This window comes from Hirsutella rhossiliensis, assembly GCF_020360975.1.
Source record: "Hirsutella rhossiliensis strain HR02 chromosome Unknown scaffold00011, whole genome shotgun sequence".
NCBI classification, from domain to species: domain Eukaryota; kingdom Fungi; phylum Ascomycota; class Sordariomycetes; order Hypocreales; family Ophiocordycipitaceae; genus Hirsutella; species Hirsutella rhossiliensis.
The window spans coordinates 210,607-345,804 of NW_025408677.1; the positions used below are offsets into that span (position 1 = coordinate 210,607).

The following is a 135,198-nucleotide window of genomic DNA, read 5'->3' on the forward strand; positions in this document are numbered from 1 at the left end:
ATACGGACGTGCATGCTATGCTACCGGAAGCGCGCAAGAGAAGAGCTGAGGGAGATATCATGGGACCGGTGGCGGTCAAGTCCCATCTGCAAGGGCGGGAGCTCGCCGTTTGCGTGCCGCGGCTGCTTTCGCGAGGGTGAATCTGTCCCGGTCTGCGCGGAGTGTTTTCGACAATTGGCGCGCGGCGGGCTGTCGCCGGCGGCGCGTCTTCATAGCTGCCTCGGTTGCGAGCACATGTTCCCGGATGAGCTCAAGGGCCTGACGCCGGTGGAGGAGAAGCTGATCGCGCTGAACTCGTGCTATGGGTTCGTCACAAGGTACAACGTCTCAGGCGGCCCGAAGCAGACGTTGAGATATCCCAAGCACGTCAAGGGCCACATCACGGTGTTCCCGAACAACGTGCAGGAATTGGTGACGAAGGTGCTGCCGCACCCACTCTTCCGGGTAATGGACGAGATCCACGTCTCGTGGCAGGGTGCGGTAAGGCCGACACCGAGTGACTTGTCGGGTCTGCTGTCGGTGAGGCGGCGTGTCGTCGAGAGGGCCCTCATCTGGTTGAAGAGGAACAACCCACACTACGCCGAGATCGAGATCGACGTGGCGGAGATGGAGAGTTGGGGAGACCCGGCCCACGGGGTGCCGCCGTTGGTGTACGGGCGCCTGGAGCGGAACGAGCCGTCGGCGTGGGAGAAGACGAGGACGGCGCACGTCGTGCCGCCCACGGAGCGGGCCATGGACGACGAGGGGGGCGGTAGAGATCGAAGAAGTCCTCGCTCTGCTGAACCAAGGGGAAAGCAGGACGAGTCGCGAGGCCGGCGAGCCAGGGTCAAACGAGGCGCACGAGGCGCACGGCCAGAGCGACGGCGAGACCGGTGATGATGCGAAGACGATCAACGAGGTGACCTCGTCGGGAATGTTTGCGCTGGACGGACCGCCCGACGTAGCCGACGTCGACAAATTGCGCTTCGCATGCGATGCCGTCCGCGACGGCGCAGCCGACGGCGGCACGGACCCGAGAACGGGGGTCGAATCCTCGGCAAGGGGGCAGCCGGGGCATGCCGATGGTTCTGAACCGTACATTCATATTCGCCGTGGGGATGAATTCGCCGACTCGTTCGAGGCCTGCTTCTTTGCAAAGACCTTCCCCACGCTGTTACCATTTGGCGTCGGAGGGCCGCGATCGGTCGATGAAGCGACCCTACATCTGGGCAGAGGCGGCGCCAACACGCGCGAGCCGGAGGTGGGGACGCAGGACCTCGTGTCGTCCCGGAACATGAGCCTTCGGACGTGGGCCGACACGGTGCTGCGACGCCACGGCGGCCGGTTCGCGACGCACCACATCTTCGCGTTCCTCGCCTTCAACATGGGCGTGCGGTCGAGAAACCGTCGAGTCAGCATGCTGAGCGTGACGAGGAAGAACTTCGGCAACGTGGAGCGCATCGTACGGTCGCTGACCGCAGACGGATTAGCGGCAGCCAGGGCCGAGCTGGAGAGCACAGGCAAGACGACCGACGACGCCGTGAAGGAGCTCCTCAGGAGCCTTTCGCTGTATGGTTATCGCCAGCCCATGTCCCGAGAGCTCCGTCTCAGCATGCGGCACAAGATCCTGGCGCTCATCGTCCGCTACGGCGTGCCCGCGATCTGGTTCACGATCAACCCAAATGACATTACGAACCCAGTGAAGCTCCGGCTGGCAGCGTACCGCACGCGCGACCCCGAGGCGGCCGAGGCGTTCCTGCGAAGCCTCGATATGTCGTTCAAACGGGTCCGGCTATCCGTCTCCGACCCGATGAGCTCGGCCATGTTCTTCCATCGCGAGATGGCGCTGTTCTTCGAGCATTACGTAAATGCAGGGGGGGAGTCGGTGTTCGGGCGCATCAGCCAGTATTACGGTGCCGTGGAGACCAACGAACGAGGCTCCCTTCACGTCCACGGGCTGCTCTGGCTACACGGGAACGCGCACCTGGGCTCGATGCTCGCCGACGCCCACGGCGAGGAACAGGCGGCGTACCGCGAGCGGATCGTCCGCTATGTCGATAGCGTCTTCTGCGAGGTAAGGGGCGGGGCGTCGCGGTCATGGGCCAAGAGGATGCAGGCTGACACACGGAAAGCAGGACCTGGACCAGGAGGGGTTTTGCGCCGTCCACGCGGAGCGTTCGGTGACGTCCGATGTCTCGTCCCTGCTGGACAGTGCCGAGCGGTTCTCGGCCGCATTCGAAGAGGAAGCCAACTTCTGCGCCGGCGCGACGCAGATCCACACCCATAGTCCGACATGCGTCAAGTACTCCCTGGGCGACAAGGGACGAAAGGGCGACCTCTGTCGCTTCAAGGCGCCATGGAAGCTGGTGGAGAAGACGGCCTTCTCGCCGGACGGCGTGCTGCGGATCCGTAGGACGCATCCCATGGTGAATCGATGGAATAAGGCCATCGCCGTGGGGCTCCGCCACAACCACGACATCTCCTTCATAGCGACGCAGCGGAAGACCACGGCGCTCGTCTACTACGTCACGAACTACGCGACCAAGGTAGAGGACCCGACGTGGAAGCGCGTCGCCGCCGCCGCGGATCTACTGCCCGTCGTCTCGGCCGGGGAGGACGCCGGAAGTGGCGTCGTGGGCGGTGATGATGGAACCAAGAACAAGACACGGCAGTTTCTGATGAGAGTGGCGAACCGTGTCTTCACGGAGCGGGCTCTGTCCCAAGTCGAGGTCGTCGCCCATCTGCTAGGGTACCCAAGCGAGTTCACGAGCAGCAGCGCCTGGGCGTACCTAAACGTGTCGGTGCTCTACTGGCACGTCTCGAGATGGTGGCGACACCTTCGACAGGAGAGCGGCACCGCGGTCGCTGACGTGTCCGTAGATGAGTCGGTCGTCGTGGAAGAAGCGGGCGAACGGATCAGCTTCGCCGAGGCGTACCATCATCGCGGAAACGTCCTACGAGGCTTATGCCTATACGACTACGTTTCGCTCGTCAGGCTCCAACGCGTCGGCAAGGACGGGTGTTCCGGTGCCTGGGGAGAGGTGGCGTTCGAGAGCGGCTGGGTGGCGGGTAAAGACTGGGTGCAGGTATTGAGGCGGCCGGGGAAGCATGCCGTCGTCTGCCTTGACGGGTACCTAAGCAAGGATTTTGAAGAGGACGACGAGGGATCATGCCATCGCAGGTAAGCACGGTAAACGGGCGGTTGAAAGGGGGATCGCAACGCGTCGCAACTAAACCGTTCTGTTCGTTATAGGGCAGCCGTGCAGCATCTTGCACTGTTCACCCCGTGGGAGGCCTTTCTTAGCGAGGAGCGAGGCGACATCAACGACATATGGAGGCGCGCGCGGGAGCAGCTTCCGCCGAGAACCTCGTGCCTCGTCGACAACGTTCAATTGCTCAGGCGTTCCGCCGAGGACGCCAAGCGAGACGCCAAGCAATGGGCAGCCTCGTCCGGCGACGGGGAGGGGGAGGGGCAGGGCCAGGGCCAAGCGGATCACGAGGCGGCATCGGCGTACCAGTCGGACGACGTCGGAATGGCGACGCGACTGATTGACGTCGTGCGAAGCGCGGCCGGGGCGAACCAGATCACGGCGGGATCGCAGGAGCTTTCGGGAATTATGCAGCAGCTCTGCCGCTTCCAACAATCCGCACTAGCCTCGACGGCCGAGCTCCAGGCCACCATGGTGACCGAACGGGGTGGGAGGTACATCAACATGCCCGGCCAGGTGTTCTCCGGGGCCGCCGTGCCGCCGCAGGATCAGGTCAGGGCCATCAAGTCGCAGCAGACTTGCGCCTCCAGGGAGAGGGTGAAGATGATCCAGGGCATACAAAGCATGGCCCCGGCCCACGGCACCGATCGCGGCGCAGCGGCGCGGAGCGTGCTGACCGGCTTCGGGGAGGAAGACGTGCAGATGACGGGAGCGGCAGCCGAGGAGACGGCAGGTAACGCGCAGGCCGGCATGGAAATCCGCCTCGGCCCGTCGACCTCCTTCGTCGAGGCTGGGAAAGGCTTAAGAACACGGTTGACGCTGAACAAGAAACAGGCGATCGCCTTCTCGATAATATGCCGCCACCTGGACTCGATGCGGGAAAGAGACGGAGGCGACGTCAGCCAGCTCTGCCAGTTCGTCGGCGGCGAGGGCGGCACCGGCAAGTCGCGCGTCATCGAAGCACTCGTGGGCCTCTTCGCCGCCAAGGGTATCTCGAGTCGCCTGCTGGTCACGGCGACGTCGGGGACCGCCGCCGCGCGGGTCAACGGCATCACCATCCACTCCGCCTGCGGCTTCACCAAGGACCAAGGGCCGGGCGAGAACACGGCGAGGAACGTCGACGGCGTGCGGCTGCCGAAGCAGGCGGAGCGGTTCGTCAACGGCCAGTCCCGGATGGACTGGCGGGACAAGGACGTGCTCGTCATCGACGAGGTGAGCATGCTCGGCGCGCGGACGCTGCACGCTGTCAACGAGCGGCTCTGCCAGCTCCGGGGATCGCGGCGGGACTTCGGCGGCATCCCCATCGTCCTCTTCTGCGGGGACTTCCACCAGTTCCGCCCGGTCCAGGAGCGGTCGATCCTGCTGCCGAGCGCCGCCGTCTCGTGGGACGAGGACAGCTCGTTCAGGGCCGAGCAGCGCCACCAGCACGACAGGGCGCACGCGCTGTGGAGGCGGTTCACGACCGTCGTCATGCTGGACGAGCAGATGCGCGCCGCCGGCGACCCGGAGCTGCAGGGGCTCCTGCGGCGGATCCGACGGGGCGTGCAGGACCACGCGGACCTGGATCTCCTCAACTCGAGGTGCCACCGGGAAGGCAGGCGGATCCCGTGGGAAACGGGCATCACGGTGGTGACGCCGCTCAACAGGAACCGGTGGAACCTCAACATGGAGGCGAGCCTGGCGTTCCAGATCCAGCAGCGGTCGACGGTGCGCATCTTCCTCTCCGAACACAAGTGGAAGGACGGCCTGCCGACCGAGGAAGAGGCCATCACGATGCTGAACCAGGGCGACGACAGCGCGATCCCGGTGCCGGCCGTCTTCATGTTCGTGCCGGGGATGCCGGTCGTCGTGAACCACAACACTCACCAGGGGCTGAAGCTGGTGAACGGCGCCGGCTACACGGCGGCGGAGGTCATCATCGACAAGGCGTACCCGGGGCATCGGATCTCGGCCGACATGACGATCCACTTCGGCCGCCGGCGGCGATCATACTGGGGTCGGAGACGACCAAGGACTTCCACTTCGTCGGGATGCCGGCCGGCACCATCCTGCTGACGCCCATGAGCGTCAGGGTCCAGCGTCAGCGGAAGCGACCGTGGCAGCAGAACGACGTCAGCCGCAAGGGCCTGCCGTGCGCCGCCGCCTTCGCGTGCACCGATTACAAAGTGCAGGGGGGGACGCTGGAGCGCGTGGCGCTCGAGCTGCGGGGGACGAGGACGACCAACGTCGGCGGACGCGCCGTCCCGTCGCAGTGCGACCCGTACAGCCTGTACGTGCAGCTATCGCGGTGCCCGACGCTGGACGGCATCATGCTCGTGTCGAAGGTGCGGAGAGGGACCTGGTGGAAACCGGGTCCCGGGGAGATGACCGCCGCACAGGCGAGACTGGAGGAACTAAGCGACAGAAGCGTTCGGGAGGCGCTGTGCTGGCTCGGCGACGACTTGGACGCCGCGAGGCAAGAGAGGAAGGCTTGGTAGGCACGACGTCGTCGGACGCCGCGGGAACGGCTGACCGCGGGAACGGCTGACGTGAGCAAGGAGGCCAAAACGAAAGAGGCTATTTTCAGCCCAATCGGGTTGAGAACGAGGCGGCTAAGTCAAAAGAGGCAGATTTTACGGAACGCCGGCGGGCGAGAGCCAACGAAAAGCTGACCAATCAGGCACGCGGATTTTGGGGGGAAGGTCCGCGGGTGGGGCATACAGGTAAGGCAACCCTTCATGGGTTGCGCAAAGAGCCTTGAGGAACGAAGGCCGAAGATTGGAGAGACAAACAAGACAAAGACAGGGTGAGAGAAAGAACGCAAGCAGGCGGTAGCGCTAGGAACTAAAACATGCAAAAAAGGTACCCGTGCCACGCCCCACTTTATTGGCCCTCGAAAACTCGCACCAGCTAAATGGTGGTCCCCCAGAACCCCGGACCAGCAGTGGCCGATAGTCGTCTGCCTTGATAACACTGCGGCTATAAGAGCCATACGAGGCAGCCCATCGATCTCGTCGCAAGCGGCTGCGGAGAAGTTCGCTGAGGCCGCGGCTCGACACGGAGATGTCAGCACGCGTTGGTGCCCCGGCCATACGGGGATCGCCGGCAACGAGCGGGCCGACCAGCTAGCAAAGGAGGGCTGCCGGGCCGAGGGTCCGGACAGATCGCCGACCTACGCGAACATCAAGAGACAGGCCAAGGCTGCGGCCAGGCGCGACTTCCAGGACTGGTGGGCCGCGGGGCCCTGAGCAGCTACAAGAGCCTAGAGCTCAAGGCCTCGCTCGGTGCCCCGGAGCTGCACACCAAACGACAGCACCTCCATCACCTGCTCGCTGCGAGGAGCGGGCACGGGGACTTCGCCGACTACCACGAGAGGTTTAACCACGAAGAGGCCCGGATCGAATGCTCTTGCGGGAGGAGAAAATCACCGACACACCCCTTCTACTGCCGGAAGGTAGGTACTCGACACCGCCTAAGGCTAGCCCCCACGGCGGGCAAGGCTATCAACCAGGCACTAGGAAGGGGATTTGACCGGTTCCTCGGGCTAGTAACGGAGGCAGAATTCTTTGATCGGATCTGCCACCGCCACTAGCTCGAGGCAACCCTCCAACCTAATATGTACAACTCTCTCTTTTCTATGTTTTCTGCCCGTAGGCTCCTGTGGCCTACGGCCCAGCTGACTGCGTGGGCTTTCTCAGTCACCCGGCTCTGACCGAAGACTGACTAATATTACGGCTTCGCCGCCGTGCCCGGAACCCGCTGACGGGGGAAGGGACCTGAGAATCCGAGCGGCCACAGAGTCCAAGAATTGCTAGATAGGGGAGTAGAAGTAAGGAACGCGCGACGGGTCTCCGACGAGCATCCCCATCTTGTACTATACCTAGCCTAGCACGTCTTTTGCCCTTATAGGGATGTCCCAGACGGTAATCAATACTACTACTACTACTACTCGTCCCACAGCCCCACGTAAAGTGGGTCCTCACCACCTGTCTGTGTCAACCACCTGGCTGTGTCACTTCACCGCTTCAAGCCTCTATCTCGACCTCAACAAAGGCACATTATGACGAATAAAGAGTTTACGCTTGAAAGGCGCGTAGCCGAGGCTATTAAAGCCATTGAGGCAAATCCCAATATGTCCCTTCGCGCTGCGGCTAAGGAATTTGGGATTCCACGCGAACGACTCCGCTTGCGATTTAACGGCATCCAACCTCGCAGCGGCCATAAAGCAACGCATACGAGGCTATCGCCAGCTCAAGAGGACTCAATCGATCTATATATCGATCGTCTTGAGCGTATAGGTCTTGCGGTGCGGAGGGACTTATTACGCGATGCAGCAAATCGGGTTCTAAGCTCCACGGTCGGCCCTGATGGTACCCGCAACGAACCCTTCGACTCCCAATGCTTTGTTGGCAAAAACTGGATATCCCGTTTTATTAAACGCAAGGGATATCATATTACGAAGCAAAAGGTACTTGATAACCAACGCAAGCTTGCCGAATCAGTCCCGCACGTTACCGAGTACTTCAAGAAGCTCCACGAGACGATTGCCTCGTACGGGATTAACCCGGCTGATATCTGGAATATGGACGAGACGGGCTTCCGTATTGGTATTGGCAGGGACCAAGTTGTCGTCACGAAATCAAGGCGATCGCAATACTTTGGTATTGAGGAAAATAGGGAGTCGGCAACAGCCGTTGAAGCGATTTCTGCCGATGGTCGATACGTCCCTGCGTTTTTGATCCTATCCGGCAAGGTCCACCTCGAACAGTGGTACGGCATCAAGGAGCTAGATGGCGATACCCTTATTGGTGTTACAGAAACGGGATTTACGAACGATCAGCTCAATCTAGCGTGGATTCAACATTTCGATAAGCATGCAAAGAGCAAAGGTGCTTGGAGGCTATTGCTCCTTGACGGCCACAGCTCCCACCATACCCTTGACCTTATCGAGTACGCTGAAGCCCATAATATTGTGCTCTTTGCATTGCCTCCGCATCTTACGCATCTCCTTCAACCGCTTGACGTCGTGGTATTTCAGCCGTATAAACATTACCACAGTCGGGCAGTCGATTTTGCTATTCGCAGTGGTGCGAGTAAAATCACCAAGCTGGAGTTCCTCGCTATGATCCAATCAATCCGCGTCAAAGCCTTTAAGGAGTCTACAATCCTCTCGGCATTCAAAAAAAACAGGAATTCACCCATTCAATCCAAAGCCAATCCTCGAGAGACTCAAAGAGAGGGTACGGGACCAGACGCCGCCGACAGAGCTACCTATAGAGCCGTATTCGTCCCCTTTTGGTACCCCCCATACCGTACGGAAGTTTGAATCAGTTGGCCAACGTCTCCTTGAGTTTGACCCAATTGATGATATTGAGAAGGAGGTCTTCGTACATAACCTTCAACGCTACGTTAAAGGTGCAATCTCCCAAGGCCACGAGTTAAAGCAAACGATGGTCGATTTGTACAATACCAAGCTTGCCGAGCAGCAACGCCAAGGCCGGAAGAAATATAAGAACCGCCACCTTCAAAGCGGTGGAGTACTGACTGTAGACGAAGGGAGGGCTATTGCGAAGTCAAAGGAAGATATTCGCATTGCAAAAGCAGAAAAGTTAGTACTGGCGAAGCAAAAGAGGGAGCAAAGGGCGATTGAGCTCGAGGAGCGACGGGCAGCCCGGGCGGCTAAGAAAGCCGAAAAGGAAGCCCAACGATCAGCTTTATAAGCTACAAAAGCCAAAAATAGGTAGACTATTGCGGCCAGTATTCAATTATCGTATGCATCAATTTTTAACTTTTTTTGCCGTTTTATTATTAAATTAAGTTGGCGTTGAAGCCGTCAAGTGACACAGCCAGGTGGTTGACACAGACAGGTGGTGAGGACCCACTTTACGTGGGGCTGTGGGACGAGTACCAGCTAAATGGTGCGAGTTTTTCGAGGGCCAATAAAGTGGGGCGTGGCACGGGTAGGTAAAGAAAACGGCCATTCGGGCACCATCCCGCCGCGGGGAAGAGGCAGAAAAAGCAAGAAGGCAAGTAAAGCGGTGATGACGATTGCGGGGTAAGCGAGAGGAAGGGAGCATAAGAGGGGCGCCAAGGCACGAATAGGAGAACAAGAGCAGAAGCGTCTACCCTAGCTACCGATCGAGCAGTTAGAAAACAACTACAGCATGGCCACTTGCAACGTTTCCGTGGAGTTCTGGTGCGAATTCGGGCCACGGAGCTGAAGTACAAGCATAGCATCCCGAAGACGCTCGTGACGCAGGTAGGCCAGGCGAGGCCGAACCACGCAGCCAGTGCACTGTTCCTACAGTGGATAAGGCCGATCCTACGGGAGCACGAGGCAGCGTGTAGGAAGGCAGCAGGGTGCGCTGCGAGCTGCGGCGGACTCGCAAAGGAGATTCTACAGAGCCCGATATCGTACCTACACGCAGAGAGGCCGTTTGTGCTCGTGGTCGTGTCGTCGTTCTGCGGCAAAGAAGGATGCGAAATTAGGACGAGGCAGGAAATGCAGGACACGATGGCAGAGGCGGGGCAGGCGGGCGGAAACAAGGGCGCGACGCAAATGCAAGGCAGGATGCGCAGAGCACAGAGGAAGGTCTGCCGGGTTTGTGGAGAGATGGCGGGGCGAGGAGGTGCAGCCGATGCCTGACGGTGGCGTACTGCAGCAGGCAACACCAAAAGGAGGACTGGAAGGTGCACAAGAAGGGATGCAAGCCAAAGGCAAGCTAGGAGCTAGGGAGAGGAGGAAGGAAAGTAAAGGGACAAGGCATAACGCGCAGGACATAAACAAGGTCACGGAGAACAAATAGAGGCAGGCACTATCGTAAGAAATAGGTCGCAAGCTAAAGTTGTTGTTTCAAAAAGAGATAAACGTTGTAATGTGTAGAGTAATGGTAATTTTGCAGCGATAAGTTTCGTTAGGAATAGCATCTCGAGAGGAGAACGGTTTATTTTAGTAAAGGCAAGAGGCGTAAGAGAGCGATAGGTTTATAGTAGGCAGCTCATTTCTGCATGCGATAGCGGATAGGTCGAGCGGGCGGGTCGGAGGTGCTCGCGACAATAGAGTCAAGAGGGGAACCCGGCTTGGCTGCCGGAGCGGAACGGGCGGGACGCCGCTCGGTCGAGACGAAGAAGCGGCCGGCGGGGGAGAGGAGGAGGGGGCGGCGGAGCTGACGGTGTCCGAAGACGAGGAAGGCGGCGAATTCTGCTGCTGCAGCAAGCGCGCCCTCTTCATGGGCGTATCGGCAAGGGCCGGGTGGGAGCGCTTAGGCGGTGGTGTGACGGGGTCGAGGGCGGTCGGGGCCGAGGCCAAGGAAGGGGGAGCCGACGCAGCCGAGGCCGGCGCAGCAACGGAGTACAAGGCGGCGCGGACGGAATCAAAGGTAGAGGAGGCGGATAGGGTCTGACGTTTAAGGGGCGTAGCAAGGGGGGAAGCCGAGGCGGAGGCGGCCGCCGAGGGCCTGTCGACAAAGTTCCAGCTGTCCGGGACGACGATAAAGACGTAATCGCGCTCTGAGCCCGGGGGGCAGAGCATAAGACGGTGGTCGAGAAGGCCGACGACCTTTCCAGTGCAGGTAAAGGGACGCCGGGCAGGAAGGAAGAGTTAGGCCTTTCAGCAATTTTCTTGCATAGCACGGCCCAAGGGTTAGCATAGATGGGAAAGATAACAAAGACCTGGAAGGGGTGGTAGCCCTTAAAGGAATCCGGTCCGGCAGGCCAGGGGTGATGTAGGTAGTGAGCCGGACGAAGCCGCAGCAGCGGAGCTGGTCGGGCCCGAGACCTGGCAGGAAGTCTCCACGCAGGAGGTCAAGGCCAGGCCCGGCGATGACGCCATGGAAGGAGACAACAGGAGGCGTAGACGGGAACTGGCCGCCAGAGGCCAAGGAGCGTGGGAGGACGCTAGGGAGAGAAGTCAGCGAGGCGGCCGGTGAAGGGGCAAAAAAAAAAAAAAGGGGGGGGCGCACGGCTGGTAGCCTTGGTCGCGGACGATAAGGGCGGGCACTGTGTAGAGGACGGTATCGTCTGGGCCGGCCTCAAGACCGTCGCGGCGCTCCACCTCCCAGGCGAGGGCGTAGGGGTGAACGCGGCCGCTCATAAGGAACCATTGCTCGGACCAGTCCGTGTCGACGATTGGCTGGCCGTAGATAGAGGTTTAGGCTAAAGAAGAGAGAGGGCCCAGGTCGTCGCCCTCGGCCCGGGGTGCGTAGTCGGCCTCGAGCAGCCACGAGGCACCGGCAGGAGGACGCGGGCGATAGCCTCAGCGTTGAGGCCCCTAATGCGGTGCTCGTCGTGGTGGGCGAACCTCGCGGGGCAGTCGGGCTGGGCGAAGAACATCATGGACATATCGCTGCCCGCGCCCTTGCTAGAGCCAAGGGGCTTGCGGAGGTGCGGGGCAGAGCTGTCCGCCGACGGAGACGAAGACATGGCTCGGCCGTGTAGTAAAAGAGCAACGTTGCTGGGGCAAAGCTAAAAGCGGCGAGAAAGATAGGCAGGAGTGCTCCTACCTATATACCGTCTTACGAGTTTAGTGTAAAGAGAAGGGCCAGTGGCGATGGTGTGTAAGAGAAGTCAAAGGATTCTAAACAAAGACGCAACATGGCGTTAGTGGTAGGTTATATAAGGAGCCTTTGTAAAAGAGGGTTATAAGATGCGTATAGAGGAGAGTGCAATAAGAGAAGGGAGAACTTTAAAAGGCGGTCTAGTAAGATGTTGAGAGTTTTAAGACAAGCAGGACGCGCGAAGCTATATTCGAGGAGAAGCAGGCAGCCCTATTCGCAACACGTGTAAGACATGGTTTTAAACTTCAGCGGGCAAGTGTCTAGGGGCATACGGAAGCTTTGACTGATAAGAGCTGGATGACAAGAAGGAAAAGCGTAGCATGCAAAGCATAGGCAAGAAGAAGCCGTCGCGGCGACGTACATATAAGGATCGGCCGAGGCCGTCTAGCCTATCGCATATGGCAGCAGGCAATGGCGGGCGGGCTTAATAGAAAGGCGGCGCCGGTATAATGCAAAGCAGCAGCACGCATATAGACATAGTAGAGAGCTACGAGTAAGATATATAGACTTTTGTAGAGGATCCTATATGCGCAAGAGGGGTGCCAGTCAGCAAGATAAGTGCAGGGCGAATAATCGAGGCAAGGATTTATACGCTGTTATTACACTTACGAGGATTTACGCCAGGGGCCTAGTGGCACCATAAGTAGGCAGGGCCAAAGAGGGCAGGTGCAAAAGAGGAAGACAAGACGTCCGTGGGGGCTTTGGTAGACCGGTGTCGCAATGAAGCCAGCCAACGGAAGGGACCAGTCCGGAGCGGGGGACGGGGCAAGCCCGGCGCCAGAAGCCTGCGCAGCGCCGTACACAGGACCAGAGTTCCAGCCGACCACAGCAGCGCCGGCACTTGCTAGCGGCGCCCCTCGGAGAGAGCAAGAAGAGGCGTCAAGGGAGGCGCCTCCGAGGCGAGGGCGGGGAAGACCGCCAGGACTAGGAGATGGAGGATCAGCGCAGGCCGAGTCATGCCGCGGGATATCCAGCCTCGGCCGACACCAAGCGCGGCGGCAACTTGGCTGCCGCCGACACCGAGGGCGGCAGGGCACTGGCTGCCGCAAGGCGTGCCCAGCGCCGTCTCGGCCTCAGGGAAAGCCAGCGCGCACCAAGAGAAATCCGGCCTCTGCCGACAGTAGAGGCCGCCGGTCCTCGCCGCCGCCGACGAGAAGTTCGGACGTTCCGCGGGACATTCGGCCACAGCCGACATGGAGGGCCGCCGGCCCTTCGCCGCCGACGAGAAGTTCGGACGCGCCGCGGATATCCAGGCTCTGTCGACACCGACGGCGGCAGGGCGCCGGCTGCCGCAAGGCGGGCCTAGCGCCGTCTCGGCCTCAGGAAAAGCCAGCGCGCACCGAGGGAAATCCGGCCTCTGCCGACGGTGGAGGCCGCCGGGCCTCGCCGCCGCCGACGAGAAGTTCGGACGTTCCGCGGGATATTCGGCCACAACCGACTTGAGGGCCGCCGGCCCTTCGCCGCCGTCAAGCGGGACTAGCTCGGCCGTAGTCTCGATCGGAAGCCAGCACTCGCCGCGAGCCATCCAGTCCCGGCCGGCCAGCAGGGCCGAGATCCCCGCCACAACTCCGGCCGCAGCCGGGCTGCTTGTTGGCGGCAGAGATAGCGCCTCGGCAGGTACGGTCGTAGAGCGAGGTAAAGGCGTGTAGCGGTGATAGCTAACCGGACGCAGGTAGATCGGCGATAAGACGGCAGGCGAGGAAGAGCAGAAGAGGAAACGCCATCTTAGTAGTGGGCAGGCCGAGCGGAAACGCGCCCGGGTCGGTGAAAGGTGCCGAGACCAAGGGAGCTGCAGGCCGAGGACCTAGCCAGCGCGCTGCGGCACCTCGACGAGGAGTTCGAGGCGGGCGAGAGGCTGGCCAACGAGCAGACGTGGTGTGCGCCGGTGCCGCGCGAGAGGCAGGTGAGGACGGTGCGGAAGTTCTACCGGGCGTTCCACGACGCTGGCACGCTGCCGATCGCGACCTGCACGCTATGCTACCGGAAGCGGGCCAAGGGGAGCTGAGGAGATGGCGTGGGAGGGTGGGAGGGGTGGTCGCGGGCGGTGTTGCGGGGGCGGGCGGTCCCCGTTCGGGTGCCAAGCCTGCTTCCCGGAGGGCAGGCCGGCGGCGGTCTGCGCAGAGTGCGCGCGATGGGCCGGGCGTGAGGGGGCGTCGCCGGCCATGCACCTCCATGGGCGGCTCGGCTGCGAGCACGCGTACCCCGACGAGCTAAAGGACCTCACGCCGCTCGAGGAGAAGCTCATCTCGCTCAACTCGTGCTACGGCTTCGTGACGAAGTATAGCATCCCCGGCGGCCAGAGGCAGAGCGTGAGGTACCCGAGGCACGTCAAGGGCCATATCACGGTGTTCCCGAACGACGTGCAGGGCCTGGCTGCCAAGGTGCTCCCGCACCCGCTGGTCCGGGTCATGGACGAGATCCACGTCTCGTGGCAGGGCGCTGAGAGGCCCGGGCCGCGGGACCTATCAGGCCTGCTGTCGGTAAGGCGGTCGGCGGTCGAGAGGCGCTGGCCTGGCTCAAGGAGAACAACCCGCTCTACGGCGAGGTCGAGATCGACGCGGCGGAGATAGCCAGCTGGGGGCGCCGCCGCACGGTGCCGCCGGTGGTGTGCGAGCGGCTGGAGCGAAACGAGCCGTCGGCGCGGGAGAGGACGCAGACGGCGCAGGTGGTGCCGCCGTCGGAGCGGGCCATGGACGACGGAGGCGCGGCCGAGATCGAGGAAATCCTCGCGATGCTAAGGCAGGGCCAGGACCCCGCCGAGGGGAGCCGCGACGTCGGGCTCACGTGCGAGGACGACGACAGGGACGGCGCTAGGCCCGAAGAGGACGGGGACGTAATCAATGAGGTAACGTCTTCCGGCATGTTCCCGTTAGATGGGGCGCCAGATGTGGCCGACGCCGAGAAGATTCGCTTCGCCCGCGACGCGGTCGGGCCCGAGGAGCGCGCGCCAGCCGAGGACGTGGGTAGGGACGGCGGCCAGAGGGCGGCGGGCGACGGCGGCGACGGCGAGCCGTACATACAGGTGCGACGCGGCGAGGATTTCGCCGACTCGGCGGACGCCTCCTTCTTTGCAAAGGCCTTTCCGACCCTGTTCCCCTTTGGCTTAGGCGGGCCGAGGCTCGCCGACGAGGACGCCGCGGAGAGAGCGCGGGCCCAGCGTCGGGAACCAGGGCGCCCAGGCGGAGCGGGTTGCAGAGGGCCTTATGTCGACGCGGAACATGAAGCTCCAGGCATGGGCCGACGTCGTGCTGCGGCGTCACGGCGGCCGGTTCGCGACGCACCTATCTTCGCCTTCCTTGTCTTTAACATGGGCGTGCGGTCTAAGAACCGCCAGGCCAGCATGCTAGGCGTAGCGAGGAAGAACTTCGCAAGGGTCGAGGGCCTACTAAAGTCGTTAACGGCGCAGAGGCTCGAGGCGGCCAGGCCGAGCTCGAGGCCACAGGTAAGACTAGCGACGACGGGGTAAAGAGCCCTCCGGTCCCTCTCCGTGTTCGGCTACCGGCAGCCAATGTCGAGGAGAGCCGCCTTAGTATGCGGAAGAAGATACTATCCCTCATCGTTAGGTACGGGTGCCGGCTATCTGGTTCACGCTGAACCCGAACGACATTACGAACCTAGTAAAGTTACGGCTAGCGGCGCACCGCGGCCGCGACCCCGACGAGGCCGAGGCCTTCCTAAGTGACCTAGGGACCGCGTATAAGCGGACGCGGCTGGCCATATCGGACCCGATGAGCTCGGCCGTCTTCTTCCACCGGGAGATGACGCTCTTCTTCGAGCACTACGTCAACGTCGGGGAGGAGTCGGTGTTCGGCCACGTCGGCGCATACTACGGGGCGGTAGAGACCAACGAGCGAGGCGCCCTCCACATCCACGGGCTCCTCTGGCTAAGGGGCAACGCGGGCATTGGCGACGCGCTCGCCGGCCCGGACGCGGAGGAGCAGGCGGCGTACCGGGAGCGCATCGTCCGCTACGTAGATAGCGTCTTCTCTGAGGTAAGGCGGCCGCCTTAACACAAACCCCGATGCCCCTATCTGGGTCAGGCTGAGGGCCTAAGCTGAACCGAGGCCGCAGGAGCTAGACGCAGAAGGTTACTGTGCCATGCAGGCAGAGCGGTCGGCCACGGCGGACATATCGTCGCGGCTCGACGACGTCGCGCGCTTCACGGACACCTTCGACGAGGAGGCCAACTTCTGCGCGGGCGCGACGCAGATCCATACGCATAGCGCGACCTGCGTAAAATACTCGCTCGGCGTGGGGCGCGGAAGGGGACCTCTGCCGGTTTAAGGCGCCGTGGAGGTTGGTGGAGAGGACGGCGCTGACGGCGGACGGGGTGCTCGAGATCCGGCGGACGCATAGCATGGTGAACCGGTGGAACAGGGCGATGGCAGTGGGGCTACGACACAACCACGACATCTCGTTCATCGCGACGCAGCGCAAGACCATGGCCCTAATCTACTATATTACTAACTATACGACGAAGGTAGAGGACCCGGTGTGGAAGCGTGTGGCCGCCGCGGCCGAGTTCCTTCCTGTGCTAGAGCCGACGGGAGAGGGCAACAGAAGTGGCGCCGACCGCGACGCCGGCCGGGAGGGCGGGGCCGAAGGGGTAGCGACGGCGGCGGACCCCGTAGGGGGGAATAAGACGAGAACGTTCCTGCTTAAGGCGGCGAATCGAGTCTTTACGGAGCGGCCGCTGTCGCAGGTCGAGGTGATCGCGCACCTCCTAGGGTACCCGGCGGAGTTTAGCAGCGGCTCAGCGTGGGCGTATATAAACGCAAACCAGCTCTACTGGGCCGTCTTCCGCCGGTGGCGGCACCTCCGACGGGCGAGCGGCGCCGAGGCGACGGGCGACGCGCCGGACGAGACGGTCGTCGTCGAGGAGGCTGGCCTGAGGATCCTCTCGTCGAGGCCTACCGGCACCGGGGCGAGCTCCTGCGGGCCTCTGCCTTTATGACTACGCATCGCTTGTAAGGTTAAAGCAAAACGGCAGCGGCGCCGACGGTATGGCGGGCTGGGGTGAGGTACCCTTCGCGGAGAGCTGGGCGTCGGGGAAGGGCTGGGTGCAGGCGCTTAGGCGGCCGGGTTGCGGGGCGACTGTATGCGTCGACGGATACCTCAGCAAGGAGTTCAGCGAGGAAGACGACGAGTCGTGCCACCGGAGGTGCGTACTATAAGACGGGGGGCGCCTAAGAGGAAGGCAGAGCAGCTAGGGGCATCGGCTAACAGCATCTAGGGCGGCGGTGCAGCACCTGGCCCTATTCGTGCCGTGGGAGTCCTTCCTCGGCGAGGAGGCAGGCGACATTAACAACATCTGGGCACGGGCGCGGAGTCGCTGGCGCCGAGGGTCGCGCGGCTCGCAGACAACGTGCAGCTCCTCCGGCGGTCGGCGGAGGACGCGAAGCGCGACGCCAAGCAGTGGGCCGCCACGGCCGAGGAGGGCGGTATGACGGCGCCGCAGGCCGACGACGAAGACAGGGGCGGCCGAAGGGGCGAGGAGGCATACCGCGCCGGCGGGGCGGGCGACGCGGCTCGGCTCATCGACGTCGTCCGGAACGCCGCCAGCGCGGGACAAGTCACGGCGCAGTCAACAGAGCTGCTAGCGATGACGCAGCAGCTCTGCCGGTTCCAGCAGTCGGCGCTCGGGTCGGCGGCCGAGCTCGCGGCGACGGTGGTGGCGGACGAGAGGGCAGGCAGGCGGGTGAACCTACCGGGCTCGGCGCTGTCGGGGGCGGCACTGCCGCGGCAAGAAGAGGTGCGGGCCATCAAGTCGCAGCAGAGGAGCGCGGCGCGGGGGGAGCGGGCGATCCAGGGCATCCAGGGCGGCGGGGCGGCGGCGGGCGTCGGGGCCGACCGCGGCGCGGCCCTTCGCGGGGTGATGGGGGGCTTCGGCGAGGACGACATCGACGTAACGGCGGCCGACGGCGACGCAGACGCAGGCACGGCGGCGGGGATGCGCGTGCGGCTCGGCCCGTCGAGCTCGTTCGTCGCCGCCGGCAGGAGCTGGCGGGCCAGCTCACGCTCAACGAGAAGCAGGCCATCGCCCTCCTAATCGTGTGCCGGCAACTCGACCGAATCCGGCAGGGCGACGACGCAGGCGGCGACGGTGGTGGCCAGCTCTGCCTATTCATCGGCGGCGAGGGCGGCACCGGCAAGTCGCGCGTCATCGAGGCGCTCGTCGAGCTGCTCGCCCGGAGGGACCTATCGAGCCGGCTGCTGGTTACGGCGACGTCGGGGACGGCGGCAGCGCGGATCAACGGCATCACGCTGCACTCGGCCTGCGGCCTTACGGTCGGCCAGGGCGGCCGGGCGGGAGGGCGACGAGGACATTGACGGCGTACGGCTGGCGGGCCAGGGCGAGCGCTTCGTCGACGGCCGGTCGCGGATGGACTGGCAGGAGAAGGAGGTGCTGGTGATCGACGAGGTCAGCATGCTCGGGGCGCGGACGCTGCACGCCGCCAACGAGCAGCTCTGCCGGCTGCGGGGGTCGGCGCGGGACTTCGGCGGCATCCCGGTAGTGATCCTCTGCGGCGACTTCCACCAGTTCCGGCCGGTGCAGGAACGGTCGATCCTGCTGCCGAGCGCGGCGGTGGCGTGGGACGAGGACGGGGCGTTCGCGGCCGAGCAGCGGCGGCAGCACGACAAGGCGCACGCGCTGTGGCGGCGCTTCACGACGGTCGTCATGCTGACGAGCAGATGCGGGCCGCCGGCGACCCGGAGCTGCGGCGGCTGCTCGGGCGGATCCGCCGGGGCGAGCAGGACCGGTCGGACCTAGAGCTGCTCAACTCGAGATGCTACCGGCCGGGCAGGCGGATCCCGTGGGAGACGGGCCTGACGGTGGTGACGCCGCTCAACCGGAACCGCTGGAACCTCAACCTAGAGGCGGCGCTCGCGTTCCGGGAGAGGCGGCGGACGGCGGCGCGCGTCTTCCTCTCCGAGCATAAGTGGAGGGACGGCGTGCCGACGGAAGAGGAGGCGGTGCTAATGCTAGGCCAGGGCGACGACAGCGCGACCCCGGTGCCGGCCGTCTTCCTCTTCGTGCCAGGCATGCCGGTCGTCGTGAACCAGAACACGCACCAGGGGCTGAAGCTTGTGAACGGGGCCGGGTACACGGCGGTGGACGTCATCCCCGACCGCGCCTTCCCGGCCACCGCGTCTCGGCGGAGCTCATCATGCACTTCGGCCGCCGGCGGGCATCGTGCTGGCCTCGGAGACGACCAAGGACTTCCACTTCGTCGGGATGCCTGCCGGGACGATCCTGCTAACGCCCATCAGCGTCAAGATCACAGCGCAGCGGAAGCGGCCATGGCAGCGCAACGACGTCAGCCGGAGGGGCCTGCCGTGCGCCGCGGCCTTCGCCTGCACCGACTATAAGGTGCAGGGCGGGACGCTAGAGCGCGTGGCGCTGGAGCTGCGGGGGGCGAGGATGACGACGGTCGAGGGGAGGGCGGTGCCGTCGTCGTGCGACCCGTATAGCCTATACGTGCAGCTGTCGCGGTGCCCGACGCTCGACGGCATCATGCTCGTATCAGAGGTGCGGGAGCGGGACCTAGTGGGGAACCGGGTGCCTGAGGAGATGACGGCAGCGCAGGCCCGGCTAGAGGAGCTTAGCAGGCAGACAACACAGGAGGCGGCCGACTGGCTCCGCAGGTAACGCAGGCGCCCTGCATTTTCCACACTTCTGACGTAAAGGAGTGTAGGTTAAGGGCCAGGAGGACGGGCGAAGGGGGTGGTCTGTGGAGGCGTGTGGTCTATGGCGGAGTTAGAAGCCGGGCCGGCTTGGGCACCTTCCTCTATGTGGTCTGCGGCGGCGTATGGTCTACGGAGGCGTTGGAAGCGAACTGCGCAGCTGGAACTAAAAGGGCAGCAAGGGGCAGGGCATTATTTATTTTTATTTATTAACGAATGAAAAGCGAGAACATCGACGAATGAAAAGCGAGAAAAGAACAACCGACGAATCAAAAGCGAGAACGCCAGCGAATCAGAGGGCGGCATTTGCGGGGGGGAAATCGATGGCGAATTTTTTTTCTCCCCGGGGAGGAACCCTAAGAACCTTTCGTCACTCGTTCCTCGTTCCTCAAGGCAAAGTCCTTTCGTTCCTCAAGGCAAATCAGCCAATCAGAGGCGGAGGATGTGGGGGTGAAGCAGTCTGGGGCCTTTTTTCCCCGCGCGCTAATGAAGTCCTTTCGTTCCTCAAGGCAAGTCCTTTCGTTCCTCAAGGCATCCTCAAGGCACAACAAGGCACAATCAAGCTCGAACTTGACAATTCTCAATCAAGTTTGACTTTTCGTCAAGTCAAGTTCTCAAGTCAAGTTAGGTAGTAGTCATCAATCAATCGAGTTCAAGGAGTGTCAAGTCGTCAAGTACTTGACGCCACATGGCAAAGAGAGGACTACCCTAGATCGGGAAGTAATCCGCCAATTACATCGCTTCGAGTCGTGGGATTCGCCCTCAAATATTGTGGGGCCGATCGTGGTTGCTTAGCGCGCATTAGCCGTAAGTGGGCCCGCGCGGGGGCCCCCAAACCGTCCCAACACAAGCGAAAATGAACCCCACTCTTATCACACCAAACAGCCATCAACAACGCGTCAATTCGACGCGTGATTCAGCCCGAAGGGCGTTTATTCAGTCAAAAAGAAGAGCATAAACCCTGTTCTGATTGGCTACTTGGCCTCCCCTGTCCTCAACTCGTGAACGAATTGGTCGGCTGATAACGCCACCAAATGAAGGCCCACCACAAACCCCTGAGCGTTGACTAGGTAACTAGCGAGCTCTCGGAGAGCTCGCCGACAGCTTTCAGTTGTTCTTTTCTTCAACGCAATCAATTTGTTGGTTTATACGCACGCTTCTACTTCCCTTTCCCGTCGAATCTGTCGAACCCATCGAGTTGCTAACGGTGTCTAGGTTCGCAAATCACATCCGCAGCCGGCCTACCCGGGCAGGTAGTGCAGTTTCCTCCCAGATCATTCAGATCTGAGCCGACTACCTCAAAGACACTCTCCCTATCGAGCTCCACCACGGTCTCGGACCTCTCAACCGTCAGACAGCTCTGCTAGCATCACCAAGCCCTCGCAAAGCCTCCCTGCCCGAGCGATATCTAGCAGTCAAAGTGGATAAGAGGTGGATATATATACGGTCAGATGGAGAACGATACACCCCCGGCAGTCCGCAACTGTCGTACTTGCAAGCAAGACCTGCCCGAAGTCGAGTTTCGAAGCGTCAAGGACCCTACAAAGTTTACAAGAGAGTGTGCCAACTGTAGGGCACGCCGAAGGGAGCGGTTAACCGAATCCCGAGCCGTCCTTGCCGCCATGCGGAATATCGCCTCGAGGCCATCGCCACGCAGAGCCACGAAGAGGACCGACGCAGTAGCTAACCTGACGCCTCCAAGGCGGACTGCACCAATACCTGCGTCTGCGAACGGCTTACGGCCTACGACGCCTGATTTACTCCGTTGCCTGGTGCCCGCGCCCTCGAGAATGCTTAGACCTCCGCTGAGGCCTTCTACCCCAAGCATTGTCGAGGACTTTCCCTATCCCCTACCCTGGCCTGCCAACAGTAGTTCTGGGCACGCCGATTCAAGACAGTGCTTCTACAGCTCCTGTTGTGCAAGGCACTCCTATACCACAGGAATCGCTTCCTACCACTCCTTCATTATTGCCACAGGGTCATCACCGCGGCCGGTATACTCGTCAAGGCACACAGCCTCAAGTGCGACTGTTTGATCAGAGTATTGATCCGCCTTTTACAGGTGACCTTAACTTGCCTGCCCTCAATGAGGAAGATCAGGCCCTTGTGCGGGAGTTCTATACCGCCCTGAATGACGACAAGATGCACAGTTGCACTCGCTGCCAGGAGCGTTGGTTTGATATGAAGCCAAACCGCTTAAAAATATGCAGCCGCTGCATCGGTCGAGACAGGAAGAAAGCCCCTAACGAGCCCTACTTCTTTAGCGCCGCGAATAACCTTGACTTCGGGGAAGTCCCCGGCAATCTACCTGATCTAACGATGGTCGAGGAGATGCTCATTGCTAGGGTTCACGTACACGTCAAGGTCCTACAAGTGCGCGGCGCTCAATACAAATATCGAGGCCACGTTGTCCACTTTCTTCGCAACGTTGGTAGGCTATTTGAAGAGCTCCCAGTGCTACCGCAGGAGCTAGATATCGTGCTCCTACGGCCTCCTAATATGGAAGGCGACCCTCACTTCCAGCAACAGTTTGCTCGCGATTTCCGGGTACGCCGTTCATGCCTATTGACCTGGCTGCATTACCTGCAGTGCCACCACCCGGGCTATCGCGATATTGTCGTGAGCCAGGATCGCCTGCACCGGCTTCCTCTTGATGGAAGTATAGTGGGTTCCATTGCAAGCCAAGTGGCTGACATACCTGACGGCGAGGTCCCCCAAGGCCCCGTTGAGGAGGCTATGGATGAGGATCCTAGCGATGCCGACGCATCAGCGATCCCGAATTTGCAGGTTACCGATACCGAATTGAACGCCTTGCAGTCTAGATTTCAACGGTACCCTGACCCTGAGCGTATGGCTGATCTGGAGTACATGCCGCGTAGCGCAGGCTCACCACCAGATGCCATTGCCTTCCATTCGCAGGACCCCCATCAACGAGTTCAACCGTTCCCAGCCGCTGTTAACGCTCGCGTTCCCCACCCTCTACCCTGACGGCAAGGCCGACTTCGTGGAGCCTCGCCTACGGAGCATCACGTACCAGGACTACCTTGGCCATGCGATGAGATGGCGTGATGGACGTTTTGCCCGCCATAAGACGTGGCCTTTCGTCGCCCTCAACACGCTGTTACGCGCGCAGGTCCGAAAGCGAAGTGACTACTTTGTCAGGCAACGCGACAGCCGCCGCCAACCCCTTACACGCGCTGACCTAGAGGAGGCGATGGCTGAGCCTGACGAGCCGGAGGCTCAGGCCCTGATCCAGTCGATCACGCGCCAAGCAGCGGTAATCAGGGAACCCGACCGTATTGGTATAAGCAAAGGAAGGAGTTGGAAGCATATGCCTATAATCTAGGCAGGCCCGGCCTCTTCGCTACTGTAAGTGCAGCTGATTACCACTGGGAATCCCTATACCGTCATATGCCTCGATTCGACGAGTGGCAAGCAGCTCCCGAGGCGGCGCGGATTGCTCTGTCCCGGCAACTGCTGCGAGACAACGCCCACATCGCCGCTTACCACTTCCATAAGCGCTATACATTGCTTAGGCTATTGTCCTGAAGCGGAAGTTCAACCTAACGGACTTTTGGGTCGGTACGAGTGGCAGGGCAGGGGTTCCAGTCACCACCATGGCCTATATTGGCTAAGTGGCCACCCAGACTTGGATCCTGACAATGATCGGTCCCGAGAGCGATTCGCCCGTATCTGGGGATATTACATATCTGCTATCAACCCGGAGCCTCGGCGCATACAGGCACCCGGAGAAGGAAACCTCTGATCATTAATCTGTTGCAACACCCTTACCGTTCAATTCCTATCGATGATAGTCAACCGCGTGCAACGCCACCACTGTAACAACTACTGTATGCACCTCAGCAAGCATACCAAGCAGATGGAGTGCCGCTTCGATTTCCTCACGGCCAGCGCCTACTAGCCTCCTTGACAAGGCTCCTCACTCTAAGCACTGGAGCTTTAGGGGCGCGCGGAACGATGGCCAGATTAACCACTATAACCGCTTGCTTACCGTTGCGTGGCTAGCCAATACAGATGTCTCGCCCTGCACGAGTCTACAGCAGGTGATCGACTACGCAGCAAAATACTGCTCCAAGTCAGAAAGAAGAGCGATTCTTTTGCCCAGATTGGGAAGGCCCTGATGCCCCGGGTTAAGGACCACAACCCCCTGATTTCCTTTACGTCAAAGCTACTAAATCAGCTAGTTTCTGAGCGGGATTACTCGAAGCAGGAGGTTTGCCACTTGCTCCTCGGCCTGCCGTTACAGGAGGGTTCACGTACCTGCCTATACGTTGACTGCCGTAATTCTGATAGGCATTCCCGCTACCTCCGCATTGACGGCGATGAGGTTGATGAGGCACCCAACGTCTACGAGAAGTACAGTCAACGCCCAGAAGCTCTAACGGACCTCACTTACGTCTCCTTCCTCAAATTCTGGAATTTCCGCTCTAGAGACCCTTCCAAGTGGAAGCAATGGCAGCCAGGCAACGTCCACGGCAGGCCCCGTGTGTTGGTTTACTTTCCTCGCTATCAGGCTGATCCAGAAGGCCAGCAGTGGCCAGACTACTGCCGTGTAAAGCTGACTTTAAATCACCCACATCGCCGGCTCGATGAGCTCCTCACTTTCGACGGCCAGCTTTTTAGTTCCCACGTTCAGGCCTTCTCCTATTGTTGGCAGCATCACAGTCACGATGATGACCATTACGGCCAGCCAAGTGAGGCTCGATTACAGCCTCAAGAGGATCAATACGAGGCTCTGCCTGTGGAGGAAGAATTTGATGACGAAGACTGGATTCGCCTGGCTGCCCTTTTACCTGACCACCCCCTTACCCAGGAAGACCTTGACATACTTGGCCACCGCGATATCGACGTCAATTACGACTGGTCCCGGCATGTGGGTACTTATCCGGAGCTTCGAGATGGCTACTGGAAAGACCTTATCGCTAGCCACCCCGTAGCCAACAATGTGGAGGTCCTTGGCCCTCACTGGCGTGATGAGCTGAACCCACAACAACGGCTCGTGTACGACACATTCATAGGTCACTTCCAGGCGCAAAATCCTACTCAAATCCTTCTTCACGTTGATGGTGGTGGTGGCACAGGCAAGTCATTCCTTATCAAGGTGCTTTCCTCCCATCTTCAGGCAGCCGCCCTACCGAATCCTAGCCCAATTTGCCGCGTGGCGCCAACAGGCGTTGCGAGTAACCAGATACAGGGTAGCACTATTCATTCGTTGCTACGCCTCCCTGTGGGTGGTCCTTTTACCGACCTTCCCCCAACCGACGCAGCCGCCCTTCAGTCCCGCCTACGGCACGTGAAATACCTCGTTATCGATGAAAAGAGCATGCTAGGGCTTGAGCAGCTCGCGCGGATCGATTCCCGTTTGCGACAGGCCTTTCCACAGCGCAAAGTCGAGTTCTTTGGTGGTGTGAGCGTCTTGCTTGTGGGCGATTTCTTCCAGTTGCCACCAGTCCGGCAAAAGCCCTGTATTCGACGAGAACCGGCCTGTCCTCGTTGGAAAGGAAAGGGCAGGTAGCCTACCGGTTGTTTGACCGCACTGTCTTCCTGATCACGGTACAGCGCCAGGTTGGCGATGATCAGGCCCAGTTCCGTCAGGCGTTGCAGGAACTGCGTGAAGTCAAGTTGTCTATAACGTCCTGGAACCTCCTTAGTAATCGGGTACAGGCTAGGCTAATGCAGGGTGAGGTTGACAGCTTCAGTACCGCTTTGCGGGTGTATTCTACAAAGGCCCGGGTCAACGAATACAACCACGAGCATATGGTGCACCTCAACGCCCCGGCAATACAGGTGGAGGCAAAGAATCAGGCAAGGGCGCGGGACAGGCACCAAGCGACAATGCTGGCAATCTATCTAACAAGTTCCCTGTTGCCAAGGGCGCCAGGGTAATGCTCACTACTAACCTATGGCAGCCAGCTGGCCTAGTTAACGGTGCTCAGGGTACTGTATACGATATCGCCTGGAACGCAGGCGCCGACCCATCGAAGACCCCAGCCGTTATCATGGTGGACTTTGACAGCTACGACGGACCGTCATATCTAACAACTAATGAGGGCAGGAAAATCTCACCCATCCTCCCAGTCAGGCGTGATTTCCTAGTGGGCAACGAGACCTGCGCTCGCACGCAGTTTCCCTGACGGTGGCTTTTGCTATCACTGTTCACAAATGCCAGAGCCTAACGAAGGATCAAATAGTTACTGACCTCGCTTCACGCGACTTCCAGGCCGGTATTAGCTATGTTGCTGTATCACGGGTTACGTCGCTGCAAGGCTTACTCCTTGAGGCGCCTTTCGATCGTCAGAGCCTCTATAACCACGCGCCGACGGAAGGTTATGCGCATTTCCTACGTATTGCATTCACGGCTAACTATGAGATAGGGATGAAGATGCGCCTCGCTGACCAAAAACGCCGTCAGGCTCAACAGCTTACCGATGCGCCGTATCCACCACTTTATCTTGACTAAACGTCGTCTTCCCCTAAGCTACAGTGTGTGTGTGTGTATTTTCCGTCCAGCGGCCGTAAGGCCGCTCAGGTCCCGGTGGGGCACAGGACGTGCTGAGCTAGGCTATCGAGAAAACCCTGCCACAGTAGGCCTCACCCAGCGCTTCTTGCAAGGCCTCGCAAGGGCGAGCTGTCGGGCTCAATCCCCGGAGACGGCTTTCCTACCCCCTCCACCGGTAGGTTGTCGCTAAGCCCGTCAATACAAGTGTCCGTGGCTATCCTCTGCAGCCAGCCTTCCCGAAGTCCATCCAGCATTTCATCGGCTCTAAGGCGCTCAGTGTCGGAGCCTGGTGCCCGTCAGCGGGTCGTCCAGGCGCGTGGCGATTGCCACAATGGTCAACCCTTGGTTTTGTCCGGTCAGAATTCTCTCGCTCTTCGCTAACGCTGCTGTCGCAGTCCATGCTTCGGTAACCAGGCGATGGAAATAGCGCAGGAGCGGCGGCAGGGAAAACCTCGAAGGAATCAGAGGCTGTCGTGCAGCTTGCCTTCAGGGAGAAAAACCTGCGCAACCAGCCACCGTTGTTTAGAAGGGCGGGCCTTCCAATACCCACAGCTCCTTGGTTCCGAAGGAAGCTGTGAGGTCCGTGTGGACGTGTTGTCGAGACCGGCTTTGCAGAGGAATATGAACTCTCCTAATGTCTTCCTCTGTGCTGTTAGGGCCACGATGGACCCGGGCAGCAAAAGCGCGGTCGGGTGGCCTGCAAATCCGGCCCCCTGCTAGCGAGCCGCTAACAGCTCTGACGGGGGAAGAATTTTTACAGGGGAGAGTTGTTCCCCTAAGCTACAGGGAAAGGGGCGGTGAGGTATAGGGTATATAGCTAGACTGGGCCTGCTAGGAAGCGTTTTAAATAGCTGGTTGGCCGCTGCAGGCGAAAGGGGGGTTTCTAGGGGCCCTCCTTGGGAAAGCCGAATTGCAGGTATACGATGTTCAGCCTTCGGGCTGGATATTCAGCCGTTAAGCCCATTGCCTTGGCAACTTAACAGCTGTTCGACGTATTTTAACGTTGCCACACGCGTTCCGGGGGGCCCAAGTCGGTCATTCAGCACTCCAAGCTCCAAAAATTTTGCGCGGGATTTCTGCACCGCGAGTGTCTGTACCAATTACCGGATTAGGCATAGTACATCAAGTACTTGACAAGTTGTCAATCAAGCTCATTGACTGGTCAAGTCAAGTTTCAATCGAGTTGGACATACCTTCAATCAATCAAGTTCGATGGTCGAAATTGAACTCGATTGATTGTTAGCCACACTGGGCTCGCAGGGTAAGAAACAGGGTAAGAAGAAGCCTTTCGTTCCTCAAGGCATTCCTCAAGGCACCTTTCGTCACTCGTTCCTCGTTCCTCAAGGCACTAACGTTCCTCAAGGCAAGGCATCGGGTTGAGCTACGGGTTGAGCTACGAGCCATCCTCGGTGCACTCCGCTTCCGTCACTGGCGAGGTGAGGGCTTCATGACGTTGGTTTTCGCCACTGACGCCGAATATGTGGCTGAAGGCGCCAGCACGTGGGCTCGCGGCTGGGTACGCAATGGATGGAGAACCAGCACGGGCGCCGAAGTGAAGAACAAGGACCTGTGGGAGATGCTTCTTGAGAGGTTGAGCGGTGGGATTCCTCGGGCTTAAAGATCCAATTCTGGAGGATTCCCCGAACCCTAAATCTGATGGCGGACCATGCGGCGAAGCAAGCTGCGGCAACAGAGGAAGGTCCGGATTGTCAAACGACATTCCGCCCCAGTCGAGGAGGTGTCTCGACCCACATGGGCACCGTTCTTGTGTATATAACTGGGACCTTCGTTCCCTTGACTTGGGCAGTGGTCAAGGCCAATAGACTCTCTATAACCGTCATATGCATGGCATCTCTCATTTCCTTTTGACACGGATGAATACTGTGAAATCATGGGTGTGCTCACATAATATCGACCTCGAACCGTATGGGTGGTTAGGTTACAAAGATCAAGCATCTCGGCCCTGTCATGCCATGACTGAGACGGTGGTCTACTGGTCTTGCGCGAAGAGCCTGGAGAATGAAGGCAAAACCTGCGCGACAGCCGTTCGATGGAGTCTCACATCACCAAAAGAGCTCGTCGACAATGGTGCGAAGACACTACTTGCTCGATGCTTCAAGAGGAGCCATGCTCGACTGCATGAATCGTTCGAACATCTTCGCCATGGAGGCATTGTCTTGTTTAGGACCTGCTGCGCCTCTTTCGCTCGACGAAGAGATCGATCCGTCACTGAGCCTCGGTAAGGGTCTAGCCTCATACATAGTTTTTGACAATGCTACGGTTTAGATTGAAAAACTGCAGAAGCTCGATCTTGGAAAGCCGAAGCAGTATCCCCCATACCTTGAAAGCGGTTGAACATGGTGTCCGTCTCGAGGTCCCGGTTGATCTTGTCTCGATCCCATGCATTCACGCGATCCCCTGCCAGCCCTCTTGGATCAGGATTACTGGCCTGCCTCTCGAACCACTGCCGCCGCTCCCTCTGCTCCTTGGTTGGGTTCTGGGCTCGGTATGCCGCTTTGAGATCCTCCCAGCCATTTACACCGCGTGAGTCTTCCGCTACGTAGTGTCCGGAGCCATCAAGGCAGATAAAGTTGGCGGTGGAATCGGCACGTCCCAGGACTGTAAAATAATGCTCCCAGTTGTCACCGAAGTCGTAGGTGTAGACAATCTGGCGATCTGGCTCAGGTCAGGAAAAGGGCGGTCAGGGAGACTTGGCTGATGAACACATACTTTGAAGCTGTGCATCGTCCAATAGCTGGAACAACTTGTACTTGTCGGCTTTCTTCTCTGGTGTGTTGGGGTGACGCCTCGTCGACTCGTGCATGCGATCGATGCCGGAAAACATGGTCTGTTCGACCGGGTCGACAACGCGGAAGAGATACTCCCTCGGCTCGGAAGCCGAAAGTTGATCGCCTGACGGACCTATGGCCATGCGTCTTCTCATGAATTCATTCACGTCGGCGGGCTCACGGTAATCTGGATCCAGGACTGCGAAGTCGAACGAATGGGTGGTCGCCCACCCAAACGCTGTTTGCAGCGCCAGGTGAAGCATGTAGAAGACGGCGTGCGCTGGGCATGACAAGGTGCGCGTTACCGGCGGGTTTGTAATGTGCTCCGGGCCCAGGTGAAACTTGATGATGTAGTTAGGTCGAAAACAGGCCTCCTTGTGAGATGGCCAGGCCGCCGACTGACAGTCGCGCGAGCAGTATGCCGCCGTTCGGCATCTAGAGCACCGCTGGAGGGAATCAGTGTCTAGGGAAGAGGGGGACGACTTTGTGCAGCCGGCGTTGCCGCACTTGTCCATAGATGCCAATTGTGCGAAGCCTTTGCCCCCTGCAGACGACAGAAAGTGGATGTTTGCAAGATCAAGGTGGCCAACAGCAAGGATTAGAAAAGTGTAGGCGAGGAATAGCGGGTCAAGCATCTGAAGTCACGTGACTCGTGAAATCGCCAAGAGTGAGGCGAAGGGCCTAACCCTCATCTTAGTCAGCCTGTTACCTGAAGAGTGTGTGAGGGGGTCGACTCCTGTATGTTGGGTCGGGCCACCCTAATCTCCCTGTGCCGCCGTCAGCCAATAAAAATGATTTCTTTAAGCCGCGTCAGGTACCCGTGCCACGCCCCACTTGCTGGTAGTAGTAGTAGTAGTATTGATTACCGTCTGGGACATCCCTATAAGGGCAAAAGACGTGCTAGGCTAGAGAAGACTAGATACATAGAATATCCCGAGTACCTGGACTAAGGGCCGGGTGTAGCACCTAACCACTCCATCTAGCAATTCTGAGGCTCGAAGGCCGGTCGGAAATTCGGGGCCCTTCCCTCGTCAGCGGTTCCAGGCACGGCAGTGAAAGAGTAATAGTAGTCAGTTTTTGGCCGAGGCCAGGTGACTGAGAGAGACCACGAAGTCATGGGCCGGCCGCAAGCCCCCTGAAGGGCCTACGGGGTAGAAAAAAAAGAAAGGAAGTAGAGAGTGTAGGTATGTTAGTCGGGGGTTTGCCCTGGAGGGCGATTGTCTTCTCCCGCAGGAGTATTCGATCCGGGCCACTTCGTGGTCATGACAGTTGGCGAAGTCCCGTGCCTACTCCTCGGAGGTCGAGCAGGTCATCAAACGGACGGCACCATGGAAGGCGGCGGGGGAAGACGGTTTGCCCCTGGGGCTACTAAAACGCCTGCGGTAAACCAGTCGCTATCTCTATCCTTGCATTGCTAGAGTAGTTAGGTTCAGTCTTTAAGAAGGAACGTGTTACTTTACGGTAGCGGGAAAGTTTCCACATCTCGCCTCGGTACCTACAAAGGTCGGGGCCCCCCCTTCCTAGATGGAGGTGGCAGAGCAATCTGCACACACCAAGAGTCCATGCACGCATCGGGATGGCTCCGGACAGTCAGGTTCGGACAGTCAGATTGCAGGGATTGTTGCGCTAAGCAAGGGTTAAAACGATCGCGTCTTGGCTGCAGCCCAAATAGGATAACTGTCAATTGCCCTTGCCAGGTGCGCGTCGCCGTAAGAATCGCGCCCTTCAATTCATCAAGCTCGATGGAGATCGCGGCGACGCGAAAGCAAACCCAAATGGAGATCCAGTACCGCGACACCCTCCTTGGCGACATCCGCTCCGCCTTCGACAAAGCTGTGGAAGCCCTGCCGCATGAGCATCTTCGCGCCCCCGTTACTGGTGACGAGGCGAACGACCCTGAGGGAGCCCTTCGCTGGTTCCAAGACTATGCCTTCACCCAGGGTTTCGCTCTCGTCACTACCAGCAAGGCACGCGACCGCCTCCGAGTGAGCTGCATCCATCATGGAAGAGGCACGCGAAACACGCGAAAGCTATCGGATACGGTCACAGAGGGAGGGGACCGAAAGAAGGAGCTCACCTACGTCAAGGCAAAGGACTGTCCCTACAGTCTTTATGTCTCCTACAAAACTATCCGGAGCGGAGGGGTAGAGGAGCGAAAGGGCTGGGTGGTCGGTTTCACCTACGCATGCCATACGCACCCGCCACTTCAAAATCCCTTCCATTACGCCTGCCATAGATCCCGTATCCCAGAGCGGGCCGCAGCAGTCGATCTGGCCCTCGCGCATCGGACTGCCATTCGTCGGCGACTGAATTAACCCGGATTCTCGACCAACACGGCTTAGGCAATTGTCTTTCCGCAAAGGAGTTCTACAACCTGAGTCGGTCTGAAGGAAGACGCAGCAGTCAAGAAGCGCTTGACCTCTTGCTTACTTGTTTGGAGTTCGAAGACTTCCGCGTTCGTTGCTTCTTCAAGTACCTTCTCGACGACCAAGGACGACGGACAGCGCGGGTACTCGAGCACCTGTTCTTCTGTTCTTCCGAGCAGATCCGCCTGGGTAGAAGATTCGTCAGCGGATTCCTCATGCAAACCGATGCGACGTTCAACACCAATTGCCTCCACCTGCCTTTATCTGTCATAGTGGGAATCACAAACACAGGCAAGAAATTCCTCTGGCTTTCGCCTTTATAACATCTGAATCAGCTGAAGCCTTCGAATTTGTGAATGCCCAATTGGCGGAACTGGTCTGGTACGATTGCCCACCACCTCAAGTCGTTCTCGGGGATCAAACCAAGGCAATTGATATGCGGGCCGAACCACTTTACTACGGGGCCGTCTTCCGGGGCCGTGTGGCTGACCCTCCAAATCGGGTAGTTGAACATTCCGTTGTCTGTCTTCAGCCACGCAATAATTTCTCGGGCAGGGATGCTATAACGCTCTTGTATTCTATCTGGAGTTTTATGGCATTGCGTTTTGCAAGAATAAACTAATAATATGATGACGGGCCTGCCGGAAGAGTTCAAGAGGTCCCTGGTAATCGCGCCCACCTGCAAATAGATCCGGGGTCAGATCCGGACGACACGCGGAGGGCCAGGCCCTATGGACAGGCTATTTTCACGGTCCAGAACACTCTGTATTTTCGCTACCCAAATTACATTCGCACATGGATACAATCGCCGCGGCTTTCCTTGCTACCAGAATTTGATAGGACTGAAGGCGCTGCAGTGACAGGCCGCGTACGGGAACTTTGCCGTCTCCGCTTCGGCTGAGCTTCCTGCCTCTCTTCATCAGAGATGGTCTCCATTCTGACCGTCGCCTCCGTACGCTAGGTTGCCTCCTGCGGCCAGCTTGTCGCACGCCTGTCTGCTTGCCCGGCCCAAGGATAGCTGACTTGCGGGCGGGCTTTCTGCCTGGCCCAGCCTTGCCCACTGCTGCTCGACTACGGCTGGACGGCCGAATTTTCATGCTCTCAGGGACAGGCTGTGTCGCATTCTTCGGTCGGCCTCGGAGACATGCTGCGATCTTAGGGTCGAGAATTCGGCGGTAGGGATTGTGCGAGGTTGGCTCCCTAAGGTGCCAACGAGGGTGAACGTCCCATTTCGTCAAGGGTATGCCCGCTTCTAATTTGTTGTAGATTGTATGGCAGCAAGGAATCCCTAGCTGCCACGAGACGGAACAATCCTCGTTGCAATCCCCGATCGGCTCTGGCCAAGGACGTGACCTGCTTGGTATCGATCTCAAAGCTTGCCGATGCTCTTTGGCAATGAGCTTGAGCCCCGGCTCAGACATCACTGTGCGAAGCTCTCCTAGATACTCCGAGCCGGGACCGGAGTATGTGCGGGAGGTCAAAACCTCATCCTGCGAGCAGTTATCGATGAAGTCTCGTTCTTGGTCGCCTAGCATGGCCTCGATTGCCTCCACAAGCGAGTACAAATGGCTCATCCCATTGAGCAGGTAACTCTTGACATTATTGTTGCTGGCCTCGGTGCCAGAGGTCACACGAACCCCGAAATTGCGGTACTTCTTGATGAAGCATTGTGCCCATTGCGCTCGTATGGGCAAGTATGTCTTGTAAAGGTACATAAGGATGGCCTGCTGGTCGTTAAACTCGCCACATAGACGCACCCAAGCCTTTTCATGCTCTTCTTTTGTCTCTGCAAATGCCACGAACTTCCACAGTTCGAGGACACCACGGTAGTTGTGGGGCACAGGCGCAGTAACGTTGCTCTGGTTCAGTGAGCTCTCTTGTCTCTCTAGGGCGAGCACAGCTTCCATATCCCCCGAAGACAGCCTTGCGTTCGGGTTACCATCTCCGTCGCTTTCTGGATCTTCATTTCTGCTCTTCCATTTCCGTTTGGCATTAAGGAGAACATTTGCGTTGATATGTTGAACACATATTGTTGCTGACTCTCGGGATACTGGCTTTCTAGTGCTGCCTTCATCTGTTGGTCGTAGTCGGTAACAACAACATTGGGTAGCGGGATCATATGCCTGTCATTTAGTTCTCTAACCGCCTCCGCGAGGAATTGGAACCCTTCGCGTCTCTCGTTATCGATCAAACCGAATGCGGCGTTGTAGACAGATTTCAGGCAAGTCTGCCCCGTGACCTGGAAGAGCGGTAGTTTGAAGCGGTTTGTATTGTATGTGTTGTCGAAGCTCAATGTCCCCGGAAAGCGCTTCCACATTCGGAGACAATATGGGAATGTCCATAGCAGACCAACAAGGCGATCAGGCTCCGTCGCCGACCACTTGACGATATATGGGATGCCCTCTCGTCAAACAACTTAATCAAGGCGGCTGTCGGACCTAATCCGCCTAGCTTTTCGCGACGCAAGAGTGCCCGAGCGTTATATATGTCCCGTCTTGTGTAGTGCGTTCCGCGATGCTTTTCTTGAACGATGCCACGGACATCGCGCGCCCTGATCCCGACTCGTCGGCTCGTCGCTTCAACTGTTGCCTTGACAGAGTCAGTAAGTCTTCGATGGACTGGATGTGCCGAGAGACTCATAGAACGGTCGTGGTTGTGTTGGCTGTGCTGAAGGTCGGCAAACGCCCGCAGAGTCCACATGTAGTCATTTCGTTCCAGGGCCTCCGCAATGACCTTCCACTTACATCCACACTTGCGCGATCGTCTTTGGCGGAGATCTGCGCCTCTTGGCATACGAGGCTCGCCGTACCGGTCGCACTGAAACACATATCTCGTCTTCCTGGCTTGGTTGCCGGAGCCATTGCGTCTGATAACACCAAATTCATTCTCCTTCGCGAATTCGTTGACATGGAATTGAAGAGCATCGACCGATACCGCGGCAGGGCCAGGGATTGGCGGGTTGGGGATAGGAATCGAGGCATCTCGACTGGTAGACGCTGTATCTGACAGGCCGTCCCAGTCCTCGTACTCGTAATCCTCTTGTTCCTGGCTTGGCGGCGGCGAGGTGACGTTGGTAAGACCGGCGGTGATGATGAGTCTAGGGCTCCTGGAGCAACTCGGAGCGCAGCAGGTGCCGGGCAATGCTGAGCCAATTCGCGAGCTAGTAAATTGTCGAACTTGGCTTGCTCTTGGGCAAAATCTAGGGCAGACCGAAAACGGACCGTGCTTCTCGTACGTTGCTCGGTATCCCCTGAAGTTGCTTGTTCCCGAAGGCGCTCTCTCTCAAGTCTGTCGGGGCCCGGAACCACAGGGGTGAATAACCGCTGCATGCCACCGCCGCGGAAGCAGTCGTCCAGAAAGATTCGCGACTGCCGCAATTCCCAATAGGGCTCATCGACTCCGCGATTACCATGCGGTTTAGGAAGGCTGCTGAAATAGCTCTCCGGCCATGTCGCAAATAGGTTGTATAGGGCGTTGTCGTCGCCATGGCCGTAGTGAAGCTCGGGGTCAAACAAAGGTGGGGTGAGGGTGCCGCGATTGTCATGTCGCTGCTACTATGGTCGCTGAAACGAGCTGCCTGCTAGAGAAGAGTCTTTACTGTACTGGCGACGGTAAATTTAATGGCCACGATACAAACGGCGATGCCGTTAGAATGCCGCCGTGTTTTAGCCATTCATATATTACAGATGGCTGGGAGAAGACACAGGAACGACAACCAGCCATCTGTTGGAAGGGGCAAGACGCATGGCAGTGACAATGGAATGCTCAACTACCCGATTTGGAGGGTCAGCCGCACGGCCCCCCGGAAGACGGCCCCCCGTAGTAAAGTGGTTCGGCCCGCATATCAATTGCCCAAACCAAAGGGCTCGCTGCCGCGATGGCGGCGTCCCAAGCGAGAGCTGATCCTCAGGGTGAAGATGGGCAAATATTGCAGCTCTGTGAATGGCATGCCGCAGAGAACTTCAAGAAGCGATTGTTAGACTCGGGCAAATATACGAAGAAACGAAGGGAAGAGCTCCTTCGGTTCGTTTGGGATTACATACAAGCTCCCGACGAGGCGCGACTTGAAGAACGGCGAGGCGAGCTGCTCGCAGAAATTCGGGAGCCGGAACGCCTTTATCCCAAGAATAATTGGCAACCGAAAGAGCGCCAATTTGTCCGAGCACACACACGACAGTACCCGAACCTCGGATGTAACAGCACACAGAGAAACGAAAGCTACCATGTCGTGGTCAAACAGTCTCTCAACAGGCAGCTTCCCCTGCAGGCATCTTGTCAAAAACTGGCCGAAAGCTTGAAGAAATTGACTCAAAAAATCACCGAAGACGAGGATCGGAGCAGGGCGGACGTCCCAAGGCTGTTGGACCGAGCTGCTTTTCGCCTTCTTATCGGGAAGGTTCCACACTATGTCCTGAGCAAACTAGCTCCGGAGTGGGAGGCAGCAAAGGCCCTAAGGTGGGGGCAAAACACCGAGATCGAGAAGGAGCGCGAGGCATTGGGCGCTCTGAACGAGCCCGGATGTCCTTCTGCGTGTGAGTTTCCACTCAGATATGGCCTGCCCTGTCGACACTGGCTGTACGAGGCTGTTGTTAGGTCCTGCGCTATCCCACTCAATCTTCTTCATCCACGCTGGTTGATCGACGGTCCTGACGTGGTACGCGGCTGGACCATGTCTTATGAAAAGCAGGCAGCTCCTGAAGAAGCAGAAAACCCAGGGACCGTTACCAAGATGGCGGTAGGAACATGGTTCTTCAATCGGGATTAGAGGTCGTTCAAGTACAGGGGAGCCTCGGCGGACAGCAGGCAGAGGAGTTCTCGAGACTCTTCCGCTTACAGAATGACCGTCTAATAGCAGGTTTCTGGGCGCAGGTACAGTCAAGAGCTCTCCTACCCCGGAATTGCCTGAAGCACTGCATCAGCCTGGCTTGAAGAGGTTCAAATCCCACGGTGGCACGAAAAGACGATTCATGACCGGCTGTGAGGCCGCAGAGCATGCTGCCGCTCGAGCGGACCGCGCCACTTCGGATTTGCCGAAGGGAGTTGGCCAGCTTCCTGACCATTCGACGACTCCGTCCTCTCCTTTGGCAACTTCGCCACAACCTCTTCAGGAAACGGGACGTCGAAAACGGAGTACGAAGGCTATAGAGAAGGCGGCAGCTGCTACTGGAAGTCTTCAGATAGAGTGGGAAGGGTGAGAAACCGGATATGCCTAAGCCGCAGTGCAAGAAGCGGAAGGCTTCCAAGGAGGACGAAACGCAGTTGGAACTGCAGCAGCGGCCTATCCAGGATTGTATACTAGTGGATTTCCCTTCAGACTGAAAAATGGCACTTCTTTCCCGTTCGGGCTGTAGCCAAGGCGCGATGGCTTTGGATCCTTGCTTAGCGCAACAATCCCTGCAATCTGACTGTCCGAACCTGACTGTCCGGAGCCATCCCGATGCACGCATCCATATAACTGTGACATCCTTACGGTCTGAGCTTGACCAGACCCGACACTTCAGGCGGATTAATCCATTGGTGGAGGCGCCAAGCCTTGCCAACGTTTAGTGCCAATTGCATCGATCTCCTCCCACGCCCTCGCATCCGTCGACACTCTTGCCTCAGGCTCAGGTATAGGACCGGTGCTGGTCAGTCGACCCAACCTGTTCGAGATACGCCTCCTTCTTTCTGTTGATGACTGGAGCCGCTGCCCTGCACTCCTCGAGCACGTCCTGCATGCTGCGCCGCTGCACGCGCTTGCCACACCGTCTTACAGGTGCTCTGCATGAAAAGGCGGTCCATGTCTTCGAGGGTAAGGCCTGCGAGTTGGTCAGCGTCGTTCACCGCGGCAACTCCTCGCTGTACGTGCCCTTGGTCTCGGGGATGAAGAAGAGCGCCCAGAAGCCCATGGCAACCATGAGTGCGCCGAAGAACATGTACGTCCCGTAACCCAGCGAGGTGATCATGTATGGCGTGGTGCGGGAGATGAGGAAGCTCCAGAACCACTGGTCGGCCGTCGTAATGGCTGTGCAGAGCATCCTGACGTCTGCAAGGGTTAGTCACTAGGCCCCCGATGGCAGTCTCAGGAGCATTAGAGCTTGCTTACCGATGGGAAAGATTTCAGAACAGTACACCCAGGTGATGCCCTGCCACGTTGCGCAGTAGATGAGGCCATAGAGATACACGCACACTGCTTCGTCAGCGCAGATCACACAGACGTGAGTATTTCGGGCGGCCTACCCATGGCTAGGTAACCCCATCCGTCCCTGTTGATGTCCCTTGACTGCTGCCGCGGCAGGGTCGGCCATCATGACGTATCCGCCAATGTACCACATGGGGACGGAGCCGATAAAGGCCCCCCAGATGAGGCCGTTTCTGCGGCCGACCTTTTCCACGAGCCACACTGAGAATACAAACATGCCAAGCGTCTTGGCGATGCCGTAGAAGCCTGTAGCGAAGAGCTTGGTGGTGGTCCCCGTGAGGCCAAGTGTCTCGAAGATGCGAGGTGAATCTGCCAAGTCAGCCTAGCGTACAGTAACAGCCAACACAGACGGTGATCGGGAGCGTACAGTAGGTGATAATGTTGACGCCGGTGAGGTTCTGGCATGCCATGAGCAACATGCCGATGGATATGCGGTTGCGCACCCCCTTTTGGAAGGGGCGCTTGAACATCTCGCGGAATGTCATGCGGTTCGCCGTGCGCTCCTCGACCTGCTGGCGGATCTCGGAGAGCTCGTCTCGGATGTATTGGTGGTCGGCGGGCAGGGCGCGGAGGTTGACGAGCACTTTCTGCCTCTTCCCAACGGTCGTGGCTCGCCAGCCATCGCGGCGATTCGGGGCATTTCAGCATGCCCAGGCAAAGGAGGGCACCGGGGACGAGCTGCATGCCAAGGGGAACGATCCACTGGGCGGCCTTGGACGAGGAGATGGTTCGGTCACAGGCGTAGTTGATCTTTGTCGAATCAGAATCACCACTGCTGCTCTGTGCTTTGCTTTCCTGCATCTTACCCAGAATCCCAGCATGCCACCTCCCTGAGACGCAATCTGTCGGCCTAGGTATCAGTATCCGAGTATGCCGGGTCTGGCACACGTCAGTCCTACCTCGAAGACGCCAATCAGCCTGCCACGGATTGATGGAGGCGCCGTCTCCGCAATATATACGGGCGCAATCAGCGACGATGCCCCGATGCCAAGACCGGCAACGGCACGTCCGACAATGAGCATGGCGAGCAGGCCGTGTGCCGCTGTCATGAGCACACCGCCGGCGATGAAGACGGTCGCGGCGACAAAGATGGCATTTCTTCGACCAATTTTCTCGGCGAGTGGGAAGGTCAGCAGCGAGCCGAAGAAGCACCCGGCTTGGAACGTGGACACGATGTTGCCTTGCAGAGTGTCGCGATACGTGCCCGACGCTGAGAGGAGACCAAAGTCGCGGCGGAACGAGTCTAGAGCCATCGTGCCCCCGATAACAGACGTGTCGTAGCCCACTAATGGTTTGTACGCGCGAAATGGTTAGCAACACTCTTCAGGCGCGCGAAGTCTTAGGCGAATTACTGGTGATGGCAGACATGGAGGCAACGATGGCCACCAAGTGGATGCGCCAGTTGCGCACACTCTTGGGGTCGTTGGTCCCGTCGGCGTGGAGGTCGAAGCCCATGCTCGCCTGATACCTTATGGGCTTGCGAGTCGAAGTGGGAGAGGTACTAATCTGAGACCTGCTACAGAAACAGAGTCTGTGGGCGAGAGTCAGTGGGCAAGTCTCGGTGGCGATGGATGACAGGTAGTGCAACCTCGTGGAGATGTAAAGTGGTGTATGCCTCTGAGTCGGTGTCGGGTCGGCAGAAGGAGGCGTTGACGACGTTCTTCTGGTCGTTGTGCAATCCGCTGGTGTGGGTAAGATGGACGGGCAAGCTCAAGACCCGGCGACCTTGGACGACAACCACGTCACGGCACACTCTGATAATCCTTCACGTCGACTCACTCTACGTTTGCGGTACATCCGAAGAACGACCTGAACCCACTTTGCTTCGTAAAGGCCACCCAATTCGTCGTCCGTCGCACCTCCCGCGTGGCTTCAACGCGGGGAAGTGGAGAAGCCCGGAGGGGGTTGGCGATCGTCTCCCGCGGTCGCGCCGACTTTCGACCCATTATCCTCCAGTTAGATCTTTTTTCTGTAGCAATGGCTGGGCTCACACTGCTGCTGGCTGCCCTACTGCTTCTGCCCATGGCGTTTGCCGTTGAAACTGGCGTGCGTCTGCTCAGCAACTATTTGGCTGCGCGCACCATCGGCGTACCGCTGCGCGTCGTTCCTATAAGCCCTCTAAACCCGTTTTGGGTCCTTTTCGACAGACGCGTCGTCTCCTTCTTGCGCCGTCTGCCATTTGGCGATAGCAGCTTCACCAGATATAATTGGTGAGGATGGGAGGTTGAAGACCGATATCGCTCTCACCATGAGATGGGCGATGTTTGGTTCCTCGTCACGCCGCTCAAGAATTGGGTCTACGTCAATGACCTGGACACGCTCATGTCCATCTTCAAGCGCTCAGCCGACTTTCCCGACCAGTCTTCGTCAACGGTATGTTGTCAGACAGCTTGCTGCTCATTCTGGTGCTTCGGACCTAGGGATACGAGCCCCGTGTCGTCTGTACCGCAGTCATTTGCATCCCGTCCACATCCCACCCCAGAAAGTCATGAGGCTACGCCTGCCACGTCCGAGGCCAGAGCAGACGAGACAGATGCTTCACAATGCGAATTTGACATTGATTGGGAGAACATCTGGCACGGCGGCAAACGACTTTGGGTGCCAAATGAGACCTCGTCACAAAGGGTCGTCGGCACAAAGATCAAAGAGTCGTGGATCTACAGATACGGCGCGAACTTGGAGCATAGCGGAGTACGTTACTGGCTTTGCAGAATCTGTCACGGGAAGAAGAACTATTCGACAGCGTTATACGCCTCCTCAGGGACGTCTCACGCCGCGAAGCACCTGCGTCGTCAGCACCAAATCACGGAATTCGGCGAGAGTCGTCCCGGATTGAAGACTCCGTTTACCTTGGCGGCTACGTCACCATCCTCTTCGTCCCTACCTTTATCTCGACAGGCCAGCCTAGCTACCAGCTCGCCTCCCATTTCGACGAGAGGACATGGAAAGCTCGCTTTGTGGACTGGGTCATAGTGGAAGATGTCACCTTTCGACAAGCATCCAGCGAGCGGCTTGGGTGGCTCGTATCGAATGGAGGAGAGCTTGCAAGTCGGCTACTTCCGGAGCATCACACCTTTGAACGGCGACAGCAAATTGTCTTTGATCTCGTCAAGAACGCGAAGAGCTCGGTTCACACCAGCTTTGATCTATGGACTGCCTCAAATGCGTTTAACTACGTCGGAATTGTCGGACATTTTGTTGGCAGTGAAGGCAAAAAACGCGATGCCCTTCTTGGACTTCCGCGCTTAGTCGGTCCACACTCCGGTGAGAATATCGCCGCCTATCTCAAGGAGGTAATCGATCGATACGAGTTGGGGTCCAAGCTTGGATACTTCATGCTTGATAACGCCAAGAGCAACGATACCTGCCTAGAGACGCTTGCTAGGTGGTTTCCAATGGATGTCAGCCGACGCCGCCTACGCTGTATAGGCCACGTTATCAACCTGGTTGTCCGAGCAGTTATTTTTGGCTCCAACGTCAGTAAATTCGAGGCTGAGCTTCGTGGAGCTACAGATGAGTTCAAGTTCGACATTTGGGCAAAGAAAGGAGCTATCGGCAGACTCCACAACATTGCCACCTACATTACAGATCAGGGGTCTTCGGCATTTGCAGACCGAGCTCGCTGGTGACGATCCTATTTTTACCCTGGAGATTGTTGTTGACGGCAAGACTCGCAGGAACTCTATATACATGATGATCAAACGCGGTACGTTTCTCGTCCGAGGTTGCTTCCGTATTCTGAGTACTGACAACTTGTCGGCTTACACCAGCACTCGAACTGCGCTGCGCCATCGAGCTCTATCAATCTCGCTGGCAAAAGCCTAAGAATGACCCTGATCACCGTGACCTAACTAACGACTTCCTCAATGCTGGGGACTGGGTTGAATTAGAGCGTTTCTACGAGTTCCTGAAGCCGTTTTATATCCTGACGAAGACTATAGAGGGCAACGCCAGTAAGCCGGGGGCGGAGGGCGGCCATGGAGCTGTGTGGGAGACACTTAAAACCATGGACTACCTGTTCATGAAATTCAAGCAGGCCGCGGAGGATACTCAGTTCCAGGAGGCCTCCCATTTTAAGTCGGGAATTGACTGTGGATGGGCGAAGCTTGAAGACTATTACGTCAAAACCGATAGGACACCTGTTTATCGGGCAGCTCTAGCACTGCACCCGTCGTATGGGTACGACTACTTCGAACGACACTGGAAGAAGGCGATGAACAAGCCGCAATGGTATAGCGACATGCAGTCGGCTGTTGGTAGCCTATTCGATGAATACCGGAGGCAGACTGAAGTTGAAACTCAGGCTCAAGCTGGGTTTTTGGAAGACGAATCCGAGGAAGTCGACGCTGACAATGACTACAGCTCGTTTGGAAAGAGATAGATTAGCTCGTTAAACACACAGCGGAAGAAGGTCAAGGCAGTGAGTGAGCTTGACTTATTCCAGACCAGGCCAATTTACGCCCAAGATCTTGACGTTGCAAACCCTCTTGAATGGTGGAGCCGGCATCAACTGGAATACCCAGTCTTGTATCGAATGGCGCTAGATCTGTTCTCAATTCCTGGCATGAGTGCTGAATGTGAGAGAGTGTTTAGCCAGACAAAGAAGATGATCACAGACGAGCGCATTCAGCTACCGGTATACGATGTTCACCCTTCGGGCTGGATATTCAGCTGTTAAGGCCCATGCATTGGCAACTTAACGGGTGTTCGAAGTATTTTATTCCCACACTCAGCAAGAGACTTGTCCATGTGTGTAGGCATCAACAGGCTACAGTAATACTGACGTAGTAGCGGCAGAGGTGTCCTGGACCGGCTGTAAAGGAGTGACTTGTTCGTATCTGTAGCTGCACGAAGCAGTAAAAGGATAGGCTTGAAAGCCGACAAAAATCATAACATGAAAGCCCCCGGATTTGACCCCAAGCATAAGCATCGAGACGTTGCCATGGCAAACTCAGGCCACGCACAAAGCTAGCCTTCGTAATATATCTCTAGTACCTAGAAGATGCGGCTGCACTTCTGGCCCTGGGCGGCATTGCTTTAGTGGTGGCGGTGGCCGTGTCCATGGTGCCCGTGACGATGTCCGTGATGGTGTCCGTGGTGTCCATGATGGTGACCGTGGTGTCCATGGTGGTGATGGTGGTGTCCGTGATGGTGTCCGTGATGTCCGTGATGTCCGTGATGTCCGTGGTGTCCGTGGTGTCCGTGGTGGCGGTGGTGGCGGTGGCGACCTCTTCCATCACGGGCAACGAGGTCTGCTTCGGCGTCGTCACGGGCAAAGAGGGCTTCTTCGGGCTCGTCACGGGCAAAGAGGGCTCCTTCGGGCTCGTCGCGGGTAAAGAGCTCTGCCCCGTGGCTCATGTCGAGGTCTCTGGCCTCGAGCTCGACATTCTCGAGGCTGGGCACCGGATTGGCGACGACTGAGCCCAGAGTGAAGAGGGCGGCGAGGAGGAAATGGTTGAGAATCATGATGGCGGGGCGAGTGTTACTTGAAGTGAAGCAAATGGGTCTCTCTGGATAGTTGACAGAAGAGTGTGCTGACCGATGCTGATGCCTGGATTCAAGATATTTTCGTAGGGCCATGAGCTGGGTTATATATAAAGTCCAGGCCGCTCGGGGCTAAGTCGAAGGCCACAAGGCCGCGGACAGCTCAGAATGCGAGATCGGAAACTGGGCGACAAGTATTCAGCCTCGAGGCCTGCTGGGGTCTCCATCCACTGACTTGGTGTGTAATCCCAGCACCCGCATGGCTCGTTCCAACGCCAAGTTTGCGGCCCAGGCCCTGCGTGGGCTTGTAAAGGAGACTCTAGATCAAAGACTTGCGGCTGACGGACCGACAAGTCGAGACGCCGCCGGCGAAAGGCCCTGGGCTATTGGCGAGTTTGACTTGTCGAGATGGCGGGAAAGCGATATTCAGCTGGGTCTAGAGCCTTTCTTGGCTGCATGAGAGGAGCCCAAATAAAGCTGCGCGCCCGGCCTAATCGCGCGATTTTTATTAGGTAGCTGCTCCCGAGCACCCATAGCATGAGTGACCATGTCAACGTCAACGACACGGTACAGCGGGTACAGCGGCACTACCATCCGACAAAACTGAACTGCAATCACCCTAATCAGTCGTCGGCGACTCCGGCGTTGGATTTGCTGAAATGTGTCTGCTATGAAGTGACCAGGCAGAAGCTTCTACAACCGGGAACCTCCTGGAAAGAACATGTATTGTTGTCGGAGTCTACATATACTATGGTACCAGTCGCCTCTAGCGGAGGTGGCTTCCACTTTTGGTGATTTGGTACGACATGTATTTACCTTTACCGATCTTCTCACGAATTGCCGGTCAATAATATAGTAGTATAACAAGCCTCAACAAGTATAAGATGTTTCGAACTTTATCAACCTTGGATTTATCGGAAGTCTCAGGCTCAAAGATGCATGGCGAGAATAGCCTGGCTTGGAAAGCCGCTACCCGTGCCACGCCCCACTTTACAGGAACTCGCAAGCTCGCACCACCACCGTGGGGCTTAAGGTGTTACGCATTAATGTATTGAAATGTCAGTAGCTTTTACGTCTAGGCCCTATAGGAGAAATCCTCCGGGTGAAATACATACATACATACATACACCTTTAAAGTGCGGCGTGGCACGGGTTCTAGGTACTACTTCGTACTGCTACTATCATAAGAATCGCTGGGGTCCATGCACGGCATGTAAAAGCATAAAACACTGCACTAGGTATAACTTGGTGTGCATTCGTTCCTTTTTTTTGTTCCCGGTACAATTCTCGTCTATTAATTGACCTCTTAGTGTTACGTTTCTCTTAATCCTCCCTGATGTGACGTCAATGACACGTGTGTGTGTGTGTGTTTGTATTTTTCGTCCAGCGACATTCAGGTCGCTCAGAACCAATTACTTGTCAAAATGTGTATGTCCATGTTAACGGGTAGTTACATGGTCAACAGAATATGTGCCCAAGAACGCAGTGCCTTGAGGAACGTTAGTGACGAAAAGGTTCTTCTGGTTCCTCCCCGGGGAGAAAGAAAAAAAAAACGCCGCCATCAATTTCCCCCCCCCTAAATGCCGCCCTCTGATTCGTCGGCTGCCGTCCTCTAATTCGTCGGCTTGCTCTCTTCAGATTGGTTTAAAAATACAACCTCACCGCTCTCGTCGCCGCCCCTTTTTGCCCTCTTTCCTTGAAGCCCGTCTTCTTTCCTGGCCCTTTCTTTCAAGCTCGCCCCGGAATACGCCCTTTTCCTCTTTGCCCCCCTCCTGGCCCTTGACCTGTGCTCCTTTTACGTCGGTAGCTACGGCAAGCCCGCTAGCCTAGAGCCGGCTGGCCTGTGAAGTCTAAATCTCCGCCTTTGCGGTCCGTCTATATTAGACACGCACCCGTCGATGTCCATTAACTACCTTGAGATTGTTGCTCGTATTTCTATCTATCTACGTTGCGCCTTCCCATACTTTTTGCTTTCTCCGCCCCCTGATTGTGTGCTAGGGTAGTCGTCCCAAGGGCAGGATCTCCTCCGCTGCGAGCGAGACGCCTACGCCGCCCGCGTTACCCGCGGAGCCAGTCGGCCGCCTCCTGCGTCGTCTGCCTGCTAAGCTCCTCTAGCCGGGCCTGCGCTGCCGTCATCTCCTCGGGCACCCGGTTCCCGACTAGATCCCGCTCCCGCACCTCCGATACGAGCATGATGCCGTCGAGCGTCGGGCACCGCGACAGCTGCACGTACAGGCTGTACGGGTCGCACGGCGACGGCACCGCCCTCCCCTCGACCGTCGTCATCCTCGCCCCGCAGCTCCAGCGCCACGCGCTCCAGCGTCCCGCCCTGCACCTTGTAGTCGGTGCAGGCGAAGGCCGCCGCGCACGGCAGGCCCCTCCGGCTGACGTCGTTGCGCTGCCACGGCCGCTTCCGCTGCGCCGTGATCTTGACGCTGATGGGCGTCAGCAGGATCGTCCCGGCCGGCATCCCGACGAAGTGGAAGTCCCTCGTCGTCTCCGAAGCCAGCACGATGCCCGCCGGCGGCCCGAAGTGCATCGTCAGCTCGGCCGAGACCCGGTGGCCGGGGAAGGCCCGGTCGGGGATGACGTCTACCGCCGTGTAGCCGGCCCCGTTCACTAGCTTCAGCCCCTGGTGCGTGTTCTGGTTCACGACGACCGGCATGCCCGGCACGAAAACGAAGACGGCCGGCACCGGCGTCGCGCTGTCGTCGCCCTGGCACAGCATTAACACCGCCTCCTCCTCCGTCGGCAGGCCCTCCCTCCACTTGTGCTCGGACAGGAATATGCGCGCCGCCGTCCGCCGCCGCGCCCGGAACGCGAGCGCCGCCTCTAGGTTGAGGTTCCAGCGGTTGCGGTTGAGAGGCGTGACCACCGTCAGGCCCGTCTCCCACGGGATCCGCCTGCCCGGCCGGTGGCACCTCGAGTTGAGCAGCTCTAGGTCCGACCGGTCCTGCTCCCCCCGGCGGATGCGCCCGAGCAGTCGCCGCAGCTCCGGGTCGCCGGCGGCCCGCATCTGCTCGTCCAGCATGACGACCGTCGTGAACCGCCGCCACAGCGCGTGCGCCTTGTCGTGCTGCCGCCGCTGCTCGGCCGCGAACGCCCCGTCCTCGTCCCACGCCACCGCCGCGCTCGGCAGCAGGATCGACCGCTCCTGCACCGGCCGGAACTGGTGGAAGTCGCCGCAGAAGATCACCACCGGGATGCCGCCGAAGTCTCGCGCCGACCCCCGCAGCCTGCACAGCTGCTCGTTGGCGGCGTGCAGCGTCCGCGCCCCGAGCATGCTGACCTCGTCGATCACCAGCACCTCCTTCTCCTGCCAGTCCATCCGCGACCGGCCGTCGACGAAGCGCTCGCCCTGGCCCGGCAGCCGTACGCCGTCTACGTCCTCGTCGCCCTCCCGCCCGGCCGCCCTGGCCGACCGTAAGGCCGCAGGCCGAGTGTAGTGTGATGCCGTTGATCCGTGCTGCCGCCGTGCCCGACGTCGCCGTCACCAGCAGCCGGCTCGATAGGTCCTCCGGGCGAGCAGCTCGACGAGCGCCTCGATGACGCGCGACTTGCCGGTGCCGCCCTCGCCGCCGATGAACAGGCAGAGCTGGCCGCCGCCATCGCCGCCTGCGTCGTCGCCCTGCCGGATTCGGTCGAGCTGCCGGCATACGATTAGGAGAGCGATGGCCTGCTTCTCGTTGAGCGTTAGCTGCCCGCCAGCTCCTGCCGGCGGCGACGAACGAGCTCGACGGGCCGAGCCGCACGCGCATCACCGCCGCCGTGCCAGCGTCTACGTCGCCGTCGGCCGCCGTTACGTCCATGTCGTCCTCGCCGAAGCCCCCCATCACCCCGCGAAGAGCCGCGCCGCGGTCGGCCCCGACGCCCGCCGCCGCCCCGCCGCCCTGGATGCCCTGGATGGCTCGCTCCCGCTCCCGCGCCGCGCTCCTCTGCTGCGACTTGATGGCCCGCACCTCTTCTTGCCGTGGCAGCGCCGCCCCCGAGAGCTCCGAGCCCGGTAGGTTCACCCGCCTGCCTGCCCTCTCCGCCACTACCGTCGCCGCGAGCTCGGCCTCCGACCCCAGCGCCGACTGCTGGAACCGGCAGAGCTGCTGCGTCATCGCTAGCAGCTCTGTTGACTGCGCCGTGACTTGTCCCGCGCCGGCGGCATTCCGGACGACGTCGATGAGCCGGGCCGCGTCGCCCGCCCCGCCGGCGCGGTACGCCTCCTCGCCCCCTCGGCCGCCCTCCCTTCGTCGCCGGCCTGCGGCGCCGTCATACCGCCCTCCTCGGCCGTGGCGGCCCACTGCTTGGCGTCGCGCTTCGCGTCCTCCGCCGACCGCCGGAGGAGCTGCACGTTGTCTGCGAGCCGCGCGACCTCGGCGCCAGCGACTCCCGCGCCCGCGCCCAGATGTCGTTGATGTCGCCTGCCTCCTCGCCGAGGAAGGACTCCCACGGCACGAATAGGGCCAGGTGCTGTACCGCCGCCCTAGGCGCTGTTAGCCGATGCCCCTAGCCGCGCTGCCTTCCCCTTGGGCGCTCCCCGTCTTATGGTGCGCACCTTCGGTGGCACGACTCGTCGTCTCCCTCGCTAAACTCCTTGCTGAGGTATCCGTCGAGGCATACGGTCGCCCCGCTACCCGGCCGCCTAAGCGCCTGCACCCAGCCCTTCCCCGACGCCCAGCTCTCCGCGAAGGGTACCTCGCCCCAGCCCGTCCCACCGTCGGCGCCGCGGCCGTTTCGCTTTAGCCTTACGAGCGATGCGTAGTCATAAAGGCAGAGGCCCCGTAGGAGCTCGCCCCTGTGCCGGTAGGCCTCGACGAGGGGGATCCTCGGCCCGGCCTCCTCGACGACGACCGTCTCGTCCGGCGCGTCGCCCGTCGCCTCCGCGCCGCTCGCCCGTCGGAGGTGCCGCCACCGGCGGAAGACGGCCCAGTAGAGCTGGTTCGCGTTCACGTACGCCCACGCCGAGCCGCTGCTAAATTCTGCCGGGTACCCTAGGAGGTGCGCGATCACCTCGACCTGCGACAGCGGCCGCTCCGTAAATACTCGGTTCGCCGCCTTGAGCAGGAACGTTCTCGTCTTGTTCCCCCCTATGGGGTCCGCCGCCGTCGCCACCCCTTCGGCCCCGCCCCCTCGGCCGGCGTCGCGGTCGGCGCCACTTCCGTTGCCCTCTCCCGTCGGCTCTAGCGCGGGAAGGAACTCGGCCGCGGCGGCCACACGCTTCCACACGGGGTCCTCTACCTTCGTCGCATAGTTGGTAATGTAGTAGATTAGGGCCATGGTCTTGCGCTGCGTCGCGATGAACGAGATGTCGTGGTTGTGCCGTAGTCCTACTGCCATCGCCCGGTTCCACCGGTTCACCATGCTATGCGTCCGCCGGATCTCGAGCACCCCGTCCGCCGTCAGCGCCGTCCTCCACCAGCCTCCACGGCGCCTTGAACCGGCAGAGGTCCCCCTTCCGCGCCCTCGCGCCGAGCGAGTATTTTACGCAGGTCGCGCTATGCGTGTGGATCTGCGTCGCGCCGGCGCAGAAGTTGGCCTCCTCGTCGAAGGTGTCCGTGAAGCGCGCGACGTCGTCGAGCCGCGACGATATGTCCGCCGTGGCCGACCGCTCCGCCTGCACGGCGCAGTAACCTTCTGCGTCTAGCTCCTATAGCCTCGGGTCAGCTCGGGGCCCTTCGGCCTGCTACGGATGGGGGCTTAGGGGGGGTTATCATCTTAAGGCGGCCGCCTTACCTCGGAGAAGACGCTATCTACGTAGCGGACGATGCGCTCCCGGTACGCCGCCTGCTTCTCCGTATCGGGGCCGGCGAGCGCCTCGCCAAGGCCCGCGTTGCCCCTTAGCCAGAGGAGCCCGTGGATGTGGAGAGCGCCTCGCTCGTTGGTCTCGACCGCCCGTAGTACGCGCCGACGTGCCCGAACACCGACTCCTCCCCGACGTTGACGTAGTGCTCGAAGAAGAGCGTCATCTCCCGGTGGAAGAAGACGGCCGAGCTCATCGGGTCCGATATGGCCAGCTGGGTCCGCTTATACGCGGTCCCTAGGTCTCGTAGGAAGGCCTCGGCCTCGTCCGGTCGCGGCCGCGGTGTGCCGCTAGCCGCAACTTTACCAGGTTTGTAATGTCGTTCGGGTTCAGCGTGAACCAGATGGCCGGCACCCGTGCCTTATGATGAGGATAGTATCTTCTTCCGCATACTAAGGCGGCTCTCCCTCGACATCGGCTGCCGGTAGCCGAACACGGAGAGGGACCGGATGAGCTCCTTTACCCCGTCGTCGCTAGTCTTGCCCGTGGCCTCGAGCTCGACCTCGCCGCCTCGAGCCTCTGCGCCGTTAACGACTTTAACAGGCCCTCGACCCTTGCGAAGTTCTTCCTCGTGACGCATAGCATGCTGGCCTGGCGGTTCCTAGACCGTACGCCCATGTTAAAGACGAGGAAGGCGAAGATAGGGTGCGTCGCGAACCGGCCGCCGTGGCGCCGCAGCACGACGTCGGCCCATGCTTGGAGCTTCATGTTCCGCGTCGACATAAGGCCCTCCGCGACCCGCTCCGCCTGCGTGCCCTGGTTCCCGACGCTAGGGCCCGCGCTCTCCCCAGTGGCGTCCTCGTCGGCGAGCCTCGGCCCGCCTAAGCCAAAGGGGAACAGGGTCGGAAAGGCCTTTGCGAAGAAGGAGGCGTCCGCCGAGTCGGCGAAATCCTCGCCGCGCCGCACCTGTATGTGCGGCTCGACGTCGCCGCCATCGCCCTCCGCCTCTCGGGCCGCAGTCCCTACCCACGTCCTCGGGCCGGCGCGCGCTCCCTCGGGCCCGACGGCACCGCGGGCGAAGCGAATCTTCTCAGCATCGGCCACCTCTGGCGCCCCGTCCAACGGGAACATGCCGGAAGACGTCACCTCGTTGATTACGTCCCCGTCCTCTTCGGGCCTAGCGCCGTCCCCGTCGTCGTCCTCGCACGTGAGCCCGACGTCACGGCTCACGCACACCACTGGCGGCACCCGTGCGGCGGCGCCCCAGCTGGCCATCTCCGCCGCGTCGATCTCGACCTCGCCGTAGAGCGGATTGTTCTCCTTGAGCCAGGCTAGCGCCCTCTCCACCGCCGACCGCCTTACCGACAGCAGGCCCGATAGGTCGCGCGGCCCGGGCCTCGGCACCCTGCCACGAGACGTGGATCTCGTCCATGACCCGGAGCAGCGGGTGCGGCAGCACCTTAGCGGCTAGGCCCTGCACGTCGTTTGGGAACACGGTAATGTGGCCCTTGACGTGCCTCGGGTACCTCACGCTCTGCCTCTGACCGCCCGGGATGCTGTACTTCGTCACGAAGCCGTAGCACGAGTTGAGTGAGATGAGCTTCTCCTCGAGCGGCGTGAGGTCCTTCAGCTCGTCGGGGTACGCGTGCTCGCAGCCGAGCCGCCCGTGGAGGTGCATGGCCGGCGACGCCCCCTCGCGCCCGGCCCATCGCGCGCACTCTACGCAGACCGGCACCGGCCTGCCCTCCGGGAAGCAGCTTCGGCATCCGAACCGGGACCGCCCGCCCCCCGCAACGCTGCTCCGCGACCACCCCTCCCACGCCATCTCCCTCAGCTCCCCCTTGGCTCGCTTCCGGTAGCATAGCGTGCAGGTCGCGATCGGCAGCGTGCCTGCGTCGTGGAACGCCCGGTAGAACCTCCGCACCGTCCTCACCTGCCTCTCGCGCGGCACCGGCGCGCACCACGTCTGCTCGTTGGCCAGCCTCTCGCCCGCCTCGAACTCCTCGTCGAGGTGCCGCAGCGCGCTGGCCAGGTCCTCGGCCTGCAGCTCCTTCGTCTCGGCATCTTTTCACCCACCCTGGCGCGTTTCCGCCCGGCCTGCCCACTACTAAGATGGCGTTTCCTCTTCTGCTCGTCTCTCGCCTGGCGTCTTATCGCCGCTCTACCTGCGTCCGGTTAGCTATCACCGTCACACGCCTTCACCTCGCTCTACGACCGTACCTGCCGGTGCGCTATCTCTGCCGCTAACAAGCGGCCCGGCTGCGGGGGGAGTTGTGGCGGGGGCCTCGCCCCTGCTAGCCGGCCGGGACTGGATGGCTCGCGGCACGTGCTGGCTTCCGGCCGAGACTACGGCCGGGCTAGTCCCGCTCGACGGCGGCGAAGGCCCGGCGGCCCTCCATGTCGGCTGGGGCCAGGTATCCTGCGGAGCCCCCTTGCTTCCGGCCGAGGCTGTAGCCAAACCTATCCCGTTCGACGGCAGTGAAGGACCGGCGGCCCTCCATGTCGGCTGGGGCCGAATGTCCCGTGGAGCGTCCGAACTTCTCGTCTGCGGCGGCGAGGGCCCGGCGGTCTCCGCCGTCGGCAGAGACCGGATTTCTCTCGGTGCGCGCTGGCCTTTCCTGAGGCCGAGACGGCGCTGGGCCCGCCCAGCGGCAGCCAGTGCCCGCCGCCCTCGGTGTAGGCGGCAGCCGTTGCCGCCGCACTCGGTGTCGGCTGAGGCTGGATATCCCGCGGCGCGACTCGGCCTGCGCTGATCCTCCATTTCCTAGTCCTGGCGGTCTTCCCGCCTCGCCTCGGAGGCGCCTCCCTTGACGCCTCTTCTTGCTCTCTCCGAGGCGCCGCGACCGAGTGCCGGCGCTGCTGTGATCGGCCGGATCTCTGGTCCTGTGTACGGCGCTGCTCGGGCTTCTGGCGCCGGGCTTGCCCTGTCACCCGCTCCGGACTGGACCCTCCCGTTAGCTGGCTTCATCGCGACACCGGTCTACCGAGGCCCCCGCGGACCTCTTGTCTTCCTCGCTTGCGCTGCCCTCTCCGGCCCCGCCTACTTGCGGTGCTACTGGGCTCCCGGCGTAAATCCTCGTAAGTGTAGTAACGGCGTATAAGTCCTTGCCTCGACCATTCATCCTGCACTTGTCTTGCTGACTGGCACCCCTCCTGTGCGTACAGGATCCTCTAGGAAAGTCTATATATCTTACTCGTAGCTCTCTAGTACGTCTACAGGCGTGCCGCTGCTCTTTACATTATACCGGCGCCGCCTTTCTATCGAGCCCGCCCGCTATTGCCCGCCGCTGAAGGCGGCGGGCTATACGGCCTCGGCCGGTCCTTACATGTAGGTCGCCAAGACAGCTTCTTCTTGCCTGTGCTTTGCATGGTACACTTTTTCCGTCTTGTCATCTAGGTCTTGTCGGTCAAAGCCTCAGTACGCCCCTAGACGCTCGCCTGCTGAATTTTGAACCCATGTCTTACACGTGTTGCGAATAAGTCTGCCTCCTTCTCCTCGAACATAGCTTCGCGCGTCCTGCTTGTCTTAAAACCCTCTACGTCTTACTAGACCGCCTTTCGAAGTTTCCTCTTCTCCTCTTGTCGCATTGTTCTATATACGCATCTTATAGACCTCCTTTATATAGGCTCCTTATCTTAGCCTACCGCTGACGCTACGTTGCTTCTTCGTTTAGGATCCTTTGACTTCTCTTATACACCACGGCCATTAGCCCTTCCCTACTACACTAAACTCTTAAGACGGCATATTGGTAGGGAGCACTCCTGCCCCTATGCCTCGCCGCTTATAGCTTCGCTCCGGCAACGTTGCTCTTCCACTACACGGCCTCGCCATGTCTTCGTCTCCGTCGGCGGACAGCTCTGCCCTGCACCTCCGCAAGCCCCTTGTCACTAGCAAGGGCGCGGGCGGCGACATGTCCATGATGTTCTTCGCCCAGCCTGACTGCCCCGCGAGGTTTGCCCACCAGGACGAGCACCGCATCAGAGGCCTTAACGCCGAAGCCATCGCCCGAGTCCTCCTGCCGGTGCCCTCGTGGCTGCTAGAGTCGGAGTATGCACCCCTCCGGGCCGAGGGCGACGATCTAGGGCCCTCCCTCTTCTTTAGTCTAAACCTCTCCATCTACGGCCAGCCGGTCGTCGATACAGACTGGTCCGAGCAGTGGTTCTTTATGAGCGGCCGCGTTCACCCCTACGCCCTCTCCTGGGAGGTGGAGCGCCGCGACGGGCTCGAGGCCGGCCCGGACGATACTATTCTCTACACCGTGCCCGCCCTTATTGTCCGCGACCAAGGTTACCAGCCGTGGGCCCTCCCTTTTCATTTTAATGCGCCTCCTCACCCACCGCCCCGCTGACTTTGCCCCCTAGCGTCCTGCCGCGCTCCTTGGCCTCTAGCGGCCAGTTCCCGTCTACGCCTCCCGTTGTCTCCTTCCATGGCGCAGTAGCCGGGCCTGGCCTCGACCTCCTACGTCCAGACTTCCTGCCCGGTCTCGGGCCCGACCAGCTCCGCTGCTGCGGCTTCGTCCGGCTCACGACCTACATCGCCCCTGGCCTGCCGGACAGGATTCCATTTAAGGCTACCACCCCTTCGAGGTCTTTGTTATCTTTCTACGTTAACCCTTGGGCCGTGCTATGCAAGAAAATCGCTGAAAAGCCTAACTCTTCCTTCCTGCCCGGCGTCCCTTTACCTGCACCGGAAAGGTCGTCGGCCTTCTCGACCACCGCGTTATGCTCTTCCTTAGGCGCCAGACCCCATCCGCCTCCTCTACCTTCGATTCCGTCCGCGCCGCCTTGTACTCCGTTGCCGCGCCGGCCTCGGCCACGTCGGCCCCCCCTTCCTCGGCCTCGGCCCCGACCGCCCCCGACCCCGTCACGCCGCCGCCTAAGCGCTCCCACCCGGCCCTTGCCGATACGCCCATGAAGAGGGCGCGCTTACAGCAGCAGCATTCGCCGCCTTCTTCGTCTTCGGACACCGTCGGCCCCGCCGCCCCCTCCTCCTGTCCCCCGCCAGCCGCTTCTTCGTCTCGACTGGACGGCATCCCGCCCGCTCCCGCTCCCGCTCCCCCGCCTTCCCTTCGACTCTATCGTCGCGAGCACCTCCGACCCGCCCGCTCGCCCTCTCCGCTATCGCATGCAGAAATAAGCTGCCTACTATAAACCAATCGCTCTCTTACGCCTCCTGCCTTTACTAAAATGGAACGGGATACTATTCCTAACGCAGCTTGTCGCTGCAAAATTACTATTACTCTACGCATTGCCACGTTTCTCCCTTTATTAAAGGACAGTTTTGGCTTGCGAACCCGTTTCTTACAACACTGCCTGCCTCTAGACGTTCTCCGTGACCTTGTTAATGTCCCATGCGTTGCGCCTCGCCCCTTCTCTTTCCCTTCCTTACCATTCCCTTCTCTTGCCAGCTTGCCGCCGCACCTCAGTTGCGTTTAGCGGCGACGGGGCCCTGTAGTTGCGCCTCGCAAAGGGGCGTCTTTGTTATCTTACATTCCGTTCCTTAGTTGTGCAAGTCATAGGGACGAGGGTCGCCGAAATCGGCGGTTGGTTCTACAAGGGCCGTTGCGGCGTGTGAGGCTGGCCTTAAGGCCGCCTCGACGGCGTTGCTTGCTTCCCCTCACTAGCTCCCTAGCTTGCCTTTGGCTTGCATCCCTTCTTGTGCACCTTCCAGTCCTCCTTTGGTGTTGCCTACTGCAGTATGCGACGGCCTGGCATCGGCTGCACCTCCTCGCCCCGCCATCTCTCCACAAACCCGGCAGACCTTCCTCTGTGCTCTGTGCACCCTCCCCTTGCTTTTGCTTTGCCCCCATCCTCCCGCCCCCCTCCCCCGCCTCTGCCATCGTGTCCTGCATTTCCTGCCTCGCCCTTATTTCGCATCCTTCTGACCGCAGAATGACGACACGACCACGAGCACAAACGGCCTCTGCATGTAGGTACGATATCGGGCTCTGTAGAATCTCCTTTGCGACTTCGCCGCAACTCTCGCAGCGCGCCCCTGCTGCCTTCCGACACGCCGCCTCGTGCTCCCGTAGGATCGGCCTTATCCACTGTAGGAACAGTGCGCTGGCTTCGTGGTTCGGCCTCGCCTGGCCTACCTGCGTCACGAGCGTCTTCGGGATGCTATGCTTGTACTTGAGCTCCGTGGCCCCGAATTCGCACCAGAACTCCACGGAAACGTTGCAAGTGGCCATGCTGTAGTTGTTTTCATAACTGCTCGATCGGTAGCTAGGTAGACGCTTCTGCTCTCCTATTCGTGCCTTGGTGCCTCTCTTATACTCCCTTCTCTCTTACCCCGCAACCGTTATCATCGCTGTATTTGCCTTCTTGCTTTTTCTCCCTCTTCCGCTGCGGGATGGTGCCCGAATGGCCAATTTATTTGCCTACCTTCTTGCATGCATTAGTTCCTGGCGCTACCGCCTGCTTGCGTTCTTTGCTCTCGCCCTCTGTCTTCGTCTTGTTTGTCTCAACCTCAGTCTTCGTTCCTCAAGGCTTTTTGCGCAACCCATGAGGGGTTGCCTTACCTGTAGGAATGATTATGCCTTGAGGAACGAAAGGCCTTGCCTTGAGGTGCCTTGAGGAACGAAAGGACTTCATTAGCGCGCGGGGAAAAAAGGCCCCAGACTGCTTCACCCCCACATCCTCCGCCTCTGATTGGCTGATTTATTTCCTCTTTCGGAATAAAAGATCCCGTGTGATTGGTCGCCGACCCTTCCGTCCCTCCCTCATCATTGGTCGCTGCCGCCTTCTCTTGCCCCTCTCATGCCTTGCCCTGTTTCCCCGTTTATACTCCTGTTTACCCCTTGCCAATGCCAATGCCAATGCCAACCTTTTTCCTTTCGTCCGCCGGTTTTCTTATTGTGTCTAAAACTTGCGTCTTTTGTCTTTGCCCTTTCGTTCATGCCTTTCTAGCGGGTTCTTCCTTCAAGTCTAAAAGTCGCCCTCGTTGATCGCTGCTGCCCAGTGCCCTTGTCTTCTTGCCCGCCGGCGCGCTCCTCCGTCTTCTCCCCCTCGTCACCTCACCCTGACAACTCTCCTTGACTCTTCAGCGTCGCCATCCGACCGACGCAAAGCTTCCTCGACAGTCCTCTCGCTTAGCACCTCCAGCCTGGCCTGCGCGGCGGTCATCTCTTCGGGGACTCGGTTGCCCACCAAGTCTCTCCCGCACCTTGGACACGAGCGTGATGCCGTCTAGCGTTCGACAGCGCGATAGCTGCACATATAAGCTGTACGGGTCGCATTGCGAGGGCACGGCCCTTCCATCGACTTTCGTCGTCCGTGTCCCCCGCAGCTCCAGGGCCACGCGCTCTAGCGTTCTGCCCTGCACCTTGTAGTCCGTGCAGGCGAAGGCTGCTGCGCACGGCAATCCCTTCCGGCTGACGTCGTTCTGCTGCCACGGCCGCTTTCGTTGGCAGTGTATCCTGACGCTCATCGGCGTTAACAAGATCGTGCCCGGCGGCATCCCGACGAAGTGGAGGTCCTTTGTCGTCGCCGATTCCAGTAATATCCCGCCGGCGGCCCGAAGTGGATCGTCATGTCGGACGAGATTCGATGCCCTGGGGACGCCTTGTCGACAATGACCTCCACCGCCGAGTAGCCGGCGCCGTTCACCAGCTTCAGCCCCTGATGGGTGTTGTGGTTCACGACGACCGGCATCCCGGCCACGAACATGAAGACGGCCGGCACGGGGATCGCGCTATCGTCGCCTTGATTGAGTACCATGATCGCTTCTTCCTCGGTCGGCAGGCCCTCCTTCCACTTGTGCTCGGAGATGAAGATGCGCATCGTCGACCGCTGCTGGACCCGGAACGCCAAGCTTGCCTCCATGTTTAGGTTCCACCGATTCCTGTTCAGCGGCGTCACCACGGTGATGCCAGTCTCCCAAGGGATCCGCCTGCCCTCGCGGTAGCACCTGAGTTGAGGAGGTCCAGATCCGTGCGGTCCTGCACACCCTGCCGGATCCGCTTCAGCAGCCCTGCAATTCCGGATCACCGGCGGCGCGCATTTGCTCGTTCAACATGACGACCGTCGTGAATCTTCCACAGCGCGTGCGCTTTGTCGTGCTGGTGCCGCTGCTCGGCCTTGAACGAGTTGTCTACGTCCCACGAGATGGCCGCGCTCGGCAGGACGATCGACCTCTCTTGGACCGGCCGGAACTGCTGAAAGTCTCCGCAGAAGAGGACGATGGGGATCCCCGAAATCTTTCTGCGATCCGCGAAGCCGACAGAGTCGCTCGTTTATGGCGTGCAGCGTCCGCGCTCCGAGCATGCTCACCTCGTCGATGACAAGCACGTCCTTCTCCTGCCAGTCCATCCGAGACTGGCCGTGGATGAACCGCTCCGCCCGTTTTGCCAGCCGCACCCCGTCAAGGTCCTTGGCTGTGTTCGCGCCGCCCGCCCTCGGTCTTTAGTGAACCCGCAGGCGGAGTGGATCGTGATGCCGTTGATCTGCGCCGCGGCAGTCCCTGACGTCGCCGTGATCAGCAGACGATTCGAAAGGCTCTTCCCACTGAACAGCTCGACGAGTGCCCCAATGATCCGCGACTTGCCGGTGCCCCTCGCCGCCGACGAACTGGCAGAGCTGGCCGGCATCGCCCTATTCGTTTGTCGCATCAAATCGAGCTGGCGGCATATTATTAGGAAAGCGATCGACTGCCTCTTGTTCAGCGTTAGCCGTGTTGACAACTCCTTGCCCGCCGCGAAGAAGGAGGTCGATGGGCCAAACTGGACGCGCATTCCCGCTTCTGCGTCGCTAGCCGTCTCGTCGGAGTCGGCTGTCGTCATTTCGACGTCGTCCTCCCGAAGCCGGTCATCACCTCCGCAACGCAGCTCGGCGATCGCTTTCCCGGACTGCGATTGTGGTTTGTACGCCTTGATCATTCTCTCCTTTCCTCGACGCACTTATCTGCTGCGACTTGATAGCCTTGACCTGATCCTGCGGCGGTAGTGCGGCCCCGGAAAATACCCGCCCTGGCATGCTTATGCACCTCAACCCTTGTTCGGGAATCGCGATGGCCTCGAGCTCGGCCGTTGAGCAGAGCGCCGATTGCTGGAATCGACAGAGCTGCCGCATCATTGCCATGAGCTCCGGCGACTTGGCCGTCACCTGATTCGTGCCCACTGCGCCTCGGACGACGTCGATCAGGCGCGTTGCGTCTCCGATGTTGTTGGACCGATATGTCGCTGCAAATTCTGCGCCCGCCTCGCCTGTCTCGCCCTCCTCGACGTGGGCGACCGTGGAATCGCCATCGCCGGATGAGGCCGCCCATTGCTTGGCGTCGCGCTTTGCGTCTTCGGCTGATCGTCGAAGCAGCTGCACGTTGTCGACGAGACATGATATTCTCGGGGCCAGCGCCTCGCGCCCGCTCCCAGATGCTATTGATCTCACCTGTTTCTTCGCACAGAAAGGACTCCCACGGCACAAATAGCGCAAGATGCTGCACGGCTGCCCTTTAAGGGAGGGGGAGGTTAGCCACTCTGATGATGCCTGCCGGCAGGGCGGTTGCTATACACACCTCCGGTGGCACGACTCCTCGTCGTCGTTGTGGCCGAAGTCCTTGCTCAGGTAGCCATCGAGGCAGACGGTAGCATGCTTGCCCGGCCGCCTGAGCACCTGGACCCAGCGTCTCCCTGGCGCCCATCCATCCTCGAAGGGCACCTCCCCCCAGGCCGCACAGCTCTCATCCTTACTGGTGCGTTTTAGTCTAACGAGCGATATGCAGTCGTATAAGCATAGCCCGCAGGAGCTCTCCCGGTGCTGGTACGCCTCAACGTGGAGATCCTCAGGCCTGCTTCTTCGACAACGACCGACTCATCCAGAGTATCATCTATGGCCGCCGCGCCACTTGCTCGTCGGAGATACGGCCACCGTCGAAAGACTTCCCAGTACAGCAGAGATGTGTTCAGGTACGCCCAGGCGCTGCTGTTGGTGAACTCGGCCGGATATCCAAGAAGATGAGCGACGACCTCGACCTGAGATAGCGGACGCTCCGTGAACACACGATTCGCCACCCTCATCAAGAACTGTCGCGTCCTGTTCCCTTGGCGGCGTCATCGCCAACAGCACCTCCACCGTCGTCCTGTCCTCCGTTGGCCGTGCCGTCACCCGTTGAGGCGGCCAGGAGATCGGCCGCGGCCGCCACACGCTTCCACACCGGGTCCTCCACCTTCGTCGCGTAGTTCGTGACATAATACATAAGGGCCATGGTCTTGCGCTGCGTCGCAATGAAGGAAATGTCGTGGTTGTGCCGGAGCCCAACAGCGATAGCCTTGTTCCATCGATTGACCATGCTGTGAGTCCTCCGGATCTGCAACACCCCGTCTGCCGTGATGGCGGTCTTGTCGACCAACCTCCATGGAGACTTAAACCGGCATGGATTCCTTTCCGCGCTCCTTTGCCCAAGGAATACTTGACACAGGTCGGGCTATGCGTGTGAACCTGTGTAGCGCCGGCACAGAAGTTGGCCTCCTCGTCAAATGCGGCCGAAAACTGCTCGGTGTTGTCCAGCAGGGAGGAAATATCGGACGTCACAGATCGCCCGCTTGCACGGCGCAGAACCCTTCCTGATCCAGATCCTATCTTGCACGTCAGCCTGGCCCCGTTTGTCCATCGGACGAGCAATTCAGGTTCTCAGTGACACGTCTTAGCTATTCTTACCTCGGAGAAGACACTATCGACGTATCGTATGATTCGCTCGCGATACGCCGCCTGATCCTCCCCGTGGATGTCGGCAAGCATCGAGCTGAGATGCGCGTTTCCGTGCAACCAGAGCAAGCCGTGAACATGAAGCGCCCTCGTTCGTTGGTCTCCACAGCGCCATAGTACTTGCCGATGCGCCCCCCGCCGCCGCTAACCTTTGCGCGGTCATCGAGCGGGCAACGCGCTCGACCTTGCCGAAGTCCTTCCTCGCCACACTCAGCATGCTGACGCGGCGGTTCCTCGACCGCACCCCCATGTTGAAGACGAGAAATGCAAATATGTGGTGCAACGCAAACCGGCCACCATGGCGCCGGAGCACGATGTCGGCCCAAATCCGGAGGTTCAAGCTTCGGGAGGATACGATGTCTCCGCTGCCGCCCCTGCCTCAGCAGCTCTACCGGTGCCTCGCAAGTTGGTAGGGCCTTCCCGCCTCGGCTATGGCCTCTTCGGCCAGCCTTGGTCCCCAACGCCAAATGGGAACAGGGTCGGGAACGTTCTGGCGAAGAAGGACGTCTCAAAGGAGTCGGCAAACTCATCCCCGCGAGACTCGAATGTATGGCTCACTGCCATCGTCGCCACGCCCTCGACCCCACCGAGGATCCGACCCACGTTCTCGGCCCGCGCGGCCGTCGTCGGCACCTGCGCCAACAGCGTCACAGGCAAACCGCAGCTTCTCGACATCCGCCACGTCTGGCGGTCCGTCCAGCCCAAACATGCCGGAAGACGTCACCTCGTTGATTGGTCGAACGTTCTGATCGGGGCTAGCACCAACTCCATCACGACCCGCGCCTTCTTCGTTGGGCCCGTGCCCTTCAGCCTCGCCTCCCGTTTCCTGCCTTTGGTTGAGCAGAGCGAAGAGTTCCTCGATCTCCACCGACCCTCGTCGTCCATGGCGCGCTCCGTGGGCGGCACAACGTGCGCCGTCCGCGTTTTCTCCCATGCGGACGGCTCGTTCCGCTCCATGCGATCATACACCAAGGCCGGCACCCCGTCTATCGGGTCTCCCAACTCTCCATCTCCGCCACGTCGATCTCGATCTCGGCGTAGTGGGGGTTGCTCCTCTTCAGCCAAACAAGAGCCCTCTCGACGACCCGCCGCCTCACCGACAAGAGACTCGACAGGTCGCTCGGTGCCGGCTTCTCCACGCCCTGCCACGAAACGTGGATCTCGTCCAGTGCTTGCAAAAGGGGGTGCGGGAGCACCTTGGTCGCCAGCTCCTGCACGTTGTTGGGAAACACTGTGATGTGGCCCTTGACGTGCCTCGGATACCTCACGGCCTGCCTCTGCCCGCCCGGAATGCTATATCTCGTGACAAACCCATAGCAGGAGTTGAGCGAGACGAGCTTCTCTTCGACCAGCGTGAGTCCCTTGAGCTCGTCAGGAACATGTGCTCACAGCCAAGGCGAGTGTGAAGATGGACCGCCGGCGACAGACTCCCGCGCGCCAGGCATCGGGCACACTCCACACACCGACACGGGCTCGCCTTCGGGAAAGCAGCTCCGGCATGAAAATGGTGAGCGGCCGCCCTCTGGCACGCAGCTTGACAGCCATTGATCCCATCTGATCTCCTCAGCTCTTTCTCGTACGCTTGCGGTAGCACATCATGCAGGTCCGTATCGGCAACGTGCTCGCATCGTGGAACGCCTGATAAAAATCCTGCACCGTCGACACCTTCCTGTCGTGCGGTATTGGCGTACACCACGTCTGATCGTTAGACAGCCTCTCCTTCATGGCGAAGTCTTCCTCCAAAAAACGCAGCACACTCGCCAGGTCTTCGGCCCGCAGCTCCCGACTCCTCTGCCTTCCGATTCCACTCCGAATCTGTTTTCTCGGGCGCTCGTCCGGACCAGGAAGACGTTTTCTCTTCTCCCGCCTCCGGGGCCGCCTCCGATCCATGATTTCTTCTCTCCGTGGCTGATTCGCTTCTTCGCAAGCCGTCGGATGCGGCAGCTTTGGCGACGACTGCCCGACTACGTGCGCATCCCCTGACACGCCATCCGGCCCTTTGCACTGGACAGGCACCGGGCCGTGCTGGCGAACGTTTTCCATGCCGAACCTTGACCTCAGTCCTTGCCCTTCCAGCACTCTCTCGTTCTTGCTGCCGATCAAACTGCACGGGCTCCCAGCCGCCACCCGCGATGAGCCGCCCACCTCCCTTTGTTGCAGCCTCCGCCCGCTCAGCGAAGCGTCCGCTGGCTCTGCCGCGGCGTCGCCCACCCCACAGGAGACGGCCCCGGATGCTGCGCCGTACCTGCTGCGTTGGAGACACCCTGCGGCCTGGTACTCCTTTACCCGCCAACTCCGTCCCCGACGGCGCTTGGGCAAACCAGACGCAATCGCTGCTGCTAATTGCCCGTTTTCTTGTTGTCGAATACCGGTTCCTAGGCTGGATGGATCGAAGCTTCGGTACCTCCTTCGAATGAACACTCGGGACATCGCCCGCCGCCGCCGTAACACGTTGCTCCTCATCTTCAGGATCTCCCTCCTGAGGCAGAAAGTGCCGATGAGGGAGCGGACGATCAGAGTCCGCTACCCCCATATCTCCACGTTCCCTAGGCAACAGGGGCCTCGGAAGCTGACCCGGTGACTGATGTTGCGCGGAACTTCCGCTGCTAACCATATTATGGAACTTCCGTGCTCTGTTTGACCGCAAACCGCCTCGCGGCGGTCTTCTCGGCAACGACCTCGCAATTGCTTCTGCGTGCTGTCTCCATGCGGTGTCTTCAACCACAGGTTTCCTAGGCTGAATCGGCCGGAACGTTGATGCCGCATTCGCCCGTGATTCGTATCTTCGTAACCGTCCCAGGCTCTCCCCGTGCTCTGCGGCCCTCTCAGAAGCTGCCACCACATCTACACCGGCTCCTGTCGCACCATCTCCGAGCCCCGAACCCGACCCGCTCACGTTCTCACCCTCTTCTCCATCCCCGACTGACAACGAACAGGCTTCAGGGTGAGCAACCGCCTCGCTTAACTTCACTGCAGGACTGTCCGCCATGCTGCTGCCTCCTCGACGTCGACTGCCGTAAATTGGCAACAGGCTATAAAGCTTTGGCTCCGGAGCACCTCCACTTGGACAGTCTCGCTTGTTGACGACGCTACTTCTCCCGAATGGGAAGCTCCTAACCATCACTTCCTCATGGCCGTGGCGTTTCTTCCTTATAGCTTCCTATAAAATGCTTCCTATGGTACCGAGGCGATGCAATACTACCCCTCTATATTCCCCCGTTACCATGCCTATCTATGTGCGTCCACCGTCCCGGCCTCGCCTGGTCTCCACGTGCGACCTGCTACCCCAGCTTTGCCAAAAGCGACCCTTCCATCGCCGTGCTCTCTTTTGCGCACTCCAGCGAATCCCTGGCCACTGCCGACCTCCGGCACATGGAGATGGCCGCGACAACCGCCTGCCGCACACTTCAAACCATACTCTTCAGCCCTTCCAACACCATCCTACCAACCTTGCGCATCAGTTCACCATCAATACCCGCCAATCCGCCTCGTCGAGCAACAGCCACAAGGCTGCCGGCGATAACATGTCCATGACGTCCTCATGCAGCCGGACTACCCTTCTAGATTTGCTCCCTCGCCAGCACCAATGTCGCATCAACGGCCTTAATGCTAAAGCGATAGCCAGGACCCCCCTGCCTGTCCTCTTGTAGTCGCTAGCCACCGGAGTCTCGACTTGCAAACCCTCTTGAAAGTTCTCGTGACCAACTCGCATCCTCCTCCTCAGGTCGACCCATATATCCGACTTCACCGTGTCCCAATAGTAGACTCGACACGGTCGGCACCCGCCTCGCTCAGCCGCACGCAATGCCCATCCAACTACCGACGACCGTCAAAAGGGAGTCCTGCAATACTACCATAACCTCTTTCTTTCCTTCACTCTCATTCGTTATTGCCCCCTTTGCTATCTACTCCATGCAACGATGACACCGAAGGGGACTACTGGACTTTCTTTCTCCGCAGTCTTACCCACACTAACCTTACCGTTCGCCGACCTCCAACTTCTCGCAACATAGCCATCACCCCTACTCAACTTCCAACCCCGGCTCCTACTTCACTCACGACCACAGAACCAGATGGTCGAGACTGCTCGAGAACCTCGCCAGCTCATTCCCGCATACCCCGCTTCTGATCTATCACCTAGGTAGCATTCACTGACTCTCAAGTCTCCCGACCCGAGCCACGAGCCCTCTTTCGAGCAGCAAGAAAACCTGCTTTATAGGATGCCTACCTCTACTCTGCCTAACCCTCCTTTACACTTCCACGGTGACCACATCTGCCATGTTCTCACGATGTCGGCCTCCCAGCTCGACGTCGATACCTCGTCCTCCCGCGGCAACCTCTTGACAGCCAGAAAATGCTGGCGCCGACATGTCCATGATGGCCTTTGTCCAGCCCGGCTGCCCGTCTAGGTTCGCCTACCAGAATGAGCATCGTGTCAAAGGGCTCAACGCAGAAACCCTAGCGAGGGTCTTCCTTCCAACGCCCTCATGGCTGTCGACTCCAGAGTATGCAGCAATCCGGTCAGATACTGACAATCCATCGACCTGCATCTTCTTGAGCCTTAATATTTCCATATACAACCAACAGATAATCCTCGGAATGGACCGAGCAGTGGTTCTTTATGGTCGGCCGTGTTCATCCTTTGCCCTGACGTGGAAATCGAGCGACGTGATAGCTTCGAGTCGGAGGATGACAACATTACAGAATACACCATCCCGGCTCTCATCGTCCGCGACCACAGCTACCAGCCGTAGGTGTATGCTCCAGACCTCCGTCACCACTACCATCTCTGACGATGGCCACAGAGTCATCCTCGCACCCTCGGCTCGGCGGATGCCTTCCCAGCGATACAACCCATTGTCTCCTTCACGGGACCTGTCATCGGTTCCGGCCGCGACCTTCTGCATGGAAACTCGGCTGCGGCCCTTGACGACACCCAGCTGAGCTGTTGCGGCTTTGTCCAGCTCTCGACCTTTATCTGTCCTGGGATTCCGGGCAAACACCCTTCAAGGGCTTTCATCCTTTCAACTTTTCGTCATCTTCCCATTCACGCCAATCCTTGACCTCCTATGCAAGAAGATGACCGAGAGGCGCGATAGCCAGTTCCAGCCGAACGCTCTCCTCACCTGCACGGGCAAATCGCCGGCTTACTCGATCACCAGATCATGACACATGCCCCGGCCTTCGAGCAAGACTATATCTTCATCGTCGTCCCCGATACATGGACTTTCCTTGACAGGGCCATGTCCAACCAGGCTTCTGCGACACAGCTACTGCCGACGACACCCAAGGGCTCAGTCGGCAACCCTCGGACTATAGCGATGCGTTGGCCAGGTTTACCTCTACCAAAAACGCAATGCCGCCCCAAGCGGCGCCTCCCACGCCGCCTGCATCTAGGTCAGTCGATCTTTATGATGACATCAAAGCGGTCATTGCCCGATCCCGACCAAACCCCAACCAAGAGACCGCGACTTTCTCCAGAAATTTCCACCATAGTCGCCGCCTGTGATAGTCGAGGCCCCGCCAAATCCGACACTTCCTCCCTTCTGTCCCACGAAGACCCCGGAGACTCAGAGACGGACACCGAGCCAGTCAATCACCCAGCCACATCCGCCTCTGGCCCTATCAGACCTCCGGCGTCAATCTCTTCCCGACCGCACCGCGCCCGACATCCGCCCAAGAATATTCTGTAAAGCAACGAACGAAACAACACAACATGACAAGGAACATGTTTCATCATCCTCAAACTCAAGTGCGAAAGGCCCTAATGGGATATTTCCTTCTCCTCTTGCTCTCCTTTTCACAAAGACAATCCAGTCAAAACTTCTCCAATATACTCCTTATTCTGTTTATATCCACCACTTATAGCACCTGTAAATCCTCAGAGACATGCATTACCCACTCACATCTCTCTTCAACCCTGCCGTCTCTCCAAGCCCTTTGCGCCTTTGCAAAGCAAAATCTCCTTGCAGCGGCCTAGGCTGCCTCTCTGACGCTCTGTCTCGATTTCACTCACGATAATGCTCTACGTCTCTCGCCGGATCTCCATCTCATATCTCTTATCTCACTCTTCTTCCTGTCTTCCTCTCACTTCCCTGTCTCCTATCTCCTGTCGCCAACTCTCTCTCTCGCCGACTTTCTCCTGTCGCCATCGCCAACTTTCGTTCCGAAAGGCCTCTTTGCGCGAGCCGCGGCTGGCGAGCCTTCCTCGTACCCTGCGAGCCCTCTCCCCCTCCCCACCAAAGTTTTTTCCCCCCGTCTTTCCCGCCTCCTGATTCGCTGGCGTTCCCGCTCTGGATTCGTCGGTGTTCCTGCTTTTAATTCGTCATAATTAAGTAAAAATTATAGAAAGGCATAGTACGTGCCTCTCTGCCAGTCGCCTCCCCTCCTCTTTTGCCCTCTCCCCTTGCTGCCCCTCTTCCCTTTCCCTTTCCCGTCCGTTTGGTTGTCTCTTGAAGGGCCCTCCTTATACTTATATGGATGCAAAACGCGGGCTGCCCACGTGGCCTGGTAGCCCTAACTATCGTTAAGCCGGTGGCGTCGCCGCAATAGCTGCTTGCTTTTGCCTACGGAACACGAGACCCGCCGAAAGCTCCCCAGTGGAGTCAGAGTCTCTGCCCCAACAAGACAGAGAAACAAGCTATGATAGCCAAAGGTCGACTGATTCAAGCGATCCAAGTCCTGAAGGAGTCACCCGGGACACGATCGTAGTTCAACCGCTGCCACCACGCCGGCGACCTTCCTCAGAAGGCAATAGCATGCAACCGGACAAGCAGCCGTCAGGTGACCAACCAATTCCTGAAGAACCACGCGGCAAAACGCGCACCCGCCGCAGTCAACAGGAGATTTACGGTGACCAGCCAACTCGCAAGAGTGACCGGACACCAAAGCCAAAACGGAAGCACGATGATTACGTCAACAGCGTTTTCACGACCCTGCTTCCAGCGGATCAACATCCAGAGGGAAACCTCGAAATATTTCATAGTGTCTTCCTTGCCGCAGTCTCTAAGACGGCACGAGATCATCGATTTCACCGCGATGACCTTGTACGACTCCTAAACGCTACCAGGATCTAGAAACCACCCGATGGGCCCAGACTTCAAAGAGGCCATAAGGAAGGAATTGCATGATCTCCTCCGACGAGGCACTTGGAGACTGGTCAAACGTGAAAAAGCACAGGGACCGCCTCTTCCACTGAAGTGGGTGTTCACCTATAAGTTTGATCAGGATGGCTATCTCCAAAGGTGCAAAGCTCGGATCTGCGTCCGTGGCGACCTGCAGGACGAGGACGACGGACGGGAGACATATGCAGCCACACTTGCAGCAAAAACCTTCAGAATCGTGATGGCAATCGCAGCCCGATTCGATCTTGACGTTAGACAATTCGACGTTAGTAACGCCTTCCTATACAGCGACATAAAGAAGGACCACCCCGTCTACGTCCGGCTCCCGCAAGGCTTCGTAGAACTTGGTTTCTTGAAATCTGGAGAAGGCTCAACCATGATCGCGGAACTTGACAAGGCTTTGTATGGTCTTCGAGAGTCTCCACTGCTTTGGTACAATGAGATCTCCCAGGCGCTCAAGGAGGCAGGGATTGACCGTACGGATGAAGAACCTTGCGTATTCACCAACGGCAAAATCCTGGCTCTTGTCTATGTCGACGACATCTTGATTCTCAACCCACGGCAAGAGAAGAAGGCTGTAAACGACCTTGTACAACATCTCCAATCCAAATACGATTTGCGCGAGGAAGAGTTCAAGTGGTATCTTGGCATCAGAGCTGTAAGGGATCGACCAAACAGGAAGGTCTACCTCTGCCAAGACGCGTACATCGAGAAAATTGCGCGAAAGTTCAAGCTCAGCGACTTGAAACTCCGAGTACCATCAATCCCCATCGCGACGATCCCGCTCGTCAAGTACAACGGGCAGGCTACCAAGGAAGAGATAAAGGCGTATCAGGAACGAGTTGGATCCTTGATGTACATCGCGGTCATGACCAGACCCGATATAGCACGAGCAGCAGCCCAGCTCGCGAGGTTCCTGACAAACCCATCGCCTGAACACCTTGAAGCCGCAAACCAATGCATCCGTTACCTCTATTCAACGAGATTCTTGGCGATCGTGTACGATGGAGCGTACGAGGGAGGTACTTGTGATCGCAAGCGACGCGTCATTTGGAGATGATGTCGAGACCCGTCGTTCATCGCAGAGATATGTGATGATGTTGTTCAACGGACCGGTCATATGGAAAGCTGGGCTCCAGGACACAGTCACGACTTCGACCACCGAAGCAGAAATTCTCAGCCTAGAGAGAACAACCAAGGAGAGCTACGCCCTGGACCGACTATTACGGGATATCTCTCTTGATCTCGGGCCTCTGAAGATTTACTGCGACAACCTTCAGTCGATCCGACTGGTGGTTGAGGAGAACCAGAGAATCACGACCAAGTTGCGGCACGTTGACATACAGAACATGTGGCTAAAACAGGAATTCAAGAAGGGTAGGTTCCTAGTGGAATACTTGAAGACTGATCAGATGCCAGCAGACGGATTGACAAAAGCGCTATCGAGAGCGAAATTCGAGCACTTCCGATCGATGCTAAATCTGACAGATATCAAGAGGGAAGCAAATTTGGAAGTGGGATGTCGATGACCTTCTAGGTCAGGCTGGTTGTGATAGCTTCTAGCAGCGTTGACTTGATCACTCAACGCTGGGGGGTGTGTCGCATATCAAGCCTGCCTAGGATGATTACTCATGAAGTGGCGATATTACTACGCAACGCCGCTGTTGCCTTCTAGGCAACAGCTAATGCGTAGGCAGGCAACAAGCCTTTCATTTGTGTATAAAGAGCTGCATAATTCCCTGCAGCTCGTTCACTCACTTCTTGTTCTTTAGATAATTCTCATCAATTGCCTGATGCCATGTCTGACCCGTGTGGAGCCAAATGTCTGACAAACAGTCATGAGTCTTGTCCTCCGCTGAGTAAAGTCGGACGAGGCTCAAACCTGACCTTGTCCCAGTCGTCTATGCACTTGCAGATGATCCGCTCAACTGAAACACCCGCCGCGTTCTGCAATCGGAAGATCGGACATGACTACCGCCCCCTCAATATTCATGTTTATCATCCCAACTCACCCGTTAACATGCAGACTAGCCATCCTAACTCAAATCCCGCCTTTATCTTGACCCACTGTCGGCCGTTCTAGATTCGCAAGTCATGAACGCCGACTCGCGGCCGTGGTGAGTCAACCAGAACTCGCACTGTACGGACGGATCCTCGCCCGCCACTCTGTCATCCCCGATCGACCGGCCCATGCTAAACATGACGCTCTGGCCCTGGAGCTGATCGAGCTCCTCCCACGAGTCCCACTTGGGCAACACATCATGTCGACTCGCACCAGCTTCCCCGATTACCTGAGCCGGCAAAAGTGCTCGACAGAGTAGTTAGCATTAAATGACTACTCGTGCCCGCCCCCACTTTAAAGTGGTAGTAAGTACTTGAAAAGCGGTGGATTGTTAAGCGGTCCCTATTACAGTACCAAGCCATCGGTTTACTTTAAACATACCACCGTTTTAAGTGACGCTAATATTTCATCTCCTCAACCTCGCTGAGGCCTGACTAAGTGCAATGCATCTAGGCAGGACTAACTTCGGCCGCATTAGATTGAATGACGCTAGATTTTTTTCTGGGAGTTCTAGCAGGACCAGTTTGGTCAGATTTTATACAGGAACTTTCCCCGTCATTGTACCGGCTTTCGACCTATGAATTCCACGTCGTCCCCCGCAACATATCGCCTAGATCTTCAATGAACTCTGCGGCCGCTTGCTCATTGATTCGGCCGCTTGCTATTCGTATCGTCACATTTCCCTCAATACATTTATGTTTCTCGGTATATTAAAGACTCAAAACCACGTATAACCGGAGTTCAGAGCCCGATCGACTCAACACCCGATTCTCGACAGTCGGGAATAAGCCCATGACTGTCCCTGAACGCCCAAGACAACATCAAAGCGTCATCCTACCATGAAGGGCCTCTGGCTGCCGACATTATGGGCTCTCCTTGTGCTGGTCCTGGGCTTTGGCCAAAGCCTGCCCTCGGCTGAGGTCATTCACAGCATGGGCAAACGTGGCGTGGCAGTAAGCAAACCGGCACCTGATCCCGAACAACCAACGACCGTCTGGCGTGGTGAAAAGTTTCGGACTCCTCAGGAGGTTGAAGCCGCTGGCGGCATGTTCTCTCGAGGCCTTGAAAAACAGCGAAGAGGTGAAACCCTTACGAAGGAAGAAATTGAGAGTGGCAGCAGCTTGTATGAGCATGCCAAGGGCAACAGAATAGCAAACTCGCAATATGTGTCGACGGCTTCAGATCCGGCCCTGGGGTTGCGGTTCGGTCGCGGTGGGGATCAAAACGGCGAGTCAAACGGATACCTCTATCGCATACACGCCGATACAAAAGCCATCGACGTGGATGCGTCCTTGGGCGGTACAGCCCTACAAAGGCCAAACAGAGCATGCATTCATAGGGGCATCCCATTCGACCAAATCGAAGGCTGGTACGAATTGAAGGGGATCAAAGACACAGACGTACTCGAAACGATTAAGCGAGGAGAGTCTCCGGGCGTGTAGAATTCATTAAGAGCCCCAAGTTTAACGAAGAAAAGTATCGCAATCAGAAAGGAAGCGGAGCACAGCCTCAGATCGCCGGGTTTCCTGAGACCTCTGACGCATGGAAGGAAAAGCCGTGGAACCAATACAAGGACCAGAAAGTGTTAGATAATCTGGGCAATTTCTATTGGAACAAGGTATGTGGAGGCACAAGCTGCAACAAAGACTTCCAGCCTCTCGTTTCTCAGCCGCTGCCCCAACCAGATGCAGGCAAAGATGGGTCGTCGGGTCCAAATGAGAATGGGGAACCGCTGTGCAAGCGCAGCAATGGATGCAGAAATGGTGCAGAACCGGCCAACAAGAACCAAGAGGCCAACAAGAACAACGGCGAAAAGACAACGGGACCCCCGGCCGACAACAAACCCCCAGCCAACAACAAACCGCAGCCGCAGCCCGATATAAACCAACAGGGGAATACCGGAAAGCCCGGTCCCGAGCCAGATTCCGAACCGGTCAAGAACCGTCCGCAAAAGCTCTGAAGACTTTTGGTTTTATTCCTGGCTTTACGTTCGGCCTTCTTACGGCAATTGTTACTTGTGAAGCACATGAAAAAATGGTAAGTTTCTAACCGTGACTAATGACAAATTTAACATCGGCGGTATGCTAATCGGCCTTGAGCGGAACCAGCAAGAGCAGGTGCATCCAGTGGCGCCGCCGCAGGACCTTACCCTTTGGGAGAGAATCAAAAAAATCCCTGAAACTCTACTCTCGATCGGGCCGACTTTCATAAAGCTATTTAGCGAGGAAAACTGGGTGGCTTTTAAAGTCTGGTGCCGACTTGCTAAAAGAGCTAGGGGAATTCCAGAGGCGGTGAAAAGCGCTATACACGACCTCACAAATGCGGAAAATCTCGAGGCTTTCGAGAAGTCTGCTCGAGACCTCGGAAAGGGTTAAGCGAAGTTCCGGGGCGGTGGTAAGCGGTGTACATGACGTCGCAAACCCGGAAAATATGACGCTTTGCGAGGTCTCTTGGCGACCTCGCAAAGCGGTAGGTGAAATTCCGGCTTCTTTGGAAGGGGGTTTTGACGACCTCAAAAAAGCCCCAACCGACATCGCAGCAGCATTTCAGAAGCTGCCTGGACAGCTGGCGAAAGCTGCTGCAGATTTCATGACTGAGTACAATAAGTTTGTAAGTTACCCATGACCGACGAGTCTGACTGCCAGTGACACTGCTGATAAACCTGTCAAATCTAGTTACCAGTAAGTTCTCACCATTACTAAACGAGTCTAATTGCCGACGGCATGCTGATACGGCTGGCAACTCTAGCCTGGTTCCAACCAGAGAAAATTGCCGACTCTATTTTCCTAAGTTTGCCGCCAGCCATTCCACTGACTCAGTTCGCGAAGCTTTCAGTAGCTGGGGAAGAGTTGGGTCCAGTGTTATACGGCGAATTCGCCAAAAGTTACGGCAAGTGTGGATCCACGCTCGGAAATATGAACAGTTCATCCATATGATTCGGCGGGCCCACAAGCATGGACCCGTTATAGCGCCCGGCCTCGACGTCGATTTGGCCCGAAAACCGACGGGCTTCCACGCACTAGATAACGTCGTGTCGCATCGAGCGGACCCTGTTTGGAAGGAGGATACTTGGTTCCTGTGTATGCAGATATCGGGGTCCTCCTGACAGCTATTTAAGCTGGGATAGGCCTGCGAGGCGGATCGGTCGTCGGCGTGTCTCCTGGTGACGAAGCTGAAATGGCCCATAGCTGAACAGCCGGGCGGCCCATGCCACGGGGGAGGCGGTGTGATCAATGGTCATGAATGGGGTTGTCTGATAAGGCGAGGGGGCACCAGGGTGAAGCAAGTAAGATGGACGAGAGGCAAGCGAGCAAGCAAGCAGGTCAAGGTATGCGTCAGTCGTCGCTTACTAGGAAACCAGGCTTTCTAATCATACGCCATACGCCATACGGACCTCTATGGTTTATGGCGTATGGTTTATTCCCGTATGGTCAACTAAATCATATATGACCATACGGAAAATGACGTCATAGGCCACTATGTTCGCGTGGGGTGCCGATGATGCTGTTGTGTGTGATGTCCTCGAACAGTTCAATCTCCTCTACTGGCAGCCCTGCCGTTATCCCGCTGCGAATCCAGCTCTTCAAGCACTCCCCCTTTTCAATTGTCGATGCTCCAAGAAGCATGCGATCCCATGAGATTGTACGCCGCGCCCCAGAGAAAGTGCGCTCAGGGTCAGCAGACATGGCAGGTATGGAGAGAATGTCTATTGCCATCTTTGATAATCGAGGAAAGCGCTCCTTCTGCTCAGCACGGAGCCACCAGGCGAGGGGAGAGCCATCGATTGGGATGGGCGGCTGAGAGGTGTAGGAGTCGTATTCGTCGGCGTCCTCTTCTGTGCCCACAACATCAAGCTCCTGTGCCAGCCGGTCATACTCATCGAGCTCCAATTCGGGAACGATAGAGGGGAGTAGTAAGAACGGCGGGTAGGTTCTTGTATTCGTCTTCCCATGCTTTCTTCACCCTGCGAAAATGTTCTTATGCCACGCCTTTGGCCAATTCTTTTGTACGTGGGCTTTGCCTCTGGATGGATGAAGAATAAGGGCTGCACCATATGCCGGGCTCTCATCGGACAGCTGATAGTACTTGTCGAAAACGTACCAGCTCGTTAGCACCGGGCCTAGCAGCTGTTGATTCGTCCTGTATTTGTTGAAGGCAATTGATATACGGGCCCAACCACTTTACTACACGGGCGCTCCTTACACGGGCGGCGGTTTTTAATTGGGCCAAAAATTCTGCCGCCTGGTCCTTGCACGTGGCAGGGTCTGTAGCCCCACCACCTGGCAGAAGGGGTGACATCCCAGCTGCCAGTTCTGTAGTGACAACTAACTCTCCCACAACCAACTTTCCGTCTGAGCAATCATTCGGTTAAGCACCAACCGGCATGACATTGCACGAAGACCCAACTGCTGCCAACAGCGGCGACGGCTGTAGTAGATCCCTTCCGGGCTTGCCTCCATGCAAGCGCCGTAGACTTGCATCACGGGCTCGGGCTCAGCCTCCTTTCAATCCTGAACCGTATTACGGCCTTAACGACGATGATGCGTTATACAATCTCTTCGCGACATGGCCAGAAAGCTACTTCACTAGCCTGCCAAGACCACACGGCTCTCGTGGCGTCGACGAGCCCTGGTGGAAACTACGTCAGTCACAAATATTCTTGGATGATAGCTTCCGAGGAGGTGGGGCTCGGCGGTTGTTCACCACAGGAATTCCTGATGCAGACAAACTCGAGAGACAGCGTCTACGCTGCCTCTTGAGGGTGGAGGAAGTCGATGCCCGCAAGCAGGTTGTGGCCCGCTTCCAGCCTGCCTTGACCTTGGCCTGGGAGCTGGCGGAGACAGATTCCTTATTGGCTCGCGAGTTGGCCAAGTGTCGAGAAGCGTCCGGCCCACGGCAAGCTATTTGGGAACGTGGAGACGATTGCCACGGCCGTATTGCGTCGCCCACTCCACTAGTATCATCGTTGAGCCAAGATGGACAGGAGTACGAAGAGTGGAACGGCTTCTCCGACGCCGAGTGTGGGGATTATAGCGACGTTGAACCTATTCCCAATCCACAAATCCCCGGTACTGCAGCTCCATCGATCGAGGCCCTTCACGCCGAGGTGAACGCATTCGCAAAACGAACGGGTTTGGCGTTGTCAGGCGAAATGGAACTGGGAGTCGAGCCAGAAAGACGCGATACGTATTGGAGTGCGATCGGTACGGTCAGCCACGCCCGTCTGAGGGGACTGGGCTTCGCCAGAGGCGGTCACGCAAGTCCGGCTGCAAGTGGAAGGTGATCGCGGAAGGCTTGGCAGAGAACAGCTATATGTGGACGCTACGAGCATTTCCCGACCCTGAGCACGGCCAACATAACCACGAACGGAGTATTAGCCTCTCCGCGCACCCAGTTCACCGAAGACTTACCAACCCTGTCAAGGCAACAATCGAAACAACAAGCCGGCTAGTTGGCATCCGGGCACGTGATGTAGGGGGACTTGTTCGGGACAGCCACCAGGAACCGTCTATATGAGAAGGGACATATATAACGCCAGGGCGCTTCTGCGCCGCGAGAATCTTGGCGGAATGAGCCCCACAGCCGCGTTAATCAAGCTTTTCGACGAGAGGGGCATCCCCTATATCGCCAAGTGGTCAGAGACCGAACCTGACCGCCTTGTTGGGTTGGTATGGACCTTTCCATACTGTATCCGTATGTGGAAACGCTTCCCGGAGGTGATAAGCTTCGACAACACTTACAACACAAATCGCTTCAAGCTCCCGCTCTTCCAGGCGACGGGTCAAACTTGCCTCAAGTCGGTCTACAACGCTGCCTTCGGCTTGATCGATAACGAAAGGCGTGAAGGCTTCCAATTCCTCGCTGAAGGGATTAGGCAGTTGTTTGAGAGGCATGGAATTCAACTACCCAACGTTGTGATCACGGACTTCGACCAACAGATGAAGGCGGCACTGGAAGATCAGTTTCAGACGCTCAACAACAGCTTTGTATCTTCCATATCAACTCGAACGTACTACTTAACGCCAAGCGCAAGTGGAAGCACGCCAAGGAAGACAGCGACGGTGGCTCTAATAAGGGATTTCCCGGTGATCTGCCGGATCGGGTGATTCGCCGGGTTTTTTCTCCCTTGCATTCCAGTAAAGAACTGAGAATAACTCCACGAATACTATTTGAATTGTTCTAAAATCTCATAAGAGCAATTAATAATGCTCAAAGATTCCACTCAATATTTTTTGAAGTCATCCAGTCATCGAGGTCGTCTTCTGTTACTCTCCGATCGCGCAAGTCCCCGAAATGCACCCACTACCTTCCGATCACTATCAACAGCTAAAGAGGGCCTTTGAGGACAGGATATGTGGTTCAAGTTATCATTGCCTTGTTATTTGCGTTATTATATAGTGGGCTTGGTACCTGCAATGCTATGGTCCGCTCTGGTGTGAACGGAAGAGTGACAATTTCTGCGGCGTGAGCATCCTGACTCCTCACGCAACCCTCAGAAGCCACCCGTCGCTCATTTTGCATTTTCTGGGGCTTTTCCATAGTCAAAGTCTTCAGCTCTTGTTAATAGTGCCAATTTATCTCCATATTTTGCTTCAAGGCCTCCGTCATCCGTCGTTTTCTCCCAATTTCCGCCTCTCATTGCTTCCTCTTCTGTAGAGCGAAAGCTTTTGCTCCGCCGCCTTCTTCTGTTGCTGAAACCTTCAGGTCTCCTTCTTCAGAGCCTCTTCTTTTTTTTGGGGTCCTTAAGCTGTATTTATTTAGCGAGTTTGAGCCACTTTTGCAGAGCTAAACACCTCGTCTGCATTACAATCTGTACAGCAGAAGAGATCATCTTTTGGAGCCTTACCGCCCTGCCTGCGCTGGTGCTTGTGACTACCTGTTCTCTTCTAACTTAAGCTCTCATATAAATCACTTAAAACTCACATTGAGGGCTTTCGAGGGTGCTGCTCAGCCTTCGGCTGTTGCGGCCAGCTGTGAAAGGCCTCTAGTGAGTTGATACAACTAACTAGTCCCTATGCTGTTTACTATAAAGATAGAGAAAAAAAAAAAAAAAAAAGAAAATCTACTACATGAGAGCAAAATAGCTTTTTATAGCTTCGAGCCAATGGAAGGTTCTAGAAGCTAGGCGGCGCAGCCGCCGTTAAAGCGGCTTGCCCGTTACATTACCTCCTCCCTTCCAACGTTTCCTCTTCCGGGGGATCGTGGAAATCTGTGGCAAGATGACTTGAGAAGGTGACACTCCTTTTATGCTTCTTCCATTGCTTCCATGCATCCGTGTGTCGAATAGTGGTAAGGGGTTCCCACGTAGGCTGCGAGTAATCATGCCATTTTACGAGCACCTTCTTATGCGTACCTTCCATTCTTTCATCCAGAATTCTTTCGACAAGGTACATCTTTTCGCCGTCCACCAGCACCGGTGGGGCACTCTCTTGATCGAGTTTCTGCGAAGGCAATGGGTCTCCGGGGACTGGCCGGAGTAGGTCGACGTGAAAGACTGGATGGATGCGCCCAGGCACATCCAACCTGTAGGCATGTGGGCTAACTTCCGCGAGCACTTGATATTTGGCATGTAGCCAATCGAGCTTCTTGCAGGGTCGCGATGTTTTGACATTTCTCAAGTTGAGGTATACCCAATCCCCAGGCTCGTATCTCGGTGCGGCTGTCCTGTGCTTGTTGGCTTGCGCTTGCTGTATTTCCTGGGCCATAGCTATCGCTGCTTGCGCAAACTCCGTGGCGTCCTGTAGTCTCTGAATAAAATCCTCCGCTGTCGCTTCCCCCTGCGTCGTGTCTTCCGTTCTTCGATGCTCAACTAACTGGATTGGCTCGTTGTGGTAGCCGTGCATGAAGAAGAACGGACTCAGTCCGGTGGAGGTTGCTTCCTCTCGTTAATAGTCGCCATCGCGATTGGAAGCAAGTCTAACCAGTTCTCCTGCAGATAATTCGTCCATATCCGAAGAATCCTCTCTACCTCTTGGTTCATTCGTTCTGTTGCACCGTCGGTTTGTGGATGGTACGCCGTCGACAACCGCTGCTCGATCTAGCATCTGACAGAAACTTTTCCACATACCACTGACAAACTGGGGACCCCGATCACTGGTGATAGCCGTTGGGATGCCATGGACAGGGTAGTGTCGTTCGAAGAGTCTTCTTGCAACCGCTTCTGTGGAAATATCGTTCAATCCTTCGAGTTCGACGCCTTTGGTGAGTCGGTCCGTGACCACCATGCAGTTCGTCGCGCCATCTTTCCCCGACGGCGGGAGGTCAGTAATAAAGTCAATGGTAATTTCGCTCCATATGCGTTGCGGAATAGGAGCGGCTTTAGGAGTCCTTTCTTTGTATCCCTCCAGATGGTGTTTCGTCCGCAAACCTCGCAGTTGCGCACAAACCGACGTACATCGCTAGCGGCACCCGGCCAGAAGAAGCGTCTCGACAGAGTCGAGTACGTGAGGTCCCTTCCAGGATGTCCGGTGATATGAGAGTCGTGAGTTTCCTGGATGATCTTTGTACGTAGCGGCTCCGAACCGGGTATCCAGACGCGTTCTCTAAAGCACAGCAGGCCTCTATTGTCTAATGAGCATTCTGAAATGCTGACAACCTTCTCCTTCTGTAACTCTGTTGGCAAACTCTTCGCTCCATCTGCTACCAGCTTCGTGAGTTCTTGATAAAGCTTGTCTTCTTGCCGTGCGGCGTGCCACAGCTGCTGTAACTCCTCATCTTCAAATATCCTGATCTCTTTTCCGAAGTTGATTTCCTGGGCACCCTCGGTGTTGGTAGACAATGTCGATATTGGGACTCTTCTAAGGTGATCGTTTTGGAATAGCCTCATAATGCGTCCCTTTAGTCGTTCATCGGAGTAGTTGGCCGGCATATCCTGGTCTCGTCGAGAGAGTGCGTCAGGCAATCCGCCCTTGCGGCCCGGCCTCCATTCGAGCTCGAATTGGAACCTGGACAGGAACTCCGACCACCGCACTTGTCTCTCTGTCAACCTCCTTTCCGAGTAGAAGTACCTCAGGTTCTTGTGGTCCGTTAGGATCTTGAAGTGCTCTACTGCCCGTAGCTCTGGTTCCCACTGCTCCAAACATCTGAGAATGGCGAGTAGCTCCTTGTCATGGATAGCGTAGTTCGCTTCGGCTGCCGAATGTTTCTTCGAGAAGTATGCGACAGGTCGTACCAGTCCATCCTTATCATCTCTCTGCAAGAGCACGCCTCCCGACGCGAATCCTGAAGCGTCTGCTTCCACGATAGTCTCCTTTCTGGATGGAAGTGTGCAAGGATTGGGGCCGTGATCAACAGGTCCTTGAGCTTCTCGAAGGCTTCTTCGCACAATTCATCCCAACGGAATGGCACGTCCTTCTTCGTTAGCCGCGTTAGCGCTCCGCTATCACCGAGAACTCTGGCATAAACATCCTGTAGAAGTTCGCGAATCCAATAAAACTCCTCACGGACTTAACATTCGTCGGGTTGCCCATTCCTTCACAGCCTCAACCTTCTCAGGGTCGACTCGGATCCCACACTCCGCCTCGATGATAAACCCAAGGTATTTCACAGCCTTGACTTCGAATTCACTCTTGTTGATATCCAGTTGCAGCCCGGCGTCCATCAGTCGTTGGAGGACCTTGCCGACCTTGTCGCGGTGGTCTTGCAGGCTTCCAGAGGAGAAGATCAGGACATCGTCGATATATGCTGACACAAAATCGTCTAGGTAATCCTGGAGCGCGCTGTTAATGTACCGCTGAAAGGCTGCTGGTGCGCCTGTCAGGCCGAATGGAACTACCAGCCATTCGAAGGATCCATAGCGCGTTCTGAAAGTTGTCTTTCCTCGTCGCCGGGGCGACCCTGATCTTATGGAACGCTGCTATAACATCTACCTTGGTGAACCACCTTGCCTTGGCTATCGTTCGCAAGGTCTCGCTCAGTAAGGGCAAGGGATAGCGGTCCCTCTTCGTTATATGGTTCAAACCTCTGTAATCCACGCAGAAGCGGATGCCTCCGCCGGGCTTCTTCACCATAAGGACTGGTGCCGCGGCTGGCGAGCTGCTGACTCTAATAAATCCCTTGTCGAGTAGTTCTGTGAGAGTCTTCCGTAGTACCAATAGCTCCTCGCGGGACATGCTGTAAAGCGGTCCCCAGGGTAGGGGCTTCTCTCGGCCATGCTCGTCTTTCAGCACTTCGATCTTCAGGTCCACACCTGGCCGATGAGGGGGCAGCTGGTCGGCCAGTTGCTGAGAGAAAGCTCGAGACCACTTGTGGTACTGTGGTGGCAGCTTCTCCATTACGTCAGTCTTCGGTTTCGGTCTTAGGGCCTTGTCAATATCCGCCATCGTGACCGAGTGAACTCCAATGCCGCCTTTGCGTTTGTCACGGCGTGCTTCTGCTAAAAGGTTGCGGCCATGACATTAGAGACATCTAGCTGGGGAGGCTGGTAACGTCGTCGGTCTCGTACTTGAACTCCATTGGACCCGATCTCGAGATATCCTTCCTTCGCATGGATGTGAACATCCTGGTCTTCCATCCATCGTTTACCCAGGATCATATCCCAGTTCAGATCGTCGATGACGTACATGAAAACACGATGCTGCTGATGTCCATCGAGGTCGATCGACACATACGTGATCTTGTCGATTTTGACCTCCTTGCCGTCTCCGGCTGCGTTCTCCAAGATACGCGGCTGAACGCGTATATGTGGCAACTGGAGAGTGAAATGTGCGCTTGCTAACCGCGCCGTAGCAGAGGCAGCCATAGTCGACAAGAGATGGCACGAAGTCTGTGCCGTTCACCCTGACGTCTGCTATGAACGGTTCTCCGTCCATTTTTGCTTTTCCGCTCACATCCCATTCTCTCACAGCCGCCGCGTGTCCCTAGTCTGAATCTTCCTCGCTATGAGAAGAAGTATCGTCTTCGGCGACCTCGGCTTTAGTGACCGCTGGTCGTGACGGGGTCACGGCATTGACCTGAGTGCGTCGGGTCGTGTTTGCGGGTCGGATAGGCGCAGCCAATGGACAGCGCTCGATTCTGCAGTTGTCTCTTACACAACGGAGGCAACGCCCTTCACGGTAACGGGCGTCCATCTCGGCCGGGTCGACCCACTTGGCACGCTTGCCCAACAGCGCTTGGTCTTCTGGTCGCTTGGATTGGTAACCATATGTGTTCTTATCACTGCGGGTGCGCGCAGCGTTCACTTTCGCGGATACTTGTAGAGTTGGTTCCCATTCCATCATATCCTCTCGTCTAACTTCGGTTTTCTGGCCAGACTGTTTCTGGGCAGCCTGGCCTCCATGATTCTGGTGGTTGTCATAGTTGTCCGAACTCTTTGTGTTGCCTCGAGGCCTTTTCCACTGACCCAATAATTCCATCTGGCTGCTCAGCGAATCGCACCTCCTCGCCAGCCCAACATAGCTGCTGATGGCAGAGGGGTCAGAGCCTATGAGGGCTGCTTTCATTTTATCGTTTAGTGCCTCCTGGAGTAGGAAATCTTGCTGTCATCTGGCCAATACTTGGCGTTGGCATTGGCGATCTCCTCTCAAAGCGGGGTAAAAGGACGTGAACGGTTCATTCTCTCCTTGCTTAATCGAATGCAGGTTGCGTGTAGCTCTCTACTTACGATCCCTCTCCCTATATAGCAATTCGAGGCGGTTGAGTAGTTCAGCAACATTGAACGTTTTCTTCTCGGTTTGCATCTCCACAAATGTGGTCACGTTGTCTTTAGCCTTGCCTTCTAGGCTCATGAAGATGTACATAAAGTGGCCTTCTGCATCTCCAAGGGCTTCTTTGTCGACTCGTAGCTTTCCTTCGGTTTCTAGTTTCCAGCTTCGCCACTGGGCCTTGTCGCCGCCGAATTTCGGTATGTCTCGTAATTTGGGGCGCTTGGTTGGGTGAGGGTTGTGAGTGGCGACCACACGGGTGTCCTCAATGGGGACAGCCGGGGTGACAGATGGCGTTGGCTCTAGGAGTTCAGACGAACGGGCTTGCTGGTGTTGTTGGAGTTCCAGGGCAATAAAACGTTCTTCAAACTGGGTGTTTCTTCGGGAACTCTCTTCTCTCAGACTTCGTATCTCGGCAACCAGGGCGCTGAGGACGTCCGGCTGCATGTTGTTGTTATCTTCGGCCATCGCGACTTCGCTGAACGCTAATAGTTCGACGGGACTCAGTTTGGTGTCTTCAGTGTCTTCGGTGTCTTCGGTGTCTTCAGTGTCTTCGGTGTCTTCAGTGTCTTCAATGTCTTCAGTGATCTTGATAGTATGTGAAAGGCCTCTAGTGAGTTGATACAACTAACTAGTCCCTATGCTGTTTACTATCAAGATAGAGAAGAAAGAAAGAAAGAAAGAAAATCTACTACATGAGAGCACAATAGCATTTTATAGCTTCGAGCCAATGGAAGGTTCTAGAAGCTAGGCGGCGCAGCCGCCGTTAAAGCGGCTTGCCCGTTACACCAGCATCAACAGAGGTCTTCTCGACTACTTCCTGAAATGCGTTCCAAAACACAGTCTAGAGCTTCATTTTCAACGATTTAATTAACCTTTTTTATTTGTCTGTAAAATGAACAAGATTATACATATACGCTGCTGAGAGAGGCTGAATAACGATGCATCAAGGGTTGCAGCCGATGAGTGGAATGAGGAGGAAACACCGCAGCGATCATCCGGTGCCCGTCACACCACTCCATAAAATCCATAATAAAATGTTTAAGTGGCCACAGGTAACGAAAAGGCGAAAAGAACGACCGTTTCGAGCTTCGCCTTAGTAAACCGGTCCAACGTACTGACGAGCTGCTCCTTTCCAATATTGTGATTCATCCACCTCGTTTTTGACGTGTTAAAAATATTTATTGACGACTTGATTCACGTTTCACCAACCAAAAGTCCAGGGTTTGTGCTGGCTTGTCTTGGTGGATGAGAAATGGGGGCAGCGATGCCATCTCTTGACTGACGCACATCTTGAACGTAGTGGAGGATGGGTTGCCATTTTTTGATACGCCGAGCAATTTTGCCTTGTTTTCTTATATTAAGAGGAATAAAATGTTCGTTCAAATGCTCGCAAGGAATAGAAAGCTCTTTTCATCCATGTTATACATGTTTTAGGGCAGGGTGTCGAGTTTCTCAATTTTCGTGCGCGTCTTTCCTTGTCAGGTGTGAAAGGGGAGCCTCGCGCACTGAAGTTCAAGCTAAAAATAAACCTTACATTCAGACGCATGGGTAGGTTCTTTTCAGAAGATGCTCGTACCGTCGAATCACGTTCAATCTGGCTCATTACGGGTGCGTAGAATGAGGTTATCCAGGTCGCCCTTCCAACCCCCATTTTTGGCAGTATCCTGAGCCAAGTTCCGCACTATGGATATAATAGGGAGAATCCCACATGATTAAAGCCTAAGATGAAAGTCAATAATGTTCTGTTTTTGCTGTGTTGGCCGAAATGACTTACACAATCTGTCGGCATCCTATTTTGGCCGTTGCTTGGTTTGATGTCAGCACCGCAGCGCACTGCCCACTAGATAAAAGTTCTAAATATATCCTAGACTTTCACTGCTTCTGATAATTCAGGAACTCAAGTGATACGTCAATTGGCACCGTGGTTGTTGAGCTATCGTCGATTGATGTTGAGCGTGCGAAGTCGCCACAATCCGGCAAGTCGCCAGATCCGGCAGATCACCGGGAAATCCCTTACTGAGCAATCGCAGGCAACGTTAAATTCGCGCGACAAGGAGGCGGTCCTTGCGGCGGGGAGACAAGACGAGCCGCTGTCTCGGACAGTGTGGCTAACAGACAGACCGTCTGACAGACCATGTTCAGACCGCAGACCGATCGACCGGCAATTGTCATCAGACCGACCGACCAGAGCAGCCGGTCGGTCTGAGTGGTCTGGGTGGTCTGGGTAGGCTCACTTTCCAGGGCTGTGCCTTGAGGAACGAAAGGCCTTCTAACGTGCCCCGCAGACCCCGCCCTCTCCCCCCAAAGGTTCTCCGCCCCTTGATTGGTCCCTTGTGATTGGTCCCTCCTTGCCTCCCTCCTCGTTGGTCGCTGCCCTTCCCCCGGCTTCTGTTGCCTTTTCGCGTGCCTTATCCCACCACTAGGCGCCTCCCACCCTGTCTGCCGCCTGCCGACTCTTCCCGCCTGCCGAACTCTTCATCGCGTCACCTAGCCCGGCCGCCTTGACTCTTCAGCATCACCGTCCAGCCAGCGCAACGCCTCCTCAACGGTCCTCTCGCTCAGTACCTCGAGCCTGGCCTGTGCGGCAGTCATCTCCTCGGGGACCCGGTTGCCCACCAAGTCTCTGTCCCGCACCTTGGACACGAGCATGATGCCGTCTAGAGTTCGGCAGCGCGATAGCTGCACGTACAGGCCGTACGGGTCGCACTGCGAGGCACCACCGTTCCATCCATCTTCGTCGTCCGTGTCCTCGCAGCTCGAGGGCCACGCGCTCCAGCGTTTTGCCCTGCACCTTGTAGTCCGTGCACGCGAACGCTGCTGCGCACGGCAAACCCTTTCGGCTGACGTCGTTGCGTTGCCACGGCCTTTTCGCTGGCACTGTATCTTAACGGTCATGGGTGTCAACAAGATCGTGCCCGGCGGCATCCCGACGAAGTGGAGATATCTCGTCGTCTCCGATTCGAGAATGATCCCGCCGGCGGCCCGAAGTGGATCGTCATATCGGCCGAGATCCGATGCCCCGGGTACGCCTTGTCGACAATGACCTCCACCGCCGAGTAGCTCGCGCCGTTCACTAGCTTCAGCCCCTGGTGGGTGTTGTGGTTCACGACGATGGGCATCCCGGCCACGAACATGAAGACGGCCGGCACCGGGATCGCGCTATCGTCGCCCTGGTTGAGTATCATGATCGCCTCTTCCTCCGTCGGCAGCTCCTCCTTCCACTTGTGCTCGGAGATGAAAATGCGCATCGTCGACCGCTGCTGGACCCGGAACGCCAGGCTCGCCTCCATGTTCAGGTTCCACCGATTCCTATTGAGCGGCGTCACCACGGTGATGCCCGTCTCCCAAGGATCCGCCTTCCTCCCGGTAGCACCTTGAGTTGAGGAGGTTTAGATCCGTCCGATCCTGCACGCCTAGACGGATCCGCTTCAGCAGCCTCTGCAGCTCCGGGTCGCCGGCGGCGCGCATCTGCTCGTCCAGCATGACGACCGTCGTGAACCTCTTCCACAGTGCGTGCGCTTTGTCGTGCTGGTGACGCTGCTCGGCCTTGAACGAGTTGTCTACGTCCCACGAGATGGCCGCGCTAGGCAGGACGATCGACCTCTCTTGGACCGGCCGGAACTGCTGAAAATCTCCGCAGAAGAGGACGATGGGGATCCCCCCGAAATCTTGCCGCGATCCGCGAAGCCGGCGAAGCCGCTCGTTCACGGCGTGCAGCGTCCGCGCCCCGAGCATGCTCACCTCGTCGATGACGAGCACATCCTTCTCCTGCCAATCCATTCGAGACTGGCCGTGGATGAACCGCTCCGCCTGTTTCGGCAGCCGCACCGTCAAGGTCTTTGACCATGTTCGCGCCCCGCCCCTTGGTCTTTAGTGAACCCGCAGGCGGAGTGGATCGTGATGCCGTTGATCCGCGCCGCCGCAGTCCCCGACGTCGCCGTGATCAGCAGACGATTCGAAAGGCTCTTTTTACTGAACAGCTCGACGAGTGCCTCGATGATTCGCGACTTGCCGGTACCGCCCTCGCCACCGACGAACTGGCGCAGCTGGCAGGCATCGCCCCCGTCGGTCTGCTGCATCAAATCGAGCTGGCGGCATATTATCAGAAAAGCGATGGACTGCCTCTTGTTCAGCGTCAGCCGTGTTGCCAACACCTTGCCCGCCGCGAGGAAGGAGGTTGATGGGCCAAACTGAACGTCCATTCCCGCCCCTGCGTCGATAGCGGTCTCGTCGGAGTCGGCCATCGTCATTTCGACCTCGTCCTCCCGAAACCGGTCATCACCCTTCGCAACGCTGCGCGGCGATCGCTTTCCCAGGCGGCGGGCGTGCTTTGTATCCCTGGATCATCCTCTCCTCTCCTTCGAGGCACTTACCTGCTGCGACTTGATAGCCTTGACCTGATCCTGCGGCGGTAGTGCGGCCCGGAAAATACCCGCCCTGGCATGCTTAACCGCCTCTCCCTCGTTCGATCAGCGCCGTGGCCTCGAGCTCGGCCGTCGAGCGCAGCGCCGATTGCTGAAACCGACAGAGCTGCTGTATCATTGCCATGAGCTCCGGCGACTTGGCCGTCACCTGATTCGCTCCCACTGCACCTCGGACGACGTCGATGAGCCGCGTTGCGTCTCCGATGCTGTTGGGCTGATATGTCGCTGCAGACTCCGCGCCCGCCTCGCCTGCTCCACCCTCCTCGACGTGTGCGACCGTCGGGTCGCCATCGCCGGACGAGGCTGCCCATTGCTTGGCGTCGCGTTTTGCGTCTTCGGCGGATCGTCGAAGCAGCTGCACGTTGTCGACGAGACATGATATTCTCGGGGCCATAGCGTCTCGAGCCCGCGCCCAGATGCTGTTGATCTCACCTGTTCCTTCGCCCAGGAAGGACTCCACGGCACGAACAGCGCAAGATGCTGCACGGCTGCCCTTCAGGGGTGGGTTAGCCTCTCCGATAATGCCCGCTGACAGAGCAGTTGCCATACACACCTCCGGTAGCACGACTCGTCATCGTAGGTGAAGTCCTTGCTCAGGTAGCCGTCGAGGCAGACGGTAGCGTGCTTGCCCGGCCGCCTGAGCACCTGAACCCAGCGTCGTCCCGGCGCCCATCCATCCTCGAAAGACATCTCCCCGCCGCCCAGCTCTCGTCGTTGCCGATGCGTTTCAGTCTGACGATCGATATGTAGTCATACAGGCATAGGCCTTTCAGCAGCTCTCCCGGTGCTGGTACGCCTCGACGTGGGAGATTCTCAGGCCTTCTTCTTCGACGACGACCGACTCATCCAAGGTGTCATCCATAGCCGCAGCGCCACTGGCTTCTCGGAGATGCCGCCATCGCCGAAAGACTTCCCAGTACAGCAGAGAACAGTTCAGGTACGCCCACGCGCTGCTGTCGGTGAACTCGGCCGGATATCCGAGAAGGTGAGCGACGACCTCGACCTGTGATAGCGGACGCTCCGTGAACACGCGGTTCGCCACTCTCATCAGGAACTGTCGCGTCCTGTTCCCTTGACAGGGTCATCGGTGGCAGCGTCTCCGCCACCGTCCCGCCCTCCGTTGGCCGTGCCATCACCTGTTGAGGCGGCCAGGAGCTCGGCCGCGGCCGCCACACGCTTCCACACCGGGTCCTCCACCTTGGTCGCGTAGTTCGTGACATAATAGATGAGGGCCATTGTCTTGCGCTGCGTCGCAATGAAGGAAATATCATGGTTGTGCCGGAGCCCGACAGCAATAGCCTCGTTCCATCGATTGACCATGCTGTGTGTCCTCCGGATCTGCAGCACCCCGTCTGCCGTGAGGGCGGTCTTGTCGACTAACCTCCATGGCGCCTTGAACCGGCAGAGGTCCCTTTCCGCCCTCCTTTGCCCAAGGAATACTTCACACAGGTCGGGCTATGCGTGTGCACCTGCGTCGCGCCGGCACAGAAGTTGGCCTCCTCGATAAACGCGGCCGAGAACTGCGCGGCGTTGTCCAGCAGGGAACCAATACCGCCCGTCACAGATCGCTCCGCTTGCACGGCGCAAAAACTTTCCTGGTCCAGATCCTGCCTTGCACGTCAACCCGGCCCCACTTGGCCATCAGAAGAGTACTTCAGGCTCCCGGTGGCACATCTTAGGTAGGCATTCTTACCTCTGAGAAGACGCTATCGATGTATCGGACAATTCGCTCGCGATACGCCGCCTGATCCTCCCCGTGGATGTCGGCAAGCATCGAGCTGAGATGCGCGTTCCCGTGCAGCCAGAGCAAGCCGTGAACATGAAGCGCCCTCGTTCGTTCGTCTCCACGGCGCCATAGTACTTGCCGATGCGCCCGAATACCGACTCTTCACCGACCTTCACGTAATGATCGAAGAATAGCTTCATCTCGCGGTGGAAGAACACGGCCGAGCTCATGGGATCCGATATCGCCAGCCGTGCCCGCTTATACGCATCCCCAAGGCCTTCTAAGAACTCCTCGGCCGCGTCGGGATCGCGTGTGCGGTATGCCGCCAGTCGCAGCTTCACCGGGTTCGTAATGTCGTTCGGGTTGATGGTGAACCAGATGGCCGGCACGCCATATCCGACGATGAGCGACTGGATTTTCCGCCGCATATTGAGACGGACCTCTCGACATGGGCTGCCGGTGGCCGTAAAGCGAGAGGCTCCTGAGAAGCTCCTTCACGTCACCATCGGTCGTCTTACCCGAGCTCTCCAACTCGACCCTCGCCGCCGCTAGCCTTTCTGTGGTCATCGAACGCACGATGCGCTCTACCTTGCGGAAGTTCTTCCTCCCCACACTCAACATGCTGACCCGGCGGTTCCTCGACCGCACCCCCATGTTGAAGACGAGAAATGCGAAGATGTGGTGCAGTGCAAATCGACCACCATGGCGCCGGAGCACGATCTCGGCCCACGCCTGAAGGTTCAAGCTTCGAGACGATACGGGGTCTCCCGCGGCCGCCTCTGCCTCGACAGCCCTGCCTCGCAAGTTGGCCGTGACCTTCCCGCGTCGACCATGGTCTCTTCAACCAGCCTTGGTCCCCAACGCCAAATGGGAACAGGGTCGGGAACGTCCTGGCAAAGAAGGACGCCTCAAAGGAATCGGTAAACTCACCCCCGCGAAACCCGGATGTATGGCTCACAACCACCGTCGCCACGCCCCGAACCCCGGCTAGGGACCCGACCCACGCTCGGGCCCGCACGGCCGTCGTCGGCACCTTCACCAACAGCGTCACAGGCAAACTGCAGCTTCTCCACGTCCGCGACGTCTGGCGGTCCGTCGAGCGCGAACATGCCAGAAGACGTCACCTCGTTGATCGCTGGAACGTTCTGGTCGGGGCAGGCGTCACTTCCATCGCGAACCGCGCCTTCTCCGTTGGGCCCGTGACCTTCACCCTGGCCGCCGGCTTCTTGTCCTTGGTTGAGCAGGGCGAAGAGCTCCTCGATCTCCACCGGCCCTCCTCGTCCATGGCGCGTTCCGTGGGCGGCACAACGTGCGCCGTCCGCGCTTTCTCCCACCCAGACGGCTCGTTCCGCTCCATACGATCGCACACCGACGACGGTACCCCGTGTATCGAGTCTCCCAGCTCTCCATCTCCGCCGCGTCGATCTCGATCTCGGCGTAGTGGGGGTTGTTCCGCTTCAGCCAGACAAGGGCCCTCTCGACCACCCGCCGCCTCACCGACAAGAGACTCGACAGGTCGCTCGGTGCCGGCTTCTCCGCGCCCTGCCACGAGATGTGGATCTCGTCCAGTGCTTGCAAAGGGGTGCGGGAGCACTTTGGTGGCCAGCTCCTGCACATTGTTCGGAAACACCGTGATGTGGCCCTGACATGCCTCGGATACTTCACGCTCTGCCTCTGCCCGCCCGGAATGCTATATCTCGTGACAAACCCGTAACATGAGTTCAGCGAGATGAGCTTCTCTTCGACCGGCGTCAGTCCCGAGCTCATCGGGGAACATGTGCTCGCAGCCAAGGCGACTGTGAAGGTGGATCGCCGGCGACAGGCTCCTGCGCGCCAGGCATCGGCCACACTCGGCGCACACCGACACGGACTCGCCCTCGGAAAGCAACTCCGGCATGAAAATGGTGAGCGGCCGCCCTTTGGTACGCAACTTGACAGCCAATGATCCCATGTAATCTCCCTCAACTCTCCTCTCGTACACTTGCGGTAGCACACCATGCAGGTCCGTATCGGCAACGTGCTCGCATCGTGGAACGCCTGATAGAAGTCTCGCACCGTCGACACCTTCCTCTCGAGCGGTATTGGCGTGCACCACGTCTGATCGTTAGACAATCTCTCCTTCAAGGCAAAGTCTTCCTCCAAAAAGCGCAGCACACTCGCCAGGTCTTCGGCCTGCAGCTCCCGTCTCCTATGCCTTCCGATTCCACTTCGGACCTGTTTTATCGGGCGCCCATCCCGGCTAGGAAGACGGGCTCTCTTCTCCGCCTCCGGGACTGCCTCTGTCCGCGCAGCGAGCCGTCCGCTGCCTCTGCTGCGCCATCGTCCACACCCACCTGTGCCCTTGGCCGCCGAACCGGTCCCCGACGGAGCTTGGGCAAACCCCATGCAATCGATGCTGCAAATTGCGCCGTTCGTCTTAGGTCTTGGAAAGTCGTATCCTTGGGCTGGATAGGTCGGAGCGTCGGTCCCTTTCGAACGAACACCCGGGACACCGCCGGTCGCCGCCTTATCTCCCTGCCCGTCACCTTCAGGACCCCTCTCCTGGGGCAAAAACGGCCGATGAAGGGGTGGACTGTTAGAGCCCACTGCCCCCTGGTCTCCACGTTCTGTAGGCAACACGAACCTCGGAAGCGGACTCGGTGACTGACGTTGCGCGGAATTTCCGCTGCTGACCAAATTACGGGACTTCCGTGCTCTGCTTGACCGCAAACCGCCTCGCGGCGGTCTTCTCGGCAGTGACTTTGCGATCGCCTCTGCATGCTTTCTCCATGCGGTTTCTTCGACCGCAGACTGCTTAGGCTGAATCAGCCGGAACGTTAATGCTTCATTCGCCACTGATCTGTATCTCCCGAACCGCCCCAACCTTGTCTCCCGTGCTCCGTGCCCTTCTCGGAGTTGCCCTGTATCATCTCCGCACCCCGAAACAGGCACTCCCCCGTTCCTACCCTCTTCTCCATCCTCGACTGACAACGAACAGGCTCCACGGTGAGCGGCCGCCTCGCCTAGCTTCCCTGCAGGACTGTCCGCCATGCTACTGCCTCCTCGACGTCGACTAGCGTGGATTGGCAACAGGCTAGAAAGTTTTGGCTCCGGAGCACTTCCACTTGGATAATCTCGCTTCTTGGCGTACACTATTTCTTTCCGAGTGGGAAGCTTCCTAACGATCACTACTCTCATGGCCGTGGCGTTTCTTCCTTATAATGCTTGCCTATGGTACCGAAGCGATGCAATACTACTACCCCTTTGTAATCCCCATTTACCCTCCCTATGTGCGTCCACCGTCCCGGCCTCGGCTGGTCTCCACGTGCGACCTGCTACCCCAGCTTTGCCAAAGGCGGCCCTTCCATCGCCGTGCTCTCTTTGCGCACTCCAGCGAATCCTGGCTACTGCCGACCTCCGGCACATGGGGTGGCCGCGCCAACCGCCCGCCGCACACTTCCAACCATACTCTCGGCCCTTCCAACGCCGTCCCACCCACCTTGCGCATCAGTTGCTCCATCAATATCTGCCACTCCACCTCGTCGAGCAACAGCCAAAAGGCTGCCGGCGATAACATGTCCACGGTGTCCTCGTGCAACCGGACTACCCGGCTAGGTTTGCTCCCTCGCCACCACCAACGTCGCATCAACGGCCTTCATGCTAAAGCGACAGCCAGGATCCCCCTGCCTGTCCTCTTGTAGTCACTAGCCACCGGAGTTTCGACTTGCAACCCCTCTTGGAGATTTCTCGTGACCAACTCGCATCCTCCTCCTCAGGTCGTCCCCTATATCCGACTTCACCGTGTCCCAATAGTGGACTCGACACGGTCGGCACCCGCCTCGCTCAGCCGCACGCAATGCCCATCCAACTACCGACGACCGTCAAAAAGGGACCCCTGCAATACTACCATAACCTCTTTCTTTCCTTCACTCTCATTCGTTATTGTCGCCTTTGCTATCTACTCCATGCAACGATGACACCGAAGGGTACTGCTGGACTTTCTTTCTCCGCAGACTTACCCACACTAACCTTACTGTTCGCCGACCTCCAACTTCTCGCGACATAGTCATCACCCCTACTCAACTTCCAACCCCCGGCTCCCTACTTCACTCACGACCATAGAACCAGATGGTCGAGACTGTTCAAGAACCTCGCCAGCTCATTCCCGCATACCCCCGCTTCTGATCTATCACCTAGGTAGCATTCTCTGACTCTTAAGTCTCCCCGACCCTAGCCGCGAGCCCTCTTTCGAGCAGCAAGAAAACCTGCTTTATAGGATGCCCACCTCCACTCTGCGTAACCCTCATTTACACTTCCACGGTGACTACATCTGCCATGTTCTCACGATGTCGGCCTCCCAGCTCAACGTCGATACCTCGTCCTCCCGCGGCAACCTCTTGACAGCCAGAAAATGCTGGCGCCGACATGTCCATGATGGCCTTTGTCCAGCCCGGCTGCCCGGCTAGGTTCGCCTACCAGAATGAGCATCGTGTCAAAGGGCTCAACGCAGAAACCCTAGCGAGGGTCTTCCTTCCCACGCCCTCATGGCTGTCGACTCCGGAGTATGCAGCAATCCGGTCAGATACTGGCAATCCATCAACCTGCATCTTCTTCAGCCTTAATATTTCCATATACAACCAACAGATAATCTCCTCGGAATGGACCGAGCAATGGTTCTTCATGGTCGGCCGTGTTCATCCCTTTGCCCTGACGTGGAAATCGAGCGACGTGATGGCTTGAGTCGGACGATGATAACATCACAGAATACACCGTCCCCGCGCTTATAGTCCGCGATCACAGCTACCAACCGTGAGTCTATGCTCCAAATCTCTCTGTCGCCACTGCCCTCCCTGACGATATCCATAGAATTGTCACTCGCACCCTCAGCTCGGTGGATACTTTCCCAACGATACAACCCATTGTCTCCTTCACGGGACCTGTCATCGGCTCCGGCCGCGACCTCCTGCATGGAAACTCGGCTGCGGCCCTTGACGACACCCAGCTGAGCTGCTGCGGCTTTGTCCAGCTCTCCACCTTTATTTGTCCTGGGATTCCCGGCAAAACCCCCTTCAAGGGCTTTCACCCTTCCAAGTTTTCGTCATCTTCCCCATTCACGCTAATCCTTGGACCTCCTATGCAAGAAGATGACCGAGAGGCGCGACAGCCAGTTCCAGTCGAACACTCTCTTCACCTGTACGGGCAAAATCGCCGGCTTACTGGATCACCAGATCATGAAACATGCCCCGGCTTTCGACCAAGACTATATCTTCATCGTCGTCCCCGACACGTGGACTTTCCACGACAAGGCCATGTCCGACCAGGCTTCTGCAACACAACTACTGCCGACGACACCCAAGAGCGCGGTCGGCAATCCTCGGACTATAGCGTTGCGTTGGCCAGGTTTACCTCTACGAAGAAACCCAAGGCCGCCCAAAGCCCCGCCTCCCCACGCCGCATGCTTCTGGCCCAGTCGATCCTTATGCTGGCATCAAGTCGGTCATTGCCCGATCCCTACCAAACCCCAACCAAGAGACCGCGACTTTCTCCCGAAACTTCCACCATAATCACCGACTGTGACGGTCAAGACTCCCCCAAATCCGATACCTCCTCCTTTCTGTCCCCGGAAGACCCCGCAGAGTCAGAGACGGACACCGAACAGGTCAATCACCAAGACACATCCGCCTCTGGCTCTATCAGACCTCCCGCGTCGATATCTTCCCGACCACTGCGCGCCCGACGTCCGCCCAAGAATATTCTCTAAACTTTAAAGCATCAAACGAAACAATACAACATGACAACATGTCTCATCATCCTCAAAATCAACTGCCAAAGGCTCGAATAGCACATTCTCTTCTCTTCTTGTTCTCCCTTTCATGAAGACGATCAAGTCAAAACTTCCCCAATATACTCCTTATTCTGTTTATACCTACGACTTATACCGGTAGCACATGTAAATTTTCCGAGCCTTCCACTCGCCCAGACGTGCATTACCCACTCACATCTCTCTTCAACCCTGCCGTCTCTCCACGCCCTTTGAGTTTGCGCCTTTTAAACAAAATCTCCTCCAGCGGCCTAGCCTGCCTCCCCGACGCTCTGTCTCGGTTTCACTCACGATAATGCTCTACGTCTCTCGCCGTGTCTCGTATCTCGACCTCACTCTTCTTCCTGTCTCCAATCTACTGTCGCCAACTCTCTCTCTCTCTTCTGTAGCCAACTCTTCTCCGGTTCTCTTGTCGCCAAATTTCGTTCCGAAAGGCTTCTTTGCGCGAGCCGCGGCTGGCGAGCCTTCCTCTCGTCATTGGTCAGATCAATCTCAGACGGGCCCACTCTGGTCTTCAAATCCCGGGCTGCTTACATAATTTGAGACCGGAGAGCTTCGGCTTGAGCACTGCTAGCCGCTGATTGGTGGACCGCCTCGCGGCAGTACTTCGGGATGAGATAATCAGACCATCAGACCGACCGGGCTCCTACCCCAGACAGACCTAGACCGACAGACCGATAGTCATGATTAACCCAGACCGACAGACCGAAAGGACCGGTCTAGGTCTGTCGGTCTGTTAGCCACACTGGTTCAGGACGACCGCTGGCCAGCACCCCGTCTGCGCTGTCGCGGGAAGCATCCCGAACGACGCCTCCCAACCCGACCTTGCCTTTCCTTTGAGAGCTGGACGTCGCGATAGTGATGCCCTCCGAATCATCCGGCTTCACCACCTCCACTCGATCTCTCGCGAAGGAGAGAGCAAAAGTGGGCATAAACGTGGATAAAGGGACTTTTTGAAGGTCGAGTATCGTACGATCAGATATTGTGTTAATCTCTCTCTCCCCGGTTGCCTCCTTTCCCATCCAAACAGCCCCTTTTATATCCCTCCGAGCTTCTCCCAAGTTGATATCCCGTTTTCAGGTATAGTATACATTCTATCAGGAAGAGGGCACTTCTTGCCACTTATTGAAGGCCACGTAAGTCATCTACGTCAGCAGCATCAGCTCCATCTCCCCGATCGAATAGCTCTTCTAGCTATGAGATCGATAGTTCAGTCTCTCGAGGTCCCCGAGCCAGTAATAGCTATGCCGGACTCCTCAAAGGGTCCCCGTTCGAATAGGAGATCCTCCGGACCCCTCAGTGGTCCAGGAAGAAGAAAGAACAGTCTGCAGACCTCCCTTCTTACCTGGTTTCAAACTGTATTACCTAGAGAGACCTAGAGACGTCAACTCGTTCGGACCTTCTTCTCGACACGATCTGTCTCATCCGTTACCTGCACTCGGTCCTCCCACGGCGCCAGTGCGAACTCGTGGATGACTTCCAGGCGCTTGGTGTTTATTCTTCCCATCGCCGAGGCGAGCTTCTGCATTGGCGAAGCATACCTCCTGTTCAGCTTGAGCCTCAACGATGTCAGAGGATGCGTCTTCGGGAGCGTCCGCATCCTTATCCAGAATTTCGTCGCTGCTTGAGTGTGCCTCAGCACCCACTTTTTTATTTTATTATTATTATTTTGTATTGCGCCCGGAGGGTTCCCCCATAGAGCCACTACGCTAAGCTACGTACCTACTATACATGGTTTCTCCTCACCTAAAGCCCAACGCTTCTTTCCATCTGTTTCCAGCCTCGTTCGCTGTGACATGACAGGCCTGCTTGAAGGTCAGTTTCTCCAAGTGTTCAGCGTCCTACCTTCAGCGACTGAAGCGCGGTCTGCCAAGTTGAAGGCTGTTGTGTTAGTATGTTCTTGATCAGTACATGGCCCGTTAACGGTCCATACTGAAGCGTTTTGTCGCCAATGCGAACTGTATCGTCGCACGCACAGCCCCAATATCAGGTTGCCACTTGTCGTCGTCTGACTCTGCCTTGCCTCCTAGGAAGAAAGACAAGTCTCCCACCTTTCCGCGCGCATATCGCAGCATGGTCTCTCGTTGTACCGTCCATCTTCTGCATCGAAAGAGGAAATGCTCCACTGTTTCTGCAGACTGCCCACAAGTGCACTCATCCGATTCCACCGCCCCGATTTTGCAGAGGTAGCTATTCAGCCGCGATTTGCCAGTTCGAAGTTGTATCAACACTTCGGATTCCTTTCTTGTTAGTGTTGAAGGCTGTGTAGCGGATGAAGTGTTCATTGAAGGTTAAAGAAATCTGTGAGTAAATACAGAGAAATGCCACCTTAATATATCACTTCCAAGCTAGTGTCAGAGGCTCCTCAGAGAGCCTTTCAGGGGTTCAGGGTTTCTGATGACCCACTTCAACAGTTAGCTCGTCGTACAACTTGCGGGTGTGCTTGCCCGGCAATGCCTTATCGATGCGCTTTGAGTGCTTTCCAACCCCTTCCGGGATCTGACGAACGCGAGCGTTTTCGTTGAGCAGCAGTCGTAACGTCGTTGATCTTGCTTGAAACGTTGCTGGTTCGGCGATGCACTCGTCTCGCGTCGCTCTTTTCGCTTGCATTTTGGCCAGTGGCCCAAGGTGAACTCCTCATTCTTTGCAGGCACCCAACGAAGTCTGACTCTGCAGCCTCTTTTTGCCAGATACTCAACAGATCCGTATATCGCCCGTATCGTGCACTGACCAGACTGTTGCCGTGGCCGCCCGATGACTTGCAGGACAGAGCGGTTGCTCGTCACAACCGTGAGATCTCGGTCATGAAGACCGAGAGGTACACACCTCAGAGCCGTCGCGATTGCCTCGAGTCCTGCTGTGTAGGCATTCTGCTCATCACTGGAGCCGAGAGTGACGGAGTAGCTGGCCAGCACTTCGTCTACGCTGTCGCGGAAGCATCCCGAACGACGCCTCCCAACCCGACCTTGCCTTTCCTTTGCGAGCTGGACGTCGCAATAGTGATGTCCTCCGGGTCATCCGACTTCAGCACCTCCACTCGGTCTGTCTCATCCGTTGCCTGCACTCGTTCGTCCCACGGCGCCAGTGCGAACTCGTGGATGACTTCCAGGCGCTTGGTATCTATTCTTCCCATCGCCGAGGCGAGCTTCTGCATTGGCGACGCATACCTCCTGTTCAGTTTGAGCCTCAACGATGTCAGAGGATGCGTCTTCGGGAGCGTCCGCATCCTTATCCAGAATTTCGCTGCCGCTTGAGCATGCCGTTCTCGGAACGATTGCACGCCGGCCTCGGCCTCGGCCACTGCCGTTGCCACCGTGCGGGAGCCTCCCGTGACAGCCTGGGCTCCGATTCGCTGGGCCCTGCCAATCTACACCGCTTCTTTCACCCCGCACGCGTGCGACCACACGTTTGAGGCATAGTCCATGGCTGGCGCCACGGTCGCGACGAACAGTTGCCTCGCCATCCGTGGCGAAGCCATCTTCAGTCGTTTCAAACACATGGCCGCGGCCAGCCCTTGGCGGCCGCTCTGGCGATGTGTTCCTGAAGCGAAGCGCTTTGTCCATGATGACTCCCAACAGCTTCACGTTGCTCTTCGGCTTGACATCGTTTCCTTTGATGATGAGAGGCAGGTCGCTGTCACGCTCCGCGATGCGTGTGAAGTGGATGAAGGATGTCTTCTCTGCTTCAAATGTGGCGCCGCTGCGCTTCTCCCAATCAAGCGCATCATCGATAATCGACTGGATACCATCTCTGTTTGACTCTGCCGTTGGCCCCGTGACCCAGGCAGAGTAATCGTCCACGAAGGCGATGGAGCCACCGTTATTACTGATCCGTCTTTGCACCAGGTCTGCGTTGAAGAAAAGAAAAGCCACTGGCGACAGAGGAGATCCCTGGGGTAGGCCGGCCTGCGGCAGGGTTTGTTGCTCGGATGTGTGCCCGTTGACAACCACCGACGCGGTCCGTCCCGAGCAGAATGCGTCTATCCAATTGACCAGTCGACTCGGGATGCCTCGGGCTTTCATCCTTTCGAGCATTCGCTCTTTGCACACTCCGTTGTATGCGCCTTTGACGTCAAAGCTGATGAGGCTGAGCACTCTGCCCGTTCTCCAGGCCTTGTAGATTCGCTCCTGCAGAAGCACGAGTGCTTGATCTGCGGACCTGCGCTTCCGTGCACCAAAGTGGTTCGCGGGCAAAAGCCCTGAGCCTCGACTGCATAGCTGATACGTTCCGCGACGACTGCCTCCAGAATCTTGCCAAGCGTCGACAGGAGAGAAATCGGTCGCCACGCCTTGGCCAGGGTGTAGTCTCCTTTATCTGGTTTCCTCAGAGGGATGATCTTGGCCGTTCGCCATTGATGAGGCACGACGCCCTCTCGGAGCGATGAGCTGAAGAGCGTCCACACCCGGTGCTTGACCACGTGCCAGAGCTTCTTCCACACGATCGCAGGAAGGCCATCCTCACCAGGCGCTTTCCAGGGCTTCGCCGCCATCACCTTCTCCTCAATCTCTTGCAAGGTGAGGTCTGGCATGGCTATTTCTTCTCTCTGCGGACGTTCACCCTCCGGCTCGATCCTCGTTGGCAGAGGCGGAAAGAAGGTGCTCAGGAGTTCCTCGGCTTGCTCGCCCTTGCTTTCGGTGATCGAACCGTCGGCTCTCTTCAGCGGGGGCACCTTGTCATCCGTCATCTCCGTACCAGGCTTCAGATACTTGGCAGCCCTCCAGATGTTGCTCCCTTCGATGACGAAGTCATCCCAATGGGCCTTCTTTTGTCTCCGCAAATTGTCGTGGTACTCCTTCGCAGCCTCCTTGGCGCGCTGCTCCAGATCCGGACGCGATTGACCGGCTCTTCGCTGCGCCCTTGCTTGATTGCGCCAATACGTGTACGTCCGACGGAGTCGCGTCAGGTCCTTTGTCCACCATCGCTTCGCGTATGGCGGCGGCTGGGCTCGAGGAGTCAGATCTCGAAGCGCCTTGGTGACCACCCGCATGAGCTGATCCGCCTGCGTCTGCACCCCCACAGTCCACGGAAGAGGCCGAAGCTCGTCCTCGACCCTGGTTGCGATGGCGATCCACGGCGCGTTCTTGAGCATCAGGCGCTGCGGAAAGGTACGCTCCGGCACTCGAATGTCGAAGGTCGTCTGGATCGCTCTATGGTCTGATCCGTGCTCTGTTGGATGAATCACGCAGGATGTCAACTCGTCCGCCAGTTCCGCCGATGCCAGCACCAAGTCGATGGTGCTCTCCTCGTCCGACCTTTGCCACGTTTTCGTTCCTCTCGGAGAAGGCTGCTAAGACCAAAGTCGTCCATCAGGTCAATGATGGGCTGGCCTCCCTTGTCTGCTCGCTGACACTTCATCTCCGCCCCAGAGGAGGTCGTGGCGGTTGAAGTCCCCCGCCAAAACCACATCGGTACGTCTCCCTGTCCCATTGCGGAAGCGATCGATCACGTCGCGCAATAGTTCCATCGCGTTCGTCAGCGCCTCGTCGTTCTTTCCTTGCACATACACTGACACCACCATCACCTCCCTTCCCTCAAGTCGGAGTACCGCTGCTGTGAGATCGGCCGACGGCACAGGCACTTGCTCCGCCTCAAGGTCACTTCGGATCCAGAGCATGCTGCGAATCGGCCATAGGCCATCACGAACACACGTCGGTATCATCTTTGTCCAGTTATGGTGTCCCGTAGGACTCGTCACCACCTTTCCGTCGATATTGCGCGCATGTGGCTCAGATATAGCCAGTGCGGCAAAATCCTTTAGGTCTTCGTCGTTCATCAGACTCTGCTGCACCACATCACTCTTGTGTGCATTCAGCTGTAGGATGCGGAGGGACTCAAGCATCACTGCTCGGATTCCTCATCCTGCACTTCCAGCTGAATGACTCGTGCGGTCCGCCACACGGGACACATTTTGGTTCAATCGCGGTGCATTCCCGGTGGTGATGCCCAACGTTTGCGCACTTGCCGCATGTCCGCTGTTTCTTGCATGAATATGCTTTGTGACCGATCTCCTGGCAGTTGAAGCATTGGATTGGTCCCGTTCTTGGCTCGAATACATAGGTGGTGGCTGACTCTCCCGCTAGGTCAAATTAGTACCCTTCCAGAAGCCTTTCTGCGTCGCGTTTCTTGGTGACATACACCACCATGGATCCGTACGCTTTGCCAGACTCTCGTTTGCTCAACCAGGAAATCTTGCCAATGGTCACTCTGTTTTCGGCACTCAAGGCCTCGATCGCTCCAGGCAGAACGTTGCCTTCCGCGTCAAGGATTGCTGTGCGGTTGGCGTTGTCGACTCGGACCGGATACAGCTGGTCTCGCATAACTCGCGAACCTTCCACGGCTGTCTTCTGCGCAGCCTCTTTGACCATCTGAAGCTCGGCTTCGTCTCTGCAGACGATCTTGACTCGGTCGGCATTCCGGGACTCTCACGACTGCTGCGCACCTCCAGGTCTCTTGTCCGTTCATCGCTCTCATCTCAGTCTCGATGGCCTGGCGAATTGATCCGATTTGCGCGTTGTTCTTCTTCGACTCGCTGACGCGAGATGTGTCGATGGTACAGTGGAGAGGATCGCTGGCTGTCTGCTGCTTTCTTGGGACAGCTACGCTGGATAGACTGGTCGGCGGGCTCGCTGGCAGTGTACGCGCAATGTCGGCAAACGTTGCTCGAGTGCCGCTCGACAGAGTCACCTCCCGAAGCATTCAGGTTCTGCGTGAGCTGGGCCAATTGCTCTTTCACAGCGGCAACCTCTCTCTGAAGATCCCGATGTCCCCGTTTTAATTCCGCGTCGTGCTCATCGCTCTTGCGTTGAAACTCTTCCTTGGATTCCTGGACTTGGACCTCCAAGCCTCGGATGAGATCTTCCTGTCCTTGAATGATGGTGCTTTGCTTGTAGACAGTGGCGTTCAACTTCCTGATCATGTCGTTTTGCTCGGATACCCGATGTTTCAGCTCCACCATTTCACTGCCCATCTTCCCAGCGTCTCCAGGACTCTCTGCATCATCGATTTGGCGGTCTCCACATTGCTGCGTGACTTCACTTCGTCGCTTCTTTCGCCATCATTGCCCACTGACGTGACTCGCGTCGTTCGCGTCGTGATTCGCTTCGAAGCCCTTGCGGACGCATTTTCCAGTGATTGCAACGTATCTTGCACTCGTCCGCTGGGCGTCATCCTCGCGTCGGACGCGTCGATGGCGACGGGCTAGCTGGATCTGGACCCGCCCTCACATCCGCCAGGGGCACCACCTCTGGCATTGCCATGGTGGCACGCGACATCAACACCAACCCAAGAGTAAAGAGTAAAGAGAAATATAACTATCTACAGTTCGAGAGCCGATCCGAACTTTTTGCGGTTGGGATTTCTTAGGAGGTTTTTTAGTGGGTGAGCCAAAGCGAATCCCCTTAAATTGGGGGCGGGCACGAGTAATGTAAAGTCAGCCTACGGCTGAATTAGATCGATAGTTCAGTCTCTCGAGGTCCCCGAGCCAGTGATAGTTATGTCGGACTCCTCAAGGGGTCCCCGTTCGAATCGGAGATCCTCCGGACCCCTCGGTGGTCTAGGAAAAAGAAACAACAGTCTGCAGACTTCCCTTCTTACCTGGTTTTAAGCTGTATTACCTAGAGAGACCTAGAGACGTCAACTCGTTCGGACCTTCTTCTCGACATATACGCCTTCCGGTGGGACGACATCTGCGGCAAACGTTATTGAGGCCATGGTTGATCGGTTCTTGGCAATTCGATGTGCTGGGTACGGCGTGGGTGGGGCGCGCTAGGGGCACGTTTGGTAGTCTGCGGGGGAAAAACGCGCCCAGGCGCCACTTTATCAGTCGCCTGAAACCGTTCGGTCATCGGTTAGCCTACAAAGGATCGCGGAACTGTCAGAATAACGGGGGCATGGGTCACGTGCGATAGGGAGATAAGAAGATGACTCATTGCAAGAGAGCTCGAGAGAACCCCCAAAAGGGGTCCCGGGCGCGCCCCGGAGGGACACACACACAAGAATACACACATCTCTGCAAGCCTAATCGGCCTGCACTCCCACATACGATTGTTCCATTGCATCACAACTGTGCATTTCCTATTCAGTATCACCTAGAACCTTCGGTTCTGACAGGAACCCACTTAGCTGCGACGTTTTACAATCTCTATCCCCGCCCAATCGGCGGCACACTCATGACCCTTCCACAGATCGACAAATCGTCTGATTTTCTTCCTTGCTGCCGCGATGCACCCCGCGCATGTCCACTTTTTAGTCAAGTCTCTGCAAGGAGCAAGCTATCGCCTCGCATAATTATCACTGAATGAAACATCCGACTCATATGCGAGTGAATTACAGGAGGATCTCTCATGTGTTGACAAACAAATCGTGTAGCCTTATATGCCCTTGGCAACTAGGCATCCATCATCCCTGCGACATTTACTCTCTTTCCCCGGGGCCCACTGCATAAATTTAGGGACCACTTAACAATCCACCGCTTTCCGCTATCCATCCACCAAAATTGGGGTGAAGCAGAACGTGAGCTCCGTTCATTGGCTACATCCTCGAGTCATACCCGATTCCTAGAGAAGTACTCCGTACTCAATACGAAATTATCAACACCTTGTTCTACAATTGTTAAGCGGCCCCTAAATTTAGTTATGTGGACCCGATTCCGCCGCCCGAACTCCCTCAGCGGACTCCAGAACGCATGTAATCATAATGGGAGACGAAGGTGGTATCTGAAACGCATTGTGTGGAGGCCGTACATTGCCCGCAAGTATCGCTGGCATCGTCAGGATGTCAAGAGCCATCCGAGACAGCCTCGATCCGGTAACTCAACTGGGTGGGCGACGTCCCTGTCGTTCCTAGACACAATAGTCGATCGCCTGCGGACGTATTCATCTAGATGCATTGCTGACGCAACCGCAGCGCCCAAAGCCTCTTCATCTGCCGTTCACTTTGGTCAGCCATTGGATCCAACCACCGAGATGGGACGAATATTTCAACTCGTGGCGCCCCGAGCGAGCTTACTTAGAGTCATTCGGCCCGCTTTTATCCCAACCATGTCCCTACGAGGTCATTTTCCTGTCCCGCGCGTTGCAGGCATCTCTTTTGGCCGACTTTTCGGCTGAAGACCCTAAGGTCGGTCCCACAAATGAAGGCTTTGCATGAGATGGGGTCACGATAAGTGCACCCTAAGGAATGCATTGAAATGCACCCTGCATGAAAAAGTTTCAGTCTAGGTAAGAACCAGATGATCATGGTACCTGAATTAAGACGCCGAGAGTAGAGGTATCTATATAAAAGAAAGGTTAAACCTCGAGTTAATCTTATCATCTCAACAATAGCTATTTTCTATCCAGCCTCAAAGAAACCCTCTGCTTCCCGCCCCTCTCTAACCGCAATGAACCTGACAAAAACAATGGTAGCGCTATTTTCCGTCGTTATCGGCCTTTTCGCTACAGTTGCGACGCCTTACTCAATGGGAGATAGGGAAGAGAGCCCTAGCATCGCCCCCAGGGAGGCCCCCCTCGGGATTCTTTCTCCCCCGGCTGACACCGGCCAAAATATCAACTTCGATGTAGTCGCTCACCTATGCTGTCCTCCTGGAGTTCCTTGTGGAAATGTAAGACCCTCTACTGCATATTTACCTTAAGGCCGGGGACTAACTAGGTACGCAGGAAGACGGAGTAAAACAGATGGTAGGCAAGCTGAATGAAAAGTTTGCACAGTTCCAAATCAGCTTCGACCTGAAAAAACCCCACCAATTCAGCGACCCTAGGTGTTCAAATACCGACATCGGCGGTCAAAACTCACATGACGTTATGGCGTCAGTACGCGAAGGTGGCCAGAGTACCCTCAATTATCTCTTCTTGCCAACAAATTCCGGAACTTATGGCATTAAGGGGTTTACTCTTGATCCGCCTCCGGACTTTGCTAAGCCGGTGAATCCACAACATGATGGACCGCATTGCGATATGGTCCTCCTGACTCGAGAAGGCACATTTTCCGAGATCGACAAGATAATCATGGTTCACGAGTGTGGTCACTGGTTTGGACTTAAGCACTCGGAAACCAGTCCTCGTTCGAACGTAGCAAACATCATGGCTGCTAGTACCAAGTATGTATACGTATTCGCCTCTGCTAAGGTTTTGGATGTTAGTATTCTCTTCTAACCTGAGGATACCAGTGAGCATCCTGCATATGAGTTCGAATCAAGCCGGAAAGCCGAGGTGCGCCAGGTCGCGCTCATGCGCAAGGCCGCAGATGGCGCGGGTGCTCCAACTGGAGGCGACAAGGGCAACCGAACAGGAGGCTCCCCGAAATCAGACACAAACAACTCTCCGCCTTCACCACTCCCGCCAGGGCCCTTCCGACCAGGCTGTAAACCAAAGCTTCCGGGTCCACCATATCCCGGGAGCTCCGGCATCCCAAATCAGCCTTCAGGTACAGGTATCTCGAATCCGCCGGGTGGTCCAGAGAGTCCACAATCACCAAACTCTCCGTTTCCAGGGCCGCCAAAATGCATGTGTACATGCCCGGGCCATCCATCTCCATCTCGCAGGGCTGCTCATCTTTAAGAACCTGGTCCCATTCGTCTATCAAAGTTCTCGCGCCGCAATGGTGTAACAGGCTGGGCCCCGTAGGGGTCTCGGCTCTGCTCTCGACAAGACCCATACGAGTTCCAGAGCCCCGCTCAGAAGCCCCCGCCACTTTCGAGTTTTTCTCTTTTTCTTCTTCTCTCTAGCTTTAGTCTCGCAGGTTTTGGAAAGGTAAGGGTCAACATGTAAATTGAGGTTCGTCTGTTCTATCTAAGAAGGAGTGAGCAAGAACCCTATTTATGATCAACAGGGTGGCGATCAACGCAACGTCAATCACGAGGTGCCTTGAGGAACGAAAGGCTCTTCCTTCCGCCCCTTCCGTAAACACGGACCGCATGGTGCCCCGTGCGCTCCCCAGCCACTCTTCACTGCCACCTACTTCCGGCCAAACAGAGCCACTGCTTCCTGCTGCCCGCTCCGGCCCCTCTCCCCGGGCCGCCTGACCGCTCCGGCCATGGCCTTGAGGAACGAAAGGCTCTTCCTTCCGCCCCTTCCGTAAACACGGACCGCATGGTGCCCCGTGCGCTCCCCAGCCACTCTTCACTGCCACCTACTTCCGGCCAAACAGAGCCACTGCTTCCTGCTGCCCGCTCCGGCCCCTCTCCCCGGGCCGCCTGACCGCTCCGGCCATGGCCTTGAGGAACGAAAGGCTCTTCCTTCCGCCCTTCCGTAAACACGGACCGCATGGTGCCCCGTGCGCTCCCAGCCACTCTTCACTGCCACCTACTTCCGGCCAAACAGAGCCACTGCTTCCTGCTGCCCGCTCGGCCCCTCTCCCGGGCCGCCTGACCGCTCCGGCCATGCTCCGGCCGGTCGGCGGCTCGCCCTCACTTCGTGACCGCCATTCTTCTACCAACCAGCGGGACCAAGGGTCTTGACCTGACCTACGCACTCCGTGAGCCCTCTGATCTTCCAACGCCGGATTCTTGCTGGGCGCCATAGCAGATCATTCCCTCCCACTTCGTCCCAGCTCTCGTTCGCAGCACCATGCCGCGAGAACACCCAGCCACTGTCGCACCCGAAGAGGTTCACCGCACCTTGAGGATCTTGAATCGCAGGCGTCCTATCGGCGCCGGTCCTACAACGCCCTTCACCGCTTGCCAGAGTCCCCACGATGAGATCCTCCGTGTCTTGCGAGATATGGACCGCCAGCGCGCCGAAGACCGAACCCGCCGCCGTGAAGCTCAATCCCGATTTGCTGCACAGACGCCGCCGCCCGCCACTCCATCACCGAAACGACCTAGACAAGAGCAAGCGCCTCTCACTCCGCCGCCGACGCAGCCAAGGCGCTCCCCCAAAAGACCCCGGCCGATGCGAGAAACCGTTCAACTTCAACGAGACTCTGTCGAATCCATACTGCATCACTACAACGCCACTTTCCGCGTCAAGGAGCAGGCATCATCGACAAGATCCTGGTGCAACGAAGTTCCGGTTGCCCTCCAGGTAGAGGCTGCTAAATCTTTCTACCAAGCGTTTACCGAGGAACGGACGTTGCCGGTTTCCCACTGCGTCTTCTGCTATAGGAAGACACCGCCTTGCGAACTCGCCACCATACAGTGGAGGGATCGCTTGTCGCCCTCCATGCTGCAGGCGACCAAGACTGTCCAAGAGTGTGGCGCGTGCCTTCCGTCACACGAGGGCGCCAGAGTTGACGTGTGCCGCGAGTGTCGCGCCGGCTTCGACAGTGGACGGCTGCCCAAAGCCTGCTCGGTCAACAACATGGCCATCGGTTGCGAACATCGGTACCCCGAAGAGCTTGATGACCTCTCCCCCGTTGAAGAGAGACTCATTGCCCTGCATGCACCTTTTGGCTATATCACCAAGTTCACGGTCGACAACAAGACCCGTTCGGGAATCAGCTACCGCAAGCACGTGAAAGGACACATCGTCGTCTTCCCGAACAAAGTGGATGATCTTGTGGCCACGGTTCTTCCTCATCCCTTACTGCAGGCCATTGAGAACATCCACGTCTCTTGGAGCGGTCCGGGCAAGCCTGGCTCCGCAGACGTCAGACACCTGCTTCAAGTGCGCAAATCTCGAGTGGCAGCTGCCCTGGCATGGCTGCAAAGGAACAACCCGCTCTACGAGGATATCGCAATTAACCAAGCAGAGATAGATGGCTGGCAGTATGCCGACGGCTCCACTGTTCCGACCGTCATCATGGACCGCATGCGAAGGAGGAACCGTCGACCGTTGAGAAGACACAAACGGACCACATAGTCCCGGACACTGATCGAGGCTTGGAGGAAAACAGCTTCAGAAGCATCGATGAACTGGTGAACTCGATCAACCCCACTTTTGCGGCTGAATCCTGCGATTTAGATCGTACTCTGTCCCCGAGCAGACTCAACCATCCCTGGTGAGCCGGCGACTCTTGTCCCCGACTCGGCTGCCATCGGCCTGGAAGTTGACGCCGTCTGTGAGATGTCTGCTTCCGGCATGTTTCCTCTCAATGGACCGGCTGCCTTCGCCGAGACCGATAAACTGTCGTTTCTGGCCGACATCGTCAACGCCAATCCGGATCGACATGGCAACTCTGTGCCGTGCGTTATGCAGGTCCAAACTGCGGAGACCAGCCGTTTGTCCGAGTAGAGCGTGGTGCGGATTTTGCAGACAACTTGCACGAAGATTTCTTCCTCGAACATTTCCGAAGCTTTTTCCGTGGGAAGGGTGGCCCGAAATCAAAGGGCGACTCGAGTCACAGCCGACAAAGCGTTGTTGCCGACCGTCGTCCGAATCACTCGCTTAATTACTGGGCCAGATACGTATTGCGACGGCACGGAGGCCGATTTGCCACCCATCCTGTCTTTTGTTTCTTAGTATTCAACACCCTCCTTCGCTCCTCCAACCGCCGCATCAGCATGGTTCGTGTCGCTAAAGATTCCTTCCACAGGCTCGAGCAAGCGTATGCGAACTTGAACGAGGACCGACTGAAGAGAGCCGAGGCGGAGATGCGGGAGGCAAGGACCACGTCGGACCCTGACATATCGGTCTTGCTTCGCGAGCTGTCGATTTTGGCCACGCACAGCCGCTCTCGAACGAATCCCGTTTGCTTATGCGGAGGAAGATACAAGCTGTTAACATTTGGGCCGGTATGCCTGCAGTTTGGATTACCATCAGTCCCAACGACATTAATAATCCGATAAAGATGAAACTTGCCATTCATAGGCTGCACGATTATGACTCTGCAATGGAGCTTTTAGCCGATCTCCGTGAAAGGTACGACAGAATCGCCCTCAGCACCATGGATCCGGTTAGCTCGGCCATCTTCTTCCACCGAGAAATATCCTTATTCTTTGACAAGTACGTGAACACGGGCCAGGAATCGATCTTTGGAAAGATTAGCCACTACTACGCCACGGTGGAAACGAACGAGCGAGGCAGCCTCCACTTACATGGACTCCTCTGGCTGGACGGCAACATGCGGTTACCGAACCTGGTAGACGATATGGCCAATCCTGCGGAAGAAGGATACCGTGCCCAAGTGACCCGGTACGTAGACTCTGTCTTTCACGAGTGTTTAGATGAAGATGCTGGAAAAACCCTGCGACAACAGAGGAAGCCCATCCATCCCGTGGAGGAGGTCATGACCAGCACCTCGGCTCTCACTGCGGCCTTCGAAGACGAATCCAACTTCATCGCGTACTGTTGCCAAGTGCACTCCCACACGTACACCTGCCTCAAGTATTCTCTGAAGGGGATCGTTGAACAGGGTGCAGATCCACAGAGACGGACGGCCTGCCGCTTCAAAGCACCGTGGAAGATCGTCGACGAGACAGGGTTCACAGAGGACGGCTTGCTTCAGATCCGGCGCAACCATCCACTCGTCAATCGGTATAACAAGTCATTGGCGGTCGGCCTTCGTCATAACCATGACGTCTCGATGATCTTGACCAAAACCAAGGGCCTGGCCATGGTGTACTACATCACGAACTACGCCACCAAACTGGATACGCCGATGTGGAAACGCATTGCTCTTGCCGCCGAGGTTGCCCGCCAACTTCGCGAAGCCGGTCGTCCGACGTCTCGCGCACCAGATCCCACCCTGCCCGACGACAGGCAGCAGGCAGTATTGAATGAAAGCCGTCAATTCCTGATGAGAACGGCAAATCGGATCTTCTCCGAGCGACAACTCTCGGCCGTAGAGGTCTGTTACCATCTCCTTGGATATGACACCGACTTTACCAACGTGCCGCATTGGTCTTTCCTGAACCTGACGGCGCTCTATTGGGCAATCTTTCGGCTATGGGCACATCTCCGCCATCAGGCCGGCGAGCTGACGGACGCTGAACAGCCCCCGGAGACAATCCGTCTGAGGCAAGGAGGGCGAACCCTTTTATACCTGGACGCGTACGCGTACCGGGGCCATGTTCTACGAGACCTATGCCTGTACGACTATATGTCAATGATTCATTTGATGCGTCGAAAAAGTCGGAGTGAAGACGACTCTCACATTTTCTCGATGGGCAGGATTCCGACTGTGACGGCTGGATGCAAAAGCTTCGACGGCCAGACCAGTACGCCGTCCCGATCTTCCAAGGATACATCAGCGACGACCATGAGGACGATCACCCAGTGTATATTAAGCGGTACGCTCTAACCCCCCAGCAACATTTTGGCCCCGTCTGACAGCCTGTGCAGAAATTCGGTCCTACATTTGGCGTTATTCGTCCCTTGGGAAAACTTCGTTTCTGAAAGCCAAGGCGATATAACCGACATATGGACGAGGCATCGGGCGGGCTTTGTCCCGCCTCCGTTTCCATGTCTCCAACATTTGTCTTTTGAAAGTCTGCCGAAGACGCGCGTAAAGACACGAAGCTCTGGGCCAGTCGATCGGAGGGTGACGACACAATTGACGTTGAGTACCCACTGGACGACGGCCACTACGAGGATGAGCCTCCAGCGATGGCTCAACATCAGGCTTACACAGCTCTACTCCAGATTTTGCGAAATGCCGTGCAAGATACAGACGCCACGAAAGACTCCCCGTCCTCTTGGATCTAATACGCGACGTGCGTAAGGGAACCTCGCTGGAGGACAACCTTTGTCCAACGTCAGGAGGATCTGTACCTCAATATACCCCACGACCAAGGCGACACCTTGTGCCAATTCCCAATATTATCTCGAGATGATGTCCAAGCAGCAGCCAAGGCCCAAGACCTGTTGCATCTTCGAATGCTGGACGACATCGAGGGTGGTTCTCAGGGCACCGTACTATCCACGAATGGCGCCGACATCGACGATACCCTAGCTCGCTACGGCGATATGGACACCGCCGCTGCGCTCACAGGCAGTGACCTCAATGAACAAGGACTGGAATGCTCGTTGACGTCACTCCGGCGACTAGCTTCGCGGAGATGGGGCACACCACCGCAGCCACCTTCACACTGAACTATCTACAGACCATGGCCCTTCAACTCGTTTGCGCATTTCTAGACAGGTATACGGCTAATCCGGACTCAGCTGGCCAACATCTCCAGTATACCGGCGGGCCGGGTGGCACGGGAAAGTCGAGGATCATCGATGCCCTGAAGGACGTGTTCGCGGCGAGAAACCAGCCACATCTTCTGCAGATAACCGGCACATCGGGCAGTTCGGCGGCCCAGATTGGCGGCACGACGATCCACTCGGCCTGTGGGTTAGATTCCCATCGCGATCCAAACAAACCGCCTCCCCTTTCTCGGAGGCGAAGAAATGGATCTGGAAACAGAAGCTGGTACTCGTGATTGACGAGGTCAGTATGCTTGGGGGGGCCACTCTGCACAACGTCAGTCGTCATCTCCAGGCACTCCGTGACTGTCCGGACGAGCCATTTGGTGGGATGCCTGTAGTTCTGCTGATGGGAGACTTCTACCAGTTCGCCCCTGTGCGGGAAACAAGCCTCCTGATCAATAGACCGCCGGACGGAACCCAGGCACCTCTGCGACAAGCGACCGTCTCTCACCATAGCGGCTGTAGATTGTGGCATCTGTTCAAAACCGTTGTGCTCCTCGAAGACCAGGTCCGGGCACGCGACGATCCCCAACTCGGCGCACTCCTGGATCGAGTTCGTGACGGGCGGCAGACACGGCAAGACCTCGACTTGCTCAACGCCAACATTGTAGGACGCTCCCAAATCACCTTCGACAATGGTTTGCGTGCTATAACGCCGCTGAACCGCACCCGCTGGGCCCTCAACATGGAAGCTGTCGTAGGCTGGGCGCGCTTCAACAAGCAACATATCCGTATCTTTATCTCGACTCACACCTGGCGCAACGGCACGCTTTCTCCAAACATCATAGCACAAACCATTGGACAAGGTGATGACTCTGTCTGCAAAGTCCCTGGTGTCTTTTTCTACGCCCAAGGTATGCCGGTGGTTGTGAACAAGAACATCTATACTGGCTTGAAAGTTGTCAACGGAGCCGAGTTTACTGCCGTGGACGTTATACTCGATCCCAATCACCCAGGATACTACTTGGCAGATGACGTGACAATCCACTTCGGGCCACCGCTAGGCATTCTTCTGCAGTCTCAAGAGACGAAAACGTTGGCGATACCGTCCCTGCCGTTGGGGACCGTGCTCATCCGACCCATGTCACATACGCTCGATTCGACTAACTCTCACTTCAAATTCTTGTCAGCAAGATGCACACGACGTGGATTACCCGTGGCACCAGCGTTTGTTCTTACCGATTACAAGGCCCAGGGTAAAACGTTCGTCGAAGTACTTTTGAGCTACGTGGAAATCGTGTGACCAATGGGGAACCCTCCAAATGCAATTTTACGAGCCTCTATGTGCAACTGTCCAGGTGCACTACGCTTCGGGGCATCAAGCTTCTCGGTCCCGTGAGACAGCATGATTTCATTGGCAATGGGCTGGATCAGGCCATAGTTGATGGAATGCAGAGACTTAAGAACTTGGCCGTAGAAACGAGACGAATGTACGAGAATTAGGGTTGCGAAAGATAGGCATACTGACCAAGTTCGGGAACGGGGGGGGGGGGTCCTTTAGCACTGCCGGGCGCGTTGATACTTGCCGCCGGCCAACTAATGCTTTAGTCCGTTCCTCAAGGCATTGGCGGACCCTGGAAGGGGCCGGTCTCCTGTCTCACCGGGTCCCTTAACACCAGCTCCATCCACACCCGAGCCGTCAACACCAGCCGAGGCCCGCGCCACTCGACGAGACGAAGATCGATTGTTCCACCATTTCCGTGGTTACACATGGGCCCAGCGAAGCCGAAACACAAAATCATGGGTATGGAAATAGGGCTTTGATATCGAGAAGGGCTCGGATCGGCGATGGGTTTGCAAAGTTTGCATCGAACGAAACAGGCCGAAGCCCGGTACTGTAATTTCCATTGGCACCCAAAACGGCTGAGCGGCATCTCTGGGACCTGTCGTGAAAACGGGTTAACGATCTAAGTCCGAAGGTTACCTAGTCGGGCTGACTCTAGCAAAGGTGACTGAGAAGGATGAATAATGTCGTTGGTAAGCGGTGGTATCGAACCTTCTAGATGACAACGTCATCTACTAGGGGGGTCTAAAAGTCGACCCCCCGCGCTTGAACATCAAGCACGGGGGGGCCATTGACTAGGAAAAGGGTCACTGACTGGGAAATGCCTGGGAGTACTTTACTTTACGGATATTTGGGCAGTAAGTGAAAGTACCCCTTTTGAGGTAGATTTATTTATCGGGGCGATCTAAATAAGCGGTATAATGCGGTACTTTCTATTACACTAATTTCTCGGCGAGATAGAGGTACCTTTTCCTTTCCCAGTCAGTGACCCTTTTCCTAGTCAATGGCCCCCCCGTGCTTGATGTTCAAGCGCGGGTACGGTGGGCGATAGGGGTCACTGTTGCAAAACTCCCTGTCATTTTCTTTTGGGTTTAGGCGCCCAGCCCCCTGGTCATCCGTATACTTCAGGTCAGCATGAGAGTATGTACTGCGGACTAGCAGCGGGCCCGCACGGTCATCCTTCTGCCAGTCTAATTGCCAGTTTGCCGCACCAGTCGTAAAATGGTATCCGGCTCGCAAACCACTTACACACGTATGGATGCGCATGATGCTATACCCAAAATTCGTTCCTGAAAAGCTGATCGATATTTTTCCAAGTGAAATCGAGCGAGCGGCGCGGTGTTTTCGCCAAACAACTTTACTTTGGTATTGTCGCGGCCCGAAGACAGCGACAATACCAAAGACAAAGACGGCGAATATTGCCAAGTCCCCTCCCCTGGATGGCGCTGGGAACTTGTGAAAGCCGGGCCCTACAGACAAAGAATGCAAATACACACGAGAGTTTGAGGTCTTCTGCTATACGGTGCCGAGTTGAAACTTTGGACTTTAATGTTTCCACTTCCTCCTGGCCACCACAGCTGTGTTCAGTTTTCATCCTAACGTTCATAGGAGTAACTGGGACGAGGAGCGGCGCCATGAGGCAGCAGAGGATTACCGCAGTAATCCCGCTACTGGTCAGCACCGGACTAGCGTTGAAGTCTCTTGCTAAGCCTGGCGATCTTCATTCGCCATGGCAAGGGGATATTGTTCTGTAACTATTCTGCTTATATTAAAATCCCGTTTCCGAGTCCGATCCTATTTGTCCTCCTTTTCCCCTGGTTCTACCTCTTCTCCTCAACCGAAATGGGCCCTCCACAGATTCCCCCTGGGCATGTCTACTGCGTCCAAGCCGGACAGAAGCACTATGACCTCTTCACTACCATATACGTTGGCGCGAACTATTGCGGCCGTTGCGGCTTGGCCAACCCCTTTCGGCCGCAGCGTCGGGCCAGGTCTAAAACTCCGGCACTTCCTGGCCCATATGATGAGGTGGTCGAGGTCGAGGACTCTCCGCCACGGCCAGTCAGTCCAGCAAGTCAGCTGCTGCGTGACAGACTGAAACCAGTGTCATCCATCGGCGTTGGACACGCCGCCCAACTACTCCCCAATGAAGTTGCTGGTACCGGTGCGATGAATACACGGGCACGCATACCTCCCTTCGAGGCGTCAAGCAATCCCCAGTTCATGACCGTCGCATCAACGGCCAGTCGAGCCATTCAAAACTCCAAAGGCAGCACCAGGAAGCCTGCGAGGCAACGAACTGGCTACCAGTGGGTCCATGTAAGCCTGCTGCTTGTGAGTTTGGAGACCAGGTACTTCAACGGGCTTGCAGTGGAGGTTCCAGAGACGGTGCTGCCTCTGAAGGATACGGTGATCAAGTTTCCCTCGGCAGATCTACTGACTTGGCCCTCGTTCACCGAGACTTTATTCGATCACCTCCGTCCGCTTCCGCCCACGATCGATCCTGCCAATAAAGATCTATCGCACAGGGTGTAGAGCAGCAGCAAGCATGAAGATCAGGAAGTGGAAGAACTCTTGATTTAGCTATCTAGAGGGGAAAAGGAGCAACATCTTTATAGATGACATAAAGGAGTGGCTGGGAGATGCTAGAAGCATCTGATCATATAGTGTAGGTGCCTATAACGTGTGCATAATGTTGATGGTTGGTGTGGCTGTTTGGCATAGTGTAGATGGTAGGGGTTAGCCTGTTGGAGGCTGATATCCTGTGTGTGACAAGATCTCTGGAACATTTCTTACGCTTCGACCTTCTCTGGCAAGAAAATCGTTACCGTTCCAAACACCGACAAGTACACGACACCGTCAAGCATGCTCGCATCGGGGCACTTTTCGAACAACCAAGCAGGGCAGTTGAAGGTGCTAGTCGTTCTGACATCCACGGATGTGGTTGATAAGCAGGAGCCGGTCACACCGTTGAGGCCAGATCAATGCTCGACGCCAGTCAAGGAAGACAAGAAACGGAGGGTCAAGCAAGAAGACATAAGCCCAGCCTCTAGACGCAAGAAGCGCGTCAAGCAAGAGGAGCAAGTCAAGGAAGAGATACGCGTCAAGATTAAGCACGAAGAGCCCGTTTCAACTTCATCCTGCCAGAGCCCGACACGCGACGAGCTTGGATATACTGCCAAAGAAATTGTTGGACATGGGGATGCGGTAGGCCTTGGTGAGCTGGAAGATCCACTATGCGATTTAGTGTTTGGCAGTGACCCTAGTGGAAAGGTGTATAAAGGCGTGGTGGCCGAAGGAGTCGAAGTGGACGAAGAAGATAGAGAGGAGGAGACAAGTTTTGTTCCGGAGTTCGTAAGAAACCGAACCAACTCATCAACGAGCCGAGCGCTAACTTCAACAGGTAAACCCGGAGTCAATTTCCCAAGCCTTCAGGGAAACTCAAACTCGACTGTCCGACACTAACGCTGCTAAAGCGCTTCCTCCAGCTCACTCTACACGCTTCAAGGGTGCAAAGATCCCTACAACGTTTGCTATTCGATATAGGAAAAGGAAGGATTGACTACTCAGGCTCCCCATTCGAACCATCGCTATCCTCCCCGTCATCACTTACCGGTATTTTCTCCATGTCGCTTCCCTGCACGTCCTCAAACCCAAGCTCAACAAGTGGCTGCTCTGCTGGTTCCCCATCTCCAAATTCACCTTCTCGGGCTTGATTTGCTTGCTCAAGTAATGCTTGCTATACGCGCTTAGATTGGTCAACTCGCAAATAAATAGTATGTCTTACATATTCAGCAACGCCTCCAGTTGGCGCTTTACGGTATGCCAGCGTAGGCTGTCGGCCACTTTCGATATGTTGAATTATCTTATCTCGAAGACCAAGGTAAAACGCTTGAAAGGTCGCAACTTGTCCGGCTCCTGGTGAGTTCCAAGGACTACGTGATCGTAGCCCATTTCAAGGAGAACTTGGCGGCACCAGTTCTTTGTCTCCGGCTCCAAACTCGTGCTAATGTCAATATCAGCCAACGGCCGCTCCATTTCGTCTAGAATGGAGCGGTCAATCGGATACCCCAATTGCATGCCTTGTCTGGGTCGGGGTAATGGTAGTTCATCCAGGGCTGGCCGTGGACCACATGGGGACGGTTCTTTGGAGGCGTATCCGATGAAGATTCCACGCCTCCACGAAGTCGAAGAGTTCTCGGCGTAGTAAGTCTTCGAAGACGGCGTAGATGGAAATCTGATCTTCCAGCATATCGCCGTCGAAGTCCCCGTCCCTGGCGAGTTCTCCAAAGTAGTCTACCTACTGCCGGGACGAGACATGCAGCATGCGCTCCCACCAACTCTCGATCTTAACGTTCTTCGTACTTGGAGCCGCCTTGTACGAATCCTTTAGTCGATTTCCTTGTTGGAAAACTTGCCCATGCCATTCCACTCGCCCGTCTGTTGCCAAGACAAAGTTCCAGTGTGCTGCTGCGACCAATGGCGTTTCGCTCCCCCTGTCTGCTTGCAAATACCATGGCCGAAAGCCGTAGGCGCCACACGCGGCCAAGTACTGCTTCAATACGCTCAAAGCGGTTGTAGCGGAGTGGCCAATATAAAACCAGATAATGTTGCGCGAGTATGCATCGATTGCTGCATATATCTCGAATCCATACGCCTTGAGCTTGTCGTGACCGTCAATGCACCACTGGTAGTTTGGTCCTGGGACAAGAAACTGTCCCTTCTTCCTCCGAAACATCCTTTTCGGAGTTCGACCTCATTTGGGAACATGATTTTGTACATCGCAAAGAGGGTCTCTCGGGACCCAGAGCTGCTTTTGCTGACGAAGATAAGGCTGGAGAAGGCTTTTGCCATATCCCGAAATGGCATTGGACCGTCGCGTCATCTCGATGATAACCTGTTCTGTCTTTTCCAGCAACACAAGGCGCTCCTCGTCACTATTGAGCCTGCGTACCCAGCGGCGGTCCGGGTGAAGTCTGATGCGCTTTAGACCTCGTTTCGTGATCGGCCAGCCTTGTCTTTGTAGCACGCTCAGCGTCTGCTTCTCGGTAAGCCCAACGCGAAAGATCAGGTCACGGATGGTTTCTATCAGCTCTGGAGTTTCTTTGGTACGGGCTTGCTGGCGCGGGAGACCCCAGTTTGCGATTCGGCGAGAGAGTGTACTGAGATTGACGGCGACATGGTAATGCTTCCGAAGCTTATACTTAATCTTGCTTCGCGAGACACCGTTGAGGTATAGATGAGTGATATAGTTACGGTATTGATCGATTGGATTGGGCGGACGTGCCATTGTTGCCGGTAACGTCGAAGGGATGGTGATTTTCTTGGTCCTCATGCCAGGAAAAAGGGGGACAGCGATATAAATTGACTTACCGCGTTTTCCCGCAGCGGTGGTGCCGCTGGCCCGCAGCGGCTTAGTGCCAGGGGGCTGTTCGTGGAACGGTTACCAAACCAGGAACAGATCGACGCTGCTCACCCGCAAATATTTACAGAACCCAGATCCCTTCCAACCCTAGTTCCTACCTTTCCTTCTGTATCATCATTGCCGTGGAAAGCCAATGGTCAGCAGCGTTGTCATGTCCACAGCAGATCCCGCTATCGTAAGTGAAACTGCAGTCGCTGGCCCGATGGATGGGGACTCGCCCAGCAGGAATAAAATAGTCAAGGGTAGAGGATTGGTCCGACTCAACGCCCGCAAATCCACGGCCAAGATTACCGTACAATCCAATAAGTTCTTCTATGAAGAAGAGGCGGCTGCTAACTTGCTCGCCCGAGCAGAAGAAGAAGCAGACAAAAAAGGCCCCTCCCGTCGGCTCGGTGCGAGACTTCCCATGCCGTCCTTGCGTCACACGCGCCACCAAGACTCCCGGCCATGAATGTGCCTCCCAGGACAGTACGTTGATTGTCCCCTGTAGTATATGTCTGCCTCACTAATTTGCCGGGATAGATACCGGTGCTGCGTGCTGGGACTGCGCAAAGAACGCTCACACGTGCAGGCCAGTATGAGACCTTTGTTTGCTCCAAAGAAGCGAGAAATTAATCGAGTTGAATGTTCTAGGTCCCTGCTGGGGCTGTTGCTGCCGTGCGTGCCTTTTGGGACGTGAATCGGCATCTCAAGCTTGCAGATGCCGAACCCGATGACACCTGGCGCATCGCTGCGCAGCGAGCAGCACAACAGCTACGTGCTTGCGGTGGTAGTGCGGCTCCTTCTACCGCTTCAGGACCAGCTCCCGCTTTGGCCCCCGAAGAGCGGAAGCTTATGGCGTTAGAAACCATCGCTGAGGCTGCTCGGCTCTGGATTGTGAGCGAACTGAAGTTGTGAGTTGCATTTTGGCTGCTAACTGGATATATAGCAGCTTAACAAGCCGGAGGATGAGGACGAGGAGAATGTATAGATAGAATAAGGGAACACATTAAAGCGTTGGAATTACCGTGCGGTATTTTCGCCATAGGCGACTGATATGTTTGTGACGAGAGACGCGGCTGGTCCGCAGCGGCCCCGTAGCTGTGACTACCCCTGCCGTAACGCCAAATTTTCCAACGAAGTTGGGCCGAGATACATAGACCAATGTACCGTGGGGCGGGCCGTTCATGCCGCTAACCCATTTTGACTCTCGCGCGGTGACTTTTTGGGTTTTGCAACAGTGACCCCTATAGCCTGCCGTACGCGGGGGGTCGACTTTTAGACCCCCCTAGTAGGCGGCCTGGGTGGCGACATCGCCACCACAAGGCAGCCACAGGTGACGGGAACTATAAGAAGTCGCCTTTTGTTAGAGAGGAGAAAGAATCTAAGGACAAGGAACTTAATGAATTCATCACTTGCATCCTCTCTTCGCGAGAGTTATGAGCCCGGGAGAAACAGTGTTTCTGTAACTTCCGGCTGCTGCATTCTTCCACAGCCGTTCTCGATTGGACTTGTCCATTAAGACACCTTATCGCGCCTTTACGCCCCCTTTCTCCCTCCTTAATCCTCCTTTCCTCTTCAACCCAAGATGTCGAAGGACACCATCCAGCGCACGATTCTTACAGAACCTCAGGATTGGGATAAGTGGCTGAAGGAGCTTCGAGCCCGTGTGGATAAGACCATCCACAAGCTCATCTTCGAACATGACAGGGCCCCCCTTGAGCTACCTGAACGCCCCGAATTCAGCGATTTCGACGCTGAGGCTGAGAGATTTGCTGATCTGAATGTAGGCCAACAGAAAGCTTATTCTGAAGCATCGAGGGACTACGAAGGTCGCCGAAAGGAATACCTCTACGAGACGAGGCTCGTCACGGCAGCCCGTACGACGATTACGGAGACGATTAGCAAAGCGAAGCTGACCTCCCATCACGACGATGAGACTCTTCGCGAGTGGTTTGTAAAGTTTGAAGCGTCGACAGCTCCAACGAGGGGCTATATGATGGAACGTATCCGAACCCAGTACACGATCCATCTTCGAGCCTTTTCAACGAAGAATATCTCTACCTGGCTCGCTAAATGGGAAGAAATCATGGGAGAAGCTGAGCAGTACTTCCTCGTGGAGGCTGTGACCGGCCAATGGCTGCGAGACATAGCCAGCCTGATTAAGCCTCTTTCCGACGGCTTTTCAGCTATATTTATCCGCGGAAGCAAGAGACTAGACGAAGAAGCCGCTGCCATCCAGTTCAAGATCTATCAAGCACATAGGCCAGGGCTGCATCGAGAATCCCCAAAGCGACCAAAACCATACCTAGAAGAAAGCTGGACCTACCAGGAAGCGGCTCGCCAGATCAGAGAAATTGTCGAATTGAACCCAACAACGGCCCCAGGCACGGTGAAAAGAGGAGCCGGCTTTCAGGCCAGTCCGAAAGAAGATTCCTCGCCACGGAAGAAGAGGAAAGGAGCATCTGACAAAGACCGTTGCCCAGCGTGTGGTCTTGACAGTCACGAGCTTGAGGGTTGCTGGCAAGTCTTCGAGGAATTACGGCCAGGCCATTTCAATCGATCTGAAAGGCTATGCAAGAAAGCCCAGAAAGCTGTCGAGGATAGTCCCGACCTACGGAAACAGGTTGAAGATATCCTGGCAAGCCAGAAAGATTGGAAATTGTAAGAGGCTGGCCCGGAGTTTGTTCAACTAGCAGGTGCCTATGTGTTGTCTATCTAGAGCTAAGGAGGAAAGGAAGCTGAACTCGAGGCGTAGCCTCGAGTGCGAGCTTATATTGCCCTTCACGGAATGTTCTCGCAGATTCCGGGTCCGCGGAGCGGGGCCGGTGTTGCCACCGGAGCACGACCCACCGGACCCGGTACAACCGGGTCCACCAGCCGGGCATAGCCCGTGACATTACCCCCCTTCTCCCCTCCGACCAGGTCGGCGTCTGCGCGTTCCTGCCAGCGTCTCGTACCTCTCCCTAGGGCCATCATTGGTCTTGATTGGCCCGTACTTGTCCTCGAATGCCTTCATCGCAATTGTTCCTTGCAACCTCAACTGGCTCCCAAGTCGGCTCTGCGTAGCCCGTCCATCGCACTAGTGCTTACCTGAATTCCTCGTCCGCCCTTCTTCCATCCCGCGCAGAGAATCTCGTCGACACCCCACAGACCCGTGCCGGACTCTTCTTGTCCGGGTGGTGGCTGTGCGTCATCTCCTTTTGGGCCAGGAGCCGGATTTTGATGCCCCCGCCGCAAAAGGTCAACATGAAATCGCGGGTAAATTGAGCCACGAACATCGAGCTCAACAACGTGCGAACTAATTACCTTCGTGACTGTGTACTTGTGATGCAGCCAGTCGAGCTTCTTGCACGGTCGTGGCGATCTGTAGTTTGCCATCGAGAGCCACACCTTGTCACCAACTTCAAATCGCTCCGCAGGCTGTCGCTTTGCGTTGGCAGCCTCTTCTTGTTGTTGCTGTGAGGAGGCCATCACTGCTTGCATGTACTCATTGACCTCCTGCAGGCGACTGAGTAGGCTATCAGCTCTGCTTTCTTCTCTATGCCTCGGTGGCTCTTCCGATTCCTCGACGCTGATGGGAGCGACGTGGTAACCATGCTCAGCGAAAAAGGGGCTGATCTTGGTTGCTGCGGATTCACGATTGTTGAGTGCCAGCTGCGCGGCAGGGAGCAGTTCTCCCCAGTCGTCCTGCACGTACGACACGTAGGCTCTCAGGTAGGCCTCGACCTCCTGGTTCATTCTCTCTGGTCCTCCGTCCGTCTGAGGATGATAGGCCGTGCTCAATTTCTGCGTGACACCTGCAAGACGACAGAACCTCTTCCAGAACCTACTTAGCCAGTTGCTCCCGCGGTCGCTGACGATGGACCGTGGCATTCCGTGAAATCGGTAGTGACACTGGAGAAAACGGTTTGCACACGGCTCAGCTTCCATGTTGTCCATCACCTCGAGGGTCACAGCCTTTGTCAGTCTGTCCACAATCACCCACAGGTACCTTGCCTTGCTCGGTCCAGTAGGCGGCAGATCTGTGATGAAGTCCATGGACAAATGGCTCCGGGGTCGATCTGGAATCGGCAGAGGCTTGAGAAATCCCCTTTTCGACTGGCGCCAGATGTGTGCTCTGCCGCAGGTGTCGCAATTGGCTACGAACCGGCGAACAAGCTGGGACTGTCCAGGCCAGTAGAATCGCCGAGCCACAATAGCCAGCGTACCTCCCTGCCGGGATGACCGGTCGCAACAGAGTCGTGCGACTGCTGCACAATGCGGGTTCTCAACTGGTCTTTCTCAGCTTCCTCCTGGTTACCCTCCTCTCCGGATCCACCCGGCACCCAAATACGGTCTCTGAATGTCAGCCTTTTGCCTGCGTCGATCGCACATTCTGAAATCTGGATCTTCAGGCCCAGCGAGGGCGGGAAGGCACGCTCGCGATCGCGGACTGCCTCATAGGCTGCCCCGAATATCGAGTCCTTCGCCACCGTTTCGTCCCAGAGTTGCTGCAGGTCCGCTTCCTCGAAGACCTTCATCTCCGGCAGGGTGGATGCCTCTGAACAGTCAGAACCCATCGCGTTAATACATGCTCTTGTCGATGATGGAATGGCACTATCCGGTATCAACTGTATCATTCTTCCTTGTTCCCGCTCGTCGTCAATGCCATGTGGCTTGTCTTGTTCACGGCGGACAATGCATCGGGCACGACAGCCTCGCTGCCCGGTCGATACTCGAGCTTGAAGTCGAACTGGGACAATTGGCTGCCCAACGGCTCTGCCGTTCCGTGAGCTTCTGGCGTGTCATGAAATACCCAGGTTGCGGTGGTCGGTAAGGATTGTAAATGGGCCGCAGCTCCTAAGTTCGGCGTTCCAGTTGTCGAGACATCTCATGATGGCAAGCATCTCCTTGTCGTGAATGGGATAGTTGTACTCCGCTGGCGAAAGTCGCTTCGAGAAGAAGGCGCATGCGTGTCGACGCCCATCTGGGCCTTCCTGCGACAGGACGCCTCCCAATGCGTAGCCTGAGCAATCCGTCTCCAAAAAGGTCGGGAGGCTCGGGTCCCACTGCTTGAGCACCGGTGACTCGCAAAATCGTCGCTTCAGCTCCTGAAACGCCTCGTTCTCCGCTCGTCCCCAACGAAAGGCAGTTCCTTTCTTAAGCAGGGCATCCAGAGACTGCGTGATCTTGGCATAGTCGGGGATGAAGATCCGGTAATAGTTGGCGAAGCCCAGAAAGCTTCTGACACCCTTCACCGTGGTCGGGGCCTCCCATTCGCGGATGGCGCGCTGCTTTTCGGGGTCGCAGGCGATTCCTTTCCCTGCGTTGACGATGAACCCAAGGTACTTGACCTCTTGTACCGAAAACTCGCACTTCGCTGGGTCTAGGTGCAGCCCAGCGTCGGCGAGTGCTTGGAGAACTCGTCGCACCTTAGCCTCATGATCCGCCTTCGAACCGCTCGAGTAGATCAGTACATCATCCAGGTACGCTGTGACAAAGTCGTCCAGCCATTCGCGCAACACACTGTTCATGTATCGTTGGAATGATGCCGGGGCGCCGCTCAGGCCGAAAGGGCACACGAGCCACTCGTAGAGCCCAAACCTCGTGCGAAATGCGGTCTTTCCTCATGTCCCGGAGCCATGCGGATCTTATGGAAAGCGGCCACCACGTCCAACTTGGTGAACCACTTAGCCTTGGCCAGATTCTGCAGGGTCTCCGCGATGAGGGGCAGTGGGTATCGGTCGCGCTTGGTGATTGCATTCAGCGCTCGGTAGTCGCAACAAAATCGCAGCCCTCCATTCGGCTTCCGCACAAACAGCACCGGCGCGGCAGCCGCTGAGCTACTCGCTCGGATGAATCCTCTGTCCAGCAGGTCTTTCAGAGTCTTTCGCAAGACCAACAGCTCTTCTCGTGACATGTTGTAGAGTGGGCCCACGGTAGGGGTGGCTCGTTGCCGTTCTTGTCAGGCTGCAGGTTGACTTCATGATCCACACCCGGTCGATGTGGCGGCAGCTTCATTGCCTCTTCTGGTGAGAATAGGTCGCGGAATTCTTTCAGCACTTCTGCCGGGACCTTCTCGCTCGGATCGACTGGCGGCTTCGGCTGAAGCGCCCTCTATATCCGACAAACTGATTGCATGAATCGAGATCGCGTTGCACTTCTTGCGTCTCTTTGCGCGTCGACACCCGCCGTGAATACGGCTGCCGACACGAGTCTTGCGCTTCGAATCGCGCGTATCTTGGCGGGCTCTTCCTGCCCAATGAGGCGTATCGTCACACCTGCCCTCCCATGGTACATTCGCTGCTTGGCAGCATCGTACACGACGTGATTTCTCTCATACAAGGCCGGCCGAGGAACATGTCCTGGCCCAGGCTTGGGATCACGTATGCAAAGACACGTTCGTCAAATCCAGCTGTTTCGACCACAACAGCCACGACCCCTGGGGATATGACACTCTTCGCTGACTCTGAGAATCCCTCAATTTCTCGTGGTTTCGAGCCGACGAAGGGTATCCGCAGCTTCCGAACAAGGGCTTCGTCGATCACGGCATAGCAGTCACATCCACAGTCGACAAGGGCGCGTATTCGATAGCCTTGGTTTACCCGCGCGTTGACTAGTACAGTCCGACTATTCATTCGTGGCTTGAACGCTTCCCAGTCCCGGATGTCTGCCTTTGCAGGCCCCGGCGCCCGCTTTCGCCCCGGGGCTAGTCTTTTCCCGCCGACTCGTCCTCACTGGATGCTGCGGTTGATTCCGAATCATCTGCGGCATCGGGTTTCTTCATGCGCGCAGCTTTAGGTCGCTGTTGCTTCCCTTCGCCAGGAAAGACCACCTGGGCTGGGCAGTCCACGATAAGGTGATCCGTCCGACCACAGCGATAGCAGCGGCGCTCATCCTTCGGCTTCTTATCGACATGTCGACGACCCTTCGACTCGTGGCCAATACGGTTGATGTCCGTCATCTTAACATCTCCGTCGGGGTCCTCCGGTTCCTCCTTGGGTCGTTGCCTTGGTAGCTGTTGAGGCGTCCGCTCAGTCGACGTCGGCTGCCTACCGGGTTTCAGTCTCTCCAATCTGCCCGCAATTTCCTGAACTCTCGCAAGCCATCCCTGGTAGTCGTCGGGTAGGACAGCTGTGACCAAACTCTCTTGGAGGCGTGCATTTATTGCGTTCTCTAGAAATACGATCTTTGCACTGTCCGGCCAGTCTGCTCCCCCGGCTTCAGCTAATGCCTGTTCGAATCGGGGAAGGAAGGACGCGAGAGGTTGGTCTTCGCGCTGCCGCATAGTTCTCAGCGTGGCAGCAGCGCGGGATTGGATGTTGCTGTCCTGGTAGGTTCGGTCGAGGTATCGCATGAACTCTTGGGGGTCGTAGCTACCCCCAGGGCCTCCCGCGGCGTAAAAGGTAGCGACCACTTGCTGTGGTCGCTCGTCCAAACATGAGTTGATGAGGTACCAAAGTCCGCGATTTCCACTGTAGTAGTGTGCATCAAGGTCCAGCTTGTCTCGCATCTGCCTGGCCCAGGCGGAGTAGCTCTTCCGTGAGCCGTCATACTTGGGTGGGTTGGGCAACGGTTTCCGCGTTCCAGTACCGCAGGTTTTGGGGAGGGGCGTGCCCAAGCCAGGCGTGCTCTCCCAATCCTCGTGCCACTGGCGGCGATTGCAAGTCGGCGCTCTGCGGCTGCGCTCGCCCGAGTTGCTCCATCAGCAAGGAAAGTTGGTCCTGTAGAGGGCTGAGAGTCGCATTGACCGCTTCTTGAATGCGTTGGTCAATCCATTGCTGCTGGAGACTTGGGCTCTCACTCTGCTGGTCCATCCTTACGAGCAGTCTGCAGCTTGCGGTGTTTAGAAGGAGCTCTAGATATGTGAAAGGCTGGCCCGGAGTTTATTCAACAAGCAGGTGCCTAGGTGTTGTCTATCTAGAGCTAAGGAGGAAAGGAAGCTGAACTCGAGGCTTCGCCTCGAGTGCGAGCTTATATTGCCCTTCACGGAATGTTCTCGCAGCTTCCGGGTCCGCGGAGCGGGGCCGGTGTTGCCACCGGAGCACGACCCACCGGACCCGGTACAACCGGGTCCACCAGCCGGGCACAGCCCGTGACAAAGACAAGTTGTTCGAGTGCTTGTGACCCAGCATGGCAGGATCGGTGATGCCAGATTTCGGACGAATCCAACCGTGGTGGAGGCGGAACTCTTGAAATCGCCATTCTCTGCCGTCTTGGCCTAGTGTTGTCTGTCCGAAAGGAAGAAAATACGCCTTGGAAGGCGTTGAACACGGAGATAAGTGATCGTGGAAGCTTGAAGTAAGAGCGGGAAACTGTCTTGTATTCGACTACGTCGAGATCATACTGGTCTGTGAGCTGACAAAGGATACCATTGTCGTCATAGGTCCCCATTCGAAGCGTGTTGTCGACCCCACAATGCCACAGACCCTTTCTTGCAAGCTTCTTCGCGCTGACAATGTTCGTGTGGAATCTTGGCACGTGCGCAACGTCGAGAAGAACGAGAGCGCGTGTGTTTCTTCCGTTTTCGCCATCCAGAACATTTTCCATTCTTCGAGTGCCTCGTGCTTCGACCTTCAAGGAACCCTCTCCGATCATAACGTAGTCGGTTTCCTCAGCTTCGCGGATGTCGGTCAGCAGACTCTTGTCATTGACGATATGGGTAGTTGCTCCTCCGTCATAGATCGTCGAATTGTAAAGAGGATGCTTCTCGCGTAGAGCTGAAAATACCGAGTCGGTGGTTCCACTTGTGAGGCTTTTAGCATCGATTGTCAATCCGGCAAAGTCGCCGTGTTTGCGTGAGTTTCCTTTATCTCCTGCTTGATCCGTCTTGGCAGTGGCTGCCGAGGCCTTGACCGTGTCTACAATACTCTTCCACTTGGCTTGCTTGAGAGCCTCCTTGCAGGTCTTGACGCGACTGGACTTGACTTGTCGTCCATCCTTGGACTCGCCATTGATAGCGATTTGTACAGCAGCGCAGTCAAAGGACTTCCATCGGTGCTTAGACGACGGCACTCCGCATGGACAGTGGCTTTGAGCTACATCAGAGGCGGCAAACACGCTGTCAGAAAGCTTGCTGCTCATTCTGGTGCTTCGGACTTGCTCATGGAACAGTTCGCCCAATGCGCGTAGTGTGACATCAATCTTGAGGCCGAACTTTTTGCTGTTCATAATGTGGACCTTAAGCGAGGTACTTCTGCCTGCCCCTACTTTATTAGGATTTGCTTCAACTCACCCACTACCTTAACGTGCCTAAATAAACAGATTACCTAAATAAATAGAATTATTTATTTTCAACTTTACAACCCTATATCACTTAGTTACAAAAATAAGAAAACTGTCTAATTTACCTATTAAGGTACGCTTACAGGCTGTTATAAAGTGCCTAGAGAGTTATATTAATTCTAAAGTTGTCGGTAGGTCTCTACACAGGCCTGCGTGCAAATCGCAATGGTATGTGTAATCGTTGATGTCTGTTCTAGAAAGGGGGAAGAGGGGGCAAAGGGCACGGAGCTAGCTATGTGTCCTCCGCTATCCTCAACTGCACACGTGAGAGCGCACGTGACCTATCTAGATGGGTACAATGGATTACTACAATTCCCACAGTAGTTGTCGCGAAGAACGGCCCATGGTCGAGTCAACCAGGTCACCCATGGGTAGCTAGGGCAGCAAGGGAGCTGATAACCAGGTCTGAACGAGGAGGCTGGAAAGCTCCTCTTAAAAGACTGGAACATCTCCAGTCGAGAGGCTGGGAACCCCCAGGTCCCCAGCCTCCCCTGAACACATTACCTTTACTACGAAAGAGGGATATAAATAGGGGCTTGGGTTTAGGGCAGAAAGGGAGGAGAACAGAGACACGGAATACAATATGACCTTTCTGCTGACTTTCTTCGTGAGAGTTATGAGCCCGGGAGAAACAGAGTTTCTGGAACTTCCGTGTGCACAATATTGCGCCTTCAACAGTGCCAGCAGGCACTCCCCATTTATCGAAGATCAAATCCATCTGATCACTCATACCTTTATCCCTTTACCCTTCAAATCGCAATGTCGAAGAACACCAATTCCACCCGCCGCACGATTCTCTCAGAACCTCAGGACTGGGATAAGTGGAATAAGGAGCTTCGTGCGAGGGTTGACGAGACCATCCATGGACTAGTATTTGAGGAAGGAACAGTCCCGTTACAATCCCCCGCTCGGCCTACGTTTTCCGAGTTTGCTGCCGGTGTTATAACCTATGCAGGCCTCACTTCGGCTCAGCAGAAAGCTTTCTCGGCAGCCACTTCACGTTATGAAAATATGCGTAAGGAATACCTATATGAGAAGAAGCTAATTAAGGAAGCTAGAACGGCAATTACGGAGTCAATCGGCACAGCAAAGATGATTTCGTTGCGTGAGGAAGATACACTTCGTCAATGGATGACAACACTGGAATCTTCAACCGCCCCTACCAAAGGATTTATGACTGAGCGAATCAGGAAGCTTTACTCGAGTCACCTTCGAAGCTACTCAAAGAGCAACAACATCCCTGAGTGGCTTGTCAAATGGGAAGAGATCATACAGGAAGCTATACAGTACTTCCTAATGGAAGCGCTTACTGGCCAGTGGCTGCGAGATATTGCAACAATCATTAAGCCCCTTAGTGATGGCTATGCAACAATCTTCCTTGAAGAGAGCAGGCGCCTTGACGAGGATGCGGCTAGAAAGATGCAACAAGCATTTGATCGACCTGCATATGTGGCAGCAGCACCCGTGGAAGCAGCAGCGGCCCCGCACCAGGAGTAGCGGCACCAGCACCCGCAGCCTCACCTTCCCGTTGGACGTTCCAAATTGTTGCAAGAAAATCAGGAAATTGCGGAACAACAACCGCAAAGAGGAATCAAGCGAGGCGGGGCTTTTCTTACAGATGACCCAATAGACGATTCGGAGCCAGAAGCACAGCCGAAAAAGAAGAGAAAGCGAAAGGAGGATACAAATCCTTCATCTTCGTCTCGAAAACGCTGCCCTGCTTGCGAAAATAGGCACGAGCTTTCAGAGTGCTGGCAGCTGTTCGAGAAAAACAGACCTTCCTACTACAGGGAAAACAGCAAGCTACGAGAAAAAGCAGAAAAGGCTCTAAAAAGTGACCCCGAGCTGCAGAGGAGAGTCAATGAGATCAACAAAGGTTTGGCTTAGCAACTAAAGCCAGTTGGAAAGATTGTTGGCACAGCAAATCCCGCCTTCGTCTATTCAGCCGATCAGAAACCGACCTCTATAGACTACCCACTCCGTCACTCGACCCTCCTAGACTCGGCGGCCTCCTTACACGTCTGCAATAACCTTTCCCGCTTCCGCTCCTTTAGAAAGGCCAGGAACGAATATCTAGTCACAGGAGACACAGAAGTCCGGATAGAGGGTTACGGAAGAGTCAATGTTACGGTTACAGCTCCAGACGGAACATCCGGCAGCTACGGTTAAAACGGGTTGCCTATTGCCCGAGATTCTCAGCCAACCTTGTTTCTTTTCAGTCTCTTCAGGAAGAAGGGATCTACTGGGATACCTTTACAAATCCAACCCAGCTGGCCTATAAGGAAGGGAGGAAACCAATTTGCGTCTTATTCCGAAAGCACCGTCAGTTTGTGCTAGATTTCCAACCTGCAATGCAAGACGACCTCGATGAGGCAGCTTTTAAAGCTACAAAGGCACGAAGAAGGACCTCTCGAGACCCTAGGCCTGTCGCAACAGCTGATTCGGACCTTTGGCACGCTCGCCTCGGTCACCCTGGCCCTCAAGCACTCGAAATGCTTGGCCAACGAAAGGGTATTCGCATTAAGGGCCCAAGGACCGTTGAGTGCGAACCATGCGCCCAAGGAAGGGCCTATAGACAGGTCTCAAGGCGAACCCCGAATAAGGATCGAAGTCATCCTTGCGAAGAAATCTGATCGACTGGACCGACCTATCCCCTGATTATAAGGGATTCGTTCGAGTGATGTTCATAACAGACGCCTATTCAGGCATGATTTTCCCTACTTTCTCCGGACCTATCAAAACAAACACAACTGGGGCACTTAGGACTTCGTTAGCTGGATGAAGCTTCGATTTGACTATAGTGTAAAGACCATTCGTTCAGACGGAGAACTCTTTACTAAGGCAACTAAGAAGTGGCTTCGAAAGAAGGGTATCTCAGCAGAACCTCGTCCCCAAACACCCAATCCCAGAATGGAGGTGCCGAGAGATCAGGAGGTGCCCTAATGGAGAGGGCCTGCAAGATGAGGATAGCTGCAAAGCTTCTCACGATCTTTGGAAAGAGACCGTGGAAGCGGCCTGTTATTTGAAAACAGGACCCCACGGAATCCAAAAGCCAGACCGGACTTATCAAGACCTTCTGATCAGGAGAATCTGCATCGACAGCTGTGGATGACCCTTTGGAGCTATTTACAAAAAGAAGGAACCTGACCACAACCAGCATGCAACTCTTCAGGCGTACGGCTGTAGGGCCTACGCAATGACTGCCAACGCACAGTTGAAGAGGAGAAGGCTACAAAAGCTCGATCCAAGAACTCACATCGGCTACCTGGTTGGTTATAGTTCTACGAATATCTTTAGGATATGGGTTCCTCTTCTACGGAAGGTTATTTCAACCCGGACGTTACATTCGACGAAAGAACCTTCTTCGACGGCAAGCTCGAGCAACCACCGCTGCTTGCAAATATCGACGAGCTAGTCGAAAATGTCTCTATTCCAGAGGATCAGCAAGTAAATCAGGAAATCCTTGATGAAGAATCCGAGTCTGAGGAAGAAGACCTCTTTGAAGAAGAATCTGACGAGGAGGAGGCACAAGACCAAGAAAAAGCCAACGAGGAACTCTTGCTAACGCCGCCGCCCTCTGAAGATGAATTTCAAGCCGTTCTATCAGTATTTCTTCCTGTCGCTACCCCTGAGGGGGTGGGGAGGAAATCTGCGTTAATAAATCCTTCGGTTTCGACTCCTAAGAAGAAAAGAGTTACCTTCTTGGAGCACTTAACGCAGGAGCCACTTGATCATACAGGGATACGCCAGGAAGATCAATTTCAAGACCGATTTCGGGACTTCTATCCCCAGAAGATCAGGAATATGCTCCATGGAACCTTCAATGCTGGACGAATCTTCAAGCCAAAGACACAAAGGCCGCATAAGAAGAACCTACCCGAACCGCCAGAGACACAGAAGCAGCTCGAAAGGCACCCTTATAAAGAGGAATTCATCAAAGCTCAGAAAGACCACCTTGCCTCACACGAGGAGATGGGGTCCTTTCTCGAGGTTCCTTGGAAGAGGGCTGCCGGCAAGCAAATTCTAGGCTGCAAGTGGGTCTTTATTTACAAGACAGACAAGCACGGGATCCTTCAAAAGTGCAAAGCTCGTCTCGTGGTCTGCGGCAACCAGCAGGAAAAGGGGGACCTTCCTACCCGGGCTACGACCTTAGCCGGGATGTCGTTCAGGGCCCTAATGGCGATTTCGGCAGAATTCGACCTCGAGCTTGATCAAATGGATGCAGTCAACGCCTTCGTCAACTGCCCACTCGAGGACGAGGTAGTCTATATGAGGATGCCTCCCGGATTCGTTAAGCCAGGCAGAGTTCTGCTACTTAGGAAGGCCCTCTATGGCCTACGACGATCGCCACTCCTTTGGCAACAACACCTTACCGGGTCCCTTAAATCCCTAGGCTTTCAGACAGTCCCACAAGAACCCTGTGTTATGAGAAAGGAGCAATTCTTGTCTTCTTTACGTGGACGATATCATCTGGGCCTATAAGAAAGGAGACCAGGAGGTTGCAAAGGAAGCGATAAGAGGGCTTCAAGCTCGATATCAAATGACGCTTCTTGGAGAGCCTAGGTGGTTCCTCGGGATACATCCTTAGGGATAGATCTCAACGAACGATTTGGCTGACGCAAGACGCCTATATCGAGAAGATCGCCCATAAGCTCCTAGACCCAAGCAGGCTCGTCTCAAATCCCCCTGATACTCCAATGGCATCTGAGGAACTGCTTCCCTCAACGAGCCAAGCAGAGAAGGGTTATTTACACAGATTTCTGCAAAAGGTTGGATCTATACTATTTGCGGCTATCTCAACGAGGCCGGATGTTGCTTTGCGGTCTCTCGACTAGCAAGGCACAACCAGAACCCCGGCGAAATACACCAGCAGGCAGCCGACAGAGTGATCCTTTACCTCTACGCCACACGATCATATGGTATTAGGCTAGGGGGTAACATGGGTCGAAAGGCTGCTGCTGAGATCTTCCTCTGTTCGAGCGATGCAAGCTTTGCGGACAACTCAATCGATAGGAAAAGTTCCCAAGGTTACGTCATGACACTATTTGGCGGACCAATTGCTTGGAGAGCTTCGAAGCAGGCCACAGTCACTACGTCAAGCACCGAAGCCGAATTGCTAGCTATATCAGAAGCTGCAAAGAAGCTATATTTATTAGTCGGTTGCTGCGATCTCTGCAAGTTCAAATCCCAGAGCCGTTGTTGCTTGAATCTGATAACACACAAACCATCAGACTGCTTGAAGAAGCTAGTGCAAAGCTCTCTACGAGACTTCGACACGTTGATATCCATCAGCATTGGCTTCGTCAAGAGACTCAACAAGGAAGGATCAAAATCCAATGGGTTCCAACGGCCCGAATGCGAGCGGACGGCCTTACGAAGGCCCTCCTTTCCAAAAGCTACAAAATTTCCTCCGAATGATAGGGGTAGCTGACTTACGGAGCCGATTACAGCGAGAAGCCCGATTGGAACTCCTAGCTGACAAGATCAGAGCCAGCAGGAAAGCAAAACCCCCAACTAGCTTTGCAATAAAGGAGGGATTTCCCTCTGGCTTAGCTCAGTAATATTTGGGAGGTCACTTCCCCTGCCGCGTATACATGGCCCAGCTTTTCGCGAAGGAGTCCTACGGTTCTCCCTTCTTAATTCCGAAATGATGTCCCTCCGTCTAGGAGGCCCTATAAGGCTGATCTAGCTGTTCCCTATGGGGTAGGCTACAGCTAAGGGGGTGTGTCGCGAAGAACGGCCCATGGTCGAGTCAACCAGGTCACCCATGGGTAGCTAGGGCAGCAAGGGCTGATAACCAGGTCTGAACGAGGAGGCTGGAAAGCTCCTCTTAAAAGACTGGAACATCTCAGTCGAGAGGCTGGGAACCCCCAGGTCCCCAGCCTCCCTGAACACATTACCTTTACTACGAAAGAGGGATATAAATAGGGGCTTGGGTTTAGGGCAGAAAGGGAGGAGAACAGAGACACGGAATACAATATGACCTTTCTGCTGACTTTCTTCGTGAGAGTAGTCGAGTAATATTCTAGCCAAAATATCGACTTCTTCCATCTAAAGTTGCTGCTCTCTCGACGGTGAGGCCTTCCAATGGCTGCCTACTTGCTAGTGCATTCGAGCCGACCGTTATGTCTTGTAGTGGTTGAAAATCCATTTCCCTAACAGTAATTCGATGAGATGAAGCGCTTGCAACCTCTTTTACTTTGTCTCTAACCCGCGTACCAGAAGAGACAAGGACAAGCGTCGTGCTCCCAGTATGGTCTTCGGAGGCTGCAAAATAGCTTTTCTTAGGATGAAAAGCATCAGGATCTGTCAATATTTTTTGAAAATCCGGAGCTCCTGGAAGAATCGCTACACGACCGACGTTTTCTGGCAAACGCCGGCCATCTTCGTGGACTAGAACCTTCATTCTCTGTTAAACGATTAGCTTTGCTCCCAGCCCACCAAATATCACTTACCTTTGCAGATAAGTCTTTGTCTAAGGCTTCGTTGAAGAGATTCAGTATGTGAGAAGGATCTAAAAGGATCAGTCTTGTTCAATTTGGAGTAGCTCAAGCATACCCGAGGCTCGTTTCATCCAAACGACCCGAATCTGACGAGTGCGGCTCGTTGCAAAGGCACGTGCCATTTCCTCGAGACATGTGAACATAGATAAAACACCAAAACCTTCTGCAATCATAACCACTATGTTGAACCTCTCATGGGGAATCCGGGCCCCATGTGGCCCCGTAAAAAAGACTCGTCGCTCAACGTATGCGCTCTCGTCCGCCACAAGACTATGCCAGAGCTTCTGGCTTAGACCGCGATGAGGCTCAACAAGCATCTCGAGATTTGAACGTTTCTCGCTCCACCAATACCGTGATATTGTGTAAGGATGACTTGACCAAAACTGCAAACTTGGGATCCACACGTTTATGTATTGTCCTGCTGCTACCTTTAAGGGCTGTGAGACGCGGATTACCATATAGATGGAACCGTCTAGTCGCTTCAGAAACGCACGCGGCCAGGGCAGATTGAGATTGGTGTTCCGGCAGAGTATCCGAAAAGAATAACATATATTGATAAAGCAGATGACTCCGCCGTATTCGAACAATGGCATACTTTCGAACCTAGCAACCGGGGAGACATGATCAACGATGCCGACTATAAGAGTTAGAGCGATAGACTGGTGAAGCCGTAGATGAAGCTCGAAGGGAAGGGCGATCTTAAGCAGCGACGCGAAGACAAGTAGAAGGAACGACAATGCAACCTAAAAAATCTTAGCACTAATTCTTTCAAGCGAGACGTCATCCGATGAGGCGTCAGGGTACAGACAAGAAGCTTCTTAATGTCTACCCAACTGTTGATGTCGAATTTCATCCCTTTGCACACCATTATAACGCTATGGACAAGGAATAGGCCGAATGAAACTGCACCTGAGACGCGGTGGGCCTTTTTGTAACTGGCGAGTGACAAACCGAACATATCTGCGATGAATGAGTGGTGCAGAGAAAGATACAGCGGCATCAGGTTGACGACTGAGAGATAGCCCGCTCTAGATGCAGCTTCACTTGGTGAAGCAAGTGATAACACTTGAACCCCCTTCGTGGAAGCTTCAAATGAAATCTTGCAAAAAACGCATGAAACATTGACAGCGACATATGTACCATTGAGCAAGCTTGAAGAAAAGAGCCATGGACCCAGCATGCGATGTCGTTTCACCATCACACTGTAAGCAATCTTGTTCGTGACAGTCGCGGAGAGGCGTCTGACACGCTTTCCTGCCGGCCAGTTAGAAACGACGAGGAGCAATGCAAAGATCAATAACATGCAAGCGGCGTAGATTTCTGGTAAATCCATTTTCAATGAGGACAGGGCAGGTAAAGCTCGACAGAAAGAAGGAGACAATTTTAAATAAGCTTGAATTCGAATCGTCTCTGATTCGTGACCTCTGCCAGCTTGACCAGATCCAAAAGCGACTCCTGGCAAGCGATGTCATTTTCTGGCCCATTAAGAAATGAATGCTTGATCACTTAGCCTGAAGTTTTGCTCTACCGGATGAGTTAAGACACGCACCTGGCGAAGCTCCGAGGCGGTGCTAACCGACGTTGTTGCAGCTACGAAGTCTGCCACTTTCCCGCGACTAAGCCAGCGCTGATCCTTAAGTCCCGGCCCCGTATCTTTTTGCAGAAACCAAAGTGTAACTGTTCTAAGATCTGCCATGTCCCTTGCGGTGACATCTCTATTCAGTTTCTCTAATTTCTCAGGGCTCGCTGATTCATCTCGTTAGCCACAGGGCGATGGCGTCAGAGAAATGATTGGGGTCCATGGTACGAATCGGCACTGCGCACCTAGCTTGACGACGCCATTCTGCTTAAGAAGAACGTTTTGGTAGCTCAGCTGCCCATGGCCAAGTCCTTGACGCTCTAAATATGCCAAGCCATTTAGTGTCTGACTGTTGAAGGCTGTGTAGCGGATGAAGTGTTCATTGAAGGTTGAAGAAATCTGTGAGTAAATACAGAGAAATGCCACCTTAATATATCACTTCCAAGCTAGTGTCAGAGGCTCCTCAGAGAGCCTTTCAGGGGTTCAGGGTTTCTGATGACCCACTTCAACACTGACGATGAGGTAAGCTACGCGACGGCTCCTCCGAAACGTGGCGTACCTGGCGGAGCAATGCAACGGCTTGCAGCTCACTCGGGTACGCTGGGCAGTTGACGAGTTGACGTAGCGAAATAGTCATTTCCTCAGACACGAAGTAGAAGCCATTAGGGGAATCGTTGAAGATTTCTAAGATGGACACGATATTTTTGTGCTTGAGATGATAGTAGGCAAGAGGCAGCTGCCCCGTATCGACCGATGGGAATGATCTAATGTTGACAACTCGGCGAGGTGACTTTGTGCTAATGGCAAGTGAGATATCCCCCTCAAAATCAAGGATCTTGTAAACCTCTTTGTAACTATTCCATGGCTTCCCCGTTTTGGCGGCAGGGATATCTCTCCCAGTCTGAGCTTCGTCGTCGGTGGAGCTTGGTCCGTCCCCCCTCCGCAGCGGGCGTCTATTCCAGTATGAAAAGGCTTTTGAGGCCTTGGCCTTATCCGTGTCGCCTTCCGTCATAGAAGGCGGTTGGGGGGCATCGTGATTTGAGAAAAGGTGAGTAGATCGGCCACGACGGTTCGTATTCAAGTTCATTGCTGTTTCTAAGCTCGCACCATCCTCTTGTTCGGGGCCGAGGGATACCAAAGACTCTTAAGAAGTCTTCGTGTCGCAGCAGATTCTGGCTCTATGTAGGTCTACTCGAGAGTAACGTACCTCACTGAGTCATGCAACGCACCACGTCATGCAACAAATTGCCCGACCGGCAAGCCAGAGCGAAAATTAATCCTGCAACCGACACAACCATTTAAAATACTATTAAACATCACAATTATGTGAAACACTTCATACAGAGTCTATCTATATGATGGTTTTCTTAGGAAATATGAGCAGGCGGTCTTGTGGTCCGCCCAGACCTGAGAGACTGAGAAACCGGCCTCCATACTTCCCTGCGCTTCCGTCGAACGGGAGGTATGTCTTTACCCCTAAAGCTCCGGGACTGTGGTCTCGAGCCACTGAAGCTTCAGAACCAATCTTTACCCTTTCTTCCTCCGAGTTGTTGCGTGGTTGAATGCCCGTCGCGCAAACCCGCTTCCAACGCCCTCGTTTTTCTCACCGCTACCATGTCTTTGTGCCCTCTTACACCAGGCTTTGACGTAGCAGCTACCTCAAACTTGACTTCCCGAATAGCCTGGCGCTCAGCCTCGCGTGCAGACCTCTCTGCTTTTAATTTTGCTGCGGCCTCCCGTTTCTCAGCTCGCTTTGCCTCGCGCTCCGCAGCACGCTCTGTCTTCTCTCGAGAACGCTGCTCTCGCAAGGCCTGACGCATTGCAGCCCGCTATTTTTTCTTCTCGGCAGATTCTCGAGCCTTTTCTTCACGTGATATGGCTACCTGGAGTGGACGATCTTCAATGGCTTGCTTGCGCTGCTCGTCGGCCTGTGCCTTGTCCGTCTGACGTCGCCGCGCCAGTTCCACCTTGGCTGGACTGAAAAAGACCGGCTGGCCACCACTTTCTTCTGGATTGAAAAGGCCCAAGGCCTTTCTGCGTTTCCTTTATGTGCAAGTTTGAGCGCTTCCTGTAGATCTCGATTTTCGTGTTGTACGAGCTCATATTGTGTCGCCAGTTTCTCTGATGCTCGGGAGAGCGCTGTGACTCGGGAGTCCATCAGCCCTTCCTTGCGGAGACGGCGGGTAATGCGCCGAATAGCCCGAAGAGAGCCTGGAGTCTTCATCGCCCTTTCCTCAGATGCAGTTTGTGGGGGTGTCACATCACTGCTGTGGCTAATCTTGGACAATACTTTGCCGGGGTCGAGTGGATGGATTCCTGTGGCCCGCCAACCAGCCTCGATATTTTTGGCCGTAAATGCCTGGTTCCACGCATCACGAAAGAGTGGCCAAAAGTTCCGTTTGGTAAGGCGAATTAACCCCCATCCAATGGACACCAGCTGCTCGGAACCTTGAGCATAATAGGTGGAGAGTGCGGAAAACAGGTCAACATCGAGTGGTTGAAGCCGATGAGTTGAGTGCGATGGCAACACAGCAATGAGAATTCGATTCCGATCGGCATAGTCAATGAATTTCAGGTTAATGTGACTATTGTGACCGTCTAAAATTAAGAGACGGTAGGCACGACCAGCCTTTTGCTTCGTATGGCAGTCAAATATGCGCTGAAGCCAGTGTAAACCCAGTGCGTCACAACTCCAGCCGTTTTCCGTACTGGCGAAGAAGGCTACTTCGCTGGAATGGTCAAAATCCTCAAGCCAAGTATCTTGGAAGTCTTTTGACTCCCCTTTGTAAATGAGGGCCGGTGGCAGGTACGAATAATCTGCACATATGGCAGCGATCAGCGTGATGAACTCCCGGTTCCCGTCTTGGCTTGCCCCGACCAGTTTTCCGCGCCTGAGGGCTTCTCGGGGGACAACTCGCTTGGCGGAGCGAGAGAGACCAATTTGGAATCCCTTCTCGTCAAAATTATAAACATTTGAGGGACTGATGTTGTACTTTTCGATCTTTTCGCGGAGCTAGTTGGATTCGGTCAGAAATGGCGACTTTACGGCATTTGACCGAGTATTGTCGGCAGTATACCCTTGAAATGACGATAAAAGCAGTCTTACTAAATTGAAGAAGTTTTGAAATG

At 56.6% G+C, this 135,198-nt stretch overlaps 28 protein-coding genes across 28 annotated transcripts; 16 read left to right on the forward strand and 12 right to left on the reverse strand.

The window, feature by feature from the left end:
- Positions 1–234: 234 nt before the first annotated feature.
- Positions 235–6,415, forward strand: HRG_08817 (RNase H domain-containing protein; the record flags this gene model as incomplete). Its single annotated transcript, XM_044867288.1, has 3 exons — positions 235–309; positions 2,115–3,160; positions 6,097–6,415. The coding sequence occupies 3 exons, from the start codon at positions 235–237 to the stop codon at positions 6,413–6,415; spliced, it is 1,440 nt and encodes a 479-aa protein (XP_044717309.1).
- A 3,701-nt stretch (positions 6,416–10,116) lies between these two features.
- On the reverse strand, positions 10,117–11,588 carry HRG_08818 (uncharacterized protein; the record flags this gene model as incomplete). The annotated part of the gene is made up of 5 exons (XM_044867289.1): positions 10,117–10,725; positions 10,800–10,838; positions 10,910–11,063; positions 11,129–11,298; positions 11,397–11,588. 5 exons carry the CDS (start codon positions 11,586–11,588, stop codon positions 10,117–10,119), a joined length of 1,164 nt encoding a protein of 387 aa, XP_044717310.1.
- Positions 11,589–12,915: 1,327 nt separating this feature from the next.
- Positions 12,916–13,727, forward strand: HRG_08819 (uncharacterized protein; the record flags this gene model as incomplete). Its single annotated transcript, XM_044867290.1, has 2 exons — positions 12,916–13,311; positions 13,518–13,727. 2 exons carry the CDS (start codon positions 12,916–12,918, stop codon positions 13,725–13,727), a joined length of 606 nt encoding a protein of 201 aa, XP_044717311.1.
- A 157-nt stretch (positions 13,728–13,884) lies between these two features.
- On the forward strand, positions 13,885–19,373 carry HRG_08820 (PIF1-like helicase domain-containing protein; the record flags this gene model as incomplete). Its single annotated transcript, XM_044867291.1, has 13 exons — positions 13,885–14,202; positions 14,244–14,829; positions 14,902–15,164; positions 15,286–15,714; positions 15,794–15,955; positions 16,008–16,589; positions 16,789–16,883; positions 16,956–16,983; positions 17,094–17,678; positions 17,720–18,010; positions 18,075–18,395; positions 18,479–18,825; positions 18,995–19,373. The coding sequence occupies 13 exons, from the start codon at positions 13,885–13,887 to the stop codon at positions 19,371–19,373; spliced, it is 4,386 nt and encodes a 1,461-aa protein (XP_044717312.1).
- Positions 19,374–21,727: 2,354 nt separating this feature from the next.
- HRG_08821 (PIF1-like helicase domain-containing protein) lies at positions 21,728–25,889 on the forward strand (the record flags this gene model as incomplete). The annotated part of the gene is made up of 18 exons (XM_044867292.1): positions 21,728–21,955; positions 21,998–22,027; positions 22,118–22,239; positions 22,328–22,685; positions 22,727–22,777; positions 22,945–22,990; positions 23,056–23,150; positions 23,359–23,504; positions 23,723–23,913; positions 23,956–23,981; positions 24,066–24,510; positions 24,556–24,883; positions 24,931–25,029; positions 25,081–25,189; positions 25,240–25,366; positions 25,421–25,506; positions 25,599–25,755; positions 25,804–25,889. 18 exons carry the CDS (start codon positions 21,728–21,730, stop codon positions 25,887–25,889), a joined length of 2,730 nt encoding a protein of 909 aa, XP_044717313.1.
- Positions 25,890–28,027: 2,138 nt separating this feature from the next.
- Positions 28,028–29,232, reverse strand: HRG_08822 (plasmid pRiA4b ORF-3-like protein; the record flags this gene model as incomplete). The annotated part of the gene is made up of 3 exons (XM_044867293.1): positions 28,028–28,104; positions 28,269–28,604; positions 28,659–29,232. 3 exons carry the CDS (start codon positions 29,230–29,232, stop codon positions 28,028–28,030), a joined length of 987 nt encoding a protein of 328 aa, XP_044717314.1.
- Positions 29,233–30,459: 1,227 nt separating this feature from the next.
- On the forward strand, positions 30,460–31,032 carry HRG_08823 (uncharacterized protein; the record flags this gene model as incomplete). The annotated part of the gene is made up of 1 exon (XM_044867294.1): positions 30,460–31,032. One exon carries the CDS (start codon positions 30,460–30,462, stop codon positions 31,030–31,032), a length of 573 nt encoding a protein of 190 aa, XP_044717315.1.
- A 3,928-nt stretch (positions 31,033–34,960) lies between these two features.
- Positions 34,961–35,848, forward strand: HRG_08824 (uncharacterized protein; the record flags this gene model as incomplete). Its single annotated transcript, XM_044867295.1, has 1 exon — positions 34,961–35,848. The coding sequence occupies one exon, from the start codon at positions 34,961–34,963 to the stop codon at positions 35,846–35,848; it is 888 nt and encodes a 295-aa protein (XP_044717316.1).
- An 841-nt stretch (positions 35,849–36,689) lies between these two features.
- On the reverse strand, positions 36,690–38,719 carry HRG_08825 (sugar transporter domain-containing protein; the record flags this gene model as incomplete). Its single annotated transcript, XM_044867296.1, has 11 exons — positions 36,690–36,769; positions 36,837–36,881; positions 36,932–37,108; positions 37,169–37,252; positions 37,303–37,328; positions 37,393–37,573; positions 37,632–37,874; positions 37,933–38,014; positions 38,071–38,106; positions 38,164–38,549; positions 38,617–38,719. 11 exons carry the CDS (start codon positions 38,717–38,719, stop codon positions 36,690–36,692), a joined length of 1,443 nt encoding a protein of 480 aa, XP_044717317.1.
- A 798-nt stretch (positions 38,720–39,517) lies between these two features.
- HRG_08826 (transposase-like protein) lies at positions 39,518–41,645 on the forward strand (the record flags this gene model as incomplete). Its single annotated transcript, XM_044867297.1, has 4 exons — positions 39,518–39,637; positions 39,976–40,889; positions 40,942–40,970; positions 41,035–41,645. 4 exons carry the CDS (start codon positions 39,518–39,520, stop codon positions 41,643–41,645), a joined length of 1,674 nt encoding a protein of 557 aa, XP_044717318.1.
- A 607-nt stretch (positions 41,646–42,252) lies between these two features.
- Positions 42,253–42,730, reverse strand: HRG_08827 (uncharacterized protein; the record flags this gene model as incomplete). Its single annotated transcript, XM_044867298.1, has 2 exons — positions 42,253–42,494; positions 42,565–42,730. 2 exons carry the CDS (start codon positions 42,728–42,730, stop codon positions 42,253–42,255), a joined length of 408 nt encoding a protein of 135 aa, XP_044717319.1.
- A 2,076-nt stretch (positions 42,731–44,806) lies between these two features.
- On the reverse strand, positions 44,807–51,240 carry HRG_08828 (PIF1-like helicase domain-containing protein; the record flags this gene model as incomplete). Its single annotated transcript, XM_044867299.1, has 13 exons — positions 44,807–44,926; positions 44,982–46,161; positions 46,243–46,424; positions 46,501–46,997; positions 47,074–47,222; positions 47,295–48,066; positions 48,128–48,386; positions 48,473–48,575; positions 48,665–48,839; positions 48,933–49,092; positions 49,152–49,799; positions 49,846–50,543; positions 50,700–51,240. 13 exons carry the CDS (start codon positions 51,238–51,240, stop codon positions 44,807–44,809), a joined length of 5,484 nt encoding a protein of 1,827 aa, XP_044717320.1.
- A 1,069-nt stretch (positions 51,241–52,309) lies between these two features.
- Positions 52,310–53,630, forward strand: HRG_08829 (uncharacterized protein; the record flags this gene model as incomplete). Its single annotated transcript, XM_044867300.1, has 3 exons — positions 52,310–52,776; positions 52,842–53,066; positions 53,216–53,630. The coding sequence occupies 3 exons, from the start codon at positions 52,310–52,312 to the stop codon at positions 53,628–53,630; spliced, it is 1,107 nt and encodes a 368-aa protein (XP_044717321.1).
- Positions 53,631–66,266: 12,636 nt separating this feature from the next.
- On the forward strand, positions 66,267–67,364 carry HRG_08830 (reverse transcriptase (RNA-dependent DNA polymerase) domain-containing protein; the record flags this gene model as incomplete). Its single annotated transcript, XM_044867301.1, has 4 exons — positions 66,267–66,379; positions 66,425–66,641; positions 66,702–66,951; positions 67,003–67,364. 4 exons carry the CDS (start codon positions 66,267–66,269, stop codon positions 67,362–67,364), a joined length of 942 nt encoding a protein of 313 aa, XP_044717322.1.
- Positions 67,365–69,205: 1,841 nt separating this feature from the next.
- HRG_08831 (heat-labile enterotoxin alpha chain domain-containing protein) lies at positions 69,206–70,326 on the forward strand (the record flags this gene model as incomplete). Its single annotated transcript, XM_044867302.1, has 2 exons — positions 69,206–69,766; positions 69,820–70,326. 2 exons carry the CDS (start codon positions 69,206–69,208, stop codon positions 70,324–70,326), a joined length of 1,068 nt encoding a protein of 355 aa, XP_044717323.1.
- A 1,507-nt stretch (positions 70,327–71,833) lies between these two features.
- HRG_08832 (Ribonuclease H-like protein) lies at positions 71,834–72,757 on the reverse strand (the record flags this gene model as incomplete). Its single annotated transcript, XM_044867303.1, has 3 exons — positions 71,834–72,299; positions 72,330–72,486; positions 72,712–72,757. The coding sequence occupies 3 exons, from the start codon at positions 72,755–72,757 to the stop codon at positions 71,834–71,836; spliced, it is 669 nt and encodes a 222-aa protein (XP_044717324.1).
- Positions 72,758–72,907: 150 nt separating this feature from the next.
- On the forward strand, positions 72,908–74,473 carry HRG_08833 (MULE transposase domain-containing protein; the record flags this gene model as incomplete). Its single annotated transcript, XM_044867304.1, has 3 exons — positions 72,908–73,048; positions 73,108–73,473; positions 73,862–74,473. The coding sequence occupies 3 exons, from the start codon at positions 72,908–72,910 to the stop codon at positions 74,471–74,473; spliced, it is 1,119 nt and encodes a 372-aa protein (XP_044717325.1).
- A 2,938-nt stretch (positions 74,474–77,411) lies between these two features.
- Positions 77,412–79,177, reverse strand: HRG_08834 (reverse transcriptase (RNA-dependent DNA polymerase) domain-containing protein; the record flags this gene model as incomplete). The annotated part of the gene is made up of 7 exons (XM_044867305.1): positions 77,412–77,511; positions 77,572–77,774; positions 77,854–78,180; positions 78,236–78,307; positions 78,374–78,619; positions 78,811–79,035; positions 79,085–79,177. The coding sequence occupies 7 exons, from the start codon at positions 79,175–79,177 to the stop codon at positions 77,412–77,414; spliced, it is 1,266 nt and encodes a 421-aa protein (XP_044717326.1).
- A 3,321-nt stretch (positions 79,178–82,498) lies between these two features.
- On the reverse strand, positions 82,499–84,255 carry HRG_08835 (PIF1-like helicase domain-containing protein; the record flags this gene model as incomplete). The annotated part of the gene is made up of 4 exons (XM_044867306.1): positions 82,499–82,796; positions 83,039–83,320; positions 83,385–83,821; positions 84,046–84,255. The coding sequence occupies 4 exons, from the start codon at positions 84,253–84,255 to the stop codon at positions 82,499–82,501; spliced, it is 1,227 nt and encodes a 408-aa protein (XP_044717327.1).
- Positions 84,256–84,457: 202 nt separating this feature from the next.
- On the reverse strand, positions 84,458–87,928 carry HRG_08836 (PIF1 protein; the record flags this gene model as incomplete). The annotated part of the gene is made up of 14 exons (XM_044867307.1): positions 84,458–84,790; positions 84,868–84,928; positions 84,989–85,080; positions 85,274–85,506; positions 85,572–85,773; positions 85,817–85,858; positions 85,905–86,042; positions 86,129–86,213; positions 86,321–86,571; positions 86,738–86,940; positions 87,011–87,148; positions 87,201–87,484; positions 87,543–87,770; positions 87,870–87,928. The coding sequence occupies 14 exons, from the start codon at positions 87,926–87,928 to the stop codon at positions 84,458–84,460; spliced, it is 2,349 nt and encodes a 782-aa protein (XP_044717328.1).
- A 2,646-nt stretch (positions 87,929–90,574) lies between these two features.
- On the forward strand, positions 90,575–91,901 carry HRG_08837 (uncharacterized protein; the record flags this gene model as incomplete). Its single annotated transcript, XM_044867308.1, has 5 exons — positions 90,575–90,823; positions 90,882–90,949; positions 91,007–91,160; positions 91,282–91,503; positions 91,611–91,901. 5 exons carry the CDS (start codon positions 90,575–90,577, stop codon positions 91,899–91,901), a joined length of 984 nt encoding a protein of 327 aa, XP_044717329.1.
- A 2,980-nt stretch (positions 91,902–94,881) lies between these two features.
- HRG_08838 (reverse transcriptase (RNA-dependent DNA polymerase) domain-containing protein) lies at positions 94,882–97,575 on the reverse strand (the record flags this gene model as incomplete). The annotated part of the gene is made up of 6 exons (XM_044867309.1): positions 94,882–95,298; positions 95,354–95,640; positions 95,707–95,721; positions 95,788–96,088; positions 96,136–97,213; positions 97,466–97,575. The coding sequence occupies 6 exons, from the start codon at positions 97,573–97,575 to the stop codon at positions 94,882–94,884; spliced, it is 2,208 nt and encodes a 735-aa protein (XP_044717330.1).
- Positions 97,576–98,047: 472 nt separating this feature from the next.
- Positions 98,048–98,928, reverse strand: HRG_08839 (uncharacterized protein; the record flags this gene model as incomplete). The annotated part of the gene is made up of 3 exons (XM_044867310.1): positions 98,048–98,345; positions 98,401–98,587; positions 98,646–98,928. The coding sequence occupies 3 exons, from the start codon at positions 98,926–98,928 to the stop codon at positions 98,048–98,050; spliced, it is 768 nt and encodes a 255-aa protein (XP_044717331.1).
- A 4,597-nt stretch (positions 98,929–103,525) lies between these two features.
- On the forward strand, positions 103,526–104,758 carry HRG_08840 (PIF1 protein; the record flags this gene model as incomplete). Its single annotated transcript, XM_044867311.1, has 1 exon — positions 103,526–104,758. One exon carries the CDS (start codon positions 103,526–103,528, stop codon positions 104,756–104,758), a length of 1,233 nt encoding a protein of 410 aa, XP_044717332.1.
- Positions 104,759–105,728: 970 nt separating this feature from the next.
- Positions 105,729–107,250, forward strand: HRG_08841 (ATP-dependent DNA helicase PIF1; the record flags this gene model as incomplete). Its single annotated transcript, XM_044867312.1, has 3 exons — positions 105,729–106,927; positions 107,009–107,127; positions 107,180–107,250. 3 exons carry the CDS (start codon positions 105,729–105,731, stop codon positions 107,248–107,250), a joined length of 1,389 nt encoding a protein of 462 aa, XP_044717333.1.
- A 4,931-nt stretch (positions 107,251–112,181) lies between these two features.
- Positions 112,182–112,878, forward strand: HRG_08842 (uncharacterized protein; the record flags this gene model as incomplete). The annotated part of the gene is made up of 2 exons (XM_044867313.1): positions 112,182–112,670; positions 112,720–112,878. 2 exons carry the CDS (start codon positions 112,182–112,184, stop codon positions 112,876–112,878), a joined length of 648 nt encoding a protein of 215 aa, XP_044717334.1.
- A 4,626-nt stretch (positions 112,879–117,504) lies between these two features.
- Positions 117,505–120,723, reverse strand: HRG_08843 (reverse transcriptase (RNA-dependent DNA polymerase) domain-containing protein; the record flags this gene model as incomplete). Its single annotated transcript, XM_044867314.1, has 8 exons — positions 117,505–117,663; positions 117,814–117,920; positions 118,122–118,887; positions 118,932–119,263; positions 119,519–120,306; positions 120,381–120,451; positions 120,518–120,566; positions 120,641–120,723. The coding sequence occupies 8 exons, from the start codon at positions 120,721–120,723 to the stop codon at positions 117,505–117,507; spliced, it is 2,355 nt and encodes a 784-aa protein (XP_044717335.1).
- A 4,023-nt stretch (positions 120,724–124,746) lies between these two features.
- Positions 124,747–125,484, forward strand: HRG_08844 (uncharacterized protein; the record flags this gene model as incomplete). The annotated part of the gene is made up of 1 exon (XM_044867315.1): positions 124,747–125,484. The coding sequence occupies one exon, from the start codon at positions 124,747–124,749 to the stop codon at positions 125,482–125,484; it is 738 nt and encodes a 245-aa protein (XP_044717336.1).
- Between the last annotated feature and the right edge of the window lie 9,714 nt (positions 125,485–135,198).